General features: G+C 47.9%; 2 protein-coding genes, 1 non-coding gene and 1 pseudogene across 7 annotated transcripts; 2 read left to right on the top strand and 2 right to left on the bottom strand.

Moving 5' to 3' along the window:
* Window positions 1-48,724: 48,724 nt before the first annotated feature.
* HNF1B (HNF1 homeobox B) lies at window positions 48,725-101,295 on the top strand. Of its 5 annotated transcripts, none has more exons than XM_059379156.1 (9): window positions 48,725-49,222; window positions 53,888-54,087; window positions 58,894-59,158; window positions 60,821-61,056; window positions 79,733-79,893; window positions 85,234-85,366; window positions 88,996-89,190; window positions 91,708-91,826; window positions 100,312-101,295. In XM_059379156.1, exons 1-9 carry the CDS (start codon window positions 48,879-48,881, stop codon window positions 100,330-100,332), a joined length of 1,674 nt encoding a protein of 557 aa, XP_059235139.1. In that variant the 5' UTR covers window positions 48,725-48,878; the 3' UTR covers window positions 100,333-101,295. The 5 variants fall into 5 exon arrangements, with proteins under 5 accessions (XP_059235139.1, XP_059235138.1, XP_059235142.1 ...); XM_059379155.1 differs by having other exon boundaries at window positions 85,231-85,366; XM_059379159.1 differs by having other exon boundaries at window positions 48,726-49,222; window positions 58,972-59,158.
* A 9,382-nt stretch (window positions 101,296-110,677) lies between these two features.
* Window positions 110,678-111,063, bottom strand: LOC132003959 (large ribosomal subunit protein eL32-like; annotated as a pseudogene).
* Window positions 111,064-115,922: 4,859 nt separating this feature from the next.
* LOC132003535 (DNA-(apurinic or apyrimidinic site) endonuclease-like) lies at window positions 115,923-116,768 on the bottom strand. The gene has a single exon (XM_059379063.1). It carries the CDS (start codon window positions 116,744-116,746, stop codon window positions 116,237-116,239), a length of 510 nt encoding a protein of 169 aa, XP_059235046.1. The 5' UTR covers window positions 116,747-116,768; the 3' UTR covers window positions 115,923-116,236.
* Window positions 116,769-122,556: 5,788 nt separating this feature from the next.
* On the top strand, window positions 122,557-122,663 carry LOC132004670 (U6 spliceosomal RNA). Its single transcript, XR_009400614.1, has one exon. It is a non-coding gene; the product is annotated as a U6 spliceosomal RNA (small nuclear RNA).
* The last annotated feature ends 8,491 nt before the right edge of the window (window positions 122,664-131,154 follow it).

The following is a 131,154-nucleotide window of genomic DNA, read 5'->3' as shown; positions in this document are numbered from 1 at the left end:
GAGCCGAAGGCAGAGGCTTTAACCCACTGAGCCACCCAGGTGCCCCCCCAAGATTTCATTTCTTTTGATGGCTGCATAGTATTCCATTGTATATATACACCACCTCTTCTTTATCCATTCATCTGTTGATGGACATCTAGGTTCTTTCCATAGTTTGGCTATTGTGGACATTGCTGCTATAAACATTCAGGTGCACCTCTCCCTTCAGATCACTACACTTGTATCTTTAGGGTAAATAACTAGTAGTTCGATTGCTGGGTCATAGGGTAGCTCTATTTTCAACTTTTTGAGGAACCTCCATGCTGTTTTCCAGAGTGGCTGCACCAGCTTGCATTCCCACCAACAGTGTAGGAGGGTTCCCCTTTCTCTGCATCCTTGTGTCTTGGCTATTCTTGGCTCTTTTTATTTCCTTATATATTTTAGACTCACTCTGCTTATCAACTTCCAATTTTTTAAAGATTTTATTTATTTGAGAGAGAGAGAGAAAATGAGTAGGGGAGGGGCAGATGGAGAGGAAGAAACAGCTTCCCCACTGAGCAGAGAGCCCAATAGGCGGGGCTCCGTCTCAGGACCCTGGGATCACCACCACAGCCAAAGGCAGACACTTAACCACTGAGTCACCCAAGTGCCCCTCAACTCCATTTAAAAAAAAAAATGCTGGGAGTTTGATTGGGATTACATGAAATCTACTGATCGATTTGAGGAGAATAGCCACCCTTTGAATCAGGAGCTGTCATTATTCCCATTATCAAGATGAGAAAACTGAGGTTTGGAGAGAGTCTGTAACTGGTCTGAGGTCAGATGGCCAGGGTCCAAATCCAGTGTTGCTCTATCGTATGTCTGACTTCAGAGCCTTTGTGTTGGATCATCTTCCAAGTAGAATGAAATATTCCTACGACTTCTGTCACTACCTGGACATCAAGCCTCCAGAACAGAGATTATGCCACCCATGTTGGTACCTAAATAGTACCTCTAGCTCTTAAATGGTACCCAGGACCAAAGTGCTCAGTAAATATCCATTACATGATTCGTTAGATCAGCGAATGAGTAAGGGAACGAAGCACCAGCTCCTGAGAAGCTCCTGAGAGCACAATTACATGCTGATAGGGAAATGTATTTGTATTTGCCCCTTAGACACAAACACCTGAAATAAACAAGCAAAGCTAACATCAACTAAAACAAAATTTTGTGTTGTTACACTTTAACCCCTAAAGGCCCAAGTCTTACCACAATAAATCAGATCCAGTGTGGAATTCTGTCCCTGAAGGTGACATCAAGGGCAAGTGTGGGCTGGGAACGCTCATCATCATCCTTAACATCCACCTAACTGCTGCTGTAGGTTCCCTCCAGACCTCCATCCAGCATGTTCCCAGCTCTGAATTGCAGGGACAGCTACAGAGCCATGTGTGCAGTGTTGCTGGGGGCAAGGGAAGTGTGTTGGATTCTGACCACTCTGCATCCACTTCTCCCAAATAGCAACCTTGTTTCCTTGATTGGAGTGATCTCTTCTACACCAAGCATAGTCTGGTGGGGCCTCCCTACCCCCAGGTGGGCAAGTGACCCAAGCCTGACCGGTCTGATGCTCCTTGCCTGGGAACTGGATCTTGGGCAGAGAGCAAACTAGTAGAGCACTGAGTGCAGCACTGCCCGGGAAGCTCCTCCAAGGGGATCCTGGTTGAAGTCTTCAAGCATAATTCAGTTTGAGCCCCCAAGAGCCTTCCAACAAATTTCTTTTCTGCTGAAGTGTTTGAGTCACAACCAAACGATTCTTAACCAACACAGAATCTAATACCATTAGTGTGATGTTACAAAGCTAAGCTGAGAGATTTGGGTGAAGGAATGAACTAATCTAAGAATTTAGTAATTCTTTTTTTTATGTTAGAGTAACAGTGAGTTAACCTGCTGCCTGTGAAGCCTTGAGACTCATACTGTGTGTTTCTGGAGGCTCTAACATTAAAAGATATTGTAAGAAAATTTCAAATTTTGGAGGGTGTGCTGGTAACTTCTTCAGGGTCTTCCAAGAACAATTAGATTAAACTGAACCTGATCCATCCAAAAGTAAGAGAGGGGGAAAAATACAGATTTGCTAAGAGTTGTCTTTTTGCTGAAGGTCTGCTGTTAAATTGTCGGAGAGTCCAGGACAATCTCAATTCTGTGCCCTCAAATCGAAGTTGGCAGAAGAAAGTTACTTAGAAGAAGAAAGTTAGAAGTTCCATAGTGGGAACAGAGACACCAAGCAGGAAAGAAGATTCAGGCCTGGGAGAGATCCCTTCTCAGGACCCTCCCGCAGGTTCTTCCAACAAAGAAGTCAACACGCTCCTTGGCGGGGGGGGGGGGGGGGGGGGTGCAACAGAAGGTAGCCAGAAGTCACAAATAACAGCTGCTAGTGGTCCACTAGGACCATGGAACCAGCCTGCCTGGTGTACATCACTGCTCCGTCATTTGGGAGCAGATTCTTTATTGCTCCATGGCCAATGTTTGCAAAGGGGAGAAAGTTCCTGTCACATAGGACTGCTGGGACTGCTGTGAGGTTTAAGTGAGTTACTGTCCACATAAAGCCTTTAGAACAGTGCCCACCCCATAGTAAGCAATCGGTACATGTTGCTCCTATTATTTTTGTTGTCACTGTGAGGAAGGGGGTAGTTCTGTGAGTCATCCCCACCTAGCCTGCTATTTTAAATTATTCTCAAGTAGAGGCCAAGATAGAAACTAAAGGATGGCCAGCGCACCTGGACTTGTTACAAGGCCATAGCTGTCCTGAGGCAGTTTCTAGTTCAAAGACTAGGACATGGTAAGATCCCAGACTCTTGTTAAGATCCATGGCATTCCCCAGAAGAAAATAAACCTTCCATTGGAAAGGATTACATTCACTTTGTAAGGGCATCATTTTGCCAGAGAACCCTCAAGCCTGGTCCCAACGGTCTATGATAATGATTTCTACTCCAGAGCTCACAGCAGCAGGATGAGAGCTGAGAAAACAGTGCAGCCCACCAAAGGGGGGCTTCCATGCGCTTGTCAGATGGTCTGTGGAGGACAACATAGAAGGGATTTTCCCAAAGAGACAAGCAGGGGCCACAGAGGGCAAAGGGGAAAGGGAAGCCTTCTGGAGGACAGCATTGGGAAGGACAGGTACTTGCTGCCAAGGAAGGATGTCCATGTGATTCCGCAAGCATCCTCTTCTCCCTCCATTACTGTTAACCGAGTGCATCAGTTGGGATTAAATTTACCATTTAGCCTCACTGGACCTTATAGGACCACAGCGGGTCCCCACATGAGGACCGCAGACCTCCCAGAGAATCAGACTATATCCTCTTGGGGAGAAGAGGTTGACTGTGTTCCTATAGTGAGTGGAGATTTTTGAAGGTATATTATGGGGATACAAGCGAGTGTGGATATTTAAAGGGGGATAGGCTATACTGGTTGGATGTTTGTGTGACTTGGCATTGGCTCACTCTTCTTCTGATAAAGTGACTCCTCCAGATGCGGTTTGGTCGGTGTCTTGATCCTGCCCCCAGGTCTAGGGCTAGCCCTTGATTCTCTTCCGCCCGTCAGCAGAGCTGATCCCCTGGCTGTGTAAAGAGAGCTAATGAAATCGAACACATATACTGAATTTAGAAAAAGAAGAGATCCTCCTGCCTCTCCCTCCATCTCTCTTTAACAGGAGCTGGGGGGGAGGACCTGCCTTCCTCTGGATGGCATCTTGTCCAGATGTGACACCGACAGTCACTTATAGGGGCTGGGGAGGAGCTGGCCTTGGTGACATTGAATCTGGTCCTCACTTGAATCCATCCTTTTTAATTACATAAATCAACTGTGGTTTAAGACAGTTTGAGGTAGGTTTTTTGTCACTTCCAGCATGAGAAGCTATAACAAGAACACAAGCAGGACTGGTGCTTTTACGGTGCTTTTATTTTTTAGTAATAAGAGCTGTTACCTGTCAGGAGCGGTAGGGCTTACAAAGCATTCGCACAGCCGGTTCTCTTGACGGGTCACCTCCCCCGCGGGGCAGGCAGACAGAACCTTAGCCCCTTCCTGTACTAGATGAGGAGACTGGGGTGGAGGGAGCCTACCTTGCCCAAAGAGGCCCAGCCAGGGGTTACACAGAAGCCATCACAAAAACAGAGCAAAACAAAAGACATATAGTCACATGGCCCCCGCGGATTTCTGAAACCCATGGCAGCACCTGGGTTTCAGATTCGGGGCTCCACAGTCGCTTCTGCGGGAGGGGAAGGGACTCCATTTGAGATATCTCTGGTGCAGTCAAGCGGGAGGTCATTTTCCCGTGTGGTTTCATTGATTTTTATGAGGAGGGAGTCTGTGATCTTAGTTGGAAATATTTATGCTTTAAGGGGAGAAACTTTGGGGACTCAGTCATGTCTGTAGGCCAGTCACTCCCAAGGACCTTCTTAATTTAGCGGTTCCTCCCCTCCACCCGCCCCCCTCCTGCTGTCCATCTTCCAGGATGGCACTGAGCAGCCAAAGGTACTTATGAGACTGGAGCCCCAGAGCCCACGTGGAGGAATAAATTACAAGCCAATGCACCTCCAGGATGGGCAGCCTCCCTCATCCTGGCAGCACTTCAAAGCTTCCTGAAAAATCCCCAAGAACAGCCAGTCTCAGCAGGGCTCCGTGCAACCCTCTGATGACTCTGTCCGGGTCGTCTCCAAGATGTGCCGGCTCTCACTCATTTTGTGTCCACACCCTTCTCTGGCAGTTAGCTACTCCTGTGGGCAGAGGGGACACTGAGGCACAGCGAGGCCAAGCTTGTAAATTTAACAGGAGCTTGAACCCATCCTCCAGATGTCGGTCTGGGGTTTCATCTCCCTGTGCTACATGCCCGAAGGGCCAAGACTGTGTCTTGTCCATCTTGGTATTCCCCATCTCTAGCACAAATATAGCAATAGCTAGAACCCAGTATCTTTTTGTGGAGAGAGTGGATAATTTTGCTGTCCCGGTCTTTGATGCCAAATTTGATTAAAGTCCAGTTTGCATTTCCAATTCATTTAGACCACAGAGAACAAAGACTATAAGATGCTCATAAACACTGGAGAGTGTCCAAACCGATTCCTCAGTAATTTCTAGGCACCCAGATAGAAACATAAGAAATTGCTTTGTAATTCACAAAGCCCTTGTACGGATATTCTTCCGCTAATAGATAACACCGCATGATACTAGCCTCACTGTGCCCATCTCAGAGATGGAGAAACTGACACACAGAGAAGTGGGGTCATTTGCCTAAGTCCCACAGTTCAGTGACAAAAGAGGACCCAAACCCAGGTCTTTTCATTCTTTTTTTTTTTTTTTTAAGATTTTATTTATTTGAGAGAGAGAGAGATATCACGAGTGGGGGGAGGGGCAGAGGGAGACACAAACTCCCCGGTGAGCCAGAAACTGGATGCGGGACTCAATCCCAGGACCCCGGGATCATGACCTGAGCCAAAGGCAGATGCTCAACTGACTGAGCCACCCAGGCATCCAGGTCTTTTCATTCTGAGCCCAGTATTCTTCTCACCCCAGGGGTGTATTTTTGTCCCTGCCTTCTGGGGCAGGGGCGCTGGAGAGGCTTCTGGAAAAGATGGCAGGGAGGACAAGAAATCCCTGACTTTGCCTGCGGCATTGGAGTAGGAAGATGAGAGTTGTTCACGCTTCTCCTATTTCCTTAGCACCTGCTCCGCACATACGTGCTCCCAGGGGAGTTGAAGCTTCCAGGCTTCCCTTACACAGACCTCCCCAACAGCCCTGGGTAGTGGGTGCCTTCAGTTCACCCCACAGAAACACTTGAAGCCCTGAGCTCCTATATTAAATCTGATGGAGGTTTTCCGCATTTGACAACAATCCTAAAAAATGCCTAGCATGTTGAACACTGAGTTGTGAAGCTGAGTAATAAACTCTTGGGAATGAGAGCCGGATTTTACTCAGCCATGCTGAGGAAAGACCAAATTCTCTATCTCTTCTGACTAGGGAAACCACCCCCCCTTTTTTTAAAGATTTTCTTAAAAAAAAAATTTTTTATTCAAGAATTATTTGTTTATTTTAGAGAGAGAGAGAGACCACACCCAAGGGGAAGGAAAGAGAGAGAGGGAGAAGCAGACTTCCTGCTGAGAAGGGAACCCCATGTAGGGCTCAACCCCAGAATCCTGGGATCATGACCTGAGCCAAAGTCAGACGCTTAACCAACTAAGCCACCCAGGTACCCCTAAAGATTTTATTCACTTTCCTTTTTTTAAAAAATTTTATTTATTTATTTATTTATTTGACAGAGAGAGATCTCAAGTAGGCAGAGAGGCAGGCAGAGAGAGAGGGAGGAAGCAGGCTCCCTGCTGAGCAGAAAGCCTGATACGGGGCTTATTCTCAGGACCCTGAGATCATGACCTGAGCTGAAGGCAGAGGCTTTAACCCACTGAGCCACCCAGGCACCCCTAAAGATTTTATTCTTAAGTAATCGCTATATCCAATGTGGGGCTTGAACTCATGACCCTGAGATTGAGAGTCACACGCTCCACCGACTGAGCCAGCCAGGTGCCCCTGACTACGGGAAAACTTCGCAAAATCTTTGTCATGTTGACAAGTGATCAAAAAGAATGCAATCAAAATGTAAGAAAGTGGGGCACCTGGATGGCTCAGTGGGTTAAGGCCTCTGCCTTCAGCTCAGGTCTGATCCCAGGGTCCTGGGATTGAGCCCCGCGTTGGGCTCTCTGCTCCGTGGAGAGCCTGCTTCCTTCTCTCTCTCTCTGCCTGCCCCTCTGTCTACTTGTGATCTCTGTCTGTCAAATAAATAAATAAAATCTTTGAAAAAAAATGTAAGAAAGAAGGTATTTTAAAGAAGTATGTTTAGGGCACCTGGGTGGCTCAGTTGGTTGAGCAACTGCCTTCAGCTCACTCAGGTCACAGTCCTGGAGTCCCGGGATCGAGACCCACATCGGGCTCCCAGCTCCATGGGGAGTCTGCTTCTCCCTCTGACCTTCTTGCCTCTCATGTTCTCTCTCACTGTCTCTCTCTCAAATAAATAAATAAAATCTTTAAAAAAAAAAGAAAAAGAAGTATGTTTAGGTGATTTTATTTTGAATTGTCATTTCTCTGAATATTGTGATATTTGTGATATTTATCAACTTTTAAAATGTGTGGCATTTTTTTTTGGCATTTCTAATTCTAAATAAATGTTCATTTTGTACCTAACTTATACTTGTAATTTTGCATTCACCCTTCTTAAAGAGGGCCCTGTCAAGTTGTGAAGGTGTCAAGGCCCATACAATTTGAGTCTATCCCTGCATGGGTCATCTTGTTTAAATGATAACTCTTTGAAAGAATTACTATTGTCATTTTCATTTTACAGATGAAGAAACTAAGGCTCAGAGATGATCATTTTTGCCCCTGATCCCAGAAAATGGAAGGGAGGTAAGCTTGGTTTCAAACTCAGATTTGACTCAAAGCCCGTACTCTTCATGGTGCCTTCATGGGTCTTAAGCTGCACTGTGGCTTCCTTCTTGCTCCTTTGGATGGCTTTCCACAGGGGAAGCTATCACGTCAGGGAGACACTCAAGAGGCCCTACAGAGAGAGACTCATGGTGAAAAACAGGCCTCCAACCAACAGACATTTGATGAACTATCTTGGAAGCAGAAGCTCTAAGCCCCAGTTGAGCCTTCAGATGCAGTCCAGCCAGCGTCTTCACAGCAATCTCATGAGAGACCCACAGAAGGACTGTGGCCTCAAGAATCCAACCTGAAAGCCACATGCCCACAGCCCCAGTGGGCCCTCACAGGCACCTATGGGGTGTGGAAACGTGCTGTACTGCATCCTCTATGACCAGAAAGTCAACCTGTATGCAGTGGACCAATCCCATAAGGTCTGCGGACACCACAAAAACAGCGAAAGACCTTTGGTCTGAGGAAAAGGGACATCTTTTTTTTTTTTTTTTTTTTTAAGATTATTTATTTATTTATTTGACAGACAAAGATCACAGGTAGGCAGAGAGGCAGACAGAGAGAGGAGGAAGCAGGCTCCATGCTGAACAGAGAGCCCGACATGAGGCTCGATCACAGGACCCTGGGATTATGACCTGAGCTGAAGGCAGAGGCTTTAACCCACTGAGCCACCCAGGCGCCCCGGAAAAGGGACATCTATGGAGGCTTAGGCCAGCCCCTCCACGTGTCCTGAGGGACCCCCATACTGGGCTGCTCCCTTGCATGGATATACCGGCTTTCTAGATGCAGACTTGATGGTGACTCGGGGATGCAGGCGCTGTCCCAAGAGGTCTGTTGGAGGATCTAGAGCCCCACCCAAAGTGAGGGACATTATAGGAAAGATGCCAAGACATGCATTTGCAGACTCGTTGGGTGGCCCTGTCTGCAAGTCTTCTCAGCGCCCTCCTGTTTCCTCCTGGTCAAATCATGCATTCCCAGCAGGGAACGCCTCCCTTCGCAGGGTGAGCAGAGTGGGAATCTGTTTCCTGGGAGACGGCCTCTTCTGATTTCAAACAAGTACATTTCCTCGTCCATCCCAAAGAAAAAAAACCTTAAAGCACTTTTTCGAGCTGGAAGTCTGCTTGATTGGTCATCGGCATTCCCAGAGTAGGGGGTATTCAGTGCTACAATGGGGACAACCCTGTGCAAATGGGAGAGTTGGTCACATTTAAACAAGCAGGAAGCCAGATAAATCCAGATAATTTTTTTAATGATAGGGCACCTGGTGGCTCAGTTGGTTAAGCGTCTATCTTTGGCTCAGGTCATGATCCCAGCGTCCTGAGATCGAGTTCTGCATCAGTCTCCCTGCTCAGCGGGAAGCCTGCCTCTCCCTCTCCTGTGTCTGCTGCTCCCCCTGCTCAAGCTCCCACTGCCTTTCTCTCTCTCACTGTGTCAAATAAGTAAAATCTTAAAAATAAACAAATAAAGAAAATTTAAAAATAAAAATTATCAAATTAATGACATTATTTATCACTCACCTTCAAGAGAATTTTTTTTTTTTAGATTCCATTTATTTATGTGACAGACAGAAATCACAAGTAGGCAGAGAGGCAGGCAGAGAGAGAGGAAGGGAAGCAGGCTCCCCGCGGAGCAGAGAGCCCGATGCAGGGCTCGATCCCAGGACCCTGAGATCATGACCTGAGCAGGAACAAGTGGAAGGGAAAGGGAAAAACAGAGCTCTGTTCCCTAAACTTATCCTCTTCACCTTAAAGTTCAGTTCTGTTAGCAGCACTTGCAAATGGTAACTCACCTGAAGAACTGTGCTTTTCTAGAAAGACAAGGAGAGAGGTTAAGTTGTCCTGTGAATAAGTTAAGTTGTCCTCTCTCCTGCCAGAGACCGATTCAATTTCAAATGCTGGGAAGGGTCTTCCAGGACATCTAATTTGTATAGGCTTGCACTCTTCTTGACTATATGACTATCAGCCTACAAAATCCATTGTGCAAGAAAAGTAACTTTTTTTTCTTTTAAGTGCTTACCTTAATTTTTCTCAGGACTCTCCATTGTATCTCCATTGTATCCATTGGTCATGGGAATCCCATCTTAGCTAATTCTGGAGTCCTCGAATCGAGGTTGGGTCTGAATTCAGGACTGGGGGCACCTAATGTAGCAAAGAGGTGCAGGGCAAGGGCGGGCCATCGGCTAGTCCTAAGAGCCGATACTCACCGTGCTAGGCCAGACACTAAGTGCCTTATGTGTCCCTCTCTCGATCTCAGATCAGTACTGACCTGCACCATTTTTAACCCCATTTTATACATGAGTCACAAAGAAGAGAAGAGACTCACCCAAGTACTAAGAGGCAGAGCTGAGGTTTAGAAACTCAAGAGCCTGGTTCTAGAGGCGGCCCACCTAAGGTCATTCACTTGACAACTATTGATCGATCCCCTCTTACATGACCTGGGCCCACAGGTTGGAGCAGTGAACTAAGCAGACAGAGACACCACCACCCCCCCTCGCCCTCAAGGAGTTCCCATCCTGGTCTCTAGGCCCCTTTGCCTGTTTGTGGCCATCATGGGACCTCCACCTGCCATGCTGGTCCCCCAGGCAGCCTTTCTCCTGGTTCCCATTCTAGAGGACTCTTCAGTACAGGCCTCGGTGCTACACTGGTCAGGGTTCAAATCCCAAGGGCACCATTTGGTCATGTGCTCTTAGCTAAATGAAGCCCCAGTTTCCCTGGTTTCTAATGGCGACAGTAATAGAAAGACCGCAGGAGTTCAGTGAGGGCGAGGGTGTTCCTGTCTCTAGCCCATCGGAGACATGCTAGTTTCCTCCCTGCCTTCCCCACCTCCTGTTCTGATAGCAAACCAGAGAAAGAGAAGACAGGACCCTTTTCCCAGGAGGCAAAGCTTTCACTGTATATCTTTCCAAAAATGAAGGAGCTGGAGGAGAGATGAGTTGAAGGGAACATCAGTGCGGGTGGAACGTTCATAGGGGACGTTTGACGGAAGAGATGATCCTAGTCTGACAGGAGAGAAATAAGGGAGATTGCTAGAGGGCAGCACGAAGCTTTCCTGAGAGACCACCGGTATAAAGTAGCCCTCTCTCCCTCTCTCCCACTTCCCCAGATTTGCTTATTCACGGTCCTTACACCGCTGTCTCGCTCATTCGTCTTTCTGTAACTGTCTGCGTTCCCTGCCAGGAATGCACGCTCCAGAACGGAGCCTTCGTCTGCTTTATGCTGGGCGCTCCTGTTCCTAGAACAATGTCTAGCACACAATAGTTGTTCAGAAAATATTTGCTGAATGAATAAGGAGTGACAAGTCACAAAGGTGGGACCCGGACTATCTTGGGAAGAAAGGAATGATCTGACCGGAAAGCGTCTATGTTTAAACTGTTGAGAAATACCAGGGACGGTAACAAGGTCCTCAGGGCTGAGCTGCGATCCCTTCCCAAGGCAGAAGGTGGCCTGGGCTGTGGGGCTGGCGGCCGAGCTTTCTCTCCGGAAGGCCCACATTCCTGACCTTTGGCCGGCTCCTCTCACTCTCGTACCAGCTGGCAAGCCTAGAGAGATACCTCCCCCCACCCAAGACTTCAGGGGCCTTTAGGTCAGCCCTTTACACAGGGGTCATCTGTAGTCACTGCATTTGACTTTGTGGCATGTTGGCCTAGTGAGGGCAAAGTGTTGGAAAGACCGGCTGCCCAGAACCCGCAAGGAACATAACTGAATCACCAAGCATCTTGTTTGTGTTGGGGGGAGGGTGGGGGTGAGGTAAACTCTAGGAGCCTTCACCCATAAAACTGTCTCCCGTATTGAAAACATGCTTCATAAAAACTCCCCGGTGACCAGGAATGTACCCTTCTAATGTGGGATGTGACTGAAAACATCTCGAAAACCTGATAGACCGCAGGTGGCCTAGGTTCGCTGGTGTGCAGCAGGGGGCGCACTTGCTCCAAATGACAGTAGTTAAACATTGACTCCTTTAGAACCTGACGACCAGCAACCTGTGTTTACAGCTCGGCATCGACACCACTGACACGGGGCCCTCCTGACGCTGAATAGTTAACAGGTGGCTTACTCAAACAGTTTGAAGGAAACATTTTCCTGGTTGGCATCCTATTGAACGAAACTCTTTTTACAAAAGCGTTTTCACCTCTATCAGTTCTCACCGCGTTAAGACTAGCTGGCCTCCTACAGAGCATGTCTATCAAAGGGTCAACATTTGGTGCGCCCCGAGAATCCCTGTGCTAGAAGAATGCCCAGCTGTCCGAAATGAGGGAGCCCAAGTCCCAGCCACTGGCTTGAAGAAAATCTAGACAGTACTTCTGGATCAAGCCCAGTCCTCCCAAGAACTGACCTCATGAGGGCTGCAAAGAAAATTGTTTGGGAAACTGCTCCTGGCTGCCCCTGGAAGTCATCCACAGGCACTGGAAGAAGGAAGCCGCACCCTGGGGAAATCCCCAAAAAGAGGGTGCATGAAAGCTTCCGAATGTCAGCTGCGGTAGGGACAGTCACCCTGTTTAGGCGCTGGGCAGCAGATTTGCACTTCTAAGAGCACAGATCTTACACAGGAAGGAATGAACAAAGGGTGCCCTCCTTACCTCCAACCCTTCACCCTCTCCTAAGCAACAAGCCCCCAAGGCTGGCTCAGCTTCACCAGATCCTGCTTGGATGGCCTTGGGATGCCCAAGTTGCCACCCGAGTCAGGAAGGTACCAAGACTGTTGGGGACATGCAGATACTTTGCTCTTTTCTGGAGTCTTGGACCTTCGTGGTTCCCGACAAGCTTGCGCCTAGTTCTTCTAGCAAAGGAGGACAGTGAACTCCCAAGAAGTTCTGGGTTCCTCATGGCTCAAGGACTTTGAGACCCCACGTCCAGGCCTCCTCGGTGTCCTAGGACCAAGCAAAGGGAGCAGCCAGGAGGTCCCTTCTGGCCTCTCACCCCCCTCTTCCTCCCTCCACACGATTCCAGAGGACGGAGGTGCCAGAGAGAGGCTGGGAAACAAAGGTGGCTTTCACCCAGAGCCTGCTGAAAAGGGACAACCGTGGCGGGGTCTGCAGCCCTGAAGCAGGGTCCCGTCCTGTGACTCTGAGCTCAAAAATGTGTGAAATTTCTTTTTGCTGGGTATTCTACATCAAGCGGAACCTGTTCTCAGAGAAACATTCCATTTCACAGACCCTAATGGCTTTCCTCTGTGCTGTTGCATTAATGAGGCTCCGGCTCGTTCTAATCAGAAGGAAGCCATGCAGATAATTGCCTGAATTTTTAATTCAGGGTTATGATAGGGGAATCAAAGTCACACTGCAGTTGCTGAGGCTGCCTCTAGTTCCAGGCCATTGACTTTTGCAATTTTCTTTGATTTCCCCCCCTCCATCTCTTTCTCCCCACCCCCACTTCTCTCTCTCTTTCTCTCTCTCTCCTCTCTGAGGCTTGGTGGAGACTGACAGTTTCGGGTAGGGTTGGGTGGAGGCATAGGGATGGCCCTTGGGGTCTCCTGTACAGTCTCTCCTCCTCTGACTTCACTTTTTAAATCCCCACCCCACACCCCATGGAAAAGCCGAGGACACAGCCTGCACCTATCACCCCAGGGCAGGTTCTGGAAGAGTCAACAGCCAGCCTCCCCGCTCAGGGTCTCCATGCGCATAAGCAAAGACAGGAAATTTGCCCCAGAAGAGGATCTCCCTTGGTAATTTACTTCTCATTTCATTTCAGTTCTTTGCGGCAGGGGAGAGAAAGGGAAAGGCAAAAGGGGAAGAAACCAGATGACCAGAGCACCTCAGGGTCTTCCAATCCCTGCCAAGGTGATTTGCTCTAGACTGATGCTGGGACCAAGGGCAGGAGAGAAGCTGGAGGAATCCAAGCCTGGGTTTTTACTAAATTAACTTACCACCACCCCCCCCCCCAACCTAACCAACACTGAGTGCTAGAATCAACAGAACTCTGAGAAGAGACAGGTGGCGGAAAGAAGTGAATTCAAACTCGTTGTATTATGGGCCACCAACCAGGAGATGAACAGGAACCCAGAGGCTGGTACAGGGGAGGACCCCTGACGCTGGCCAGTTTTTCCAGTCTCCTGGACCTTGGCGTGCCAGAGAATTGGCCAGGGCGAGAGTCAGCCTTTCTGGCTCCGCTCCAACCACGCAAGCTGGCTTTTCCAGGCGAGCGACTGTTCCTACAAGGGGAGGCTCTTCTCCCAGGACTTCCCGTGCTGTCAACGACAGCAGCACTAGAGGCACGGGTTTACACTTTAAGCTGGTAGTCATCACAGAGGGAGTCTTCCCCTTCCAGACTGGATGGCTGAATCGCTGGACCCCAGTCCCATGGCCTCTAAGAGCAGAACCTACTTGCTCCCCTCTGATGCTACAGAGGGTCAGGACTCCTACTTTCAGGAGAAAGAGAATGTCCTTCCGCTGCAAATGAGCATCTTCTAGCTGCAAAAGGCTTGATGGCACCGTTCCGCTTCCTCCTGCCCAGTGCCTTGTGAAGAAGAGGTGGGACTGCCTTGACTTTACAGATCCGGAAAATCAAGTTCACGGGAGGCTAACAGAAATCGTGCCCCCAGCGGCACCTCACCTTCCAGCAGGAGCTTTCTTCTGTAGGACCCCGAAGTGTCTTGAGAGATGCCTTCTGGGCTTGGTGATGTTCCAGCTAATGCAGGCTTTCCAACCACTGGCTGCAGCTTTCCGAAATTATAAGGAGTGGTTGTCTTTATCATGCTGGTGGAATTTGACCTCCATGGGGCTCTTGTTTCCTCAATAAAATTTCACTGCATGCTTGAATAGCACCTCTCTCCCAAGAATGCCATCCAAACATGGAGGGATAAAGGGGAGAGACTGAGCACCTTAAGAACATTCCATCTCTTTCCAACCAGTGGACCTCATCTTGGCTCTGTGATAGTTTAAGATACCACAGAGTATCTCAAAGGATGTCTGTGAACTTCTCTTGAACTAATGCAAAATCACTCTCCATTTCTTCTAATTATGTGAACATGAAAACAAAAAAGACATATGCTTCGGAACCCCTGTAGGCTGAGTTAGGATCTTGTTTATTCAACCAGTCAGCAAATGTTTAATGAGCACCTACTATGTGTCAGGCACTGAGGTCACTGAGATGAAAGATTGAGCGAGGACTGCCCTCCTGGAGGCCACAGTGTATGGAGTAGATGGATGATTAAAGGATTCCCATGCTATATAAGGGCTGCAGCAGAGGGATTTACAGTATCTTCTAAACACTAAAAGGGAATCCTGAAATTGAACTAATAAGATGATGGTGAAACTCCAACAAAATAGAAAAATCATGAGTCCTATTTCCTGAGCCTCAAATGTAGATCCATTCAGAGACAAAGGACCCCCTTCTAAACTTTGGTCCCTTCGCATCTCAAGAACCATCTTCCCCTTAGCGCCCTGGAGACCCAGGCCACCCCCCAGGTTCTGTGCATTCCAGCTCCAACCCTGTGAACTTGGGAGTTAATGATTAAACTGGGCATGGGTGCCATGGCTTCCTTGGGGTAAACGGGCTGCTCAGCCCAGGAAGCTACCAAGCTCCTGGCTCTGCCCCAGCCCAGGATAGGCCAGAGAGACAGATCCAGTCCCCACACTTGGATGTAGCTCATTTTCAAAGTTGGGTGTGGTCTCAATGCATGGTCACCAAGCCTCCTGTTACAAACTTTAAGCACTGTGGTATAGTAGAAAGGGGAGTGGAAAAGGAGATGGGGGTCTTGGGTATGAATCCTGGCTCTGTTGACTAATCAGCTGAGTGACCTTGAGACAGTCTCCTTACCTTTCCGGGGTTTCAAGTTCCTCGTCCATAACAGAAGATTGGACCATGAGGTGCCACCTTCTTTTCCACTTGTATGCTTTGGTATGTGGTTCCTTTGCCTGGTACACCCTTCCTGTCTGCCTTGCCTTCCTGTTCATCCTTCAGCTGAAGCCTCACCAAACTCAGAAAGCCTTCCTCCACCCTCTTCCTACAGGCTGAGCTGGAGGCTGAGCCCCTCTCTTTAGTTCTCTTTGTCTAGACACTTAGCCTATTATCATGGCTTTGTCTTCCCCCTACCCCTACCCCAAGGAGACCCTGAACTTCCTGAAGACAGAAACCATAGTTTATCTATTTTTGTATCCCCCACACATCGCATAGTGCCTGACATCAAGTGTGTGTTCAGAAATTTCAGCTTTCACCCAATTAGAGTCATTGTGATTTGTGAACTTCTTTCTGCCATTTTGCTTAATGTTTTCTTTTTATCTTTTTGTTTTTTCTCTCTCTCCCCTTCCCCCTCCCTTTCTTTTTTCATTCTACTAAGTTGACTGTATTTTCTTTGTTTGAAGGCTTTACATTTTATTTTCCTTCTTTTAGTGGGAACCCTTAAAATCATAACATAATAAAAAAAATCGTAACACAAATTCTTGTCTTAATAACTATAAAGTTAATAATACCTCTGATCTCTTTCCCCATAGTATAAAAACTTTAGAACACTTTAACTTATCCCTATTGTGTCTTAGTACTTTAGTTTCATTTTATTTTTAGACCCACCAAATTACTTTATTTATTTATTTTTTAATTTGTTTGAATTCTGACTCCTCCACATACTAGTCATGTGACCATGAGCTAACAAAGGAGTCTTTTTTTTTTTTTTTCAATTTTATTTATTTGACAGAGATCATAAGTAGGCAGAGAGGCAGGCACAGAGAGAGAGAGGAGGAAGCAGGCTCCCTACTGAGCAGAGAGCCCAATGCAGGGCTTGATCCCAGGACCCTGGGATCATGACCTGAGCCAAAGGCAGAGGCTTTAACCCACTGAGCCACCCAGGCGCCCCCAGACCCACCAAATTACTTTTAAAAAACCTTATGGCCATGGGTGCCTGGGTGGCTCAGTGGGTTAAGCCTCTGCCTTCGGCTCAGGTCATGATCTTGGGGTCCTGGGATCAAGCGCCATATCAGGCTCTCTGCTCAGCAGGGATTCTGCTTTTCCTTCTCTCTCTGCCTGCTGCTCTGCCTACTTGTGATCTCTCTCTCTCTCTCTGCATGTCAAATAAATAAACTAAATCTTAAAAAAAAAAAAACCTTATGGCAAGGGATTATTTAAATATAGTAGTATGCATACACACACACACACATATTTAATTTAATTTATCTCATCTTGATTCTTGCAACACCATTCCTTCCATCTGGGCTCAGGTCTCTTCTTCTTGAAGCATGTCCTTTAGTAACCCTCTCAGTGAGGGTTTGTTACAGATAAACTCTGTGCTTGCCTGAAAATACCATTATTTTGCCATCACCCCCCTAAATAGTACTTCAGCTGGGTCAGATTAATTTCTGTATTGATGGTTATTCTTCCTGTGTCCTTTGCAGACTATTTCCACTGTGTTCTGGCCCCTTTGGTAGCTGATGAAAGGTCTTGTTTCAATCTGTGTTTCCTGTAAAGGAAATGTGTTTGTATTTAACTCTGGTAGCTTCTGGCCTTTTGGTTTTTTTGTGTTTTGTTTTGCTTTGGTCTGTATTATTTCTGCAGCTTCATTAATCTGATGTGTCTGAGCATATAGTTGTTTGGTCTGTCTTGCACAGGACTCAGAAAACTCCTTTAACCTGAGCAGTCATACCTCTTCAAAGTTGGAAATCAGGATCTCTTTAAATATTGCCATTTCTACATTTGTTCCAGACACTGTTCAAAATCTCTATTAAAAGTATGTTGGGGGTGCCTGGGTGGCTTGGGGGGTTAAAGCCTCTGCTTTCAGCTCAGGTCATGATCTCAGGGTCCTGGGATCAAGCCCCCCATTAGGCTTTCTGCTCAGCGGGGAGCCTGCTTCCCTCTCTCTCTCTGCCTGCCTCTCTGTCTACTTGTGATCTCTGTCTGTCAAGTAAATAAATAAAAATCTTTTTAAAAAATAAAATAAATTTTAAAATAAAATTTTTAAAAAAGTATGTTGGGGCTCCCCCCACCCAGTTTAAAATACTGTTTATTCATGACCATGTCCCCTCTCCGGTGCAAGGTACAGCCTTCCCCCTCTATTTGGCCATGTCGATCAGGCTCTGCAGGGAGGTGGGCACCCAGATCATCTCACCCTGGACAAATACCACTCCCTGGTCAATGTAGATGACGATGTGGCCAAAGTGTTCGGGGTTCCTGGGTGGCTCAGTTGTTAAGCTTCTGCCTTTGGCTCAGATCATGATCTCAGGGTCCTGGGATCCAGCCCTGCATTGGGCTCTCTGCTCGGTGGGGAGCCTGTTTCTCCCTTTCCCACTCCCCCAGTTTGTGTTTCCTCTCTCGCCATGTCTCTCTCTGTCAAATAAATAAAAATAAAATCTTATAAAAATTAAAAAAAAAAAAAAGAAGCATGTTGGAACTTTCTGTCTCTGTTTCATGTCTCCTAGCCTCCTTCCATGATGCGTTATCTCTTTATTTATGCACTTTTCATTTCAGGTGACTTCCTGAGATCCATACTGTGTATCACTAGTTCTCTCTCTGTTTGTAACTATTCTATCATCCAGCCAACAGTATTTTTTATTTTTGAAAATTCCACTTTTTTAGATTAATTGATTCATTTTTAGCATCCCATTCTTGACCTTTTACCACAATAAATATTTTCAACCCACATATCTTACATTTGCTTTTAGAATGTCCTATTATCTGCAATTTTTGTGGGTACTAATGTTCCTACTTCTTGTAGGAACCTACTCTCCTTCATGACAGTTTCTTAGCACAGTTGGTAACTTTCACCACAGGGTCATCTTTGGAAGGGATTATGTTTTGGGCCATTTCATATATACCTCCTCTAGGATTCTGGTGATTTGACTGGTTTAAACTGGTTTTTACACTTCCTCACGTGGATATTACAAACTGAGACTCCACACCGACATACGACACAGTCTATTTTTTGTGGTGTCTCTTCCCCCACCTACTGTCCCAGGAGGGTATTAAGGCTCCTTGTATATTCCCTAGATCGGGAGCAGTTTTCCAGTTCCCATTTGTGAACAGGGGAACTCTTAGAATCTACCCCACCTCCTCACCTCTCCCTGTCCTCAGAGTTTCTCTTCTGTGCCCTTTAAGTATCAAAACATAGCTTCCGACACCTCGGCACCTGTCTCAGATTCTGAGACCCCTGTCAGCCCTCAGGGTCTCAGTAGCTTACTGGGCCCTCACACTTTGAATCTTCCTCTTTATTACTTTCTTACAAACTCAACAATGTATTTGGAGAAATTTTTTTTTTTGTTCTACTTAATCCAGATTGTCTGTGACTTTTTAGAGAAATGAACCCATGTTAGCCTATCTCATTAGCCAGAAGTCTCCAGAAAATTCTTTATGATGAATAAACAAATGAATGAATGAATGATATCCAAGGTTGCTTCAAGTCAAAAGTCTGTCCTTTGAAGTGTAATCAGAGGAGAAGTTTAACACCAGAGAGAGGAATCCAAGTACCCTATGCATCTTTCCAGATCTCTCTGTGGAAATAGAGAAAAGGTACTCTGACTCCAGCGAACACATGTTTTGGCACATAAACTAAGGTTTGTTCCCAGTTACATTGGGTGACAATGGACAGAAAATTTGCCTAGGTTTTTTTGTTCTTCAAAATGGAAGCGATTCGGGCCACCTGGATGGCTCAGTCTGTTAAGCATCTGCCTTGGGTTCAGGTCATGATCCCAGGGTCCCAGGATCAAGTCCTGCATTTGGGTCCTTGCTTCCCCCTCTGCCTGCAGCTCCCCCTGCTTGTGCCCCCTCTCTCTCTTTCTGACAACCAAATCAAATCTTAGAAAGAAAAAGCAAGAAAGAAAGAAAGAAAGAGGGAGGAAGGGAAGGAAAAGAGAGGAGAGGAGAAGGGAAGGGAAGGGAAGAGAAGAGAAAAGAGAAGGGAAGAAAAGGAAAGAAAAAGGGAAGACCCAGACTTTCAAAGCTCAGATAAGAAACTACAGTCAAGAAACTATAGACAAGGGGCGCCTGGGTGGCTCATTGGGTTAAGCCGCTGCCTTCGGCTCAGGTCTTGATCTCAGGGTCCTGGGATCGAGCCCCGCATCAGGCTCTCTGCTCAGTGGGGAGCCTGCTTCCCCCTCTCTCTCTCTCTGCCTGCCTCTCTGCCTACTTGTGATCTCTCTCTCTGTCAAATAAATAAATAAAATCTTAAAAAAAGAAAAGAAAAGAAACTACAGACAAGAAACACCATGTGGGTGTGGTGAGGCTCTGTCCAAGTACATGATATCCTAGGTGCACGAGAAAAGGAGGGGCCAGTCATTTCCCTGGGTGAACCGCAGAGAAAGAGCTCGATTCTATTTCCTTGCAAGGTAGTCACTTCCCTCTCTGGTGACTAATGCCAAGGATATTTTTTCTAGAGTCTTCAAGCGAAACTCAAAAGGCAGCCTCCCTCCGTCATGCTCACTCATGAGCCCAGACCCCGTCCTCCCACACACCCCAGAGGCCACCAAGGCTTTAGTACCAGAGCCAGAGTGAATCATTCAGTCCAGTTCCATTGGTGTAGACATCGGCCCCTCTGGCTCCTCTGAGCCCACCTGCTTTTTAGAAACAGTCCCAGACTGCCTGTGGATACCTGAATTCTTCGGCTGGTGGTGGGAAGAGGGAGGAATTGTGGTAAAGGCTGACCATCTGCCTGTTTGTATTCATCCCTTTATCTGATGGTGTTCTAGAACGAGAGCCCCTTCATTCTGCTACTCTGACTCCATGAACCTGTTTTGTTTTGTTTTGTTTTTCTTAAAAGGGGGGTGGGGAGGAAAAAACTTGTTCCAGTAATAATCTCATCTACATTTAATTACATCGCCCCGGGGGATTTTTCTTTCACTGGCAATGAAGGTGGCCTATGAACAGTGTCGAGGGCCCCCAGGCTCTGGTCACTTCCTGCATGAGAAACAGGGGCTCCCCTGAGCCAGCCCAGCGCTGCATGGGGACCCAGGGTCTGCACTCTTCCCCACGGCGATGGGCATGCCAACTCTAGCAGTGAGTTCTCCAAGTGGCTCTTCAAATAGGCCAGGAAAGATGGCAAAGATGAGACAAGAAATTCCTTGAAGGAGCCCCTCAGTTTTATTGCCAAGAAAGATGCAAATGGCCCAGCTCTGCAATTCTGTATGTTTAATGCTTTTCTCTCTTAGAGATTAACAGGAGGAAAGCAGCTAAACTGAGCGGAGTGCCACAAATTCCCACAGGCCTCAAGTGCATGGTCAGAGGCAGAATGCAGGAGTGCTGCAATGCTCAGCATGGGCGTGGGGTGTGGCCAGAAGGGGGTGGGGACTTCAGAGCGAAGGACCTGAGCACTTGCCGAAATCAGCCCCTTCATTTACAAAGGGGGAAACTAAGGCCCCGCTAGAGGAAAGGATGCCCCAAAGTCACTGTACAAATACCCCTAGGGTATTTTAAGTGCATTTATTAAAATATTATTATTAAAATATAATATATATTATATATAGCTATATAATATATAAATATTATTAAAGTAATTATTTTATTAAAATCCCTTGGCACATTCTCATGGCTCCTGGGTGGTTCAGTTGGCTGAACATCCAACTCTTGATTTCAGCTCAAGTTGTGATCTCAGGGTTGTGGGATCGAGTCCCTCACTGGGCCCACCGTTCAGCAGGAGTCTGCTTCTCTCTCTCTCCTTCTCCCTTTGCCTCTCCCACCTTGTGCTCTTGCTCTCTCTCAAATAAATAAATATTTTTAACAAATAAAATTAATTTATTTGAGAGGGAGAGAAAACAGGCAGGGTGAAGGACAGAGGGAGAGAGAGACTCTTAAGCAGCCTCCCTGCTGAGAGTAGTGCCCCATGTGGGGCTCAGTCTCAGGACCCTGAGGTCATGACCTGAGCCAAAATCAAGAGTTGGACACTTAACCAGCCAAGCCACCTGGGCGCCTTAAGTAGATATATCTTTTTAAAACAAAAAAATGGGGGCACCTGGGTGGCTCAGTGGGTTAAAGCCTCTGCGTTCAGCTCGGGTCATGAGCTCAGGGTCCTGGGATTGAGCCCCACATCAGGCTCTCCGTTCAGCGGGGAGCCTGCTTCCTCCTCTCTCTGCCTGCCTCTCTGCCTACTTGTGGTCTCTGTCTGTCAAATAAATAAATAAACTCGTTAAAAAATAAAAATTAAAAAATAAGATAAAAAAATGCCTTCTGAACAATTTATGAAAACTCAAGAGCTATCGAAAGAAGACTCAACTGTCCTTAAGTTTCTCTGGTACTATTAGGATTCCCTGAATTCATCTGGGGAGAAAAAAGTACCAAATTCATGAAAAATGCATGAAAAACCAAGTCAGGGGTGGACAAACTACACCCTGCTCTTTTGTATATCCTATACGTAGAGAGTGATTTGTACATTCTTTGAATGACTGGGGGAAAAAAAAAAAAAGAAGGAAAAATGACATCTCATGACATGTGAAAACCCCTTGAAATTCACATTTCAGTGTCCATAAATCAAATGTTTTTGGTATACTGCCACATTCATGTGTTTACATATTAACCACGGCTGCGTTTGCAGCAGAGTCCGTAGTCGGACAGACTGTCAAGTGCTCAAAACCAAAAATACTGACCATCTGGCTCTTTACAGAGAGAGCTTGCAGACCCTTTAGGTAGAGAAGAAAGATTTGGAGCAGGAATTTGGAAGTGGTCCCAAGCTTTGCCATCTAAAGCTAAAAACCTCCCAGGGGGAACCTAGTACTCATGAAGAAAAACCCCTCGTGGCTTACAGAGGACGGTGTGTCGAGAGGGCAAGAATTAACCCCCTGCGCATAGAGAATCAGGGTCGTGTCTCTGTGAGCTCTGTCTCCATCCTGCACCTTCCCCATGGTCCACAAGCTCCATTAGCCCTGAGGGTCCCCATGAGGGCCTCCGGTGGTTCCCCTGATATGTCCCTTTAAGACCATTGCACTTTCTGTGTAGACATCACAGGTATCCTCCCATGGAAGGCCCTTTGCTATGGGGTATTAGGAGTTGGCAATCAGAAATGAAGGTATCCCAATCAGGGACTTGTGCTTTGATCTGCTATTAAGGGTATCAGAAGATAGGAGAAATGAAATTTATCCTTAAAGCCTTTAGAATTTCCTCCTCCGGGACGCTGGCCCTGACTCTTCCTCTGACCTACCTCTGCGTGCCTTTGGACCTTGAGCTAATTAACATATTGCACTGTAAAGCGGTTATTTGGCTGTTGGTCTCCAGGATCACACGGACCTGATCTTTGCATCTCTGGATCCCCCAAGACCCGAGACCACACCTGGCATACAGTGGGTGTGTTAGTTTGCTAGGGCTGCTGTAACAACATATCACAGGCTGAGTGACTTAAGGAACAGAAGTGAATTTTCTCACAGTTCTGCAGACTGGAAACCCAAGGTCAATGCGTCCACAGGCTTGGTTTTTCCTGAGGCCTCTCTCTGGCTTTAGAAAGCCGCGTTCTTCACGCAGCATGTTCTCTGTGAACGCATATTCTGGGTGCCTCTTCCTCTTCTTTTAAGGACACTCTTCCTATGGGATTAAGGCCCCATTCTTAGACCTCATTTAACCTTAATTACCTCTTTACCGGCCCTCTTTCCAAATATAGTCATATGGGGGTTAGGGCCTCAACAGGTGAATTTGGGGGACGCACAATTCAGTCCATAACATTGGGTGCCTAATAAATAATTTTTGCAAAGAGGGAAGGAGGGATGTATCCTGAGCCCTAAAGCATTTACAAACAGCAGGACATGATACATACGGAATTATATCATATAGTAGAATAGACCATCCTCTCTTTAACTTCCCCTTTCTTCCTGAAATGGACTCAAGCCACCAGACACCAATTATGTTGAGTTTCGTGCACTGAACTAGAGAAAGGAGCCTTTGCTATTCTGGTCTTCCCATGACTATTGACCTTGAAGCAACAGACCTACTTTCTAGGCCTTCCCAATCATCTTAGGCACTTAGGGCACTGAGAAATATGTTTTACATCAGAACTTGGTATGTACATTTCCCAAAACAATGACATTACTTTGCAACATGGTCTGGCACTTTTATTTATATTCTTTAAAAAAAAACAAAAAAAAAACAAAAAACGAGTTTTCTTCATGAACCAATAAATTGATTTTATGACCCACTAATGGCTCAGGACCCATGGTTTGAAACACACACAATTTTCCTTAGAGAAGGGCTCCTTCTCCTTTTTTCCCCTAGTTACTCTCCTTCCGTATATCACTTAGCATTTTACAGGAGACTTCTACAGACCTTGTCTCATTAGGCCTCACAACAATCCTGAGGGGTACATTTTTTTTTTAAGATTTTATTTATTTATTTGACAGACAAAGATCACAAGAAGGCTGAGAGGCAGGCAGAGAGAGAGAGGAGGAAGCAGGCTACCTGTGGAACAGAGAGCCCGATATGGGGCTCGATCCCAGGACTCTGAGATCATGACCTGAACAGAAGGCAGAGGCTTTAACCCACTGAGCCACCCAGGTGCCCCCTGAGAGGTACATTTTATAACATAAAAAAACTGAAGGTTAGGGACTCCTGGGTGGCTCAGTTGGTTGTACGACTGCCTTCGGCTCCGGCCATGATCCCGGAGTCCCGGGATCGAGTCCTACATCGCGCTCCCAGCTCTGTGGGGAGTCTGCTTCTCCCTCTGACCTCCTCGCTCATGCTCTCTCTCACTGTCTCTCTCTCAAATAAATAAATAAAATCTTAAAAAAAAAAAAAAAACTGAAGGTTAGAAATAGTAATTATACCCAACATCATTCAGCCAGAATTCTACTGGGATTTGAACCCATGTTCTCTGGCTTCCATTCAAAAACTCTTCCATGTATTATCCTGTTTTATTTTGTCAAAAACGGGAATATTTACACATTTTTTCACACATTTATTTGACTATTATAATTGACAATTCTTACATTGCTTCCTAATACAAGAAAGTTTGAAATGTGGGGGTAATTTGATTCCTAGCATCTAGGATCCTAGTATCTTATTTTTTATAAAATTTCAAAATTTTCATAAAGCCTGAGTGAAAATATTTTTTCAGATTATAAAAAAAGTAGAAATAAATTATGTAAAATGTGGAAAAATAGAGAAAAGTTGAAAAAGAGAAAATCACCCGAATTCTGGATACCTAGAGAAAAGCACTGTAGGCCGTTTGAGTGTTTCCTTCCAGTTTTTTTTTTTTCTCTATACATAGGCACATCTACATTACACTCGATTTTATCACTGAACATTATCCCAGAAGTCTTTTTCCCACATTATTTCAAATCCTCATGTTCTTAATGTGACAAAAACACTTCATGGTGCGGACATGCCACCATTCACTTCACTACCCCCTACTGCTGGATACGTGGTTTGTTTCCAGTTATCATCTTTGTAGATTGAAGAAAAGAAATAGTCCCCTAAGCCTTTTCAGTGCCCAGCTGTGTCTCCTGGATCAATTCCAACATTCACTAAATCTGTCCTGGAATTCAGAGGTAGACAGAGACCTTCACTATTATCTAATTTAACGTCTTCAGCTTAAGGGTGTGGATTCCTGTAGGGGCTATACGACCCTACAGCTGGATGATGGACAGAGCAGAGTCAAGCCCTTGGACGGGGAAATCAGAGAATCTTCACATTTAGGAATGAAGAATCATGTAAGGAGACCCTAGACCGAGGGCTATATTCTCATCAGCCACTCAGCCACCACAGCAAAAAGTCTCCAAAGACCAAGCCCTCAGAGTTTGGGGGAAGGGAACGTGATTTGCCTCAGATGACACAGTGAGATGATGAGAGAACCAGGCTCCAGACCCAGATCAAGTAATTCCCCACCACGGCTGCTCTCCGCGCCGCTGCAGAGGGGGCGGTACAGATCACAAAGTGTGAATGAAAATATCCCAGCACCCAACCGCACGCCCTCCACGTGGAAAGGTAGTGCTCGAGCACTACGGTCTACTGTTTGGCTGAGTGAACTCTAAAACCCAGCAAAGCAACAGCTTTTATGCAAATCAAGAAGACAAGAGTAGAGCCACTAATTTTTAACAATTTAACAAACTTCCCAAGAACTAGCAACATTAGTCATCCATGCAATATTTCAGCAGAAATTTCATTTTCGTGATTCTTTAAACTAGAAATAAATTTGGGAAGAGTCACATTTTGCTATTGAGTACTTTGAGCTTTCCCCAAGCCCAAGCTTTAAGGAACACCCCAGATGGCAACTATCTGCCTTTGGTTAGTCTGGAACTAGGTCCCGCCTCAGTCCCATACCACCTAGAAAATTCCTGACTTCCATTATCCAAATTCCACCAACTGACTGCTGCATTTTGGTTCCTTAAAGAACCTGATTATTGCCGAACTACAGGACTAACATTACTTGTCCCAGACTTCCCTTGGCTGCTAGCTTTGTGTCAAAAACGGGTTACATGGCCAATAACCACATGAACTGATATCAGCATTCTTAGAAGGCCAGTGGGCATCGCACATCAAAAGCCACAGAAATGTTGATACCCTTGGGACAACTAATCTCACTCCTGGGACTCTTCCCCAAAAGAGAAGTCAAAAGGAGAAGGACCTTTGTAACTGATGTTCCTCATAGCATTAGAGCTACCCAACAATAGTTCTCTACTGACAGCTGCCTTTTGTTGAAGAAATTCTCTGACAGGTCTCAACATGCTTCTAAAACCTCACAGTGGCTGTGCACCAGGGGGAAACTGAGGCTCAGAGCACAAGGCGGGAACTGAATCCAGGTCACATGGCTAGCACACGGCAGATCCAAGGCTTGAACCAAAGACTTTGTGACTGTCCCACTCATCCCTAGGATTGCTAAGGACCAAGACCCCTGGAGCGGCGAGGCTCAGGAATGAGCCAAGATGCAAGAGTCCCCATGAGAAGCATGAAGACGATGCAGCCCTGCAGGAAAGGCCTTCCTGAAACAACATTAAGGGGAAAAGAGGAGCACTTCAAATTAAAATCCACAGTGTGATTATAATTTCCATTAGAATATTGTAAAAATTGAAAGCAGTCCCAGAGACAAATCTCTGGGCCTAGATTCAGGGGGAAATATGGGTGGGGGCTTTATTCTAGCTCTATTTCCTTGAATGTTACACCAATGTCTTAAAAACAGGCCTCAGAAATAAAAAATGTAAAAAACAAAAACAAAAACAAAAAAAACCTGCCTTGGCCACTGACTTGAGGTTAAACGAGCGCACAGGGCTGTTTTTCTCTCTCCTCTACCTCTGGGTGACTCCCCCTTCCCCGTTCCTCCTCCCCACCCGCCAGCTCTCTCGGTTTCATGATGCCTGCTCCGTGCTGGAAACCACAACTTCCCCCCTGGGGATTGCTGAGCACCTAGGAGGGAATCACCGGTAGGTCTTTTTCAGCAGAGGTGAGAGGCTATTGGAATATGACATCACTATTCAAATGGTGAAGGACAGAGAGAGAGCACCAAACAAATTCGCATGCCAAGGAGAAAACCGGTGGGCTTTTATGGCTCTGTTGATGGGAAGTGCCCTGCCGACTGAAAGGTCAGGAGCTGACGTGTCCCATGGCACTGGAGCGTTGCACGAAATTGCAAAAATAGAATCTTATAAAAATTCATAAGCTCATGAAACACCCACTTGACTTACAGGTTCGGGGTATGGTGGCCGGAATTCCAGCAGGTCTTGGGAACAGAGGAAGCCTAATAGCTGCATCTGTTTGGGGCACCAGTGTGTCCTCAGCACTGCCCTCGGCCCCTCTGCATGAAAGAATGCTGGGTAACTCACATGCACGGAGGGTTTCCCATATATATGCCTTGAGCAGAGCTCCTCTTGTTTTAACCGATTGACTCCCACGGTAGATACTGCTGGTTTACCTTCTAATGAAGAGTGCGGTGTAGCACAGTGCCTGGCATGTAGGGGAAGCAGCTTCCCTTTGGTTACTCATCTGTCCCTTCTTGGTCCTAAAGGAACTTTGAATGTCCCCTTCTCCAGTGAAAGTACTGTGAAAGACTTGGTGCCTCCAGGACAAGGCACTGATGACCTGTCATGCCCCTCCAGCAGCTACCTGCGGCTATTGCCTTTTCCTTCCTATCGGTGCTCCTACTACACTCTGCCTGATCAGGCCTGCCAGTGGGATTTCTCTTTCTCTGATAGGAGTTCTCTCTCTTTCGCTTATCCATTCTCCGATCTCTTAAGACGTTAATCTTTGTTGTGCCTAGTTGTTGATGTCCTTGTTTCGCTTTTCTTTGCAAGCTCACTAGATGCTAGGTGCCTTGCTTGTCCACACTGCTCCTTGCACGCCCAAGAGTCTGCACATGGAAAATGCCACCCGGGTACATTTTGCAAGGGCTCTCCTCACCCTCCAATCCCCCAGGGTCCGAGCGTGATACCTGGCATATAGCAAGGTGCTTCATGATCATGCGATAGACAAGTGAACAAACAAATAAGTGATTAGCAGGGAGTTTATATGGGGGCCTGAGTGGAGAGTGGGTCATGCTACAAATATATGCAAAGCACCTGTTGTTGGCTATGGGAGGAGAGTCACAAGACGGAAGGTCTGTTAGGCTCCCTGGGAGTCCGGTGAATTATGGCAGCTTCTCTGTTACATGTTTCCTATACTCATGTGATCCTAAAGGAATCCTACACATGCGACTGGACACTTCATTTTACAGATGAGACTAACTCGCCTGGTTACCCAGCTCTCCCTGACTCCAAAGCCAACATTACCTCCTTTCGCTGGACAACCATTTAGCAGAGTGGTCAAGGGCATGGGCTCTGGGGTCAGACGATCTGGATTCACGTCCTGACTTGCTTCTTACGAAGCAGTGGGAATTCTGACCGATCAGGGAAACCACCAAGGCTTAGTCTGTAAAATAGGGATTGCGATATTTCCCACTTCAAGGGTTGTTGGGAGAATTAAATGAGACAGTTGAAATAATATCCCCTGAGTGAAGCACACCGCAAGCCTTAGTAACAGTTGCAGCAGCGGCGGCGTGGGGTTGATGGTAATTGTGGTTGTAGACCTCCACATGAAACTGGAAGACTGTCTGAGCGAGTGTAAGAGCGGGAGTGGAGGGGTGGATTGGAAACCGAGCACCTACGGGAAGAAGGCTGGTTGTCCTCAACGCCTAGGGAACAGGAAGGAGGGATGCAGTTCCTAGGAATAACCACAAGGTGGAGCAGCGACTGCGCACCCACCAAGTCTGAACCCCCTACCCCCACCCCGCTTAAGACAAAATAAAGGCATTAGGTACTGGGAGTACCCTGAAGAACTCAGAACTCAGGAGACTCCTGATACATCGAGGCGGGTTAGCTCCTCAAGCTTTAGAGGTGATTTTTGTCCCTGTCATTTAAGACAGGTTTCAGGAAAGCAAGATCAAACACAGGAAAGCACGCAGAGCTTGGGCAAAGTGGGAACAGGGCAACGGGGTGACCACGAACAGGGGTTCTCAACTTATTCGACCTGACTGATAATGTTGTGACAGGGTTTGCTTGTGACACTCCCTCCCAGCTGGGGTGGAAGCAAATGGGTCACAGGTTACGAGCAGTTCCCCTTTCTTTCTCACTCATCTGGACCCCATTAGGTGAGTTAGAGAACAGCTGGACTGGGCCACACATGGTCGCCTGGGATGAGGGGAGTTTAAAAGGTCTTGGAGGCATAATATTTCAAGAAACCTCTTACACACGGAGGCCTAGCGTGGGGCAGAAGACCGAGCATGGGCAAGATGGACCTGGGTTCAAATTCTGCCTCTACACTATAGTTCCATGACCCTGGGCAAGGGAGTAATATTAGTACCAATCCGGTGGGTTGTTTTGCCCATTAAATGAGACACTACCTGTCAAATGCTTTGCATATGCTGAGGAGTAAGTACAATAACTGGTCAAAGAAAGGCAGCTATTATTTTTACCGGATAGTGATGGAGAAAAGATTGCTGTGACGTCCGCTCCCACAATCCTGCGGAGGTCCCACGGTCTCACGTGCCAAATGTCTTATATTTTGCTCAGTTTGAATCACATGCGATGGAACTGACTTCCCAATGAGAGCTCAAGGCCCTGAAAGTAAGACTCAAAACACCCATGTCTCTTGACCATTGCACAATTCTGACTATAATTCTGGACATAGGAGAGTGGAGCTGACTATCGAGAAGCCCTTCTGTTGGTCAGTTGTGGTTTCCAGCACGGCCCCTAATGAGGCAAGTCAATAGCCATTTGTTAAGCACCTGCTGTATGCCCAGAACACGGGGACTGTCCGCTCTGAGGAGAATGTCCTGGGTGTCCCTTTTTTCTCATTGCCAAAATGTGGCTCTGGGGGAGTCCGTGTACCTCAGCCCCCTGCTCCGACCTAACTGACCCCACTTCTGGACAGAGACACTGGCATGGAACAGAAGGGACAGTACAAGAAACTAACTTGGTTCAGTGCATTTAGGCAATTGTTTTTCAAGTTCACAAGGCCATTTCTTCCAGGACTAGACGAAACTGATGTATAAGTTACTGTGACATTGAAGGCGAGGAAGACAGAAAGAACTGGAAGTCCCACTTACATAAACTCAAGAGAATCTGAAGGGGCAAAGGTCCATTCTAAATATCTTCTTGGACTCCTAAGCCCTCCTCGGCCTCATTGCTCTTTCTGCCTTACTGGTCTCTGTTTCCTCAACTGGAAAATGAGAGTATGTGAGCAACAGGTCACAAGGTCATTTGAGAACCCTGGACGTAGCCCCTGGTGGAGGCTCACGGTGGGAGAGCCCTGGCTCCTTTCCAGTCACCAACTCTCCATGTGACCCGGAGTCCTTCTCCTCTCTGAACCTCAGCTTGTCCGTGTGCATTGTCCGTGTGCACAAGACCTCCGAGGTCTCTCCAGATGACCTCTGGGGCCCACTCTAGCTGGGCCGTTGATGCCACTTCTAAGGTTGTTCCCAGATTTGCCTGCTCTGTTCTCACCCCTGATTCAACAGTGTTGACTTGGGGCTTGACTAGTAGGTGAGTTTCACTTCTTCCTCTCAGTGGCGGGTAACTTTCGTGATGACATACGTCTCCAGAGACAGTCTGGGACTCTTCAGGTAGATGGAGGCAAACATGACTATCCCTTGACAGGAGGGCTGGGGTTGGTTGGTTTTGCTATTGTTCTTGGAGAACCATGACCCTCCTTGCACGGCAGTTTTTTTTGTTTTTTTTTTTTGTTTGTTTAATTTTTTATTTTTTTTTAATTTTTTATTTTTTATAAACATATATTTTTATCCCCAGGGGTACAGGTCTGTGAATCACCAGGTTTACACACTTCACAGCACTCACCAAATCACATACCCTCCCCAATGTCCATAATCCCCCCCCCTTCTCCCAAACCCCCTCCCCCCGGCAACCCTCAGTTTGTTTTGTGAGATTAAGAGTCACTTATGGTTTGTCTCCCTCCCAATCCCATCTTGTTTCATTTATTCTTCTACCCACTTAAGCCTCCATGTTGCATCACCACTTCCTCATATCAGGGAGATCATATGATAGTTGTCTTTCTCTGCTTGACTTATTTCGCTAAGCATGATACGCTCTAGTTCCATCCATGTTGTTGCAAATGGCAAGATTTCATTTCTTTTGATGGCTGCATAGTATTCCATTGTGTATATATACCACATCTTCTTGATCCATTCATCTGTTGATGGACATCTAGGTTCTTTCCATAGTTTGGCTATTGTGGACATTGCTGCTATAAACATTCGGGTGCATGTGTCCCTTTGGATCACTACATTTGTATCTTTAGGGTAAATACCCAATAGTGCAATTGCTGGGTCATAGGGCAGTTCTATTTTCAACATTTTGAGGAACCTCCATGCTGTTTTCCAGAGTGGCTGCACCAGCTTGCATTCCCACCAACAGTGTAGGAGGGTTCCCCTTTCTCCGCATCCTCGCCAGCATCTGTCATTTCCTGACTTGTTGATTTTAGCCATTCTGACTGGTGTGAGGTGATATCTCATTGTGGTTTTGATTTGTATTTCCCTGATTGCACGGCAGTTTTAAAGTAGGAGCACTGGCTTTGTTTTTAATCAGCAACTTTACCCATAAAGAAATTTTGAATGGCAATTATATGTTAAATATCTCAAACTTCTTTCCTTGCAAATTACAAAATGAACAGTCTTGCCTTTCTTCCTTTGCTCCTGCCCTCTCTTCAACCCAGAAATTCAGGGGCTCTTTAAAGGCATTTACTTACCTTCAGAGAGGGGGAGAAGAGGGACATTGTAATGGGATTTCTCCTTTGCCCTGATTCATCCTTTTGTTACTGGCTGAGCACTTCCCGCACATCTATATAATTAATACTCAATAAGCTGAAGGTTGACCTTCAGTGACTGGGCAGTTCCTAAAAATGAGAATGTGGTACACGAAGGCACTGTCTTCTGGAAGAGTCCAGGATGACACTGGAGTCAATGTCCTTTGATAAATTCACGGAATGTGGGGTTAGGTCAGCAGCCCCCATGACTGCAGCATGTCACCCAAGCCTCTTTGGAGAACTTTTTAGGTAGGAGCTGGGTTTTGGGTGAAGAGGCAGTGATAAATGAATCATAATTCAGAAGAATGGCAAGGTGATTGGGGGAACTATGATCTGTTCTGCAGATCACGAAAAGATGAGCCCTGGCGGGGCTGAAATTCAAATACTGTCAGGGACCAGAGAAGTTTCATTCATTCATTCAAAAAACATCATTGAGACCTACTAAGTGCCAGGCATTGCTCTAGATGCTAGAGCAGACAACAACTCAGTAGAGACCTGAGGGAGATGAAGAGTGAGCTGTGCTAACATCTGGGGAAGAGTGTCCCAAGGCAGCAAATAGCAAGTGCAAAGGTCCTGAGGCAGGAATGTGTCTGGTATGTTCCAGGAACAGCGAGGAGACCCTGTGGCTGGAGTCAAGTACTTCATGTAGGGCTTTTGCACAGAGGGAGAAGGGATGCCATTGAGACACTTCTCAGCAGAGAAGAACACGATCTTACTTTTGATTTGACAAAATGCCTCTGGCTGCTGAGCAAAGAATAGACTGGAGGGAGCAAGGACAGGAACAGAAGGACCAGAGACGACAACGATAGGTGAAAGTTGTCTCGTGTGACTGAGAGGATGTTGATGGAGGTGCCAAGAAGCGATCAGATTCTGGGTTTATTTTGAAGGAAGAGCCAGCAGGATTTGCTGAAGGATTAGATGAAGGTAGTAGAGAAAAGGATGAGTTCTTGTTTGGGGCATGAGCTGGTCGGAAGATGGGATCACCATTCATGGGCTTGGGAGAGATTGCAGGAAAAGCAAGGTTGAGGAAGGAAAGGGGAAGCTGTGTATTCACAGCAAGATGGGGAGAGACATGTGGCAGCCTTGTCCCACCTTGAGGGGAGGTGATATCCAAAATTCTGACAAAACAGGTCCACCACCACACGTACAAGTAATACCGTGAGGTGGGGAAAGCCCTGGTTTCTTTTGAGTCAGAACACCTAGTTTTGAGCCACACACTTGCCACCCTCTAGCCAAGGGATTTGGGGCCTCTCACAAAAGCGAGCTTGCTCTGACCTAGTCGTCTTCCCAATCAGGCTGTGTAGAGGTGCTGTGAAAAATGCAAAACGTTAGCCCCGGAGGCGGAGGGAAGGCGCAAGGAAACCAGTCTCTGGAACCAAGGGGAGATGGGTTTGGAGTCTCTTGCTCTAAATATGACATTGGGCATGTTTCAGAATCTTTTCAAGTCTTGGAACTAGGAGGTTTTTTTGTTTTGTTTTTTAAGATTTTTGTTTATTTATTTGACAGACAGAAATCACAAGTAGGCAGAGAGAGAGATTGGAGGAAGCAGGCTCCCTGCCGAGCAGAAAGGCCGATGCGGGGCTCGATCCCAGGACCCTGGGATCATGACCTGAGCCGAAGGCAGAGGCTTTAACCCACTGAGCCACCCAGGTGCCCTGGAACTAGGAGGTTCTTAACAGACAGATAGGACCGAAGAAAAGGACCTTTGAGATCATGTTGCTTTGAGAAAGAATGATACCAGAGCTCAGAGAAGGCACAGACTTCCCCAAGTGACCCAGCAAGTGAGGAGCGGAACTAGGCCTGGAAGCCAGTGCTCCTGTGGCTTTGCCCCATCCCTGTTAGGAAAAACGGAAGCAGCGGGGGTGAAATCGGGATCTTCTCCTCGACGACGTGGACCCTTTCCAGTCTTGTCCGCAGGCTCACACAGGCTGACCAAGATTCCATGACCAAGGCTTCCCGGTAGTGACGGCAGGACAGAGCGGGGCTTCTTGAATGGTCCCTTTGAGCCTCTTGGATTTCTCTGGGGCCTGCAGTGTTTGCACTGGTCTAGACATTTTCCACCAAAGCTCCCGGCAAATATTTGAGGGCCCCGATACAATGCCACACAAATAACCATATCTAAAGCTCTCCCTCGGGTAAACAGCCTCAAGTCCTTAGTCAGTGAACAGTGATCAGAGGGGAAAAACCAAAACCAAAACTGGGCGGCTCCTCAAAACAGTTTTTAGAAAGTAAACCTCAAAGACCACCTAGCAGGTGACACATTTTTTGTTGTGGTTAAAGTCCCAGTACACCATTCACTGAAAACTTGGCAGGGTGTGTGTGTGTGTGTGTGTGTGTGTGTGTGTGTTTAACAGCTTTTCCCTGATACAGAAAAAATGCCCTGTGGGAGCAAATGCTGTTTTAAAAAATAACTTTTAAACTTCAGAAACCCAGTACGTATCCCTCTTACTTGGTCTCAAGTGTCGCGTGTACAATATTTAATGATCCCTCTATCCGACAGTGGTAGGAAAGACTTTAGAAGTCGATTAAATGGGCCAACTTTTTTTGCTCTGAAATTTTGACATGGTTCACATGAGAAATTTTCTGTCATCAGCAGAAGGAGGTAAATGTACTCCATCCTCACACATGAGCCAATCTGGGGGTAACCCTCAAGCAGCTTTGGATGGGGAGATGGAGAGGAAGTCACATAAAATTTCAGGGATAGTGGTTCAAGTTTAGACCAGGGAAGCCACAGTGGGTCACCCCAAGTTAGAAGTCCCAGGACCACTCCTGACCTTCCAAGGTTAGAAATCTGCCACTCCAGACCTTCAAAGAGTCTTCATCATCCTTTCTTCTGCTCTACCTTTCTTCTGCTCTACCTTCACACCTGGTAAATTGGGAATCCTAGTTCCTAAAACCTTCTGTTATTCATCTCAGGTAATCACAGGTTAGTCAGATCAATTATCCACTGGTAGTCAGCTAGTGCTTTGACAGACGCAGACAAACAAAATTACTTTCGTGTATTATTATTGGCAAGAATAGCAACTAACATTTATTGAAGACTTGCTCTGTGACATCACTGTGTATTATCTAATTTAATCTTTTTAAACCATGAATTTACACTGTATTAACCCCATCTGACCCATGTAGAACCCAGGTCCTCGCTAGAACCCTATTCCAGTCTAAATACAGGAAGGCTCTTTAGAAATAACTGACAGAATTTCAGAATTATTAAAGCCCAAAAGATCATATGATCTTAATGTAGTGTCTCGTATGTTTATTCTCATCACTGATACTTAATTAGTACTTCCTAAGCCATAAATAGGATCGCGCTATAAAAATGTTTGAAACCTTTTTTTCACTTAATATATTGAGATATCTTTAAATCAGTAAGTAAGAATGAAAAAATATCTACAGCACTTGAGATTAAGGAAACTGGCACTTTTTTATTTTGCCTTAATTTTTTGGAATGGTTATATATCACAAAGAACAACAACAAAAAAAAAAGCAAGTTATTTCCATTCCTGGAAAACAAAACAAGATTCCATTACTGCATTGGCCTATGGCAGGACGTGGGCACAAATCCGCTGGTAACAAAAAATCACTAATCATCATCTGCACCTGCTTAGAGCTTTCTGGTTGGCAAAGCACATTTGTGTACTGCTTTACCTTAATCCTCATACTAATCTTATATGATACACAATATGATGCCAACTTTCAGGCCAAGGAAACTGAGGGTCGAAGAGTTTATAGTATGCATGACTCAAGGTTACACAAAGCCTTAAGACAAAAGCTGGGCTCGGTTTTCTTGATGCCAAGTGGTACACTTATTCCATTACCCCCATACCTTTTTTTTTCTTTTTTAAGACTGTATTTACTTACTTGGAAGAGGAGAGAGAACACGAGTAGGGGAAGGGGGAGAGGGAGAAGCAGACTCCCCACTGAGCAGGGACTGCGTAACTACGCAGGGTTCAATCCCAGGACCCAGGGATCATGACCTGAACCAAAGGCAGAGGCTTAACCCACTGAGCCACCCAGGTGCCCCCTATGGTTATCTATCCACATAACCTGAGTCCTTGGTATTTTCTGGATTCTGCTGTCACCTCCTCCTAAAAGTTTACATGATGAGTCTTCACTCTGAGGGTCTGCTGTTTTGAAAAGGACATCTGTATATAACAGCTTCTCCTGATTGCTGGAAAGATAAAGATAATGCCTTCTTAATCACGTGTTCTTAGCTAGCCCCTCTATGGAAAGATGATACACACAGGGCAAGTGTGACCATAGTACCTCCTGGAAGCTCCTCCCTCCCCTCCCTTGCTGTGGGCTTCCTTGAGCCCTGTCTGCTCAGAGAGCACAGGTGATGGGGGAACCTTCCAGAGAAGGACAACCACAGTCAGCCCTTGTTGTCTGTTTCCTAGGTGCCAAGCACCTGCCACTCTTCTTCTTAAGTCCTGACAATAATAGTGTACCCATTTACACATGAAGAAACCGAGATTCATGCAGGTAAAGTCTCAAGCCCGTGGTCACAGTCAGTAAAGAGTGGAATGGAAATTCAGTCCCAGCCATGGGCCCCTAGTGCCTATGCACTCAGATTATGCACCCCTCGGTGACCCCTCAAGGAGTGAGTACACAATGGAAAAGAAGGGATCAGAAATCCTGCTTGGGTTTTTAAAAGTATACATCTTAATCATTTGTAAGTGTACAGTTCAGCAGTATCAAATACATTCACACTCTTGTGCAACCATCATCAACAACCATCTCTAGAACTTCTTCGCTCTGCAAAACTGAAACTGCACCCATGAACCACTAACTCCCCATTCCCTCCCCCTCTACCCCGCCCCGCCCCGCCCCCAGGCAACCATCATTATACTTTCTGTCTCTATGAATTTGACGATAGTCAGCATCTCATAGAAGTAGAGTAATATAGCATTTGTCTTTGGGACTGGTTTATTTCACTCAGCATAATGTCCACAAGGTTCACCCGTGTTATAGCATGTGTCCACACTTTCTTCCTTTCTAAGGCTGAATAATATTCCATGGAACCCATTTTACTTCTCCGTTCATCCGTTGATGGACACTTGGTTTGCTTCCCCCTTTCAGCTGTTGGGAATCATGTCGCTGTGAGCACGCATGTGCCAGTATCTCTTGGAGACCCTGATTTCAATTCTTTTGGGTGGAATTATTGGATCCTATGGTGATGTTTATGAGTTTTATAATTTAAAGAAATAAAGGTGTTTTTTTTAAGTGAACACTCACATGGATTAAAACATGTTTAATAATGAGGCCTGCAAGATAATAGTGGATAAAGATGGTGGGCTTGGAGGCCGTTGAGGTCATCTTGGGCTCTAGAGCATCTGTTGGGCTGCGAGATTCCTGAGGGCAGGGGCCAGCTTTGCAGCTCTCCACCCCACCCCATGCCCATCTTCCGGTGGATGCACAACATACATGGACTAGAGGAATAACTTCATCACAGCATCTAGGCAAGTGACAGATTTTCCCAAAGGTAAACAAAGGACTGCATGGAAGCAGGGCCCCCATGACAATGGAGGACAGGACTTTGTCACTTGGGCACTTAACTTCCTCGGTCTTTTTCTCCTCGGTTACATGAAGACACTACCACCTTGTATAACTCACAGGACTTTTTAAAAAGATTTTATTTATTGGCACACCTGGGTGGCTCAGTGGGTTAAAGCCTCTGCCTTCAGCTCAGGTCATGATCCCAGGGTCCTAGGATCAAGCCCAGCATCGGGCTCTCTGCTCAGCAGGGAGCCTGCTTCCCTCTCTCTCTCTCTCTGTCTGCCTCTCCACCTACTTGTGATCTCTGTCTGTCAAATAAATAAATAAAATCTTTAAAAAAAAAAGATTTTATTTATTTATTTGGTAGAGAGAGAGAGCATCAGAGAGCAAAAGTGGAGAGAACAGCAGAGGGAGAGGGAGAAGCAGACTCCCCCCTGAGCAGGGAGCCTGATGTGGGACTCAATCCCAGGACCCTGGGATCATGACCTGAGCTGAAGGCAGATACTTAACCCACTGAGCCACCCAAATGCTCTTAATTCACAGGATTATTGTGAAAATGCACCATTCATTTTTTCAACAAATAACTGCATGCCTCCTGGCCCAGGGCTAGATCAAAAGCAAAATAAGCATTCAATGAGCATTGCTTGAGTTTTCATTCTGTATAATTTTATATAGTATTTTTTATTCTTTGGTAAGGTCCACATTGAAGTGCCTTGTCTTATTCCTTTGTCTTTGAAACAAGATTCTAAAAAGAAAGAAAGTGCTCAGGGCTTTCTTTTCATGACCTTCCAACATGACTTTGTTCTGCTAGCTCTATAAACCGGAAGATCGTCTCCCATGTCCTAGAGGAGGGAAGCCCTGGGTCAGGAGCTTTCTGGGAAACTGTGCATTCCTCTGCTCTCTGAAGAACCCATCAGCTTGCCTAACCAATGATGGGCATCTCCAGCTGCAAGCAGGAGTTAATGAAGTGTGTGGGACAATGATGGGAAAAGGTCAGCCTCTCCATCACTCCTGACACCACTGCTAAGTGAAGGCCACGGAAGGGAACTAGCCATAGGGTTAAGAGAGAAGGACCAGAAAACAATATCCACTTCATTAGCCGGTGATTCCAAATGTGTGGAAAGAGGCCAAGGTCCAGCCTACGGACTGTGACGAGACGTTCTTACAACGCTGAGAGGTCTGGGCAAAGGCCGACCCGAGAGTGTCCACGCCGTCTCTATCCAGTGGCATCTTGGGGACATTTTCCCTTTACCCTTTACCTGTCCACTTCCCCACTCCTTCCTTCCTTCCTTCCTTCCTTCTTATCTTTCCTCCTTTGCCTTTAAAATTGTATTAATCTTCTCTCCTTTTTCATTATCCTCTTTTTCTTCCTTTGAACTTTTCTCTCATTCTATGCCGCCAGTCAATTTCCTCTTTTTTCCAGATCTTGAAAAATTCCTGAGAGGCAGACATCTGGTGGCCTCTAGCCAGGTTTTCAGCTACAAAACATAGCACTCGCATGCATTAGAACAGGGGTCCCAGAGCGGAGCACCCGAGGTGGTCCGTTGCCACGACGGGATGAAAACATGAGGTCTTAACTTTCATGTTTGCATTAATTCCGTGGCCTTTTTAACTTTCCTGTTCGCATCAAGTGTTAATACAGAGGCACCTGTAGTAAGTGTATTAGTCACTCAGTACAGATTGTAGGATTGAGGTGCTCAAACCTTTCCAGCTAAACTGAGAGGAATAATGGGGACACCCATTTACGATGCCCGCTTTAAGAAAAAGCCCCTTAAAAACTAGCACTTCCTTCAGCTCATTCCTGTTGCCCATCAGCGCCTCTGACTGTGCTCAGACGGGGCTTCTGGACACTCGGGGCTGCTGCCCGGCTCCATTTTCAGCACTAGGTCCCTTACCTGAAAAGTCTTCCTTGGGAAGACCCTTCATTACCAAGTGTCTCCCACGCGCCCTTTCACTTTGCTGTCCTTTGACCTCTCTGCACAGGGGACAGTCCTCAGACCTGCGACACATCTGTGTGTCTGCTCACTCCCTGGTCTTTTGGTGGGTGGACGCAGAGCTTTGTGAGGCTGGGCCTTCCCCAGCTTTCCTCACTGCTGCACCCCTGAGAACCGTGCCCCACACAGGTGCTGGGTGAGCAAACAAATGGCGTCATGGATTGGCTCTCTTCTCTTTTTTTGTCATTGATCTAATGAAGGCTAATTTCACAGCCACTGTGAACACTCTCTGACCCCCTGGCCAGACCCAGTTCCTTAAGGGCAGGAGCTGTCTCTTTAATATCTTTAAACTCCCAAGGTTCCCCTCCCCCCGCCACTGAAAGTGCATGACATGTTTGTTGAATGAATAAGTGAGCATAGGCTGGGCCTCGGGTGGGCAGAAAGGCGGAATGGGCACAGAGCGAAGATGGTTGGTAAGCCAGAGCCTGGGAGGGTGCCAGCCGCGGGCTGTAAGATGGAGAGAGTTCCCGTTCCATGGCTTCAGATATTCGCCATCCACTCAGAGGAGCCCAAACGGAATCCTGCAGTACCTCAGAGGAGCTCAAGGTGGTTTCATGCTTCCAGCAGACACAACATGACAGGTTTACGTGAGAGAAGGTAGGTTCACAGGCCCTGCTGGTCAGTCCAGTCAACAGGTACCGAGAACCTGCTATGGGCCGACACTGCCTCAGGACCTGGCCACATGAAGATAAATGAAAATGCAGCCCTCCCTCTGGGGACCGCCCCCCCCTCCCCCACCGTGCCCACAGTCAGGTCTCTGAAAGGCACAGAAGGCAGAGATGGCTCTCAGGTGGGAGTAGGGACAGAGAGGCCTGGCGGGGCCAAGGACACTGGGTTGTGCAGAAGCTGAAGCTAAAATTCCATCCCAGAAAATTAGGGAGGCGACAGGACATGAATGTAGTGAGCTGAGGCTCCAAGCCCCTGAGGCAAGCTCCGTTGTCCCAGCAGCAGCCTTACAAAACAGAAACTCAAAGGTACGATTATTAAGATTACAGAGCGTTAAACCCCAAGCACATCCATGAAGCCAGACCAGCCAGACAAGGTCACATCTCCCCAAGAGGCCCAAACCAACCTCCCGTTCAGAACCACTGAACTCATTCCGGAGTTAGCTGGGGTTTCCTAAGGGAATGAGCCCTCAGCTGATCCCAGAAGGTTGGGGGTGGGGGGTGGGGCAGGAAATTGCTAGAAGGGACAGAACTCATCAGGAAAGCTCCTGCAGCTCCTGAATTCTAAAGCAAGTTTTCAGGGAGGTTGCAGAATCTGGTTTGGGCTTTAAGCCTTTTCTCTGCACTTATTTCTGCCTGAAATGCTCTGTGACTCCTTGTTGTTGAAATCCGACTTACCCTCGTAGGGCTCTAAGCCCCCACTGAACTTTGCTGGCTCCCCGAAAATTCCCCCAAATTATCAATGTTTTCTTCTACTGATTAATTGTGCCAGACGGTTTTTGTCTTCTTCCTTTCCTGACAAATTCTACACTGTTTTCTTTTTCTAGATGAAGAAACGGAGGTCAGCGTGGCAACTTGCCCAAGGTCACACCTAGGAAGTGGCAGAGACAGATTTCCAACCCAGCTCAACCCGACTCCAGGCCCCTGGCTGATCCCCCCGGGGCATCCGCCCCTCAGCTGGTAGCTGGAACCGAACTTAGAAGGCCAGCCGTGCTGCTTTTGACCTTCAACTTGCCATGAGCAACAGCAGGTCCTCTGCAACTCAAGCTCTACGAGCATCAGGGAGAAAACTAAAAGTAGGAATTGATAATACCGTCTCCTGCGGCTGTGATGAGGAGTAAAGAGCATACACTGCTTTTATGTAAAGCCATCAGCCGGGCCTATTATAAAGCCCCCTCCATCCTAACTGGAAATAGAGGCGTTTCCACGTCTCTCTCTTTCCCACTATGTAAATAACTCCCACTGACTCTCGCTCCTCTTGGTGGCCAGACACCTACCGCAGAGCCTGGCACATAGCGGGGGCCTCAGTAAATGTTTGCTACATTGACTCAGCAACCCTGCAGTGCTCTTTACCCCCAGGCCTGGGAGCAGGGACTGTGCCTAGTCACCAGAGCATTAAAGAGTACCATCCTTAGTGTGCGGCCCAGTGGTCACCCTCGTGCCCCAGGTGCCTCTCTAGACAGCACTCCCTCCACAGAGCAAGCACAGGGCCTCCCATGGGAGGAGGGGAGATAAAGGTGGTGGGGAGGCACAGGGTAGCACCAAGTGGGTAGCCATTCCTGACTCAGAGCCTGGCCTTTCCTGGCACCCAGGCCTTTCCCAGCCCCCTTTCAGCTTTTCCATCGCTCAAGCATGACATTGGGAATGGAAATAGGAGGATCCTGCCTTTCTCTTCTGGCTCACACCCTCCGTGCTCATCGTGTCATTATACAAACACAGCCCCATAGCACCTAGATGCAGAAGACCTGGGCCACGAGATGGTGCTTCTGGCACCTCCCAGGGTCATTTTTCCTCTCTGAGCCGCAGCTTCCTCATCTGTGAATCTCGGAGAGTACTGGCTGTCTTGCCTTCTTTATGGGACTGTCTTGAGCATCGTTTGATCTCAAGGATCAAATGAAAGGAGAGAGCTCTTTGCACACCATAAAACCCTGTTCAAATGTCGCAGTTCTTCACATGCCAGAGATCTCCTTGGACAGGAAAGACTGCTGTCTCTCTCTCTTGCACGTGCAATCACAAGATTTCTCTCTGTGCACTAGACCATCCCAGGTGCTTCTGTGCGCTCCTTCCTCTGTCTGGGTGGGTAGGGGACTTGCTGCCAGAAAGAGCCAGGAAGGAGGCACCTAACGTGGAATTAGGAGGTCCACCCTTCAAGTCCCATCTGCCCCTTAATCATTTGTGGGTCCCTGGGCCACCAAAAACTCTCCCTCTCAGAGTTTACATTCACTCGTCATTAAAGCGGGGATGATATTGCCTACCTCATAGTTTCTGAGAAGTAAAGGTGAGAACAGAGCAAGGGCACCTCACTAACACTTATTTGAATATTAATCTGAAAACAAATTCCAAGAAATTTTCGTAAATATTATTGCTCTTCCCCCCCCCCTCCAATACCATGCCCTAGCCCACACCGTTTCTTCTACAAATGTTTATGGAGTACCTGCCGGGTGCCGGGCCCACTGCCAATCCCTTTTCATGGCTGTGGGAGGAGGAGGAGGAGGAATAGATTATCGCTTTGTAGTAAAGGCTCTCCATGCTTAGGTGTAGTATTTATTAGTTTAATATCATACTAGATTGCTAATTTTTAATTTAATCTTTTACGGGCTACTAGGAACACCCTATTTCTAAAAATGACCCTGTAGAAGGATGTGAGTTGTTGAATCGAAATGAGAGAAATCTCCTCAACCCTTAGGAGTTACCCTGGCAAAGATCATCTGATAGCGGCCTGTTTGGGAAATAAAAGCACGAGCTGGAAGAGATTTCTAGAAAGAACGCCGAGGGCTGGGGTTGATGGGATTTCAGATCTCCCCGTAATCATTTGTTATTAGCTCACAGCTCTCCTCAGAGGACTTCACAGGTGGCAGGCAGGTGCTTGGTAGGATTTGTCCGTGAACTCACACTGGAAGCTGTGCATCTGGAGGAGAGGCAGGGAGGCAGGTCCGGAGGGAGGCCATGAGCCATGCCCTCTGAGGAAGCCCTTGACTGAAGGTAAGCCCTGCTTGTGCCAGCCCCCACACAAGGTGTGTTCTGTGTTATCTAATTTAAATCTTCCATTAACCCTGTAAGGTATTGATTCCATTATTATTACCATCCATATATGGTGATAATATGAAGACTCAAAGAAATTAAGTGACTTACCCCAAAGCTACACCCGCCTTGGTCTGCGGCTCCAACGCTAGGATTTCTCCAGTGCAATGCGCTGTGTATCTCTTGGGAAAGTCATTTCTCCTTCCTGAATCTGCTTTGCCAACCCACAGACAAAGGCTGTGATTCTGGATGACCGCAAGTTCCCTTCAGATCTTTGGATTTCTAGCCGCAGAAGTGCTTTATCCAAGGATTGACAAACCGTGGCCCATGGACCAAATGCAGTGGCCAGTTGTTTTTTTTAAATAGTTTCATCAGAACACAGCCACACCTAGTCATTGATGTCTCAGCTAGTAACAGATGGGAGTAGTTGTGACAGAGACCACATGGCCTCGAAGCCTGACATGCTTCCTGTCTGGCCCTCTAGAGAAAAGGGGCCAGGCCCCTGGAATATGCCAACATACAGGTTTTAATAGTGAGAAACGATACACAGTGAATGGAAGAGAGTCTCCAGGGCCACACAGCATCTGGGAGACATCCAGTTCCAACTGGGAGATGGCCACTGTTCACATCTTACACTTTGTAATTATTTAATTGACTTTTCACTAAGTTACAATTTACAACATGCAGAAGTCTGAGGTGTGTAGCCTGGTGACATAGCCACCATTCCCATGTGAAGACAGAGCACTTTTCCTGGCACCCCGGAAAGCCCCCTTGTAGCCCATCCCTGTGAACACACCGTCCCCCTTTCTCTGGAGCAACCTCCATATTAGCCTCTATCACCAGAATTACTTCTTGCTTTTTTTTTTTTTTTAAAGATTTTATTTATTTATTTGACAGAGAGAGATCACAAGTAGGCAGAGAGGCAGGCAGAGAGAGAGAGGAGAAAGCAGGCTCCCCGCTGAGCAGAGAGCCCGATGCGGGACTCGATCCCGGGACCCCGAGATCATGACCTGAGCCGAAGGCAGCAGCTTAACCCACTGAGCCACCCAGGTGCCCCTACTTCTTGCTTTTTAACTTCACGAGATGGACTCACACGGTGTATACCCTTTCGCATCCAGGAATGATGTTTCGTTTTAAACTACAAGTTCATGGCTGATAGTTTGGAAAATCAAGCTGCGCACATAAGGGAACAAAGATCCTCCTTAATGGCGTCACCCAGAGATGATCACCTGTTCATTCACTCAACACGTATTTTACTAAGCATGCGAGATTGCCAGGCCCCTCTCTGGGCACTGGAAAGGGAGAAGTGAGACAGTCCCTGCTCTCATGGAGCCTCCAGTCTGTGGTGCAGGTTTTCAAGGACTGCTCTGGAGTCCCATAGAGATCCTGCCAGAGGTCATAAGCCACCTGCCCAAAGGCCTGGAAGTGGACACCCTGGGATTATGAAACCATTTAGATGTCAAATCATAGAAGAGTTAGGGAAATCAAACGGTCGTGTGGACTAACTTGCTTTTTTTTTTTTTCTCAATAAGTGCTTTTATGAGTAAGAGAATTCATTAAAGAGTATTGAAGAGAAATTTTCTCATTTTGGGGAGGTCTTTATTTTCTTTGAATTAACTAAGTAGCATCTTGATGTCCATCTTTTAGCATAAAATTTATTGGGGTCCTGTGGGAAATGTGCTGTTTCCTCCTGGTTGGGTGCCATGAAGCCCACACAGAGGAGTCTGCTAGCAATCTTCTTCTTCATTCCATCATGACCGGGCATCATGAGAACGCTATGTTTCCAAGCTCAGACTGTCAATGAACTTTTTGAGACTTAGGAAAAAAATATGGGAAGTTTGAAACATACAAATAGAAAAATATAAGACCCCATAGATGTCATCATTCATCTTCAGAAATTTCAAGTTTGCCAGTCGTGTTTCTGCTATCCCTTCACATCTTATGGGGTAAGGGTGCTAACTGGCCATTTCTCAAAAGCAGAATCAGAAGCCCTGAGAGGAGTGCTCTCCAAAAGCCCTTGGGAAGGTGAGGAGTCCTCCAGAAAGGAGTACTGTATCCAGAACTAGGACCTGAGACTCTAACCCTGCAATCTAGAATGTTCTCTGGGCTGTGGTAACAGCAAAGCCCCCACGCCCCTTCAGACCAGGATAGAACAGCACTTATGTTTTACTCTAGAGATGATTTCATTTACTCTAGAGATGATTCTACGAGGCCTTCTAGATGCTGCCAGATCAACGGGAGCGCCTTGGAGAATGGAGCAGCAGCTGGTGGAGAGGACCAGGCCCTCCCCGCGGCAAGCTAAGCAGACATTCGGAAGTGGGGGGAAGACGGTGCACCCAAGAGTGGGAAAGGAACATCACTTACACTATGAAGTTACAGGAGAGGTGAGTCTCCTGGAACCACATTTACTATTCTGTGGAAATTCCAAGATGGTGCTCAGGCCTTCAGAGAGTCTTGAGCCAACTGGATTTTAAAAATGATCTTACAATAAGGCCCGCATTTACCACAGCAAATCTTGAGATTTGACCTGCAGATGCATTGTTTGAGTAGAAGAACCTAATACAATCTCTTCAAATTCAGTAACTCTTAAAAAAAGCTTATCATGAAAGACCTCAAAGGAATCAGCTGCTTGACTTCTTTGCCTGTTTTCATATGTGCTGCTGCTTCTTCCTGAACATGGGAGAGCACATCAGGTCACCCTCAGGGAACACACAGTTATAACTCATTTAATCCTCACACAAAACCCAGCAGGGTGTGTTGTTATCATTTTCCACAGAAGGAAACTGAGGGTCAGGGTGATTATGTAACCTGCCCAAGTCCCAGCGCTGGTTAAGCAGATCTGAGACCTATATTTAGGTGCGTTTGATTTCTGCATCTACTCTGTATTTCTCTGCTGTGGATCCTCCATTTCTGCCTCGTAGAACCCCCGATTGCAACTTCCCATCTGCCAATGCAGTAAAAGCTGGAGACTTTCCTCTTCCATCTTAATGCCCTGCTCACAAGTTCTGAGCCCCAGTCCCGGCCCTTCGCCTACTCCAGGAGCTGCCAGATACCTCTAAGTGTCTTATGTTTTATTTTCCCACCTTTAAAATGAGGCTACTGTATCAGTTCATCACCATTTTGTCCTGGGTGGAGCATAAACACAGAGTATTTCAACGATACTCTTGTTTCCTCTATTTGGGGGATATTTAACCAAAGGATTTTAGGAGGTAACTCAATTAGCATTTATGACCTACATCCTAAAATCCTGAAGGACTGTCTGCTGAGATACTTACACTTCTTTTTTTAAAAGATTTTATTTATTTATTTGACAGAGATCACAAGTAGGCAGAGAGGCAGGCAGAGGGGGAAGCAGGCTCCCTGCAGAGCAGAGAGCCTGATGCGGGGTGGGGGTGGAGAGGCTCCATCTCAGGACTCTGAGATCATGACCTGAGCCGAAGGCAGAGGCTTAGCCCACTGAGCCACCCAGGTGCCCCTACATTTTTCTTCTTAAATGTCCATATGAAGAGGTAGGTATTGCATCGGGGCAGATCTAGAATTGCCCCTACTTAGTAAGCCCCCCTATTATACCAGGTAGCATATTCAAGGTAGGTCTGAGCCAGAGGATTACAGGAAGTTGCTGGATACAGACGGCCAGACTAACTATAGATATACCCAGACACTGGTAGGAAATTTCCCTATCAAGGTGAAACTTCCTGTACGTTCACTGGCTTGGGCTAGAGGGAGAAAGAATGGGTTTGCAAACACCTGAATTTTGAGAGACAAGGAAGCTTGAGTCAGAGTTGGTGCTCAGTAGTTTGGAACTACGAATCAAAGCTTTGCTGTTGAAAGGGAAGTGACTGCTGGTGTTTTAATGGGTTTTCCCAGCTGAACACAGAAACTGATCTTCATTACACTTGACTGCTTCTATCATGATAGCAAGTGAGAGACAGAGAAAAAGAGATTGTTCTTCAGGGACATTTACTCTCAACACTTCATTATCCTGGCTGAGGGGAGCTCAGTAGGCAGAGAATGTTCTCCCATTGGGCCGAATTGTGAGGGGCAAGGACCTGCCGTATGTCACAACAAACTAAAAGACAACAGGGTGGAATGAAGGGCCCTTGTTTCCATCAACTTATTTCTCCTTTCTCAAGGAAAGAATGTGAGATAGTGTCAGCCTTCTTCAAGGCTACAGGAGCACAGTGGTCCCCTTCTTTCTGGCTCCCAGCACACGTCCCAGGAGGGAGCAGACCCTTTAAGAGAGGCAGACTCTCCGCAGTCAGTACCACCTGGGACTTCAGCTCCCACACACCTAGATTCATCCAGAACCAAGCAGATGAGAGCCACCAACCTTTCCTTCCCCCTCACTGAACTTCCTCCTAATTGTCTTTTAAAGGTGGGAATGGTAGGAGAATTTGATTAGAAGCTCCTTTGCAAATTCCCTGCTGATTCTGAATGCTTGTCCCTAATCTCCGCTCCCGGCCCAGCTCTGGATCTGCCTGATTCTGAGAAGCTAAGGCCCCAGGGGTTAGCTTTTTCTACTGGGAACTGGCTTCCTCCCTTTACCAGACTGAAAAGTGTGAACACCAATTATTAAGCCAAGGGTTTCACAGGTGGTCTCATTCGATGTATACAACGCCCCTCCCCCGGCACTATTGGCCATCAGTATTTCACGGATGAGAAAACTGAGGCTTAAAGAGGGTCGGGGTTCCTCTGCCCTCCTGAGCTATGGGTGTACTGTGGATCCTAAAAAGCTCCTTGCCCTGTTCTACTGCAGGTCAGGGCCAGCCTGTGTGTAGGTCCAGGGGCGCCGCAGGCCTCCTTCCTTCCCACACCGACTGGGAGAAGCAGGTGAAACTCCCATAGAACTGAAAGGTTCGGGCTTCCTTCCAGACCCAGGCCGAGGGCGGTAAAAATCTTCACTCCCTCAGCGGCTTCGTGGGCGCCGGCTCCCTCCCGCCACTGCCTTGGTTGACTTCACCTCCGAGGAGCTCCGTCCTTGGCCTGGGGAACCGCTGGGTCCTGGAGTTGCGAATAAACCAGAAGGCAGTGGGCCGGGGGACACGCGGCTCCCAATGTCCCTCCAGGCAGCCGCAGGCCAAGGTTTGCTTTCACTGTTCGAAAGGAGGCCCTGCAATCCTAGTTTCGCCGGAAAAGCAGAGGCGCTTTGATATTCTGGTTTAAACAGGAGAGCTTGGCCTAGGCGGCCAGCTCCCCCGCGGCTTGGACGACCTAAGTGCTGGAGCAGCCTGGCGGCTGTAGGACCTCAACTTTGGCTGCTCCCCGGGCCATAAATTAGTGGGGGCCTCCTCCCAAGGGTTCTCCGGGCCTCCTTCCCTGTCGCCTACGCTCTCGGGGCCGGCAGTTCTGCGAATCCAAACCTCCAAACTCCTCTGGGGAAGGCCTAGGGTCTGCAAAATAGTACGGGTATACTAAATGGGGTCGCCGCGATCCGCACTCACCCCGCCTGCCACCCCCGTTTCCTCCGAGTCTCCGCGTCCATTCCCTAGGGGGCAGTTTCTCCTCGCCCCGCTGGCTGTCCCTGCCCACCACCTGCGTCGTTTGGGATGCGTTGGAAGGCCTCTCTACTCTTCGCACCCTCCTCCGTCTCCTTCTTCAAGGGCACCCCAACTTCCTCCAGCTCTCACCTGCACCCCTGAAGTGCAGTTTCTTCTCTCCAGACTAAACCTGGACCCGCGGCGTCTGGAAAAGCCCCGGAGTCTCCCATACCGAGGCTGCAAGCTGCTTGCTTACCAAGTCCAAAGGTCAGCTAAAGTTTGGCTGATAAACAGAACCAGTACAAGAAGGTCTTCAGCCCCCCAGCGTGAGTACAATGGACCCTGGCAAGCCCTGCTCCCGGCCCGGGTCTCCAGCTCTCCACGTCTGCCCCCACATGCTCTCCCTCTCTCTCTTTCCCCCCTCCCCACGACTATTTGCATCTTGCCGAAAGCCGGGCCCTCCCCGCTAATTTGCATATCTTATATGGCCTAATGGTGGCGATCATGGCAAGTTAGAAGTTTTCTGGCTCCTCTCGGAGGAGACTCCGGGACCCCGGGGAGTTAACAGGTGTCTGGAGGCTGAAGGGTGGGGGGGCTCCTGGACTTGGGGTTCGCTTGTGAAACTCCCCTCCACCCTCCTCTCTTGCACCCACCCACCCCCTCACCCCCTTCTTTTTCTGTCCTTGGAAAATGGTGTCCAAGCTTACGTCGCTCCAGCAAGAACTCCTGAGCGCCCTGCTGAGCTCCGGGGTCACCAAGGAGGTGCTGGTCCAGGCCTTAGAGGAGTTGCTGCCATCCCCGAGTTTCGGGGTGAAGCTGGAGACGCTGCCCCTGTCCCCCGGGAACGGGGCCGACCCCGACACCAAGCCAGTCTTTCATACGCTCACGAACGGCCACGCCAAGGGCCGCTTGTCTGGGGACGAGGGTTCCGAAGACGGGGACGACTATGACACCCCTCCCATCCTCAAGGAGCTGCAAGCGCTCAACACCGAGGAGGCTGCCGAGCAGCGGGCGGAGGTGGACCGGATGCTCAGGTAGGCGCGGACCGAGGTGGGGAGTACGCGCCCCAACCCCTGAAGCCCGGGCCTTGTGCTTGAGTGACGCTGCCCGGGACCCTGTTTTCCACCAGAGAAGTCCCCCGGGGGGTGCTCCGCTTCTCTCCCAACACCTGGACCCTTCCCAGTGCCGCATTCGGAGGGTCCTGAATCCCGAGGCTCCATCTCCCCTTTCCCAGGCCAGCGCCCGGAACCCGAGGGGCCCTCCGGGCCTGGGAGAGCCCGAGCGGCGGAGCTCTGGGCGGGAGGTGTGCTCGCGCGACTGGAGGTGCGAGTGGGTGCAGTGAATCAGTGGCCACTTCCCGCGAGCAGAGGCTCCCGCCCGCACAGGTCCCAGGCCGTGCTTTTCTCCCGCGTGCCGCCTCTCCCGTCCCGCGAAACGCGGGCCGGCGTCCGGTACCGCGTCCTGCTGTTCTTTGAGGAGGGACTGGCGGCGCCCGGGGCCGGGATCCGGGGGGGCGAGCTCTCTGGCGGGCACTCCCATCTGCAGCGCCCCTGCAAGGCCCTAGGGTTATCCGGAATCCCCAGGGCCAGGTTAGATTTGCAGAAGGAAACGTTTGCCTGTTGTAGGGCCGGGGCGGACCCGCACGGGGCAAAAGGATCACGTATCTAAGGAAGCCAGGGCAAGTGCGGCTAAGACCGCCTTCGCAGCGGATTTGGTGGCCTTTTGAGAAAGAAAGGCGTTTCCAGATCTGGCCGCCGACATCCCGGCGTCCTCGCGGAATTCGGGCCGCCTGGCGGGCCTGGGATCTTTTGCTGGGCCTCCCCGACCGGCCTAGGGCTTTGACAGCTAGTTACTAATTATCCAAGGAGCCGAGCGGTTCCCTTAGACCGCACGTCGCTCCCGGCCCTTCGACTTTAGGACCGAGCCCCTTGCGTGGCCTCGGACCCTTCAGCGCCAAGATTTCAGGACAGGGGCCGGAACCAAAGCCGCGCCCCGAGTAAGGCAGCCTCGGCGTCCCGCCCGCAGCAGCAGTTTGGGGGTGGAATGTGACCTTGTATTTGAATTTGCCATCTGGGGACCCAGCGGCTTACTCTCTAGCAAAGATAATTGGGGATTTCTAGATTTTTCCCCTCCGAAGTATTTTTGCTGTTCGTAGGTTTGAGATTCTTCCCTCGCGGTTCCCCCGAGCGGCGGCGGTTTCGTTACCGCCTGAGTTCGGGCGCAGGAAGGTGAGGGGTCGGAAGAGGAGCCGCTGGGGCTCCAGGGCGGCCTGGAGGGCGAGCAGAGCCGGGCAGTCTAACCGAACTCCCGGCCGCCGGCCACCGGGAACCCGCGGGACCTAGTCCCATCCACCTGGCCGCAAGCGTGCGTCTTCCAGCGGGGTTCTGGGAGGTTCTGCGAAGCCCGAGGCGACCCAGGGCCCCCTCCGCACCCAGCCCCTAGCTGGGCTGGACGCAGCAGAGATGTAACATAAACGGCAGCACGTGGAGTTAGGGTGTTATTAATTTATTTCTATAAATCATCAACAGAAAGATACACAAAGAGTCGTGATTAGGTTGAGAAGAGAGGCGGGTTATTCATTGGTGAAGTTGTAAACGCGGCTTAGAGAGGGAAGGAAGTCCAAACGCAGACGCGGGGCTCCTGCCCGTGCACGCGCTCAGCGCTGCGGGGCGCTCCCTGCCAGGCCCCACGGCGCCTAACCTGGGCTGTCCAGGCCGCCCCGGGGCGGTGCGCACCTGCAGACCGGGCCTCGGCCCTGTGCCCTCCGCGCAGCCTGGCTCCGGCGGGATGGGGAGGAAGGCGAGAGGCAGAGACCCTCACCCGGCTGGAGACGTAGAGACGCAGGACAGACCCACGGTTTTTCCTCCTTTCCCAGGCGGGTGCCACCTTCCCTCCCCCACCTTCGGGAGTGCTCAGACTTTATTAAAGTAATTTTTCAAGAAATTGCTAGCGGTTCCCAGGTCACTGCACGGTCGGCTCCCGAGCACTCCCTTTTTTGCCCACCCTGTTCCGGTAAAGTGGAGAGAACAGAACAGAAGTGTCTTGGCTGGACTCAGGACTCCTGGAAGGGAAAGGCAAGAAGGAAAGGTCCAGGACGGCGCACTGCTTGGCCCCGCGCGCCGCGCTGGAGCCGCCTCGGGAGCCCGGGCGTTTGGAAAGGAAGGAAGCCAGAGTTGAGGCTTCTGAAGGAGCTTGGGGCGAACTGTACGGGGGTCCAGGGCTTTCCTGCTCCTGGGCAGCAGAGTCCCTGTTTGAAAAGGAGCGTGCTGGACCCACTCCCGGCACCGGGGTCGCACGTTTGACACCTGCGCTCCGAGCACAGTGGCCGCTCGTGTTTCTCGGGATCCGTGTATTTGTCGGGGTTTGGAACCTCTCGATCTAAGCTGTATTTTCAGGTGGACAGACGTAACTAGCTCTCTGGGGTCCTCCCGGTGAATACAGGTGAATTCTGGGGTCAGAGAGCTGTAAAGGTATAACTACGCCATCTTCCCCGAGGCTCTTGTCATGAAATACTGGGCTGAAGGGTTTGCTCAAGTTTGTAGGGTTTCCCTGTTTTGTTTTGTTTTGTTTTTTTCTTAACCTTCCCAGTTGTTAAACTAATTATTCTTTCCACAGAACCTTTCCATCTTAGAACAGTACACTATTTTCCTAGGTTTCCTAGGCACACGAAATGAACATAGGTAAAGAAATTTAAACAAAACGAAGAGAGTCAAAGAATCTGTTAAAGCAATTAACTTTGAAAATCCAAAGGCGTTTTCTAAGTTCCAAAGCAATTGTATCTGTTGAAAGTGTTTTTCTACCCTAAAAATATCTATGGAAATATTCCCCAGAAACAAGCGTTAAAATGATCGCTGATGTTTACACGGGTATTTGCGTCGTGTGGATATTTTCCGTGTGTGAAATGGATTGCGTTTTTGCATTTTTTTGCCCTTGTTTTGTCATTATGCTTCATCACTTGGATGTACCTTTATAAATACTTGAGAAATGTATTGACATATATGTAATTAATCTTAAAAGTGTGTCTTTCAAAACATCTCTGCTAAAGCCTGTGATCTCATGAATTTAATATCAGAGACTTGTTAAAATAACCAGTTATTCAGACGCTTACAAAATATGTTTACTTACACACTTTTAAATTCGTTAAACAAAAATAAATTTTGCCATGTGATAGGCACCATTTAGAAATGACCATTTCATCTGCAACAGTATCTCTGTTTTATCCTCTGCTTTACACGTTCTTTATTGTTTCATTTCAAACTCAGGTTTTTTCTTCATTTTTTTCCATGTTCTATCAGACTATTATACACCTCAGCATTTAGTAAAGGGGTACTCGTTTTTTTTTTAAGTTAAATATATAATTATCAAATAGTATATGTGGATATGTGTTGTGAATACTTTTGTTCTATATTGTGCCTCATTTTAAAAAATTTCTTTTTTTTTTTTTTTTTTTAAAGATTTTATTTATTTATTTGACAGACAGAGATCACAAGTAGGCAGAGCAGCAGGCAGAGAGAGAGGAGGAAGCAGGCTCCCTGCTGAGCAGAGAGCCCGATGTGGGGCTTGATCCCAGGACCCTGGGACCATGACCTGAGCCGAAGGCAGAGGCTTAACCAGCTGAGCCACCCAGGTGCCCCTTTAAAAAATTTCTTGTTTTAAGTGACACCTCTCACTTTGAAGTCACCTATTTAATAAGCAAGAAAATATATTGGCAAAGTTGAAAGCAGTTTAAATAAATAAATTTCAAAAACCCTAGTACATTGCTGTAGAAAAGCTTTTTGCGTACCTGTGTTTCTGAGAAATGAAAAGTATAATCAAGTTCTTATCCCATGATTGAAATTGATGAGAAACATTGCCTTCCAGATATATTTCTTCCCTGATAGGGTCAGGGTAAGAATAGGAGAAACCATGGCATTTGGGATGGTTAATATCTTATTCAAAAATTGATTTGAAATTATCCATCCCTATTAGGTTTCATCTGGGAGGTGGGGCTGTGGAGGGTTGTTTTTTCTTTGTTTGTTTGGTTGGTGGGTTGGTTGGTTTTTAAACTTGCCCTTACCTCCCTGGAGGGATTCTTCATTCTGGGAGGAACATCATTGTATTTCTTAAAAACTTTTCTGAAACTCTGAAAACTTTAACAGTTGACTGAGAAGTCCTCCTTGCTTCTCAGGAGGTGGACACAAATGTTTCACTCCAATTTTACAGGACAAAAAACTGAGACACCTACTCAGAAAGGAAATAATGTGGCAAAGGTCTGGAATTCCAGACCGGTGCTGCCCCCTGTCATTGCAGGAGGATCAGCCAACCCAGCCCCAAGTTAATGGCATCTCCACTTTCCGGAAGGCCTTTTGCCTTCCCGTCCCTCACTTTCCAGGAAAATGAAGGAAAGCAAAATAAAATAGGAACTTTTCTTTCTGCTAAAGAAAGGGAGTGCTGGTAGTGCCTTCCCATCCCTGAAGATGTCACCTTTATCCTCCTGATCTCTGATGACAGGGACTGAGTATACTGTATAGGAGCTCTCGTCTCCCTTTCCTTTAGGTTCTGTCTTGGCCTCACCTCTCTCCCCTGGATGTCACTTGGGCAGATGGAGAAGAGGGTGAAGATCAGGGTTTTGCACAGAGTGTAGGTAAAAGCCCTAAAAAGGGAATATTTCTACCCAGACATCTTCCACCAAAATCCTAACCATCTGCTTATCTGTCTAGTGAGGACCCCTGGAGGGCTGCCAAAATGATTAAGGGCTACATGCAGCAACACAACATCCCCCAGAGGGAAGTGGTCGATGTCACGGGTCTCAACCAGTCCCACCTCTCTCAGCATCTCAACAAGGGCACCCCCATGAAGACCCAGAAGCGCGCAGCCCTCTACACCTGGTACGTCCGAAAGCAACGAGAGATCCTCCGACGTAAGTGCTCTAATCCCCCCTGGACCTCAACCTGGAGTGACCTTTTCCCTAACTCTGACCCCTATGGGATGCCTCAGTTTCCTCTACATCCAGAAGGCCTGCGGAGCATTTGGCAGATATAAGGAAGCTGGCAGGTGGATTTGGTTTTCGTAGTTACCATACAGCGGATTGATTTCCATCATTTTCTTCTTCCATGGTCCCTTACTACTCAGCCAGCTGGCTTGATGAGTCCATTAGTATGTGCAATGTACATTGAATTTTCTGGTCCCTGCTTCCAGCATCCTTCTCTTTGAAACCAAGTAGGTAACAGTGGACTGTTGTCCCCAAACTAAACCAAACAGCTCCCCTTGCCACAGATCAGAGTTCCCAAGGAAGATGTCCTGTAGCCATCCATACCTGTTGATCACCAGTACTGTTCTTTTCCTCCCCTCTGGAGAGCATGTACAAAACAGAAGATAGCTGTAGATACAGATACAGTCAGAACTCAACCCTGTTTCCAGGAGCGGGAGCACTCTCATCCCAAAGCAATTTAGGATGATCCCAGACATATGTCAATATCGACACAGTTTTGAGACTTCAGCTGATGACCCTGTCTGATGAGGAAGCCGCTCTGGCTAAATCAGGACATAGCAGCAGTGTCTCCATTTGGGACACTGACCAATCAGTTACTGTCATTCCCACTTCTATCCCCAAATTTCCTTTCTGTCCCAAGATTTCTTCCACTCAGTAATACCAAGAGATTTTTGTTTTGAAGCATAGGGAAGTTTGAACTGCATTTGAATGATGGTCTGTTTTTATTTTTAGGAGAATATGCTTTTACATTATCTTTAATTATTTTGATCTGGCCCTTTTCCCAGGAAAATTTTGTATGAGTTTTCCACTCTTCCCATCCACTGTCCTCTGGGCCATGGGCTCCTCTCTCTTCATCAAGATACTAATTTCCACCACTTTCTGGGTTGGGTTTTTTCCCCCTCTCACTGAATGTCCACTTTCTAAAAAATCTTTCTTGTTTTCTGCCATACAGTGCTCTGAAGTGATTGTTTCAGTATTTATTGTCTCTGTGCCCGTGGGCGGAAAGGCTTCCTGGAGGAGGGAAAGGTTTTAGACCTCCATCTCCTAGGGTGTCTGTCTTTTGAAAGCATTAAATGGGTAGATGAGAAGCAGCAAAGCCAGAGGTCTTTGCTGCATAGGAGAAGGGGCCCCTTTTAAACTCTGGGTTGATTCACCACACAGGTCTTTAAGAATCTGTGTTTCTGACATGGAGCAACTCTCTCTGATTCCTGGAGAGTCTGAGAACATTCTCAGGATCCACAGTCTCCGAAGGCCAGAGAACTCTTGGGCCTGCCCTCACTCCAGTCCAAGCCTCATGTGGCATCTCCAGTTTGAGCTGCCTCCCTGTGTTCAGTGGATCTCTCAGAAAGCAGAGAGATCCAGGAAAGGCCAGTTAGAAACTATGAAAAAGACACATGTCCCAGAAAGTTTCTCAAGATGCTTGAGATGAGACTATCCCTGCAAGGGATTTTTTTTTCCCCCTGCAAGGGATTTTTAAAATCATTATTGTTTTAAAGCCACATGAGATCTAAATCTTAAGAAACATTCCTTCATTCTGTAAATATTATTTGAACATCTATTCGGTGCCAAACACTGTCCTGGGCTGTAAGATGCACAGGCTCTTTTTTCCGAGGTTTACCACCTGATGGGGGAGATGGCATGTTTAAGTAAATAATGACTGTCGCTTTCTAAGAGCTGTTATAAAGGTATACACAAGGGGCAGCAGAGGAATTGCTAAATTGCCTGGAGATATCACAGAGGGCTTCCTAGAGGAGGTGGCATTGGGCCCAATTCTTATAGGATGAATACAAGATACACAAGCATGGGATAAAAATTAGCAAGTGAGATGGAACGTGTGAAAGGAGAAAGGGGTTAGCATTTATTTTTTTAAATTGTTTTTATTAACATTTAATGTATTATTTGACCCAAGGGTTCAGGTCTGTGAATCGTCAGGCTTAGACATTACACAGCACTCACCATAGCACATACCTTCCCCAGTGTCCATAACCCCACCACCCTATCCCCACCCTCCCACCCCCCAGCAACCCTCAGTTTGTTTTGTGAGATTAAGAGTCTCTTATGGTTTGTCTCACTCCCGATCCCATCTTGTCTCATTTTTCCCCCCTACCCCCCAAACCAAGGGGGAGCATTTAAAAAGACGTACTTTTTTGAAAACTGAAAAATGATATCAGTGATAATATTCATGGGCCCATGCACATGTAGAGAATCTGCTTGTCCAAGCTAGCTCCTGAGCCTATAAAGAGGCTGCTGAAACCAGAACATTTTCTGTCTCCCTGCTTCCCCCCCATTGATCTAGAAGGAAGCGGAGGAGAGATGGTGGTGGCTGGAGGATGGGTCAAAGTCTAGTTCTTCAAAACTCCAGAGGCTAGGGCCCTGAGGTGGGCAGAGCCCAGATGTTTCCAGGCACCTGCAGTCAAGGCAACCTGGCCGATTTGGGCATGCGTGCAGGGAGGCTGCCTCCCCAGAAGGCAGCCCTCAGACAGAGGCCACCCCAAACTCTGGGCAGCTGTGAGGGAGCCTCACCCCTACCACAGACAAAACTAGTCAGTTCTGTTACCTCCACCCAAGTCAGATGTGATGGTTTTGTGGATGTATTGTTTGGGTTTGGTTTGTACCAAGAGGCGATGCAAAGGTTGCTGATTAAGGAGGCGTCGTGTCTGTAGGGCTGTGGCCCGTGCCTCACATCCATACAACTTTGGGCAAGTCCTATAAGCAGTCTGAATCTCAGTTTCTTCAGCTATAAAACAGAAAAGACCAGACTTCTTGCATGGAGATGTTGTGAGAATTAGATGGACCTTTTGGATACCCCACCATACCGGGGGCTCAATACACATTCATTGTCATGATCTGTATTTGGGAAACACAGGAAGAGCCTCCTGTGGCTCCTGGGTCCTCAGGATTATCCTTACTGGCCTTGCCTCTTACTCTTGGTGACGCCAGAAGGAGGAGAGGAGACCTTGAGACAGGAACTTCTTCCTCCCCCACTTGCTCTCCCTCAGGTGGCTGTACGAGCTGGTGGCCATGGAGACCCAGTAATGTAAGAGGTGTGGAGGCACTTGGAAAAACAAGGCCTCCCTAGGAATGTGGGTCCCCATAATCATCCTGACCCACAGGCAGGGAAACAGGCAGGGTGGGGGTGGGGAGAGTTAGGTGACTTGGGTAGGGCCCTCCATTAGCCAGAACTGAGGCAGTGGCTTCCTGCCCAGAGCTTGGGCAGGGCTTCTCTCGAAGTGTCTGAAGCACGTGTTGGGAATCACTGAACACGGAGCCGAAAGTGGCCTGAGAATCCTCCAGAGTGGGTAGGACCCAAATCCTAGGCCCCAGGGATAGGTCAGACACTACTTAGAACTTGGCCAGTTGGCAACCATTCAGACGAAGCCCAGCACGGCCTGTAGCAGAGTCCCAAGTTCAGGCTGGTTAGAGGCCCACTGTTCCCGAGGATGGGCCAAAATGGAAAATGATCCCTAGACCGGTAGTAAGTTCCCCATCGCTGGAGGGATGTAGACTGGAAGACCACGTGGCAGGGTGTCGTGGAGGGAATTTGAGCATTAAATAGTGGCCTGACTCTGAAACTTGGAGAATTTTGGATCAAGTTGCCTCTGACTCCTGCAGAAGTGACTCCAGGAATCAAGAAAGAAAAACATCAAGGTCCAAAACCTGGGGACTGGCAGTTAGGAATTGAATCTGTCATGTGTCCTTGCTCAGCAGGGTGGCTGGCCTCTGTGTTTGTTCATCTGTAAAATGGAACTAATGACTTTGAACCCTGGTTCGTGTAGTTCTAAGACGAAAACAAAAGTTCTCTTCTCTCACAAGTGAATAGTAAATCTCATTTAAACCACATGGGCTAGAGTGTCCCCAGTGGGTGAGCTGCCACCTTTCATTCTTTCATTCAACAAAAAAATGTATTGAGGGTCACTATGTACCCAGATCCTGGGAATTGACGGGGAGCATCGCTTTGTCTACATTTATCTTTCTTCAACTCATTAAATGCCATTGCTAGAAAGGTCCTGTGTTTGCAGTCTTCTGCATTTGCCGTCTGTCAAAAGTGAGGCAGATCCGTAAGACCTTTCCTTCTTGGGCTGTTTCCCTCATACATGGACCCCTGGACACACACACACACACACACACACACACGCACGCGCGTGCGCGGACACACACATTGTGTGAAATTATCCGAAATCTGAGAGCTTCTTCTCTTTCTATTCTAAAACTCCAGTTATATTTATTCCTAAGTAATAGTGAACAGGTTTTGGGTTTTTCCGAGGGGATAACATCATAAGGTAGACGCCTAGGATGCATGAGGAGAGAGGAGTGCTGGGGAGAGCTGTTTTTGGTTTCTGAATATTTGGTCGAAGAGCATATTGTATCTTTGAGCCCTTTACCTCTAGACCTGAGACTTGGTTGAGCTCATCCTCCTGGACACCAAAATACAAGAGTTCAGGGTTCAGAGGCTTGCTTCATGTCTGAGGGCCAGTGAGCCGACGAAAATACACTGCCGCTCAGACAAGGGCTGGGCCACATGGGAGCTCCTTCAGAGAAAGGAAAGCAGTGGCTTTGGTGGAGGGGCCTGTTGTGGGCTTCCCCTCTGAACCCCATGGCCCCACACGTCGTAATGGCAGATGGCAAAGCTTAGGGGAGAGGAATAAAGGTGTTTTTGTCTGTCTGTCTATCTGTCTGTCTGTCTGCCAAGTGAAGGCTACAGACCCTATCAAATCTACTCCTTTCTCTTTTCAGAATTCAACCAGACAGTCCAGAGTTCTGGAAATATGACAGACAAAAGCAGTCAGGATCAGCTGCTGTTTCTCTTTCCAGAGTTCAGTCAACAGAGCCAGGGGCCTGGGCAGTCCGATGATGCCTGCTCTGAGCCCGCCAACAAGAAGATGCGTCGCAACCGGTTCAAATGGGGGCCCGCATCCCAGCAAATCTTGTACCAGGCCTACGACCGGCAAAAGAACCCCAGCAAGGAAGAGAGGGAAGCCTTAGTGGAGGAATGCAACAGGTAACACCACCAGAAGCTCACTCGAGCAGGCGGGCAAGCACATGGACCTGAGATCCATCCCTACAGTGCTGGGATATTGAAGTACTGGTTATCCAGCTAAGTGTGGCTACGGCAGGGTTTCCCAAAGTGTGGTCCATGGAACCCTGGTTTCACACTATTAAAAAATAAGTTTGAGAAACTTCAAGTGCATTCTTCCTCCCGGGGAGTCGTGACCCATGTTAACCTTAAAAAGACCCTGAGAAGGCCTAGAGTTGAGAAATAAGAAGCGTACATCGCTTTGTTGAGTTGATTGTGAGGAAAGGGGTACTTAAACGATGAGCTGTTATTGTAGGGAAGATAATTTGGAGGTTGCTGGTTCAAAAATAAGATGTCAGTAGGACAAGAACCAGTGTTTGACCTCTATGCAGACCAGGGAAAAATGGTCCCTTAGCCAGAGACTGGCTCTGGCTTTGACCAACTTACTGGTCCAGGAGGAAACTTGGTGGAAAAGAATTGGTTAGATCTGTCCAATGCACTCTGCCCACACTGCTTAGAATTCTTCTGTATCTTAACAACCACATATAATTTTAAAGAAAATGATTAGAAATCCTTGGGATATCTTTTTTTTTTTCTTTCATTCCTGCCATCTTCCCTGACTCCAACATTAACTTTGACTTCCTAAAAAGTCTGGTCTGCAAAAGGTGGGGGACACCGGGGTGGCTCAGTCAGTTAACCTTTCGACTCTTGATTTCAGCTCCAGGCATCATGATCTTAGGGTCGTGAGATCTAGGCCCATGTCAGGCTCTTCACGGGGTATGGAGTGTGCATGAGGTTGTCCCTGTCCCTGTCCCTCTGCCCCTCCCCCCTTTCTTGTACGAGAGCTTGTACTGACTCTCAATAAATGAAATGAAATGAAATAATAATGAGTCTGGTCTTTGCTCTGGCCAAGACCTGCGGGCTCTCTGTCCATCTCTGGGCTGGGCTGGCTCTGACAACAGGATATGACTAGGGAGCTGAAGCCAAGAAAGGACATGTCACAGAATCCCCATGCTGTGCTCTGTCCCCTTGCTAATGAGAAGCCCACCCCCAGCCCCCAGCGGAGTCTGATAGTCCCTCTCCCACCTGGCCAGCAGTGATAAAGCTAGAGACCATGCACCTCTCTGTTCCCCCTTTCACCACTCCCAGCCTGCCCTTTGAAGAGGATCCCTGTGGCACATAAGGAATATGGCATCCCTGACACCCTGTGGGGGCTATCTGAACCCTAAACGAACAGAAGTCCCTCGAAGGGGTTCAGATGGAGCTAGCGAAAGATTTCACCTTTTGTAGGTTGGGAAGAGTCACAACATAAGATATCAAGAGGCCCTGTCTGGACCCTCTCCCTGCATTACCTGCCCGTTGGCTGCTCTCTCTGTGTGGGGAGCCACACCAGAGGCCTGAGCCTCTCATTCCGGGGACACAGAGCTTGTGCGGCCCATTTTCGGCCCTACTCCAGCCAGATAACTCCATGGGCTGGACTTCTCTCAGAACAGGCTTTTCCCCAGGCCCCACCTCTGTCCTTGGCCTCTTCACGCTCCTGAGCAGAAGCACTGAGATGTTGTGTCTGGGGCCAAGGACCAGCAGGCCTCCCCCTGGCTGCTCTCACTCACCCTCTTCCCCTGCTTCCTCCTCCCCGTCCATCCTCAGGGCAGAATGTTTGCAGCGAGGTGTCTCCCCCTCCAAAGCCCACGGCCTGGGCTCCAACCTGGTCACTGAGGTCCGTGTCTACAACTGGTTTGCAAACCGCAGGAAGGAGGAGGCGTTCCGGCAGAAGCTGGCCATGGACGCCTATAGCTCGAGCCAGACGCACAGCCTGGACCCCCTGCTCTCCCACGGCTCTCCCCACCACCAGCCCGGTGCCTCTCCTCCAAACAAGCTGCCAGGTAAGCCCGGCCCAGGCCCCAGTGCCTCGGAGGCCCAGCCAACCTGCTTCTCCCCACCGGTCTGGGCTGGCGCAAGGTTTTTCCCGAGGAGGAAATGGCAGGACGGTGCAAGAGCTGGCCCGCTCCCGTGGCCAGAATGTTCTTGGGAGAACAGTGTGTGGCTGCACTCAGGTTTCCTCTGAGTCCTTGCTCAGACTCTGGGGAGTCCCTCTTCCCCAACTTTCTCTGGGTCTCCTTTCTTCTCCCTGGGTGGCTGCTGACTCAGCAAAGCAGGGCAACAGTCCGATGAGATGGGAGAGGCTGCTTTATTGGCACTCCACATCTGAACTACAGGGTCCCCTCTACCCCGTCCAGATCCCATGCCGGGGCTCCATCCAGCCCTAGCAGGGGGAGCCCAGAGGCCTGTGGGGAAGGGCCACTCTGCTGGCAGTCTCTTGCTGGCTTCGGTGCTCTGCCAGAGTTAGTGCAGAATCTCACCTGACAGCTTTGCAGGGCTGAGATGGCCCAAACTGGTTGAGTCCCTACTGTGCGCTGCCTTGTGCTGGGCCCCCAGCCTGAGTTAGGCGTCTCTGCTACGGGGTTTGGGCTTGTCGCGCCCAAAGCCTACATCGTCACTGTGGGAAAGCGCCCCTATATGCTGAGTGGTGCATCAGGCCTGGTCTGAGGCAGAGCACTTCTCCCCGCCCCACCCCTCCCCGCCCCCCAGGGGCTTAGTCCTTCCCGGAAAGCTGGCTGCCCAGTGTGAGGGTGCTTACTGAGGCTGGCTTGGTGTCCATGTAGAAAGAGGATGGCATGATCTGCCCCCTGCTCTGGGGAAGGGTTTGCTAAGGGAGAACCAGGCCTCATTTGCAACTCTGCCAGCTGCTTGCTCTGCTGCCAGGAGCAGTCTGAGGTCTGGGGCTGGCCTCAGTGGTGGGGGGCCCAGCTGGGCTGTTGCCAAGCATTTCTTGCACACACTGCTCCCACATGACTGCTTCCAGGGTGTCTGGGTACCTTGGCCAGGCCTGAGGCCTTCTTGGAACCCCACTCCTGCAGAAGGGAAAGGTTCGGCCACGCAGGGAAAAGGTTCAGGTTATTCTTGAAAGGCCAAGAAGCCCCCTCTCCCCCCTGCTGCCCCACCTCTGAAGAGCACTAGCCTGATGGCAGAGTAAGTCCATCCCGTAACGGAAATCCAAAGCAAGGGTTCAGAGGGCAGACCAAACGGCATGTGGCCAGCACAGAGCATGACTGGGGCACTTGCTGCCCGCCCGCGGTGATCCACGGAGCAGGGGCTGGAGCGGTGGGGGGCGTGGTTGGGGCAAGGGGCATTATTGAGAAGACAATGGCTATTGTGCTGGGACCTGTGATCTCCACACCAAAGTCAGGGAGCCTGCAAGCCGAACAAAGGCTGGGCAGCTTTCTGACAAGCTGGGGTTGTGGTGAGGTCACCACAGGGTCGTTGGCGGAGGCCTTCTGTATACTGACAGGAGACACAGAGCGGGGCCAGAGGAGCCAGGCAGGTACTGGAAACTGAGCAGGGTGCATGCCAAATACAGCCCAAGAGCCCTCTGATCGGGGTCCTGAGACGCATGGTCCCCCTGGAGTGGGTTCTCTGGGGTCCGCCGACCAGACCTCAGTCTTTGAAAAAAATCATGGAATCCTAGAACTGGGAGGAGTTTCAAAGAAGGAAACAGAGACCCAAACAAAGCAGTAACTTGGCCAAGTTAAGAGAGCGAGGGTGGCAGACGTGCCTAGAACTCGGGCCTGCCGATTCCCACTCAGCACCACGTAGGTGCGTGTGCGTCCTGCCCACAGAAGCTTCTCGTCTCCTTGGGAAGGCATCGTGCTGGCATGGAATGCACAGAACCATCTAGGGCCCAAGGCTGTCGTCTGGGGCTTCGTGTGTGTGTTTCTAGGGAGGGACTCCTGTTTATAGAGCAATAATGAGGGGACACTGTGTGTGTTCATGTGGCCGCCTTCCCCTCTGCCTGAATTTTCACTCAGGGCTCATCGTGGCAGTCCTTGTGCATCCCCAGAGAGGGGGTTCTCTGGACTTGGTTCTGAATCCTGCCCCTAGCTAGCCAGGTTGATCCCCACAACAGCAGGGTTACCCAGTCATGTCACTTCTCCAGGTCCGACTTGACTGTCTGTAGAACAAAGAAAGAGGACCTGCCTCATCGGGCCCACGTGAGGATTAAATGAGAGAACGTGTAAACACCCACTTTCCCAATAAATGGTGACGACTCTCATTATTACTGCGGTTTTGACAAGCAGCCGCAGAAAGAAAGGCAGGCAGCAGTCATCCGTTTCCTTCGGACTTTCACACCCGGGGGCATCGTGTCCTAAGAGGCGGTGACATGCGCCTGGGGCCGAGCTGGGGCCTGGGGTGCAGGACCCTGGGAGGTGTGATAGGCTGCAGGGGTAGCAGTGAACTGTGCTGGGGCTTCCAGGGGACACACCCCAGGCTCGGCAGACAGCAGGCTGGAGCTCCGGGCTCAGGGTGGGCTGCGTACGGTTTGCAGAGCCTGGCAATGTGCTTCCTATTGGTATGGCCTGTAGCCAAGCCCAGAATGTACCTGGACACAGAAAAAAAAAGAAGAGCTCTGTGGGGGGCCAGGGAGAAACCAAGACCCAGAGTCAGCGTCAGCCCTAGTACCCTCTAAGGCTGAGCCTGGGGTGGGGGGCAGGGAGACAAGGCCCCAGTGCCCCTACTCTGCTCTCCTGCCACCCCCCCAACACGTGAGCCAGGAGCCCCCCGGGGTACAGGAGAAACCCATCCTCCCCTTGACCCTTCTTCCTGGAGAAGAGAGCATCCCGTTTCTAACGAGCCCCTGGTCTCGCGGCCAGTGTCGGTGGGTTGCGTCCCACTGGCCCACAGTGACCACAGTGTGACCCGGGGGCTGGAATGTCCCGCACAATAGGAGTGGCAGGGGGAGCACTCTGCCTCTGTCAGCAGCTGATTGGTTACAAGGTGCCCCACAAACACCCTGTCAGCAAAATCAGCTGTTTTCGGGGGCTGCCCCTCCCGCCTTTACAATCACGCACCAGCATGCAGCCCAGGGTTGTCATGGCTTTGTCCCCCTTATGCATGCTTAATTGACAATTAAGTTGGGGCTTTGAACCAGCCTGGCTGCCGCTGATGGGCCTTCATCTTTCCAGGGAGAGTCACAGGGGCACCCTTTGTTTGCTCTTCTTGGGGGCCTGAAGTTACTGTAGCGGGCTGCCGGCAGCCATTTATCTTCAGCCTGGAAGGCCTTTATCTGCAATCCGCCCCCCCTCATTCCAGCTCTGGCCAGCAGGAGCTGTCCCTGGTTAGAGGCCCCATGACAGCCCATTCTGAGGCCATTGAGGAGGCCCGGAGTGATGGCCCCATCTCCATTCTGGAGCGGAATCAAGAGAAAGGCCCCCAAAAGGTCAGAGAGCAGGGCTGTGGCAAGGAAAGGGACTGGTTGGAGACAGGTGCTTGTATTGATTGGCTCAAGAAGGAGGAGGAGGAAGTTGGCCTGCAAGGGAAGCCGATGCTTGGGCCAAGGCTAGGGATCCAGCTGCATGAGCTGTGGGGCTCCGTGTAGCCTCCACTCCAGTCTGCAGCAGACTCACCTGGACAGCTTGCCAGCGAGGGGCAGAAAGACCTCATCAGCCTTCATTCACCCCACATGTTGTGTCCTCGCTCTTACACCATCTTTTGGGGAGGTTGAGGTTCATCCTCCTAGAAAGAAAGTGAGACACAGAGGTGAGAGGGAGCCCTTTCAGAATAATCTTTGGATACCCTGACTGGCAGCCTTTTTACACGGGGGACTTCATTTCTGTGGCCATGTTCTCTTGCCTCCCTTCGAACTCTGTTGCCCCCTCTCCAAGCCCAGGGTGGACTTGATTGGCCCAGTGGTCAGATCAGAGCTTGAAACCCATTGAATCCTGCTACCCACGTCCCCTGCTTGGTCTCCTTCACACGTCTTCCCCAAGTCACCCACCAGAATCAAAGCCTGGGTCTTAGACAAATCGAACCCTGGGCCAGGATATCTGTGTGGTTGCTGCTGTTTCTCCCTGATGCAGAAATTGGTAGGACCGGAGGAAATCTCCAAAGTGCCCAATGGAAGGGTTATGGCTGCATGTGAATAATCATAACATCTAGTGTTGATTAAATATTTCCGGGGTCCCAGGCCCTGGGCTGAGCGCCTATATGCATCATCTCAGTTAAACCTCACAGCCACCTTATAAGGGTAGAAACCTTCTGTCCCCACACCCCCATTCTACAGTCAAGGAAGGGGAGAGGTTTAGAAGGTAGATAATTTGCCCAAGTTCATATAGTTAGTAAGTGGCAGACAGGTTTAGAACTGTCACACGCTTACCATCTCTCTGCATTATGCAGATGCTAAGAACTTAGCAGGCATGGAAACATACACACTACACATACACACACTACTCCCATAGTCCCTTCTTCTCCCACATTCTTACTGTTCCCCTCTGAATGACAAAAAGGCTTTAGGAGAGCTGGGCCAAGGATGGAGGGGTCACCCAGTCTGGCTGGTTTATTGCTTCCCGCCTGCCCCCCCCCCCCAGCAGTTGCCCCTGACCAAGTAAGATTCTGCACCCTGCCCCAGCAAGAAATTCAAGCCTCCTCTTTCATGAACCCAGCCCCATCTGGGTAGGGATTTGAACTGCCCTTGTAGTCAGCCCTGTCTGGGGCACTAAATGCCTTAACAGCTTAATGGGGCCCAGAGACAGCCTGGGCACCTCAGCTCCCCTCTGGAGCTCCGCCCCCTCCCGGGGCCCCCCCGCAGACAAGGGGCGGGGTTTATGAGGGCGGCTGTAAAAATATTCATCTCCACAGCAAAGGTCCCCCTGGCAAATAAGCCCCATTGTCCCTGAGTAATAGATCATTGCAGTTCAGAAAAGAAACAAATCCTGCCTTGAAACATCTGGTACTTCAGGAAACACTTTGGTACCAACACTTAGGAACTGAGCGCTTCTCCTCCGTCGGGACTTTATCTGCCGGTCGTTTTATCTGCTAAATTTGAAGGTCATTTATCTTGCAGTACCACTCCATGGGCTGTCACTAGATTGAGGAAGACAATCAGGATATTAATGAGATTAAGAGGCCCAGCCTTCAGAGGCTTCTGCTGGTAACCTCCTTCTGATAGTTGTGGCCCGACCCTGGTCTGCATACAAAGACACCTGGCTGCGGGCTGGCTGGGCTCAGAGGCACTGCACAGAGAGGCTGGGAGATACGGGAGCGCTATCGCAGTAGGCAGCCCGGTGGGCCATGCCTAATCATCCCCCTGAAGGACCCTTAAATGATTCAAGGACTCCTTGTTGTCTCCAATCAGCTCGAAGGAGGAAGGAAGCTGCCCACAAGGGCAGAGCCCTGGCCAGCAGGTTCCTGGAGAAGTGCCCTTGGAATCTGTTGGTTTTTTTTTTTTTTTTTATTTTTTTTTTTTTTTCTTAAAGATTTTATTTGAGAGAGAGCACACCCACACAGGGGCAGGAGCAGCAGGGAGGGTTAGGGGGAGAGGAAGAGACAGACTGCCCTGGGGTTCGATCCCAGGACCCTGAGATCAGAACCTGAGCCCAAGGCAGATGCTTAACAGACGGAACCACCCTGGAGCCCTGGTTGTTGAAGGTTGAAGCGAACTTCTTGATATGAAGGCCCAAGATCTGGCATTTTGCCTCTACCCACTTTTCAAGGAGAAGTACAAGCACAAATGGGGAAGATATATAGGTGTAGATATGAATGAAACATAACCCCACAATAAGGTCAAGTCAAGCATTCAGTTGTGGTTATTCTAGTGGTCTGGTATAGGGGTTGGCACACTTACCCTGGAAAGAACTAGACAGTAAATATTTTAGACTTTTCAGGCACTATAGTCTCTTTTCACAACTGCTGGACTCTGCAGAATAAAAGCAGCTCTGGACCATATATAGGTGAGCGAATGTGAGGGTCTTCCAGCAACGCCTGATTTATGGGACTGAAGTTTGAATTTCCTATAATTTCCAAACATCACAAAATACTGGCCTTTTAACTTTTTCCCCAAGCATTTAAAAATGTAAAAACCACACTGAGCTGATGGATCCTACAGAAACAGGCTGCTTTGGAGTGTGGGCCATAGTTAGCTGACCCCCACTCTAGGATGATGGTTCCCAAACTTTGTCACACCTTAGAAATCAACTAAGGAGCTTCTAAAAATCCCATTGCCCAGCCTGTGCCATAGACGCCTGACCATCAGTAACCCAGACGCTTCATACACACTGAAGATGATCTGTGGACTTGCTTTCATGATCTAGCAACAGAATCACAGGCTGTCGGGGAAGACCTGAATTCCACCTTCAACTTGACCACTTATGAGCTATGTGACCCTGGGCAAATCTCTGTGATCACTAAGCCCTAGTTTCTCAATTTGTCCAATGGGGACACCAAGTCATACAGATGCCACAGGGGTTAAATGAGATAATGTATGGAAACATCCTGGAGATTGCAGGTGCTCATAAATGGTAGCTAATGCCATATCTTGCACAGCCTTGTTTTGGGGTTCCCCCCTCCTTTCCCTCCCTTCCTCTTGGAGGTCTTCCAGTCCTAACCCTTAGAGAATTTTTTTTTTAATTTTATTTATTTGACACACAGAGTGCGCACATGCACCCACAAGCAGGGGGAGTGGCAGGGAGAGGAAGAAGCAGGCTCCCATTGAGTGGGGATCCTGATGTGGGGCTTAATCCCAGGACCTCAGGGATTGTGAGCTGAGCCAAAGGCAGATGCTTAGCTGACTGAGCCACTCAGGCGCCCCCAGGCTTTTAGACAAATTGAGTTTTCCACTAGATACTCATCTTGGTGTTTGCGGCCGGCGAAGTCTGGCCTCCCTCGTAGAATACTGTTTTTTATTCTTCCAAGGACGACTGCCCTTTGACATCCATAGCAGACTTCCAGGGCCATGTCCGGTACAATAGGCATGTAGTGCAAATGCACTAAACCGGAAGAGAAAAGTGGGGAAGCGCCAAGGATCATGGGGAGGGGCAGAGGCTCATGACCATGTAGCCAGGAGGTCAGGTTCATAAGATGACCCTGAATTTCCTGGAGGGCATTTTTCTCCTTTAATTCAGGGAGGCGTGAGCACCCTGCTTGTGAGTAATTAGCCCCGGGAATCTGCCAATTAGAGGGGGTGTGGTCCTTCCTCGGTGGAAGCCGGGTCTGAGAAACTTAATGGTCTTTGTTCTTAGGAGGGAAGCCCCCCCAAACTTAAGGTGAAAAGAGCAGCAGGAAGGGGAGGGGGAGCACACCCCCTGCAGTGAATGCAGGAAACCTCAGAAGCTCCAGAGGGCTGATTTTTCTGGAAGCTCCTTCCATACACCTGTGAGCCAGCTTCTGCTCTAGACCGCTGCCCATTGCCCTCCGCTCTGGCTGCAGCAGCCAGACAAACAGGTCATCGATGAAGTTCGGTCTCTGATGCTTTCAGAAAGCCAAGAACCAACTTTCTTAGGACCCATACCCACGTCCTTCTCAGGTTGGAGGAACACGGAGCAGATCTCTTTTGGTGTTTAATGATGCTCCGGAGGGAAGTCTACACCCCCTGAGGCAAGCAGGCTACAAGCAGTCCCTTCCCGGACCACACTCAGAAGGGTGTATCTGGGTCATGGGTGGTAGCACCCCAGAGAGGCTCAGGCTTGATCTGTGGTTCTTTCACTGTCTGGTGGTTACTTGGTCTCTCTGAACCTCAGTTTCTTCCTCTGTGAACTAGGGATCATGGTACCTACCTCCTGAGGGCTGTTGAGCGTCTTAAGGATGATCCACAACCAGGTGTTATTGGCTCTGGAGCCCTCCAGGCCTTGAGAGGAAGGAAGAGCTCTGGGTTTCCCTGGGTTCTTGACAGGGGTGTAGCTTGGCAGTTTCACCCTGGAAGTCTCTCTTGTGCAGGAGCCCTGCTTCTCATTTGAGGCATCAGAAACCATGACATCGCAGTACTGGCAAGACCTGGGCTTCTCACATCTCCTTCCCAGGCCACATAAAAGGCATCTGGGAAGCTCATTAAAAACATGCATGTCTCCTTTTTAAAATCAAAACCTGGCATGGGGGGCGTCAGGCATGGGGAGTTTCAACAAACTCCTGAAGAGATGTGGAGGTCTGTAGTCAGGGCTGGGTATTGCAAGGCCTGATGGAACAGGAGGGTCGTGAAGGGGTTGATGGTTGTCTGGATGACCCTTTGCTGAGCTGGGAGAGGTGAGGCAGCGGAGAGAAGGGCCAGAGACTCCAGAGCCATGATTGAGCCATGATTGGAGTGACCTTGGGCCGATTGCTTCACTTCCTAGGGATTCTGACAAATGAGAGTGTTGGACCTCTTGGGTCTGACAGATTATTATTTGGAGATGGGGGATCCTGTGGAGTCTTGGGACCCAGCAGCAGAGGAAGGTTGGCCATTGTGATCTCTTATTGTTAAGTTCATCATCTGTCCCTCTCCCTTGCTCCTTCCCCATTTCAGGAACTGTGTGCTCTTACAATCCTTCCACCTTTATTAGGGACCATTAGAGCTTTACAGCACCAGCAAATTGGGTGGGGCCAGTCACAATAAACAGATTTATAATGGGTGGAAACGAGACACCTATCCCTGTTGGAGGTTAACACTTTCAGGGCCTTTGAGTGGCAGCCCGCCTGCCCAGGCCTTCTGGCCCTGGGGGCCGCAGGGAGCCTCCTCCTGGCCAGCACCTGTTGGACTGCGCTGGCAATAAAGCCCAGTGAGTTCTTGCTTGGCGAGGATGGGAAACCTCTAAATAACATCTCTCATCTGCGTAACATCGATTTGCATGGTGGGTGGGCACAAAATAACTGCTTAATATATCTCAAGATATTTCATGAATGGAAACATTCGAGTTTACAGATGGAAACAGATGGATCTGCTCCTCCTCCTGGAGAATCCTCCTGGTAGGTGAAGTAGAGGGTTTGTATCTCTACGTGTCCAAGAAAAGAAACAAACCAAGTAAGGCTGTTCTGTCTGCCAACAGAGCTGCTCTGGAAGGCTCTAGAACTGTGTATGTATTCTGAATGGTAGAATTCTGGGCCGTACCAGCGTCTGAGCCTCAGTGGGCTTTCTTCACCACTGGTCCACAACTGGTGCCTGGCATAGGGCCAAGGTTCTGTGTATCTTGCAGTGATGAGGTCTGTCAGGGAGGGCTTCACATCCAAAAAGGTGAATGCATAAATCCCATTTTATTATCTGTTTCTCAGTTTTAAACTGAGCGAGTGGTATTTGTTTCATTTTACATAACATAGTATGTTGTTATTTAAAGCATGTGTTCCCTTTCCTAGAAACAGGATCATCCAGCACTGTCTGCATTGATGCTGCTTAACCAGCATATACAGCCTAACACACACACACATACACACACATGCACGTACATCATCCAACATTAAATGCTACCAGAAAGTTTTCAAAGAGCAGGAGTATTCATTCTCCTAATGTTCTCATTTAGTTTCTACTAGTTTAGTTTACAAGCTTAGTTAAGTCTGCTCTTTTGATTTAGTTCTACTAGCTTAATGTTCTGCTAGATTAGTTCTTATGATCTCTTACCAACATGATTAGTTCTTATGATCTCTTACCAACATCCCTTGGGCAAGAAGAGAGCTAGTGTGGCTCTTCCTGAGGTTTTGTTGAGCAAGCTGAGGTCTAGGAAAGGGACTGGACGTTGTGCAGATCAGAGTCATTTGGCAAGATGGCTCTAAGCTGCCGCTATCCTTAGGGGGCGCTCCCTGAGTGCTTTGCCAGTGCTCCTTGACAGTGGAAGCCAGTAACCATCCAACCTCTGAAGCCTCGGTGAGTGACACCTGGTGCTGCCTGGGACTGGGGTCCAGGAGATGGTGACCAGTGGCTATCTGTCATGATGATGACGATGGTGATGATGCCTGGCAGCGGTGATGAAGAGGCTGGGGTCTGGCCAGGCAAGTGCCCATAACGAGGCGGCTCCGACACTTGACAGGCCTCAAAGGATCTTCTCCCTGGGTGTCACTTCCCAGCAGGGCTCTGCTTATGAATAGGTCGCAGTGGAAAACCTCTCCTTTCTGAGGCAATTTTATGAGCCCTTCAGTCACAATACAGATGTCTGTTTTTAGGACCTTACTTTTGTGTGGACACCTAGTGGCTCAGTCTGCTGATGGCTTTATAGCCTTCCCCCATTGCCCAGACCCTCTAGAAGCATCATCATTCTCCTCGCCAGCCAAGCCCAGGGGCCTTTGTTGCAGCCGCATTACCCCTCCCCCGCAAAGGCTGCCTCTGAGAAGAGAGACCCCAGGAGCCAGACTACAGCCGGGCTCTGTCTGTCCTCCCTGCCTTTACCCTAATGATGTCCACCATTAACCCTTCTCAGTTTTACTCCAACTTCCTTTGGAGAAAAAGGCATTTAAGTGACTCATGTTGCCACAGCAAATTCCCATTAATTAATCCTTCCTCAAAGTCACCCGATGAGGCTCCATACTGGGTTCTCACAGGGTGAGTCTAAATTTGGGTTCCCACCCACAGCCCCAAACATTTAGAAATGGTCATCCTGTGCTTATGGAAGCACCCATTCCCGTCCCCCTTAAAGCAGCTAATGGGGGTTATGTTTAGGTCTCAAGAAATCAGGAATGGGTAGGCTCCCCACAGGTGCCCCATTGGCCCTTTTTCACACCAGGCAGAGCTCTGCCCAAGATCTCTGCTGCTTCATACGTGATACTTACACCACTGTGCACCCTCTGGCCTTCCAACACCAAGTCACCCAAACATGTCTCTGCTATATCTACCTTGATGATCTTTTACTCTCTTTCTCCTCCTCTCTTGCTCCCCCTTCTCCCTTCTTCAAGAGGCATGGCTCCCACTAACCTCAGCAAAACCAGGAGATCTAGAGGAGAGATGTTTCCCACTCCCACTTCTCCCACTTCTCAGCAGACCGGCAGTGTGGGTCCTGCACAGGGCCAGAGCGTAGTGATTCATTCATCAGCTGCTTGTTCCAACAGTATTTACTGTGTGCCTACATGGCTGGGCTCCCAGCGCCCGGGTGGCTCAGTCAGTTAAGCGTCTGCCTTTGGCTCAGGTCATGACCCTAGAGTCCTGCAGGATCGAGTCCCGCATGGGGCTCCCTGCTCTGCGGGGAGTCTGCTCCCTCTCCCCCTGCCACTCCCCTTGCTTGTGTACGCACGTTCTCTCTCTCTCTCAAATAAATAAAAATGGAATCATTAAATAAATGAAAATAAAAATAAATGGGTGAGGCCCTGTGCAAGGCGCTGAGGACACAGTGGAGAAGGCAAGCAAGGTCTTGCCCTCATTGGATGTACATTCCAGCAAGGGATACAGCCAAGCAACAAGTAAACAAAACCATTTCAAACCATTGGTGGCTCATGATGGAGCCCAGCGTACCTGGAATCGATTCGGGGTCTACGGGAAAGAGGAAGAAGGGTCAGCTTTGGAGGGGAGACAAGGAGCCAGAGGTAGTGAAAATAACCTCTTCTTCGTTGAACCTCAGTTTTCCATTCTGTCAGATGGGCATCTGGGACACACGGAGAGCAGCATGTGTAGGGCACTCACAGAGGTGAGGACTTCTTGAGCTCTCAAGGGCCAGCCTGACCTCTCTCACTTGTAGCCACGGACTCTAGGCTGTAGTGCTCATTGCCAGTTGTCTGATGTTTACCTGTAGCCACTGACTCTGGGGTAAGGACCTGGCGGGGTGGCCCAGCGGGCCTCATGGGGAGGACAGGCAGAGTTTCTGTTGCCCTTCTACCTCCCCACATGTGTGATTTTCTCAGGCGCTCTGTACACGTTAGGGTCTGTTCTCAGCCAAGATGCTTTAATGGAAAACGACTTTTTTTCCCCCCTTTCTTTTCTTGGCTCCCTCTGCTTTGATTTTTATAAGAAAACCAGTTTGTGGGCTTCCCTTAAGTATCACTCCACTTTACTCCTTGAGTTCAAGAGTGTTTACCGTCCCCGCGGGCCTGTCTGTGTTTCTGCCCTTACGAGCCGGCCTCCTCACCGAGCCACCTCAGGTAGAAGGCGATGTGGAATTGAAACCAGCCTAGTGTTTGAACTGCTTTCATCTTACATCAGCTTTTTCCTCTCAGGCTTTCAGATTTTTAATCTCCTGAACTCTCTGCAAACATTAATCTTGATGCCCAGAGAGGAGGAAATAGGACTAGGAACTGGCAGGAGTCCCGTGTCGCCGATGAGGACACTGAGGCAGCAGGGCTGTCTCCTGTATGGAAAGCTCTCGTTGCTGGAGTTCTAGTCACACAGCGGGGAACGGTGTGCCCACTTTTATCCCAGATGAGCGTCTCAGAAGTTCTCAAGACGGAATCATGTGGAAAAAGGGGGAGTGGATTGCTGTGGACACCATTACCGGGCCCCCATCGGGACTGACCTGATTCCTCCTGACCCCCTCCCCGGCCCTGAGTTCTGGCGTCATAGCAAAGACAGCTCTGTCTGCCCATAATTGATGGACAGGGTTGTTTCCTTTTCTCCTTCACACGCTCCCTCTTGCCTGGGCTTAAGTTCCCAGTTTCTCGACCCAACAGGGTTGGGCTGTGCTCTGCATGAGGTTAGAAACACACGGGAAGAATGTGTGTGACAGAGCCCTGGCCCATTGAGTAATGTTTACTCTGTTGGTGGCTGGGACGCTCGTTCGCGCTGGCGAAGGTCCACCGGTTGGAGGAACATTCCTGCATTATCAGGGATGGGAGATTGGCTTGGAAACGTCAAGGGTGAAAGGCATCCCACCAGATTCTGGGTACAACTCACAGACCCCAGGAAAATGGGGGCCCTGGCTTCAGTGCCAGAGGCCACGTGGGGACAAGCCAAGCTTCACAATTGCCCAGGAGGCCTCACCCCCCTCTTCCCCCCACTTCCTATAAAAGAGCAATTCTGGTCATGTTTCCCTGGCTGACATGGCTCTTCTGTTTGCCCGGCTTTTTCTCTCCCCGGAAAACCCGGTGCTTCTCTCACTTTATTTTACTCACTCAGTATTCTGGCTTCTGAGGAAGGAAAATCCATACGGCCATCTTGTAGATAAGAATGCCGAGATGCCCAAGTTGACCGGCCCAGGATCATCAAGGCAGAGAGACAGAGAGAATTCATTTCAAGTGTCTCGATGCTGATGGCCTGTTGATTTCTGGAATTGTGGCATTCCGGCTGTTTTTTTAGAAGCTCTCAGGGAGCTATAGTTCCCGCCCCCTGAAGCACAGGTTTCTGAAAAGTCCTTGTGGTTAATTACACCCTGAGTGGGTCCTCTCCCAGGTCCTCCTGCAAGGCAGTTGTGTCTGGCCTCAAACACAGGTCCATAGCCAGTTCTGTAGAAGCTGACATTGACATCAGAAAAACCACAGTGCTCTGTAAAGTCACGCATAAACCATGAGGTTTATGGGTTGGGGGGGAACGGGGTTAAGGACACACTACTCAAAACTTCTCCAGTGACACCCTTTGAAGAGACAAAAATCTAATAAAAAGATGAGCAGAGTTTTACTCCTGTGAACTGGTTAGGAAGTGTTTCAGTGCAACAATATATGGCATTTTACCTTGAAAGAGCCCTAAAGTTTGCAAAGGGGAGCAGGTGTCACAAGGGCTTCAGCCTGTGAGTTCCCATGAGGTGGTGGGCGGAGGACTGTCAGAAATTGAAGGGAAAGTTCTAACTCCAGATATGGGTGGAGGTGGCCGATAGCCCATGCAGGGAACTGCTGGTAGCTGGTAGAGGCTTGAAGGGGGTGTGTGTGTTTGTCTGCGTGTGCACGTGCACACTAATGTGTTCAGTGTTTTCCCCTGTGGCTCCGCTTGGCTGGGTGCAGGTTTCTGGATTCCTCAAATGGGAAATTCACGTTGCATTCAGATTATTCCATAATGTATCAATAGAATTGGAACAGATGCATGCTTTTAACACCAGCATTGCCGTAGGACTGACTGCATTTTCTCCTTCCGCCGGAAGGGATGCTCTCTTGTCCTGGGGCATGCCTGCTCAAAGCAGCTGAGGGCTCATTCCTTCTTTCAGTAAATAGTCACAGTCCCAGGCTCTCTGTGAGGCTCTGAGGATGCCACAATGAGTAAATAGCCATGCCTTCCTTTAAGAGGGAAAGAGAAGTACCCTGTCAAAGGAACATTATGGTGCCAGGGGACGGACTCCTGCTGTAAGGTTCTCAACTGTGTGTAAAATGCAAAGGGCAAAGCAGGTAACTACCAGGATGAATCAAGGAGAGCTTCACAGAAGTGGTGACATTAAGCCCTCTTAACAAAAAAGATGTGACATGGAGAAGAAGGGAAGAGCTTTCCCAGCAGAGGGAACAGCAGAAGCAAAGGCATGGAAGCAGGGGGTGAACAGGCCAACATGACGGACAGCAGGTGCTCTGATACAGCTGTATGGGGGCGTTGTGTGAGAGGCTACAGCCAAGGTGCTTGGAGTCCCAAAGGCCTGATTCTGCCAGTCCTTGCTGTTGTGGCTTTTACAGGAGGCAGTGAGGGGCCATGCTGGATTTTCAAACAGGGCAATGACATGGTACGAGTTTGTTTCGGAAAGAAATCCCTGGCTGCAGCAAAGTGAAGAGTGCCCTGTAGGAGGGTGCTGGCACAGGAAGCCGAGTGTGAAGATGCTGGCTTCTGGAACCATGAGTTCCGTCATGCCTTGATACTTCTGACCAGTCGTATTGCATGGAAACTGGATGTGTTGTCTCTGTCCCACATGCCATCAGGAATTTAGAAAGAGCCCCATACCCATGATCCTGAGGCCTAGGAACAGGTGAAGTAGGTCACCTCCTCCCCAGGACCTCAGGGATGGTTCTGGATTCTAGCTGGGAGGACTTTGGCTGCTGGACACAACGTGCTGTGGTTCCTAGGACCAGCAATGGGGACGTGGCCAGTGAGTGCCTTGAGCCAGGAAGTGAGTGCAAGGTAGAAGACCACCTTCTGGCATTGTCTGTCTCCTCTGGACCTCCGGGGACCTCTGGGGCTATTGACTCAGCATCTTCAGTCAGTCGTATTAAACCAGAGCCCTGGTGGTATATTCCCGTTCAGAGTTCATGGAGGTAAAGGAAGAAGGGGAGAGGCCATTCTACTGCCCTAGTGTAGTACCTGGCCTGTGACAGGGGCTCAGTCAAGTTTTGTGATCTCAGCCTTCCTGAAAACATCTTTTAGACAAAGATGGTCCCAAGGTAGAAGGAGCTGAGGTATCTTGAGCAATTGTTATGTGCTAGGCAGTTTCTGGGGACTTTCACATCTCTTAAGGTCATTCGTCTTGACCTAAGGGGCAGAGACTGTTAAACAGCAAAGAAACTGAAGCTCAGGGAGGTTTAGTCACTTCCCCAAGGTCACACAGCACATGTGTGGTAAAACCAGGATTTCAGCCCAGGTTGCTGGGTTCCAGAGCCTCCCCCTCGCTCCTTCTCCTTTGAAGCGCTCTTCTGGGTTTGTGAAATACCCAAGGACCTGGCCTCTCCTTCCTCCAACGAGAACACTATTTCTGGTGCATCGCCAGCAGATACCTTGTGATACACTTTCCCCCTCCACGCGCCCTTTCAGGCGGCTGCCTGATCCCAGAGCCACCTTCTCTGGGCCCAGAGTGATTCCCAGACTCCTGGGGAGAGGAGCACGGGTCAGAAAGGTCACAGGTGAATCAGGAACGGGCGAGCAGCCCCCTGCCTCACTCCCACCACACTCAGGGGGTGATAGCAGCCCCCTCTCCCAGCGGGCTCAGAGGTGAGGAAGCTGGGGTTCCCCCAATACACTGAAGGCAGGGCTGGGATCAAAGAGGGATCCCCTAACTCCCTCCCGATGCTCCCTCTTATCCAGAGGTCTAGGCCCACCGGTCTTTTAACACAACAGCCCCACCTTGACATTTCTCCTAGAATGAAGTTCTGCTGGGCAAGAAAACGAGGTTTAAAAACCACGGCAGCCTCGGGCTATATTGCTGGGGTTCTAACAAATGGCTCTCGACACCCCTTCTGCCAGGCTCCTTCCTAAAAGGAGGCTTTTGTTTCCTGTGGATATCCTTGGTTAATTATTTTTAAATAAATAATTCTGTAGCCTGCAGTAGGGGAGAAGCCTCTCCATGACCCATATTTGATCATCAGAGGACTGGCCCTCTTCCTTCGGCCAAATTAAATAGGCTACAACTGGAGTCTGTTTGACTTGAGGCTGAATCGATGGCGGGGACGGGCTGGGAGAGGAACGCACACCTGACTCCCGCGTTATCACCGCGCGCTCCGGAGCAGAGCATCTTGGGGAGGTAAATAGCTGGCCCGGGAGTCGGAGAAAACAGGGTGAAGTCCAGTCCCTCCAGAAGGAAAGAATGAGAGCAGCAGAGGCCAGGCCTGCCTCCCAGGTTGCTTCCAGAGCAAAACCTCAGGGCTTCTTCAGGGAAGGATCCTTGGGGAGCCCTTCTCCAAGGACAGGTCATTCCACTGGGTGCTTAGCACCTGCCCCGGGTTGTCTAGAATTCCAGAGTCTTAGGACAGGTACCTTGGGGTCCCTCTCCATACTAGTCCCCTCCCCACCTATAGTTACCCCTTTTTAGCATTAGGCTAGGAGACTTACAGATATTTCTCCTATCTCGAGATCACTGTGTTAAGGATATGTTTCCTCCATCGTATGAGACAAGGCTATGGCACAGACAGAAAAGTCATTTTCCCAAGATCATCTCCAAAGAGCAAATTCAGGAATCAAGCCCGAGTTTCTCTAGCTCCTGAGCCCACGGTCTTCCTCACTGTCCCTCCTTGTCAGAAATCTCTTTCTCTTGCTGATGTAAAACCAGCCTCCCTCTTTTCCATGGGATCTGCTCTGGCTCCTGAGCTCACAAGGCACACATCTTTCTTTTTCTGCATAACAGCACTGGGAGCTGTTGGGACACACCCTGCCAGGAGTCCAGTGGGAAATGTGAGTGGAGAAAAAGAACCTAATGTGACCCAGTGGGGCAGAGTAGAGAGACTTTGGGGACTGCAGGTGGCTGTGGAGGAACATGGGCAGGACCAGGCAAGGGGTGCTGGTTTGGAGGCAGGGAAGCCTTTCCTCCTTTTAACATTATGGCTCCTGTTCCCCCAAAAGTGGAGTGCCCTAGACCAATAACCACCAAATTCCAATGCTGTCCCACTGCCACCCCTACCAGCAGCCCCAAGCATCAAAGGATGAGGACAACCACCAATAGAAGAAGGTCCGTAGAACACATAGCCGCTCAGAGTCAGGCAGATTGCTTTTGAAGGTTGGAAGTCTGCCTTAGCATTTGTTTGTTTTCTTCCTAGTCCCTTATGGCTCTGGGTCATATCAGCCTTGGGTAACGTCCTTTGGATGGTGCCAGGAAAACTGGCTTGGGTCTCCTTTTGGCAAGCTTTGTGTTAGTGATTTGGAGGCTCCTGGTGGGAGGGGGGGCTTTGTAGCCTCCTCGGGAGGGTGGGGCCCTGGGGGAGCAGGAAGCAGGGCAGCGGGAGACAGACCAACAGAACCAGTGTCCTTGATACAGTCAGAGTTAATATGGGGAAAGCTGGCAGATGGAGAATTGTAGCCAGACAGTTGGCCCACCTCTCCAAGCAATGGCATGCCGAGAGCATTCCATCTCCCTACCTTGCAGGTAGACCCAGGGTCCCTCAAACCTTTTTGTTGAATCCAAAGTGAAAAACAAGAACATGGTCTCCATCAGCTTTGAGCTTAGGTGAGGTGTCCCGGAGACCCCCCAGCTTTGTCTTTAGCTGTCTCCTGGGCACATCCTGCGAGACTTTGACCCTGCAAACTGGGCCCGGGTTCTTTGCCCCCCACCCCCTTTCTCCTTCCTTCTGTAGGCCACCTCTGCACAGCACTTTTGCCTTTCTGAGCGCAGACCTCTGTTTTGGTTCCTGAGCAAGAGGCAGAGTCAGAGCAGTGAAGCTATAAGCATGCTTGGTTCTCCCCTCCCTTGCAGACTAATCATCCACATCCCTCCAGGATGTGCTCCCTGCCCCACCTCCTGGTGGCTGCACCTTCCCCTGGGCCCTGGGAAGTCAGCCAGATGGGACCCCATCAGAGGAATGTGAATTACAGAGCCCAAGACTCCCAGCCACAGCCCCACATCCCTGTCCTGCTCTGCCTGTGTCCCCCCAGGGGCCTCTCTGTCTCAGCCAAAACCATGGTGTGCAGCGATGGATGCCTTCTGCTATGGCTCATGCAGGGGTCCTCCCTGGGCAAGTGCCTCTCTGTAGAATGGGTCTGCTCGTACTTGGCAGGCTCCACATTGCCATGAGTGCTGGGAAAACATTTCTAGAAGGCATTTGGAAGAGTAAAAGAAATACTCTTACCAGGAAGAGAAGGCCAATCTCCACACCTAAATCCTGAAACAATTACGCTAAAGCAACAACGAGGGGAATCCTCTCGTGCATTGGAGTTCCTTCCTTCCTTCCTCCCTCCTGCCCTCCCTTCCTCTTTCCCTGCTCCCTTCCTTTCTTCCTTCTTTCCTCTGACAGGTATGTATGAAGTGGTTACCAAGTGACAAGACACTAGGGATACCACCATGAACAAAACAAAACCGACAAAAATGCCCTGCCCTTGGGGAGCTTACATTCTAGAATTTGAAGTCAAGCCCACGCCACCTCTAACCTAGAGAAAGATGGCCAGTGTTTCTTGTGAGCAGACGGGGGGAGGAGAAGGCTACTTGGCCTTCCTGGCGTCCACCCTTGCCAACAAGGGGAGCCGAGTCTGTGTTCCAAGGCCCTGGGGGCACTCACGGCTGCTGTGGGGTCCGTCTTGTTTTGCAGGCGTCCGCTACAGCCAGCCGGGGAACAGTGAGGTCACTTCCGCCTCAACAATCAGCCACCATGGCAACAGCGCCATGGTGACCAGCCAGTCCGTTTTACAGCAAGTCTCTCCCGCCAGTCTGGACCCTGGCCACAATCTCCTCTCACCTGATGGTAAAATGGTGAGTACACCTGGGCCATTGTCGCTCTGGAGCTGATAAGATAAGAGGCAAAACAAACACAACTTCTCACAAGGCCTGCCTCAAACAATGAGCCATTGTAGCCCCTTCGGGGAAAATGGGGGCTGTCCAGAGTTGGAACGGAAAGGTAGGACCGGTGACCCAGCCTTTGGCGGGTAGAAGAGGTGTTCGGTTTGAACCTAGCCAATAAATCTGACAGAGTTCTGCTCTCATTTTATTGATTGAATGCCTCATAAAGGAGCAAGCCGGGTGGGACCCTGTTTGTTTTGGGGCCCGCCAAAGACATTTGCGTTGATAAAATGTTCATTCTTACCCACCCCCCACCAAGGCCTCCAAAGCCAGTCTTTTCACCTCAGAGAGGACTTCACTTGGAAACAAGCCCCCTCTTTCTCTTCACCGTCCCCAGGTGCTGGCATAGAGAGAAACTGAGTCAGGATTTAAAGGGTGGTAGGGATGGAGGGAAGCTTCTTGAGCTTCTTGATGTACCTCACGGAAGAGCACAGCACAGAATGGTGGGGTGGGGCAGTGCTTGCCCAGTGAGAAACACCGACTTTGAAGTTCCAGGGACCAGGGTTCAAATCCCAGCTCCCGCACTTAATAGCTGAGTAGCCTTGGGCGGGTTACTGAACTCTTAGTCTGTGTCTTTCTTTCTCAGCTATAAAATGGGGGTGAGAACAATACAGTAGCTTGGGGGGGGCAAGTGTGCTAACAAGTTAAGACTCTGCACCATGTCATAGAGTTGAGAAACGCCGTGGTGGCGTGATGTGGATGTCCGTGTGCCCCATACCCACAGCCCACACCCAGATGTAAGTTTAGCACACTTGGTGAGGAATAGACTCTTTGAATTGACAAGGCTCTCACTCTCTAGCCACACAAGGGCAGGGGAGCACGACTGGTGAGAGAGACAGGCATTACGACACCGGTAAGGGCAGGAAATGGAAAACTTTATTCTTTGGGTCACGCTCTGTGTTTCTGTGGGGGAGGAGCTGCTGGTTCCCAGCTTCCACGCTCAAGGCGGAGCTGCACACACTCCCTCAAGGTGTCTGACCCAGAGGCAGGTGGGGGCTGGAGCGGTGGGGGGGGGGGGGGGGGGGGGGGGGACGGGGAGCAGATGTCATTTCAGACCTTGACGTGTGTGCACTGTGTAGGCAACACAGGAATGGTGAGTCACAGGTGACTGAGTCCCCAGCTCCCTGGAGGGAAAAACAGTGTGTAGTTTCCAAGGGGAGGGGTAGCCTGTGTTGTGGTCTGTGCAGACGCCCTGCTCTCCCCTGTAGCAGTCTGTGCAAATGAGAGAGGCACAGGCAAGTTTCTGTGAGTCTCTTGGAGACCCAAACAGGTTAGGGGTAAGGATCGCCCAAGCTGCTCTGGAGAAGGGGGGCTTATGGGAGACATAGCCCACGAAACCCTCCAGGTCTCCGCTCCTCTTGCTTGAAGGCCCTTGGGGTTTCCCTTCAGACCCTCCGGCTCTTTCTCCTCAGAGACAAGTGGCCTCATCCCAAGCCGGGGCTGCTGCAGACAGGCGTTTTGCTTCCTGTTCTGCTCCCCTAATGGGCAGCATATTACTGGATTGATGATTGACCAAGAGAGCACACCTCAACGTTAGCAAACACCTGGAAGCTTGTTTGTGGGGACCAGCTTTCTGCTAGTCTCCAACACCCTGGCTTACATGTTATGTCACTATTACTGGATGCCCAAATGCAAGAATCTGTTTTCTGTTAATATATAACAGGTCCATCCCAGAATGTAGTCCACCAAGGCAGGAGTGGAATATGGTTAAAAATAACGCAGGCAAGGGAACCTATGTGTCCACATCCTGGGCTCAGTTGTTTATCAGTGATAGGATGGAAGTTGCTTAACTTCCGCTTCCTCGTCTGTAACATGGGGGTTAATCATGCCTGGCTCGTGGGATTGGTGTGAGGATGGCTTGTAGTGCGGCGGTTCTTTGGGTAAGCCCCAGGCGAGGAGTGGCAGTCTCTTGTGTACTGACGTTCACTAGGATGTGAATTCAAAATCTTCCCCCGGGGATCAGTTTTGGAAATATTGCTGGTCCACGTGAGCTTTCCTTTGCACTGTCTGTTCCCTCTCCTGAACCCAAGGGCATAGGCAAAAAGCTGGCCAGATTTAGGGTTGCAGTTTGTGTGTGTTGAACATTGTGGTTTGTTTGTTTTTTTAAGCACCTACTGGGGGGCACCTGGGGGGCTCAGTTGGTTGAGTGTCCGATTCTTGGTTTCAGCTCAAGTCATGATCTTGGGGTCGTGGGATCGAGCCCTGTGTCGGGCTCTGTGCTCACACAGAGTCTGCTTGCCCTCCACTTTTCCTCTGACTCATGCTTTCTCTTTCTCAAATAAATAAATAAAAATCTTAAACAAACAAGCACATATTGGGGCTTCTGGCTGGCTCAGTCGGTAGAACATGTGCTCTTGATCTTGGGGTCATGAGTTTGAGCCCCACATTGGGCATGGAGTTTACTTAATAATAATAATAATAATAATAATTAAAACACACATACTGGATACTTTCCCAGTATCAAAGCTCAGGCCTTAGAGGCAGATGGCCTGCTTTCAACACCAACATGACTTGAGCACATTTCTGAACTTCTCTCAACCTCTGTTTCCATGTCTGCAATGTAGGGGTAATAACACCAACCTTGTAGGTTGTACACAGTAAAGCACTTAGTGTAGGCGAACTGCAAATGGCAGCATTCATGTAATTCAGACACAGCGAATTATCATGTAAGAATCATGAAGGCAGCTCCTGGCTTCCTTCAGTTCCAGAGGCAAGTAGAAAATACTGGTTGCGTTTTAGATTGGGAAGGAACTTGACCAAGGTTACCCAAAAATAGTAAGTGGAAGGAATTTGAACTCGAGCAAAACTGAGTGTGAATTCTGGCTTCCTCACTGACTAGTCAAGTGACGCAGAGCTGGTATGTCCACTGTTGGTAGGATCAGTCTTAATTGGTAACGTAGGGGCAGTGGTGAGAATGCCCTCCTTACTTGTGTCATTATCTGTTGAGGACAATCAGTGTAAGCACCTGACAGACTCTAAAGCCATGGTTGGCATCTGTGTTTCTCTTTCACCATTAAAATCAAACATTGAAATGGCAGAGATTACTGTCACTTCATTGACTTTCTCCAAAGGACTACGTTACCCAAAGGAAGTCTGAAGGCAGGTTACTGATTTCTTTTCTTTTCTTTTAATGACTCTGACATTTTGAAAAACAAGCCCAGTGAACAGGCTGGTTCTCTCTTGTTTGATGTGGTCAGAATTCCTTCTTGGTCACGTGACCCCCCCCCCCCCAAACTGGCTCCAACCCCAACTGACTTCTTGATGCCCATTTTTAAAAAAACACAAACAAACCCATTTGGTTTTTTTCTTTCTTTCTTTTTCAAATTAACCTTGGAAGCTATGGGGTTGACCAGAAGGTCAGGGCAGGAGATAGTGTCTTACCCAGGTGCTGGTATGAGACCTATCGTTTGACAAACTCCAGAAGAAGGGCAACAGGACTACTCAGACATGATTGTATATACTCTAACCCTAAAGTATCTCCAAGTAGTCCTGATACCATCAAGAACATCTAGAGTAGTTCAGAATGTCAGGAGACATCTCTCTCCCTTCTTCTTCCCTCCCCCCTCTCTTTTCTTTCTTTCTTTCTAAGACTTTATTTTTAAGCAATCTCTGTACCCAGTGTGGGGTTTGAACTTAAAACCCCAAGATCAAGAGTCACATGCTCTACCGACTGAGCCAGCCAGGTGCCCCGAGACATCCTTTCTTAAAAATAATTTTAGAAATTATTAAAACTATAAATAGTAAACTAGTTTATCACCAAAAAAAAGCAAATTATGTGCTTGTGTGCATCTGAAGGGGTGTGTGTGTGTGTGTGTGTGTGTGTGTGTAAAATTGATAAATTCTTATAATTAGTGGGGAACCTTTGGAAGCATTTTGGAAAACATCAGAATCAAAACAAGCACATTTATGACAGTTGTTTAATACTGTTTAGAAAGTTCTAACCAATGCAATAAGACCTGTACACATATTAGTACTAGCAAGGAAGAGATCCTATCAGCACATGGGCTCGTGATGCCTTCATACCTTGGAAAAGTGAGGAAAATCAATAAGGAAAAGACACTATAAGGAATAAATAAAAGTATTTGATCCCCAGTGAAAGGTTGCAAAGTGGCCATGTGCGTAGTAAACATATTAAAATTAGTAGCTGTCTCTTGCTCATCTGTCATTAAAATATAATGCTGCCACAGAATGGGGGCCCCTGGGGCCCAGGGCTTATCATTTAGTAGCTTTGTCATTAAGATAGCAGCTCCTTGACCAAAAAAATGAAAATTGTTCATAGATAGTGGAGATTCAGAAAAGGTAGAGAAGCACAATGATGGCTGATCTCCCCCAACCCTTAGTAGTAATGGCAGGAGCGGGGTAAGGAGAGATCCTCTGTAAAAGGTAAGGACTTGACTTCCAGAGTCAGGCAGACCTGGGTTTGAATACCACTTACTTGCTGGGTTATTAGATCTTAGGCAACCTACGTATCTCCTCTGTGAAACAGTGATATATCTACCTGATACCATATCTACCTGATACAGATCTACCATGAAGTTTCTGCCTCACGGAACCACAGTGAAGTTTGTCTGTTAACATATGAGTGGTACTTAGTGGAGTCTGTAATGGTGAGAGCTTTCCTTCTGCCTAGTCCTTAATCCACTCTCACTCGGGCAGATTTCAGTCATCACTTTCAGCAATCACATGTCTTTAGCACCAGTAAGAGAGACGGCATGGAGCAAAACAGAGGATACTTCCAAATTGAGCAAGCCACAGTCCCACAATACCCGGGAGCAGAAGAATCCCTAAGGCAGGCAGGTAACTCAAAGTAGTCAACAGACAGAAGCACCATAAGGGTCAGGTTGTGTGTTTTGCTTTTTGGTCTTTAGCACCTAAAATTGTGCCTGCGCCTCAGTGGATGCTACGTAATTGTTGAATGAATGAATTAATGAATGAGTGTGTATGAGTGAGTGAATGAATGAAAGAGTGTGTGAGTAAGTGAATGAGTGAGTGAATGAATGTGTGTGAGTGAATGAATGAAAGAGTGAGTAAGTGAGTGAGTGAATGTGTGTGAGTGAATGAATGAAAGTGTGTGAGTAAGTGAATGAGTGAATGAATGAGTGATGAATGAGAGTGTGGGTGAACGAATGAATGAATGAATGAATGAGTGGGTGAATTAGCTGTCCCGAGGACTTACTGAGCCATGTCATTTTGGATACTGGTCTTTGCAGTCCCGGTCCCACTCACCTTGCTTTTGTTTCTTCTCTCTAGCAGATCTCCGTCTCCGGAGGTGGTTTGCCCCCTGTCAGCACCTTGACGAATATCCACAGCCTGTCCCACCATAATCCCCAGCAATCTCAGAACCTCATCATGACCCCCCTCTCTGGAGTCATGGCCATTGCACAAAGTAAGCTCCGTTCTTGGTCACAAAACCTAGGGGGAAGGGAGAAGAAGGGTGGGAAGTAAATCAATCTTATTTTTAAAAAAGGTTTATAAAAAGCTCCCTTCAAACTCACCCACTGCTTGTCGATTTTGATTCTGCTTATGTTTAGTTCCTTATCTCTCTCCTCAACAATATTTGGACTGTTTAACCTAAAGAAAGAGGAACAATGGAGTCACACTGAATCTGGGTCACGGCTAACCAGCCGTGCATCCTGGGGCAAATCATTAACCTTAATGAGGCTCAGTTTCCTCATCTGTAAAATGGGTTGCTGAGGTGATCCAATAACAGTGCATAGAGACATGCTTGTAAATCTGCAAAGTGTGAGTATGTAATATTAGAGCTAGTACTTTTGTCTCGTGTTCATTTCTACTTGTAAGGATGTGGTAGATGTTCCAGGAAGTGATGTTGATGTTTCTTTTTGCCGGCAAAGATGGAGCAATGATGGGCTTCCTTCTAAACAGGGAATTTGGTGTGGTCATGGGACAGCTCTTTGGCCAGTGGTGAAAATACAGTGAAAACTCCCAAGGGAAACTGTAGGAGCATCTCTGATCCTTCAAGGAGAAACATACCGGAAGATGGGGCATGGATCGGGTCCTTCCAGCTCTAGGAGGCTCTTGTTCTACAAGGAACCTCTAGCCCCTCAGGGATGGGCCAGATCAGGAAATGCTGAGGAGGGTCGCATGCTGCTCTCAGAATTCTAATGCTGATGAGTAGTCAGTTTGTTTCCGTCTTCCATCATGGCAGCATGGGCCAAGTCATCACCCTGACCCTGGGAAGTCTTCCCGAGAAGTCTCGGGAGAGATCGAATGGTGCATTGCTCTCCTTCTCTCTGCTGATATCACCCCCTTGTCCTTGTGGCTTCCCTGTATCGAGTGCCTGCACTTCTTTACTTTGTTCCTGCCTTTTCCTCCTCTCTCTCTCTCCTCTCTAAGTCAGCTCTAGCCAAGGTGGCTACTCAGATCACTTCTGCAGAGAGTGGCTCATGTGCTGTTGGAAGGTAGAACTGGGCTAGACCTACAGCAGGTATGCAGCTTTACTGAGCATGTCCTCAGCTGCTCAGGAATTGAAATAGCAAATGCAGTTGTTTTGTTTTTGTTTTTTGTTTTTGCAGAGAGAAATGGGACTAGAGAAGCTATTAGAGGACTGACAAAATAAAAAATTTTTAAACTCACTGCCTTTTCATAGAAATGTGGTAACCATACTAACAGCAGGAGTTGAGAGTGAGCTAGGATACCTAAAACCAGCTTGCTTGCCTTCTAGAAGATTTGGTTAAAAGACCCATGTCTAAGCTCTTTTTATCACCTCTTTATTTCCACAACCGAAAAGATACACAAACCATTCCACTTTACCTTGTTTCCTCGCACATCAAGCTTCGGCTGACACACAATCCTTAATATTTTCTCAGGCACTTTCTGAACTAAAATTTTCCCGGAAGCTATTCCATATTTTTTCAGCTTTGTTCCTCCTGATTTCTTCCACCCAGACTTCTCTGCCACCTTGCTGTATCCTTAATCTGCAGAGAATACATTGGCCTTGGAAGTGTGTTCATGGTGCATGTGCAGGTGTGTGCTTGGACTTGGTGGGGGGTATGAAGAATGGCGAGGACCCCAGAAAACGTGGCTGAAACTCGTGGTCTCCTAGCCAGTGGAGTGACAGGCCAAAGACTTGCTTGCAGGTGTCCTTCTGTGGCTAGCTCTTGTCCCATTGAGTCTGAGGGTCCTGCCCCAGGCAGAAGTGGTAACAAAGTACTTGGTTGGCATTGCCAACCCCTCATTCTCTATTCATCCACTGAATGGACAACATGCTTCTCAGGCAGGAACCAGTGCCCAGAAAACAGGTGAAAAGGCCAAGAGTCACACTCCGTGGGAGCTAGAATGACATCAGTGGCTCTCGATCCTGGAATTGAGGCACACAGCAGGATCACAGACTGTGTTGAAAATAAGATTCCTGGGCCTCACCTCTGAAGGCTCTGACTCATGAAGTCCTGGGTGAGGCAGAGGAATGTATATTTCTTAAAGAGCTCCCCCAGATGATTCTAAAGCACAGGCAGGTTTTAGAACCGTGCCCTCAAATGTCATCCACTCCCATCAGGGAAATTGGCTCTTCTGGGCAGAGATTTCCCAAAAGAGCAGCAGTAATAAGCCTGGGAGGGTAGAAGTCCGTGGGGCCTCCCAGGAGACCCCAGGGGAAGGTAGGAGAGGGAAACAGGATCTATTAGGATATCAGGTGAGACTGAGGCTTGGGTACCTGAGCCTCTAGGGAATGGGAGATAGTGCTAGTCTGTATGGGATCAGAGGACCCGGCCCCAGCTTCCCTCCCCAGAAGACCCAGGAGGGGGCTTATTCTCCCTTCACTTCTGCTCAGGGGTCCTCGCCTTTTAGGTTTCTGATAACAGTATCAGCTAAAGCCCTGAGTAAGCACCAGCTGAGGTCTTCTTGCTATCTCCACAGAGGACTTCCCACACACCCGCTTCTAGAACCTTCTCCATTTCAGGAAAGGCCCTCTAGGTGTCGCTTCCACGCTTGCCTGAAAGAGACCTTTGTTCTGGATTTTCTTCTTCATCCCATCCTGCCCTCCGTTTCACAGAAAGTGAGCTCAAAGGAACATTGGCAGCCCCGGGAAAGAGGTTGGGGTATCTTGCCCCGATCCTCTCATCCCCACTCCCACCCTGGCTTGGCTGTCTGCTCCAGATTCCCGCCCAGGGAGTACATGGAGTGGGGGTGGGGCTTGGGAGTGGACCAGGGACCCAGTCTCTGCAGCGCTGGCCCCGGTTCTGAAGAGGATATAGACACAGAACAGGACCACAGAGGCCTGACCCCTCCAGAGCAGAAAGATGGCAAGAGACCCTATAAACGGCCAGCCTTTAACTTACAACTTCCTCTTCCCACTACCTGGACCTTTTGAAGCCATAAGCTCTGTGCCGCCAGATAAAATCCGTCCACTTCATAGATGGGCTGAGGTCTGGTATTTCCCCCCTCTCTGCTACAGTCAAGAGAAGGAGCATCTGACCTCTGCCGGGGTCTTTGCACCGGTTCGCTAAATGATGGTCTTCTGGCTTCGTATTCCTAGGACAGTGCAGGTTGTTGTTGGTGGTGGTGGTTTTTCGGTTTTGGTTGGTTTTTTTAATCAAAATGTGAGTTCCTGAACACTCCTGCCCTCTGCTGGGCAGACAAGTCTGGGTAGTAACATGTGCCTTTGAGTGGCTGCACTAAGCTGCCTGAGCTCAGGGCACCCAGGTAGGCCTCTCTCAAGAGTCAGGTCTGGAGGGAGCAGGCCAGTTAGAGGCCGCCTTCCCAGGGTCCTGGCAACCTCAAGAGAGCCAAGTTAGGGAGGATGACTCTCAGGCCTCAAATCTGTGTAAGCCCAATTCCATCCACACACAGCTCACTGGAATGTGAGGGAGCAAGTCAGTCTCTCCAAGCCTTAGTTTCTTTGTCTGCAGAATGGATCTATAAAACCATTTCCCAGGCAATCTCTCACTCAAGGCCCAGCCGTGCCGGGCGCATGGCAGGACTCTGTCGGTGACCATGCCGGAGCATTCGCCTCTCCACGTCCCTGAAGCCACCTCTGATCTTTCCCTCTTGCTCCCACAGGCCTCAACACCTCCCAAGCACAGAGCGTCCCTGTCATCAACAGTGTGGCCGGCAGTCTGGCGGCCCTGCAGCCTGTCCAGTTCTCCCAGCAACTGCACAGCCCTCACCAGCAGCCCCTCATGCAGCAGAGCCCCGGCAGCCACATGACCCAACAGCCCTTCATGGCGGCCGTCACGCAGCTGCAGAATTCCCACAGTAAGGACATGGGGCGGAGTGGCAGGGGAGCTGAGGGAGTGGGGCGGGCACCACCAAGGGCCCTACGCAGCCCACCTCTGTCCTCTCTGGATCTGTACTTGCTTGGAAGTGAATTGATTTGGTCACTTTTCCCTACCTGTTATCAACCCAGACAATTCCTCAACATAACCCTTGTGTGGTCTGTGCCTTTTCTAGACCTACTCTCTACCTCCATGACTCCTGGGGGAGGTTTGAAGAGGACAGTTGAGCCTATGTGTAAAGGGGAGCTAGAGATAGAGAGCAGGGTTGGCACCCATGGACGATCTTGCTAGGCAACCACAGACCCTTTTCCCCATGAGCCTCAGCTTAGCCCTTTCAATCTAAAATTCCAGGTAGTCATTACCAAATGACAAGAGTAGGCATGCAGTTTGTGTTCTCTGAAACTGAAGAATCTTCTAGAATCCCCATGCTCTCCCGTTGACACACCTCAGACATCTCTAATCGAGAACCACGGACATAGATGGACAATACCACCTCCTTGCAATCTTGGATAAAGAATAGTAGTGCTGGGGCGCCTGGGTGGCTCAGTGGGTTAAGGCCTCTGCCTTCAGCTTAGGTCTTGGTCCCAGGGTCCTAGGATCGAGCCCCGCATGGGGCTCTCTGCTCAGCGGGGAGACTGCTTCCTCCCTTCTCTCTGCCGGGCTCTCTGCCTGCTTGTGATCTCTGTCTGTCAAATAAATAAAATCTTAAAAAAAAAAGAATAGTGGTGCTTCTGCCATTACCCGCCCCCCCACTCCCAGACTATTTCTCATGTCCTGTCTTTCAACCAGTTAGTTCCCACCCACTCCAGCCACTGTATCCCTGCCCTCTGTCCTGAGCCCCAGGCCCACAGCCAGCCCTCTGGCCAGATCAGGATACAGCCCCTGGCCTATAAGTTTGGCAGGGTCCCAGAGGAACACCCGAGAAGTCTCTGGAATAGAGTGATCATCTTGGAGTCAGACAAACATAAGATTTAAATCCTGCCTCTGAGGCTTACCAGCTGTGTAGCCATTGGTAGAGTTTCTTAGCCATTCTGAGCCTCAATTTCCTCATCCATAAAATGGAATGTAGAGAGGTTATGGAGACAAGATAAATAATGGAGAGTGATTATGGAGATGAAATAAGACTAGGTATGAACTGTATCTGGTAAACACAAGAGTTACAGAAATGCAGGTGATGATTTATTAAGGGACTTTTTAATAGGAGGCAGGAATGGGGAAGAGGGTTTTTGTTTCTCCCCTGGCTGCACAGCTCACCCTTCTTCTATCCTCAGGGCACTCTCCCCTCCTCAGGCCTGCAGAGCTGGTTTCCAAGCACCATCTCACATTCCAATCACATTTTTTTTATGTGGCTTCTGGAAAAATCTGCCATAACCTGTAGCAGAGTCTGGGACCGCACATACCCACTTTCCTTTCTGTTCGGGACCTGATAATATGCCCAGGCTTGTCGCTGCCCCCTGCCAGGCCCAGGTGGGACTGTCAGAGAGTGGTCCCTAGTACCTATGAACTGCAGAGGCCTAGTTGGGGGCCCCAGGACCAGGCAGCAGTCAGCCTCCCTCCACAGGAAGGACCGGCTGGAGTGGCAGGCAGTGACCTTTACCCCGTCACCCTCTAGAAGATGCTGTGGTGGATAGAATAGTCTGCTCCCTCCCTCACGGCCAAACAGCCCCATGCTTCTGTTAGCTGGTCATGTGACTTGGAATTTATATGAATCTAATGGATAAATCGCATGAGTCAAAAAGTTCTAGACTTGGTGAAACAAGTACTGGAAAAACTGAAAAATGAGTCACCTGCTCCTAAAGCTTTTATTTGATCTAGCCTCCCCTTGTCTGTCGTCCTTCATCTTCCTGTGACATCATAATATGACCTATGATGTCATTTTAGCGCAAATTGGAACGACCCAGAATTATACAATGAATTATACCCATGACTAATTATAATTATTAATCAATTTGTAATTGCTTTGCATAAGACCTGGCTCTTGAGTCATGGCAGATAGGATAAGCTTGTGCTGGCCAACTCGTTTATGTTTGCTGGCTACTTAGAACTTTTTCTGACTTACAATCTCTGATGCACCACATATGCCTAAGGCCCATTTGTTGATGTTAAGCATCTAACTTTTAACTGAAAAGTCAGGAGAATAGAAGTGCCATCCACTACCGTCAACAAGACGCTGGGCAAAACTGTTTGTGTCTTGGATACAAAGTACTTTCCATGTGATGTTTTCCAGTCTACAACAGCTATCATTCCCATTTTACAGATGAGGAAATTGAGGTGACGTGACTTAAGTGAGGAGCCAGAATTGAAACACATGGCCATTCTTTTGACCACATCAGGCTGCCTTCTGAAACATCACCAGCACCTGCCCCCTCTTCTCTGCCTCAGGACATAAGAGCTTATGGTGTGGGATGGGGGCGGGGTCTGTAGGTCTGTAGCTGTGTACATACCTGTGTGGTCATACCAAAGTGGTCTTGACTTTGTCTTCCCTCTGTTTCTCCAGTGTACACTCACAAGCAGGAACCCCCCCAGTATTCCCACACCTCCCGGTTTCCGTCTGCGATGGTGGTCACGGATACGAGCAGCATCAGTACGCTTACCAACATGTCCTCCAGTAAACAGGTAAGTGCTCAAAGGAAGTGTGGTGGGGGCCGCGACCCAGGCTAGTGATGTGCAGAGAGGGTGGCACGTGGGGCCTGAGCCTGGTCCTTCCCAGGCTCCTGGTTACTTGCTAAAGGAGTCCCTGAGGTCAGAGGCAAAGAAGATGGGCCACCTGCTAACAGGACTTTTTGCTCCATCAGCTTCCCCAGCAAGAACACTAAATGACCAGGGCTTGATAATCCGCTGAAGACTGGATTACACAGAGCCTTTAAGTATTGAGACTGAGTATTTCCCATGGATTGATCGGTGATCCATGGAAAAGGTGTTTCCAAGGGCAACTCAAGACAGTCACGCCCTCTAGAGCATTTCTTGCTTTGCAAAAGGGATGCCTGAGGCTTTTCCACAAATTAATCAATGGAAAAAAAGAGTATTAAGACCAATTACCCCATCCAGGACCCAGGCTGGACCCGAAACACTGCAAATTCCAGAGAGTAACCCAACTCTCCCAACCCATGGAGATTCCCAAGTGCACAGTCGGGCCTTCCAGGGGCCTGTGTTTACTTGGTGTTTTATCAAGAAATTTAGAATTTACTTCGCAGTGCACTAAAAGTGGGGAATCCAGAGGCTTCGTCCCTCTTTCAGTGGGTGGCTGGTTCCCACCTCCAGGGAGAGCCAATGGAGCAGTAAACCCAACCAAAGACAGGGCTCATCCCTACGGCTTGTCCCTGCCATGGGACACGGAGAGTAAGGAAACAGGACAGGGTGTCTGAACACACACGACAGTTCCAGATTAATACAATAGGACCTTTTAGGAGCTGGGGTCTCTGCAGCGTGGGAACTGTTTGGCCTCTATTGATTACTAGATAAGTAGGTGACAGCCTTGAACTTCATGTCAGAGGCGCTCAGCAGGGTTTGGTCTTGTTGATGGTCTATTTTCTGAGTCCTGGGACTCAAACCTCCTCCAATGCCGTGTGCTGCCAAGTATGTGCTTTCATGGGCTCAGGTTCTCTGCTCTTCCCTTTGCCCACATCTCCTCTTGGTCCCACAGTATGGTAGAGCAGGTGGGTTCTGTTCCTGGGTTTGCCCACCTTGACCTCTCTGAGCCCTCATTTCTTCACCTTTAAAAGGAGAGTCATAACATGGACTTGTCCTAGGGATTCGATGAGATCGTGTGGATTTAGGGTCCACACATGGCCTAGGCAGCTGGGCTCTGGAGTTGGGAGAGGGAGGAGGTGTGTGGGACTGGCTCTGCCACTCTTCTCTCACCCAATGGAAGATGAAAGGACACCCCCCGTGGCCCTGCCCTTCGACTCCCGTGCGATTTCCCACTCTTTGTAGTGAGCAGGGAAAACATTTATCTGTGCTCACAAATCTCAATCAGGGAACCAGCCATGCGCAGCAGCCCTGCTTGGGAATACCTTCCCCCTTTGAAAGGTTTATCAATCCATCTGCCACTTGGTCAGCCCTAGACAGGGCTCTGATTAATTATTCCTGTCTTTCCCAAGTTGACTTTGATGCTTGCTTGTTGAAACAAGCCCTCTGAATTCAGGAAATGGTCTCTTAATCAAAATTCTCCGAGACGCTCTCTGAGACGCGGCACTGGCCGGCAAATGGCTTCTCCCCTCCGCTGGACAGAGTGGCCAGCCGACCTTGAAGCTGCACGAACAGCCCTCCAGAACCACCAGGAAGCTGTCCCAGTCCCTGGGTGGTTCAGGAGTCTGGCGGTAGCCTCATCTCTGGGGTGATGAGAAGGTTGTTCACATGTAGGATCAAACTATGCACGGAGCCCTGTAGGTTTATACTTCTCGTGAACATATCATCATCTTTCTGTTGCAACTTCCCTGGTACAAAGGAATGAACTGAGGCTCAGAGAGGCAGAGTGACCTGCCCAAGGTCTCACAGCTGGTCAGTTCTAGAGCTGGACCTTCAGACTCTGGGCTTTGACTCTAAATCTTGGACTCCTTCCATTTAAGCAAGACTGGCCTTGCGATCTCCGTCTCAAAAACACCCAAGCCTTTGCTGCTATTGCAGTCTTTTTTTTTTTTTTTAAAGATTTTATTTATTTGACAGAGATCATAAGTAGGCCGAGAGGCAGGCAGAGAGAGAAGAGGAAGCGGGCTCCCCGCTGAGCAGAGAGCCCGATGTGGGGCTCGATCCCAGGACCCTGGGATCATGACCCGAGCCGAAGGCAGAGGCTTTAACCCACTGAGCCACCCAGGCGCCCCTGCTATCGCAGTCTTAACAGTCAGAAACAAGCATGAAATTCAGCCCCCGTAGGTATCCCAGTCAGTCAACTTTCTTCTTCCAAACTGAAGGAGAAGGGGGATGGGGAAGTGAGGGTAAAGGTACAGTCAGACAGAAAGAACCAAGGTAAAGAAAATTTTGTACCAAATCTGTTCCCCAGGCAAAGGATCAGAATGAATGCTGAAAGAGATGTGGTACAATCTTGCTTTTTCCTTGTCCTAAAGTATTATTTAACAAAACAAGTTTCAAGAACGTTGCTGGGAACTGGGCGGGGTGTAAGGACAGGAGGATTCCTTGGTCCCATATTTTAGGGGAACGGCTGGGTTCAATAGCTAAAAATCACAAGGCCAGACTTCAAATCTTTCGTAGACTGCTGTGTGCATGAAATGGGGCCATTAGGGTGCACAGATGCTCCAGGCCAAGGGACGCATCCTGGGTAGCCCTTCTTGAGAGGCATCACAGAATGCTGGGAAAAGCCAGCAGACTTGCATTCACCCCAGTCCCTTCCCCGCCCCGCCACAGGACCTTGGGCAGTTAATTCATCCTGCAGGACCATTTCTGCATCTCTCATGGGGAAAATCCTAACCCTGTCTCACAGGATATTCACATGCCTAGAAGAATGGCTGGTACATGGTCAAGTACTCCACGTGCTAAGTCCTTCCCTCTTGCTGCTTTCCATCTGTGATCCTTTAGGAGATACCTTCTATCGACTCCTTCAAAATTTGACTCATTGCTTGGTCTACATGCTTCCCATTTTTATGCTGACTCACAGATGTGCTCTCATCCCTGGACTCCCAGACTCCCAGGAAAAAAGCAGATCGTGAAAGGACCTCTCAAAGCACCAGAGCCCTTTGTGCTTAGCCAAATGCCTGGACTATAGTAGATGTTCAGAAAATATAAATGGAGGAGTGAATGAATGAATGAATTCAGAGCTAGCATTTTTTGAGTGCCTCTCATTTGCATAGCAACAAGTGCTTCATCATTCTTATCTCTTCCCAGCTAAACCTCCGACCCATTCTGCAAGGTAGATATTTTTTACACCCAACCTGCAGAGCAAAACACTGCGGCTCAGAGGTGGGGAGGGATCTGGCCAAACTCACACAGATGATAAATCTGGAGCTGGACTCCCAGACTTTGGTCTTCTCTCTCCAAATCCATTCCACCACACTCATCTTCTCCTATCCCTTTTTCTTTTTTTTTTTAAGGTTTTTTTTTTTTTTTTTAATTTGACAGAGATCACAAGTAGGCAGAGGGGCAGGCAGAGAGAGAGGGGGAGGCAGGCTCCCCACTGAGCAGAGTCCCCCCCCCACCCTTACCCTCCCACCCTTGGCCCCGATGATGCGGGGCTAGATCCCAGAACCCTGAGATCATGACCTGAGCCGAAGGCAGAGGCTTTAACCCACTGAGCCACCCAGGCGCCTTTATCAACACTCAGAAAAGTGACCCAGGTTTATGCAGGCATCAGGCTCCAGTGAGGATTTGAACTTGTATCTGATCTGGTCACAGTGTTTTCATTGTCAGGACAGACATGCCCTGGGGCCATGTGGATCACATTTCAGGAACCTCTGGGCTGGGTTGCTCTCACCTGCAGCTCCTGTAGCTCTGTGTGCCTCCCCCTCCTTCTCAACCCTGCCTACTGGCGAGCTACCATCTGAGTGGAGCTGTGCCTAAGCTCCTGTAAGACAGGGCCCTGCCAGTCTGGAACAGGACCGCAGCAAGCACTGACACGGGTTAGAACAAGTGTGGGCTGGCTGCCTGCCAAGTCCTGTTTCCGCAGCCTCTATACCCACTGCTCCACTTCCCAGTTTACAGAGAGGTCAGAAGACCCCTTCCCCTCCCCCCTCCAGCTGGCACGGGTAGGTCAGGGGGCTGCTAAGGAGGAGGCAGACAGCCTCTTGTAAATCCTGGGCAGCTTCCCACGTTCCAGCCTCCTCCAGTGGTGGTCAGGCAGGAACTGTGTGATGATTCAGAGCACCAGCTTGGCATTCCTGAGATCCTACCACTTTCTACCTGTGTGACCTCGGGGAAAAGTCCTAGCCTCTCTGAGCGTCAGGTTCCTCGCCTGTAGTACGAAAATGATGGTTCCTCTTCCATGGGCTCATTAAAAAGACTAAACACGGTGTGTCTTGTAAGATACCTAGCTCAGTGCTTGGCTCAAAACCCCACACCCGTGGCGGCTGGGGCAAACTTGACCTTCCCTCGCTGGTAACCCTGAGTGTCTCTCAAGCTTTGGAAGGAAGACTATAAATGGCAAAGGGTATTTATTTTTCAGTGGCCATACTCAGAAGGTCGAAGGAAGTCATCTTCCTTGTGTTGAGGAGCACAGACTTTTCTCGTGTGAGATTCTGGGCAAGTTACCTACAGTCTCTCTAGGCCTCAGTTCCTCTCATCAGTAAAACTGGAAGCATAATCATTACATACATTTATTTATTTATTTATTTATTTATTTATTTATTTATTTGAAAGGGAGAGAAAGGCAGGGGAAGGCCAGTGGGAGAGGGAGAGTGAAGTTTAAGCAGGCTCCATACCTAGCGCAGAGCCTCACATGGGGCTTGATCTCATGAGCCTGAGTTCATGACCTGAGCCAGAATCAGGAGTCCGACGCTTAACTGACTGAGCCACCCATGTGCCCCATCATTGTTTTTAATTAATAGAACCATAATGAATCTAATCTCATAAGAAGAGCAGTGAGTTATCTGTGTCCACTGTTTCTACCTGCTCAGCCCCAGTTCTGTCTTGAGGCTATTCCTGACAGTCATCGGTCCTCACATGACATTGGAGCATCTCCTGTCCAGCTCACTAGTACGGCCATGTTGTCAAACCAATGGGTAACTTTCCATCTCTGCCTCTGACATAGCTGATCACGCCTGCCTTTTGTCACTTGGATTTTAGGACAATGACCGTTCCTGGTCCTCCCCACCATGGCACTCGTCATTTCCATAGCTGGCAGCTTGTCTCCCCAACATTGAGTTGTTGGAGGATGCTCGCGCTCATTCCCTACTGTGTTCACTCCTGGGTGATTTCCAGTCCCTTGGCTTTGGATCGGGTGTCCACACTGATGGATCCAGTAGTTCTGTCTCCAGTACAGACCTCTGCCTTGAGTGCCCATTTGCAAATCTGCCGCATCTTTGACATGACAAGCCTCGCTAAAAGAGGAGCTCTTCATTTTGCCTCTACTTCTCCCTACTCAAACTGCTTCCTTGGGCTTCCCCATTTCCAAAAATGGTTCCAGTTGTGCAGGAATCCTGCAGAATGCATCCCACATCTGAGCGCTTCTCATTTCCCCACCAGTCCAGCCCCCTCCCTCACTGATTCCCTCCAGTGCCCCCAACTTCCCACTCCCACTCCTGCCCCACGATAGTAGTTATGGTCTGCTCACTACGCAGCAGCCAGAATTATCTCTTAAAGGGGGAAACCAGTCATGTCACCCCTGCCCTGACAAAGCTTTCCAGTAGCTTCCCATTGCAACCAAGCTGAAATGGAGGCTTCCTAGGCCCAGTATGATCAGCCCCTTGCAGACCCAACCCCCCTTCTTCTTCCAGCCAGCTGCAGCTGAGCCAGGATTGACGTGATTCTACTTCAGGGCTTCTGGTTTATGGTCTCTTCTGCCCTGAACACTCCATAATACACATCTTGGCATGCTTGTTCCCTCATCTCATTCAGCTCAAATGTCACCACTTCAAGGAGGCCCCTCCTGATTGCCCTGTGTAAATTATTCCCTTTTCCTTCAAATCAGCCTAACCTGTTATGTGTATTTTTTTTTTAAGATTTTATTTATTTATTTGACAGAGAGAGACTCAGTGAGAGAGGGAACACAAGCAGGGGGAGTGGGAGAAGGAGAAGCAGGCTTCCTGCCGAGCAGGGAGCCGGATTTGGGGCTTGATCCCAGGACCACAGGATCATGACCTGAGCTGAAGGCAGGTGTTTAACAACTGAGCTACCCAGGCTCCCCTCGTGTATTTTTTCTACAGAGTGTTCATCTCCACCTGGAATTTTGTTTTATATATGCATGTACAATATAGATCCAGTACAAGGCTGAGTGTAAAGCCCCCACTTAGCGCAGAGCCCGGCACACAGTAGGACCTCAGGAAACGTTAGCTCTTGTCATAGGCAATCAGCCCCTGTAGAGTGAGGACGTCCTTAACTGTCACCCCAGCTACCACCACCCCTTTCAGAGAGAGGGTCCCCTCAGAGATCCTCTGGCCAGGGCCTCCGCGGGGCTGGCTGTGCCAGGCCTTGGTTCTGAGGGACCCCAGTGCACCCCTTATCAGCTGTTTGTGTTTAGACTCTGAAGGGGACAAATAACTCTAGTGCCTTTGACAACATTTAGGGCTCTGCCACCATTTTATTATGTGAGCAAACATTTGATAGCTGGGAAGCCCATCCCTAATGACAGGTCATAGAATCTCGCTGGCGTCTCCTTATCTGCCCTTCTTGTTTGCTCTTCTATTGAAACCTGCAAGGTCACAAGCCATTTTCTCTCTCCTCACCTGAAATCTGAAAATTGGAAAAAGGCTGATAGTGGGAAGTAAAGAGACTCAAAAGTGGGGGTGGGTGGTGGGAGGAAGAGGAGGCAAAGGGTATCAGAGGACCCTGACCAGGGCCTCAAGAATTTAAAAGGGCCAGAACATGTCCTCTCCAATGAATGCACAGCTCAGTGACAGAGGGCTCACGGGCTGGGGCGCCCTGCGCAGCCCAGTGTTAATTCTGAGCATGTCCCATGTGTTGGCTCACCTGACTCCCCAGCAGCCTCCATTTCACCAGGTAGAAAACTGAGGCACAGAGAGAGTGCCACGACTAAGAACACGAAGCTAGGAGAAGACTTTTCATCTCTGAGCATACTAGAAAGAACACGTGCCCATGGGTACCCAGAACCAGTTTTGAATCTGTCTCTACACTGTCCTGGTTCTAAAACTGTGGATGATTCGCTCTTGGAGCTTGTCTTCTTAATCTGTAAAATGGGCGTAATGGCAACCTTGTACAGGAGTATGGCTGGGAGCACTGGTTAATGAGATAATAATGTGAAAATAGGCCTTTAGTAGTAATAATAGGGGTGTGTGCATGTGTGTGTGTGTGTGTGTGTGTGTGTGCGCACACGCGCATTTACGCACATGTAAGCTCCTGAGTGTTGAAGGAACGGTCTTTTTTTTTTTTTTTCCCTTAAAGATTATTCATTTATTTGACAGAGAGAGAGAGATCACGAGTAGGCAGAGAGGCAGGCAGAGAGAGAGAGGGGGAAGCAGGCTCCCCGCTGAGCAAAGAGCCTGATGCAGGGCTCAATCCCAGGACCCTGAGATCATGACCTGAGCTGAAGGCAGAGGCTCAACCCACTGAGCCACCCAGGTGCCTTGAAGGAATAGTCTTTAGAGAAGGAGCCATTAAGCCAAAAGACAGAGAAGACTTTCCCTTTAGATACCAAAACAAGTAAAAGGGAAGGAAGAGACAGAGGGAAGCAGGAAGGGTCTTCCTGGAGAGAAAAGGACGGGAATGATGTACCATGACAGCCGAAATGAATGAGGTCCAAGGTTCTGGAAGAAGAGGCTGCCCCAGGAAGGGGCTGCATGACTCCTCTTGGTGGGTTTCTCCATCCGTTCTGGGGTCTCCTGCCCCGCCTCCCCGCCCACCTGGAAGTCTCGCATCAGAGTTCTTGTCTTAATAGGAACAAGCCTGTAGAAAGCACTTCACAGCTTCCCAAATGCCTTCCCTGATGGGTTGTTTGAGCAAGTGGCGATTTTCTCATGTGCTTAAGTAGATCGGCAGCTCTGGCCCAATCTGGGAGCTGATTAGAAATGGCGGGTGCTTCGGCCCACCTCAAGCCCACTCAATCGGAATCCACCTTTTCACAGGCTCCCCAGCATTCATAGGGCCGTTAAAGTGTGGGGATCAGTGGTCTAGGGGACCCCTGCCCATAGAGGTGTTAGGAAGAGGACCCTTACTTCCATGAGAGGCAAGAGCTCCCATCCAGCTGCTGTTGCAACCACACACTCCCAGAAATAGAAGCTTGACTTGAGGACAAAGGTCAGCGAGTTATGACTATTTCAAGGTCTGCAGCAGTTTGCTGCTGCCTTCGAAGTGGCCGGGAAACCTGGCTCGGGAGTTTCCCTAAAGGGAGCGTGCTTCAGGACCAACGCTGGGGCACCGAGCGGGCACTGGGTCCTCAGCTCGCAGCGGGCTGAGCAGGGTCTCGGCTCCCCTGGACTAGCCAAAAGAGTGGCGTCCCTGCTGAATACACACCGCTGAGCTCTCTTTCCTTTCTCTGCAGTGCCCCCTCCAAGCCTGGTGATGCCCACCCATCACTTAAACTTTGTGCACAGCAACAAGGACCCTGTTTTCTACACCGTCCCCCTCCGGGCAGCTGTCACAGAAAAGGCCAGTGGCCTGACAAGCACCTTTGAGAGAGGTCCCTGCCTACCTGCCATCCTGCTGGCACCTCGGACAAGGACAGCCCGCTGGGAGGCGCAGCCCAGAGTGCAACTTCCCTCCCCTTCTATGCAGTATTGTCGCCATGCCTCTCCCAAGACGGCAGGTACTCCCATCCGGCCCACGGCTGGGAGGCGAGAAACCACGGAGGAGGAAGAGAGAACGCTGTCGTGACGTCGCGCTCTTTCATCGAACAAACCGATGCGAAAAAAAAAACTTAAATCTGTTACTGAAATGAGGAGGACACGTGCTATTGAACTGAGCCAAACACACTGTAAATATCAGCAGCCTCCCGCACCGCCCCCAACCCCATCCCAGCTGATCTTGAGATTTCTTTTGAAGAAGTAAATTTCTCCAATGGGTGTAAACTATAACCTACTGTAATTAAGTGCAATTTCCCCTCCGCTCCCTCCGCCCGCCCCCAGCCCTGTATATAATACTGAAGTGTCTATTAGTTCTCTTTGTAAAGGTCGGAGTTGAATTTTCCAAGTGATTGGCCCCCTCTCCCCCCACCCCCCCTTGGAGGAATAGCCCCAGTCGGAAGTGAAAGCTCCTGCCCCTTTCCCTCAGGCCTGGACAGACACCAGGATGTTTGTGTGGGACTGACCGCCAGCTGACTCCCAATCTCCTGTTGTGGAGACACAGCTCTGGATCCTGGAGGGGCTGAACATGGCCTCAGACTAATATCCTAGCTTCCGGTGGGGCCCGGGGGTTCTGCCAGCCCACCACCGAGATACTGCAAGGCAGGAAAACTGGCTGCTTGATAGCACAGGAAAGCGTCACCCTCTCCGAAAGCCTCCCATTAAAACCATTTATTTTATCACTGCCCAGAGTCTCCTATCTCTGTCTCTGATGCTTCCTCTGCCAAGGTTCCACCAAGAACCCCTGGCCTCGACTCCCCTTGGAATTTTCCATGTGTTCCACTGGGCTCGTGGCTGCGTGTCCCAGTGTCTCCGTGCCGGCTGTACCACTAAGGTTAGCATTGATTCCCCCAACCAGCCTCCACAAGCCCCTCCACGGGGCTCTGGCCAGACTGGGAGGCAACACTTTGGTCATAGGTGAAGGTGAAGTCCTAGGTGAAGGTCATGGTGAAGGAACAGAGCCAGCTCTTGGTGACTCTTGGTCATAGGAACTGATAAAAAGCAGGAAGAATGGAAACCCTGTGGGTAACTTTTACCGCCACCTCCTGACCATTCACCTTAGGCTTTCCTTCCTTCTGTAGAACCATTAGTCACTAGGAGAACGGGATCCTCTGAGTGTTGCCTCCTGCCTGGGTTTCCCCCTCTGGCAAGGACGCTAGTGAGCACAAACAGTCCAGAAAGTGAAAAGCCAACCCAGTGAAATCATAATCCAGTGTTGACTCCAAGAAGAAAGAGGATGTATCCATCCACTTCGCTGTGTCCTCTTGTACAGCGTAGACCCTACCCGCGTGTGGTTTCTTGCTTCTCGTCTGAGTATTTCCCAGGCAAGGTGTGGGCCAGGGAATTCTGCTGAGCAGGCCCTAAGCAACAGGTTTTTAAAAATCCCAGAGCAGGGGAAGATGCTTTTCACAGAGAGCTGTGCAGATTTAAGGAGAACCTACTCTGCTGGGTGCCCAGGACAGGGATGGCTAGATAGGGAAATGCCAACCTCCTCTGGTTCCTGGCTCCTCTAGACAATGTAATTGGAGCCAGAGGGGTCAAGAGAAAACTCAAGGCTGGGTAGAGAGGAGTGGGGGCCAAGGCCAAGCATCACAGGCCAAGAGAGACCAAGATCCCCTGTCACTAGCTGGGATGTCCTATTAGATGGCTCCTGGGAGTTTGAAGAACAGATTACAGGCCTCGAGCCCCAGCCTCAGCTGGAACCCTATATCAGGACTCATGTTGTTTCTGGGACAGCAAGTATCTGCATTTGACAGATTTAGATCTTGCATTGTTGCAATCACCCTGAGGACCCCCCCCCCCCTCCAGAAAGGCCTTATTCATCTAAGAGAATGGAGGCAGAGCTGGCGGCTGAGAGGAGCAAGGATGGATGGTTGGGGCAAGTCTCTGGGGATTTTTCTAACCAAACCCTATAGAAACCAAGACACACAGGAAACAATGCTGGCAAGGTTAGCACCTCCCTTCTGAATAAAGCAGGGACCTCCTCCACTGGCTCTAAGCGTGTCACGGGGGTCACCACATAGTCTTGATGTGGAATTCTCCAAGCCGCACATTCACTTGCAACTGAAAACCCCCATTCTTCCTCCATTCCATCCATCCCATTCCACTGACATTTCCACATTCTCTCCATATACCTGGAGCCTAGACTAACAGACCGATGGACCTCTTTTTTCCATGACCTGCTGTCATTTTCTAGGGTGAGCCCTGGGGAAGTAGATACCATTTTAACACCCATGGACAAGGGACAAAATCGGTAATGAAGACCTGCCTTAACCTATTCCATGCGGAACAGAGGAGTATCCCCCACCCGAAGCAGAGATAACTGGGGTGTTAGCTGCTAGATTCAGGTGGATAAGAACACAATGCAGACACCCAGGGAATCCCAGCTCTTGGCCCCCAGCTGGTGGGGGGGCAAGTCTTTGATATTCCTTTTGGAGCCAGAATGCCTTGATTAGAATCTCTAACGCCAGCTCTTAGCCTCATCCTCATTGTCCTCCTGCATAAAATTGAGTGATGATAATAGTTCCTCCTGTATAAGGTTGTTTGAGGAGTAAATGAGTGGATACCTGCCCAGCCCTTGGAGGCGTCTGTGCCTGCTACATTGCCTTAGTATCCTGTCACCCCGCGGTGCCTTCTCCTGCAGGCTTCTGGGCTTTGTTGCTATTTCCAGATATTTCTTATCACAAATTTGATGCTTGGTCAAGAAAACCACCAAATTCCTGGGAAACTGATGTTGTTCCTTTCTGTGGTACATGGCAAATCCAGCAGGGAACCAAGGATGAGTCCGGGTGGGAGGTCTGAGGAGAGGGCGAAGGCTTGACTGGGGGGAGTCTTTGTCTCCTGAGGGAAAGAAGAAGGTAAAATGTGGTGACTTTGCAGGAAGTGTGAGAGCCAGGAGGCCCAGACCAAAGGTGGGTGGGGGCCTTGGAGGAGGACTGCCCAGAGCAACGAATGGCGTGGGTCAGGAAAAAACAGGAGCAGACACCTTCCCAAGGAAACTCAGGGCTGATGTGGCCCCTTTGAATTAGGAATTCATTCAAACACATTACACCATCGAAATCTCCCAAACATAAGATGGCCAATGCAGTGCCATAGGACATGACCATGTTTTAAAACTTTAGGGGCGCCTGGGTGGCTCAGTTGGTTGGACGACTGCCTTCTGCTCAGGTCATGATCCTGGAGTTCCGGGATCGAGTCCCACATCGGGCTCCCAGCTCCCTGGGGAGTCTGCTTCTCCCTCTGACATTCTCCTCGCTCATGCTCTCTCTCACTGTCTCTCTCAAATAAATAAATAAAATCTTTTAAAAATAAATAAATAAATAAATAAATAAAACTTCAAACACACCCCAATTGCCTCAAACAATTGGGTGTTGAATATTCATTCACTATTCATATTGGCTGAATATTCATGAGAAGCTGTAATCTGCTGAAGCAAATTGTATAAAGCCTGCCCCTCCCACTTCAGCTCACCCTCCTTCCTCTCCCCCTCTCCACTGCCTCCCCTCCCCCTCCCTCCTCTACCTCTCCCTCCTTCTCCCTCTCTTGCCCCCTCTCCCTATCCCCAGTTATGGTGCAGAGGTCATTCCGACTAGGCAAATATTAGATTGTCAGCCAAGATTTATAACATGACCGTATTTTTTAAATGAATCTTTGGGGTATGCAGGACTTCACACACACCTGAATGACCATTTTTTCTTGGGTGCGTGTACAGTGCTGTGCTCATAGAGAGGAAACACATTCTAAGGGAAAGCAGTGCAGAACAAAAGGTGGGGGGTGTTTACCATCAGGAATCATCAAAGTGGTTTTCCCACAGTCTGCATGTGTATGTTTATGCCAACAGATCCCACAACACAAACGAGATATTTCTTTACAGTCTTCACCTATTTAATGTTCTTAATACTGTTGCATTCCCAAAAGGCAGGTTTCTCTTCTATGCCCTATTATGCAGACAACCTTAATAAGCCAATTATATTCAATTAGTCTCAATTAGAAAAGGTATAAAAAGAGAAAGCTAATTTTTTTTAAGACAAATTCCAGTATAAGGAAAACCTGCCTGATTTCCTGAGCTACCATAAGACCTTTCGCGTATCCCTTTGCTTTTGGAAACATCCTCTAGTCCACAATAACGTCTCTCGTTTATTTATCCAAGAAATATTTACTGATACCCTTGTGTGCCGAGCACCATTGTTCTGAACCCTGAAGATACATCAATGAATCAAATACATAAAAATCCTTCCCCCCTTGGGGCTGGCTGGCTCAGTCGGTGGAGCGTGTGACTCTTGATCTCGGCGTCATGAGTTCAAGCCTTGCTTGGGGCGTAGAGATTACTTAAAAAAAGTCTTTCTCCTCCTGCAGTTCATTGTGGTGGGGGAGACAAGCAGTAACTGTGAATGGTGCGTGATGACAAAACCAGGAAAGATCCAACAGGGAGGCTAGAGGAGCTGGAGCTGAGTGACAGAACTATGGGTCAGGGAAGAGAGCAGGTGTGAGGCATGACAACAAGTGACAGAGGGCCTTGTCGCCACCTGAAGGGACTGCTATAAGTTGCCGTGAGGACCTGGCTTTTACCCTGAGGGAGCTGAAAGCTGTCTGTTATGAACGGAGCAGAGACAAGATGGAATGTCTGTTTTCAGAGGATCCCTCTGGCCGCTGAGTTGTAGGGAGAGGCCAAGAGTGACAGCAGAATACCAGAAGCTGCTGCTGTCGTCCGCCTGAGAGCCCGGGTGGTGGTGGAGGTGAGCCGGGGTGGTGGTGGAGATGAACAGAGGTGGTCTGATTGTGGATGTCCTCTTGAAGGGAGAGGATTTGGAGGCACTAAGATTTCCTGGTGGTTTACACGCAGAGTGTGAGAAAGGGAGGCGCGGAAGGCGGTTGCTAGGTTTGGGGGCTGAACAAAGGAGGAAATAGCAACTGATGTTGTAGAAAATGAGACAGGGTTGCCAGTCCATAGACTCTACCTCAGATATTTTTTATTTTTTTTAAAGATTTTATTTATTTATTTGACAGACAGAGATCACAAGTAGGCAGAGAGGCAGGCAGAGAGAGGGAAGAAGGCTCCTCGCTAAGCAGAGAGCCTGATTCAGGGCTCCATCCCAGACCCTGGGATCATGAACCGAGCCGAAGGCAGAGGCTTTAACCCACTGAGCCACCCAGGCGCCCCATACCTCAGATATTCTTTAAAGTGGCACTTTAGGAAGCAACTTGGTAGCAGGTCATGGGGTTGTGCCTGCTATCATCTGACCCTGATGCGATGTTGGAGCTCTCCAGGGGCAAGAAAATGACATTCAGGCATTCATCCTACAGATGTTTATTGAGTACTTACTATGTGCTACATGCTCTTCTAGGCATGGGGGAGGAAAACCATGGAGAAAAGGGTCACTTTCAGGGCATCTTGGTGGCTCAGTCAGTTGGGTGTCCAACTCTTGAGACATTACCTAGGACCTCCATCTTTTATCTATTTCCTCCCTTATCCCCATTTATAGAAGTAATAACTGTGAGGAATGTCTGGGTGGCTCAGTTGGTTGGGTGTCTGACTCTTAGTTTTGGCTCAGGTCGTGATCTCAGGGTCCTGGGATCGAGCCCTATGTTGGGCTCCTCACCCAGCAAGGAGTCTGCTGGAGATTCTCTCTCTCTCCCTCTCTCTCAAATAAATACATAAAATCTTTAAAAATAATTAAAAAATGACTTGATCCTTCCTCTGAAGTTTGAGGAGTTTGGGATTGTGGTAGTGGTAGGTGAACACTGGGTCATTTTCCAGACATTTGACTAGTAAACTCCATGACATACATGCACACATTCATTCATTCCAACATTTACTGAGCACCTAATAGGTGTCAAGTGCTGAAGGATGGGGTCCAATTGGTGAACAAAACACCAAGTCTCGGGCACCTGGGTGTCTCAATGGGTTAAAGCCTCTGCCTTTGGCTCAGGTCATGATCCCAGGGTCCTGGGATTGAGCCACATCAGGCTTTCTGCTCAGTGGGGAGCCTGCTTCCTCCTCTCTCTCTGCCTGCCTCTCTGTCTACTTGTGATCTCTATCAAATAAATAAATAAAATCTAAAAAAAAAAAAAAAAAGCAAAAAGCACCAACTCTCTGTTCTCATAGAACTTAGATCCTAGTCGGGGAAAGACAGTCAGGGACAGTGGGGTTGGGGCCCAGACTGGAGGTTAATAATGAACAATTATTTCATTTTCTCTATACCAGACAAAGGGCTTGAGGCACCCTGCATCTCCTTTCATCCTTATGACAACCTTATTTGCAGATATGGAAACAGAGAGCCTAAGTGGACGTCCCAAGAACACACATCTAGTAAGTGGCAGAGCCAGGATTTGAACTTAGATTTTTACTGTCCTCCAGCCTGAGCTCTCCACCACAACTTTATATGGCAGTAGCAAATGTTTATTAGACGAACAAAGAAGTGGGTGAATGGTTAACCCTAACTACAGTGGTAGCCTGTTGCTTTGCTTCCGTGATACAAACGTGAGCATAAGTTTTTCATTTACTTATTAAGTCAAGCTTCTCCCAAGTATGGCTCCTGCTGAAAACAGATTTCCTGAAGATTGAGAAACAAGCACCTTTCTCCTGACCATTCATGTTTCCTGGGCAAGGCAATCTGTTTTAGGGATAAGACTTTTTTTCTTTCAGTTTTATTGAAAAATAATTGACATATAAAACTATATAAGCTTAAGGCATGTAGCAATGTAATTTGATTTATACATATTGAGAAGTAATTACGAATTAAAAAAATATTTATTTATTCGCAAGACAGAAAAAGAGAGGGCAACCAAGAGCGGGGGTAAGGGGAGGGGCAGAGGGAAAGGGAGAAGCAGACTCCCTGCTGTTCAAGGAGCCTGGCGGGACTCGATCCCAGGACCCAGGGCATGCTGGGATCATGACCTGAGCCAAAGGCAGACGCTTAACTGACTGAGCCACCCATTCAATTAAAATCATGAAATTTAATTGAAAAAGTTGTACAAAAGAAGCTATCACCTTAAGTTCTCTTCTGGGTTTGTGGCAAAGTCTCTGTATTTGGCTATAGGATGATGCCCAAATATATCAGATCTTAATTCCTGGAAGCTATAAATGTTACCTTAAAAGGAAAAAAAAAGTCTGTGCTGATGTAATTTAGGGAGACTTAGATAATCCAGTGGGCCCTAAATGTGGTCACATGAATCCTCATGAGAAGGGGAAGGGGGAGATCGGATGCTGTAGAGAAGGAAACAGGACCTCGGGGGCGAGGGCTGGGGACGCTTCCACCAGAAGCTGGAAGAGGCAGGCAAAAGAGCCTTCCCTACAAGCTCCAGAGGGTGTACAACCTGCTGACATCTTGGTTTTGGCCCAGTGATACTGCTTTTGGACTTCTGGCCTCCAGAACCGTGAGAGAACATATTTCTGGAATTTCAGACAGACACAGGAGACAAATACAGTATCTCACAGGGATCCCTTGACCAATGAATCCTCCTCCTTCCCCACCCCCTTTCTTAGATACTTGTTTTGTCCTAGTACCCATCCACACCGGGCATAGTGTATGTCTGTGTATCATCATTGGCTCCTCCCTGAGGACCCTGAGATCACGACCTGAGCCAAAACTAAGAGTCAGACACCCAACCAACTGAGCCACCCAGACATTCCTCACAGTTATTACTTCTATAAATGGGGATAAGGGAGGAAATAGATAAAAATGGAGGTCCTAGGTAATGTCTCATGGCTAATGTAGTAGTTAACTAGGGCTAGTTAGGCCAGCTTGGAACCCCTTCTGACTCCTGACTGTGGCACTCAAGAAGGAAAACCAACAACAAACCCATTTCCATGGGCCCAATCTCTATACCCCATCTGCAAATATTCCTGTCGGCCACGGGAAGATGACCAGACTTCAACCTTCTCAAGCATGGAACTCCTAGGCTATGCCTTTCTTCACAAGCCCAGCCTAGGTCTTCATTCCTCTAACTATATTCTTTGCACGTTTTCATTACCCAAAGCATCTAAGTATGGTGGAGAGACATGTCATAGATTCCCATTCACTCATTCATTCAACAAACCTCTTGCACACTGACTTTGAGCCAGTTTAGTGTGGTGGGTACCAGGGGTTCCAATGTGCCCTGAGGGTGTTCTCAACATGGCAGGGGAGACAGACAAATTAGTGTGATTAAACTGCAGTGTGTAGGTGTGAGAAGGCAGAGTGGTAGGACAATGGAAGCAATTCTATTTAGATAGAAATCAGAGAAGGTTCTTTGAAAGACACTTGAACTACGTCATAAAGAATGAGTGCCAGTTCACCAGATGGAGGGGGCGTGGGGGAGACTTTCCACATCGAGGGACGACAACATGCAAAATGAGTGTCCAAATCAATGAGTTCCCAGTGTTGTCTGAGCCCAGACCTTCTGTCTTCTGCATGCCTGGGACACCTGCCTGAACTTCTCTTGCCCTGGTTCTGTAAATGATGATCTGACACTGTGAAATATGTTCTCCAGGCTGCAAGGTCCTCGGGTCAAGGTAATGGGTCACTAGCCAGCCAGTGCCTCCAAGGAGTGGACCAGAGTCTGAAAATCAAATATGCAGACCCCACATCTCAGATGAGCAGAGGGAAGGCATGGGGTAAGACATGTGATGTTTACGTTCAGAAACTGCAAAGCCACTAGCTTGCAAATTGTCATTACGTCTGCAGGTGGAGGGTAATTTTCTCGTTACTCAAGGACTCTTGATCAGGCTCAGATTGGTCTCTGGGGAATTGCTTTATGACCCAGAGCCGGGCAGCGGTAGATAGGAGATGTGGTTTGCTGGGCAGAAGTTTACAAGGCAGGAAATTGCTTCACTGGGCACAACCATTCATAAGAAACACCTCTGGGAAAAGGAGACTGGGCTCCTGGCAGGTCTGGCCCTGGCCATGTGTTTACATCAGCAACAGCCCATGTTCCTGGTTACACAATGTGGCAGCGTCACTTCGAGTTGGGGGATCTTTGCCCCATGGAGGAATAAACACATTCCTCACTCACGGTGTAATTAGCAGACCTCACAGACTTTGTAGGGACTCTCCTAGAGGCCCTAATGTCATTGGTAGGTGACCCTAAACATGATTAGCTAGACACCCAAACTTGAGTCCAAATTTGGTTGAATTCCCCTGTAAGTGGTAGCACAGGTTCAGATGAAGATACTGCAGAACTGAAGGGTAGAAAAGTGTGACACTCTTTTGTCAGGCAGTCGCCAAAGCCACACTGGGTGTCTTAGGAACAATCCAGGTGCTGGCAGAGGGGTCATTGGTCAGTCTTTGGGGAGGAGGGAGACAGGGCTATGGCTTGTTTGCATACATTCCAAAGCCCATGTGTCCATTGTCCCACGAGCTCGGAGCTGAGGTTTGGAGCCCAGAGCTTTTCTGCACAGGAGCCATCAGATCTGCACCTGTCATGGGGAGGGAAGATAAGGAGCAGTGACCAGTGTCTCCAGAACCGTGGGGGTCTGTCTGGCAAGTTGCTGGAAGCCTCCAACCCAGCACTGCTCATCAGAATCAAGGGTCACACCCTCCTCGGCTCTACTCCTACCCACCCCCTTGGTGACCCCATCTCAGTCTGGTTAGGGGAGCACCAAGGAACTGCTTCCCTTCTCTGAGGCCTCAGTTTGTATATCTGTGAAATGGGGGACTTCTGGTGCTACTAAGTGTTGCAGCTTCAAAGTGAAGATCCAGTGAGACTCTGAATTTCCTTGCTCTCAAGTGTGTTTGCACACCCAGGTTTTGGTGCATTTTTCTGGCACAGCTGGGCAGGCAGGCAGACTTGGAGGAGAATCTTGTATTATGTTTTCTTACCTTCATAGGAGAAGGTGAGGATGGTAAATCCGCCGTTACCTCTGACGTAGTCCAGAACCCGCTATTCGTGTACTTATCCTTCCAGACAGAACATTCCGGGGCAGGAGCAGCTAGCAGGCTGCAGAAGACCCTGGGCCGGCCCTCTCTGAGGTTCTTTCGCTTCCTTGGAGATTATTTGTTTAATTCTGTCTGCCATTTGTAAGTTCCTCTTTTTTGTAGCTTTATGGTTTTATTAACATAAATATGACATGTACATAAGATAAGCTGTCTATTCATTTTCTTGGCTGCATAGCCTGGCATTGGGATTAGTGACTCTGATGGCCAGCTGGGCTTCTCTTTCCATAGTGGCTTTGTGGTTCTTGGAGGAGACGTTGTGAGCAATCTCTGCACAGTAAAATTTGTTCTGCATGATATTGTGGAGTAGGAACTTCAGGAGCCACTGGGCAGTATGTGCTTTGTTTTCCTGTTGCTCCCATTACCATCGTTGGGCATCAAGATCTGGTCCTTGAATCTTCTGTGCACCCTATTGTCAGTGCCTCTGGATTTCCACCAGTTGAACTTAATTTTGACATATTGGTCTGACTGGTGCCAGACAAACGGCTTGGTCCTCTTTCTAACAAGCTTGGGCTTCTCCAGAGGTCTGAGGGTAGCCATGTCACCCTAAAGAGGCCCGGACCATGTCCCTCTTGGTCACTGTTCTAGCTCCACTATTTCACGTGTGTAAATGCAGGTATGAATAAATCAATGGGCTGTATTTTTTTTAAATCTGAAAACTACTGATATCCGGAATCCATAACAACGTACAGCGGACTTCGGATCACCTAGCTTCTACCTTGTCAGATGAACAGCAGCCTTGATTCCTGGTTCCCTTTTACAGACGGAACAGATGTGTCAGGGAAAGCAAGGTGGGGTACAGAGCTAAAGCCCACCAAGGGCACAAGGGCAATTCTTAGCCCGTTAGGTAATTAGGTACTGAAGTATCCACTTTAGGAATTGTTTTCAAGCCCCTCAGGATCCCACGCAGATGTTGCCTGCCCTGCCCATTCCTGGTGAAGAACACTGCAAAAAGGTTTAGAGCCACTGTCCCTAGATATTTGGGGAAGAGTGTTACAGGGCACCTGACCTCCAGATCCTGCAAGAAGAACCAGGATAAGTCCAGAAGGGAAGGGATGATCCTATGGGTCAGTCCAGAAGAGTATGTGGCCAGGGCAGCATAGGACAAACTCAGAGGAGTGTTTTGGTATCAAGGGCATGGCCATGCAAGTATGTCAGGGACCCACTTCAGGATGGTACCCCTGAATCTGGTGTGTGTGTTTATGGGTCTGAAAAAAAAGGCATGCTTCACAAACTGGGACACAGGGAAGTGAGCCATAGGGAGTACAAAAGGCCTTAGGAAAAACAGCTCATCTTCTCCAAGCATCAATTTTATTCAGAAATAAGTAATTGTAACTGCATTTTTTATATAAAAGCAAATGCATGATCATGGTGCAAAATTTGCACACAATTTTGAGATAAAATATGGGGCTTCAAAGAAATCTCCTGTTTGCAGTTATCTGAAACCCCACACTGCTTGTGAAGCGCAAATTTGCTCTTTTCTGCCATTAACAGGGCTTCAGTAGAAACAGTTTCAGAAGCACCCCCCCCAAAAGAGCTGTGCAGAAAATGTCACCCATTGATGATACCCCCACCATCCATGCATGATACTAGACCCCCCTCCAAGCAGAGAGGGTGACCATGATGAGACAATGGCATTGCTACAGCAACAGCCTCTCCCATCATCTGGGCTGACCCTCGGATTCCGAGAGATCAGCTTGCTGTCCTTCTTCTCCCAGGTTCTCAGAGACATACATCGCCTGTTCTAGAAGAGGAGTTACACTCCCATTATCGTTGCCTCTCTTTCCCGAGGCCAGCACGGATGAGCGACCCCATTAAGGTGGGTTAGGATGAGCTGAACTCCAGACTGACACCTGCACCTCCTCCTTCCTTCCTCCTGAGGGCAGTGGCAGCTCTGGCTGCAGATCCATGGGGAGCCCAAACCAAACCGCAAGGCCCACCTAACATGTGGTGGGGGCAAGTTTTACTTCCTCTGTGCCCAGGCTACCAGATTAAGGAATTCATTACAAATAGAGACACTACTTTTTTTTTACTTTTATTCACCTTTTTGAGACGAGGACACTGACATGACACAGGAAAAAGCTAGACAGGCAGATAGCCAGTGAGTTAATATCTCTACTCCGAATATGCAGAGATCCCCAGTGAACCGGGTCTGGGTCTGGGGTTATCTGCTTAAGTTTACTTTTTGTCAAACTTTGGTTACCAAAGCAGATTCCCTTGGGCTCCCAGCTCCAGCTCCCTCCTGTGACCTCCTGGCAAGTGAACTCTTCTAGGTCTCCCTGACTCCGGGGCACGCCCCTGAAAGTGGGAATGATGTCTAATTAATCCTTGTGCTGCCTCCTGCTTAGCAGGGCCTTTGCACATGAGACTCCCCCAGTAAATATTTCCTGGTGATGAGTATGACAGCAATTTACCAGATAGTTCTGAGTCTTTTACCAAGTAATTGTGTTCTGCGCAGTCTGCTGGGCATAGAGATTCAATGACAAATAAGAAACACTCTCTTCCCTCAAGGGGCTTGTGGCTTAGCAGGGAAAGCTACCCTCCCAGACAGTACAAGCACTTCCTGCGCTGTAGCCAGAGCACCCAGCAGCTAACCTGGAAACTTCTAAAGCCATTGAGGTGGGCTTGGCCTGGCACCGCTGTAATCAAGGGGGAACCAAAAGGAGAATGGCTTCGGCCGCCCTTCCACAATCACAGGTATGCCCAGAGCGGGTGGGCTAGAGGGTGACCTCCCCATCACCCTGTAGAAAAGTGAGACCAGGCTCACACCTGTTGAGACAGGTACCTCCCATTGGCTCATTGGCCCATGTTTGCAGAGGACAATTGGAGAATGCCGGGGAGGAAGGGGATGGGTCACAAGCAGGTGAGCCTCCTTTCTGTGGCACCACAAGCATCAGCATGGAGATAGGGCGGCTGTGCTAGAAGGATTTATAACTCCAGATTTCCAGGTCTTATCAAAAAGCTCTTTCTCAATCGTGATATTGGGGGGAGGGGCAAGAAGGCAGCGACAGACTGGAGAGGGGCATTATGGGGAGGGGAGAATCTGGCAGAAGTGTGCACATCTGGATGTAGCAAATAGAGGAGTTCAGAAGGGAGGTAGAGCAGGAAGAATGAGGAGAGAGGCAGGGGCAGGGGAAGCTGTTCATGGCCAATATTCATATGGGATATTGAACCGGTTAATAATAATGCTTGATCCCTTGTCTTGTTTCCTGTGGCCCAGGCCTGAAAGGCCATAAACCTGCTTTGGAACGCAGTGAAATCCTGAGGCAAGCCCAGAGAGCCAGCCCGGGGGAGCACTGTCTTACCCAGGTTTCTACTCTCCAGAAGTTTCTCCCCACCCCCCAGAGGTCCTCACTCAGTGCATTTTATTGCTTGGGGGAGGGGCCAGGTGGGCAGGGTCTCTGGTCATACCTGTAGCTTCTGAGGCAGAGGCACAGCAGAATGGGGAAAGGCAAAATGGCCACCTTGTTCTCCTTTGGTGGTCAAAGGGGGAAGGGAAGAAGGAGACTCTGTAAGTGGCAATGGCGGGCCCGAGGCCACTGAAGGGACCAATGCTCCCTTTAGGTGCCTCTTTCTCCCTCCAGTCTTTCCCCTGCTGTTCATTCTTACCTGATGCCACCTGAATAAAAACATGGCCCAAGGAAAGTAGCACATTCTGCGGTTTGCCCGTGGCCACACCCCAGCTGACTGCCTCGAAGGGCAGGGACTTCCCTGGCAGGCCTCCTCTGGACTCAGCCCCTAGTCTGCATTCAGCTCCCAAGTAGGCCCGCAGGCTCAGCAACACTTGAAAACAGCCCTCTGAGGACCTCGGGGAGTAGGCCTCCCTCCTCCGGCTTCCCCACTGAAACAGCAAATGCAGCAGACCTGGGTGGGAGGGTGGAGTTAACAAACACAGCCAGGCTTGGGGGAGGCAGCGCCTTCAGACTCCCCATTCCAGCCTGAGCACATCCCCCCTGGGACTTCAAAGCCAGCGGCTTGTTTGCCTGGCCACAGAGCAGCAATAATGCTTTCCCTTTTGACCTAAGAAGGCATCCCTCCATTGTTGCAAGAGGACGGCTGGCCAGAGGGGGCAGCAGAGAGCACCGGGACCCTTCCTTGGGGGCTGAGAAGTGGGCATTATAATGCCTGACCTGCAAGTCCCAGACCAGGGAATGTGTTGAGAAGGCCTGAAAGGACCCTGGATACACCTCTGGAAGGACTGTCCCAGCCAGGAATGCGTCTGAGAGAGCAGGCTCCACCCCACCACAGGCTGGTGGGACTGGCCATACAAATGTCCCCCGGAATGGAGACTGCAGCCCCATGCACTAGCCGCTCACTTGAAGGCAACCCTTGGTTCCAGGAACTGCTCGCCACGAACGTGGTGGTATAGTGTGTGTGTGCTTGTTCATGCCGTGTATACGTGTGTCCATACACATATGTGTGCTCAGGAATGTGCATAGCCCAGTGATCCCAGACACCAGCCTGTGGTTCTCTGGGAATCAAGCCCTTGACTCACATTCTGAAAGCAAACATTTATGCTTGATCTGAATGCAAGACCAGAGAATGGTATATGAGAAACAGTAAATTAATCCAGCCAATCAGCTCAAGAAATGGAGAAACCCATCTTAGGACTTGCTGAAGCCTTACTTACCCTTTAACTTCCTTCTGCCAGGTCAATGATGAAAGGTCAGGGATCCTCAAAGAGGCGTGAAAAGTCTTCCCAGACTGTAGCATCTAGCATACTGGTCGACCTTTAACAAGATGGTAATAATAATGACAAAGATGATTTTTGATTATAATGATCACAGTGATTATTTTTTTCCTGAAGAATGCCCCCCACCCCCACATTCTCCATCCCCTATGGAAGAGGATACTGAGAGTGTCTAGGCTCTTTCTGAAGAGATGGTCCCACAGTAGACACACTATAGTGTAAGGGAAGTTGAGGGGATACTAGAGTCACCCAGAGCTGGGTTCACATCCTAATTCTGTCACTTATAGCCTGCATGACCCTGAGGACATGATTTAACACTTAGAGCTCACATTTCTTCATCTATAAAGGGGCTGAAGCCTACTGGAAGATCCTACCCTTGGAAAGGAATTTCGCTGGAGATTATGACTACAGGAAATTATTTGGTGAAGGAACCAAGGGTGGGAACTCAGGTCTGAAGCTGCAGGTCCCATGCATGGGGCATCCACAGCAGGTCCCTTCCCCATCTAAAGACGCAGCACCTATGGTGGTTCAGAGCCCAGACACCACAAAGGGGCTGCCAGAGTCCAATCCCACACACGGCTTTCAGCTGAATGACCTTGGGCAGACACCTAAACTCCATGCCTCAGTTTCCTTACCTGTAAAACAATGATAATAGTGTCTACCACAAAGGATTGTTGCCAAGACAAAAAGAGTAAAGATGTATCAAGTACTTAGAAAATGGATGACAGGTACCTTTTTTTCTTTGAAACTATGGCTCTCTGTTTTCATGTGGACAGTTCAAAGGAAGTCAGCAATAGTTTTTGTTTAAGGCAAAAAAAAAAAAAAAGAAAGAAAGAAAGAAAAGAAAAGAAAAACTGGGGGTTTAAAGAAAAGCTTTAGTAAGAGCCTGGTTGAAGGATTTATATTTTTAGAAGGAAATACAGTGCAGATATCTATATCTTTTTTTAAAGAAGTTTGGGAAGGTTAACTTTTAAAGCTAGCTTAGGGCTCATTTCCCAGGTTTAAAGTAATTTGGGGGTGGTGTCACAGTGCTAAGTGTAGGGTGATAAGACAGTGGTCACTGCTCAGGGCCTTGGAATGGATCTTGCTGTCACACAATGCAGGTAACAGAGAGTGAGACAACAAAAAGTAATGAAGGTGCCAACTGACATTTTTGAATTGAGCATTCATCATGTAGGTCCAAAAGGTATAGGCATAGGCTGTGTTGGGGTAGAGGTGCCAGAAACTGTCAACCAGTGGCACAGCCTGTAGTAATGCCCCAAAGCCTTGACGCTCTTGTGGAGTGAAGCCAGCATTCTTTTTGTTTCCCTTGGGGTTGCGAAGGTCGATTTCTTCATGAGCCACATTGAGGTCCCCATATGGCACAAGGGGCTTCTGGGAAGCCAAACCCTTCAGGAACTTGCGAAAGCCTTCATCCCAGTGCTGCCAGTACCCCAAGCGTAACAGACCTTGGCCTGCATTAGGTACATAGGCTGTTACCAGCACAAATGCGTCAAATTCAGCCACAATCCCTGAGACCTCCTGCCATCTCATGTTTGCAGTTTTCACTATTGTATTGTCAACACTGGAGTCACATGATGCTGTCCTTGTAAATACTGTCCAGGCAAAATTACAACTATTTGGTGGAGACAAGGAACATATATTGGGGTAGGAGGAGGCTTATTGATTTGTAAGTACAGGTTTGTAAACAGGACAGGAGCAAGGGAGATTTGGGCAGCTAGAATTTCCATTTCAAAGGCATGTTGCTGAAATTCATTTGTGTTAGATAGAAGGATAGATGGATGATAACCCCACTAAACCAATGTTGGGTATTGCATCCATGAACATGGTATGTTGCTCTATTCATTTAAACCTTCTGGCCTGTCAATAAAGCTGAGCAGAGAACTCTGATTCCTGCTGTCCCTTCCCTTCCTGGGGTTCTTCTATCATCTCTTAAGAAGGTTTTATTTTTTTTTAAGATTTTATTTATTTATTTGACAGAGAGAGAGATCACAAGTAGGCAGAGAGGCAGGCAGAGAGAGAGGGGGTGGAAGCAGGCTCCCTGCTAAGCAGAGAGCCCAATGTTAGGCTCGATCCCAGGACCCTGAGATCATGACCCGAGCCGAAGACAGAGGCTTAACCCACTGAACCACCCAGGTGCCCCTCTTAAGAAGGTTTTTAAAAAATCATGAGATTTCTGGTTTCTTGTAAGAAATTTAAACTCTATAGCAAAAATCTCAAAGTACTGATGCTCTGAAATTTGACTTTTATTCTGTACCAGGACAGCAGCTCCAAATGAATTCACCTATTCCTGACTAATCAGGTGTTTCTGGGTTACCTGTTGGCAACCTCCAAATTGCAGATCCTTCCCCTTTTGTCCCTGTCACAGAGTAGATTTCTGTCCTAGCTGCCTCCCCACAGACCTTGCCCTGACCTAGAGAGCTCCGAAGTGCTACAGGAAAGGATACAGGGGATGAAATGGGAAAAAAGCCAAAAGGGGAACCCTAAACTTAAATCAGCAATGTGCCATAATTACTAAGAAGACAAAAATCTAGAGTGCATCAATAGAAGTGACTGTGTCCAGATCATGTGACAAAAGAGCCCCACTTGTTTGCAATCAGACCCCACCTTAAAGTCTGGGTGTCAGTTTCAAGAGGGACAGTGAGCAACTGGAAAGCATGGAGACGAGAATAATCAGAATAGTGAAAAGTCTGGAAATAATCTCATGTAGACAATAGCAAACATTCTAGAGATGGGTAGTCTCACAGGGAAGATCTAAGGAGAACAAATACTTGAAGAGGTATAATGTAGAGGAGAAAATGGATTGCTCTCTGGACCAGACTGTGGGGAGAGTGTGGATCCACAAGACCATTATTCGACTGTTTGTCAAGGAAGCAAACCTACCCTAGCAGTAGGTAAAGGCTGGAGGGTGATTTCAGCTATGGGGTATAGGGATAACTACATTAAATAGGAGGTTGGAAAAGAAGCCATTCAACTCTAAGAGTCTGTGAGGTTTTATTTTTTTATTTCTTTGTTAAGTTATAAGTAGGACAAGTCTTCTGTTTAGGCAAAACAGTATCTGCCCAACACTCCCACTATTAGAGGCATCTAACTGGGTAAAAGCATTGTTTGTTCAGAAACAATCTCTTTTAAGATGCAGTGTGTTGTCTGAGAAAGGTGACACATTAGCACAGATAGGGAGACAGAAGGAAGTTTGGAATCACGGAAATAGCGTTTCACTGTGAATCAGAAGATTTTGGTTTGAATCTTCCACTTATTAGCTATGTGGTCTTAAGCAAGTTATTTACCTCTTTGAGTTTCTGTTTCTTTGTCTATTAAGTGAGAATAAAAATGCCTATTCTCAGATACCAAAGACATATACCTTTTGCTGGTACAGACCCACCAGGCACAGCATAGTTTCAGAGCCAGCAGCTCTAGTGACATATCATAGTAAAGGTGACATGTTCCTTTAACTAACATCTATCAACTTTCACCACTTTCATCCATATTCTACTGGCTATTCCAGGCAATGCCACACGGCAAGAAAAGAAATAAAAGGTATAATGATTGTAAAGGAAAAAATAAAGTTGCTATTTGTTAACAATATGATTGTCTTCATAGAAAATCCAAGGAGATTTATACACCGATTATCATAACTATCACAAGAATTATGATTGCTGATTTCAATCTCAGCATATCAAAAAATCAAAAGCATTCTTATATACCTGCAAGAACTGATTAGAAAGTGTAATCTTTAAGGGTTCCTGTCACCATATGTACAAAAACTAAAAGGTATATAGGTACTAGCAATGGATCTAATAAAAGAAGTGTTGATTCAAATGGAGAAATTATAAAACCTCATTGACAGTCAGAAGGTCTAAATGAATAGAGCAATATACTATGTTCATGGATGGAATACCCAATATTATTTTTTAAATCCCAAATTGCCCTATAAATTCAATTGAGTTCCAATAACAATCTCAACCTGGCCATATCTGTGTATAGGAAACTTTCAAGCAAATCCTAAAATATGACAGAAAAGAGCCAAGAATAATAAAGACAATTTTGAAGAAGGATGAGGCAGTTGCTTTACCACAAGTGAAAAATTTAATAAGGCTATGGTAATTAAAATAGTGTGATTCTGACACAGAAAGCAAAAAGTAACTGCGATGAAATGGAATAGAGAGCTCAGAAATAGACCCATGCATTTAAGAATTACAGCAATGGCATCACAGATGACTGGAAAAATGATGGATAGTCAATAAGTGATGCTAGAACAATTGATTATCAATATGTAAAAATAACAATAAAATTACCTTCTTATCTTACACCATAGATAAGGAGTAACTTAAAGGCTTTGGGTTCTTTGGCCTTGGAGTAGGGCAGGATTTCTTAGGTAAGACCCTAAAAGCCAAGAATACACTTGACTATATTAAAATGGAGATTTAATATACTAAATGTGCTTAATATATTAATTATTTATTTTTTAAAGATTTTATTTATTTGAGAAAGACAGCATGAGCACAAATGAGTGGGGGGAGGGGCAGAGGAAGAGGGAAAAGCAGACTCCCCACTGAGCAGGGAGCCCAACAGTGGGCTCAATCTCAGGACCCTGAAATCATGACCTGACATGAAGGCAGATGCTTCACCAACTGAGCCACCCAGGCGCCCTATATTATATTGAAATAGGGAAAAAAAAAAACAAACACACAACAAAGTGAAAAGCCAAGCTCCAAAGTAGGAGAAAATGTCTTCAAAGAATATTACTAACAAAGGGCGAGTACCAGGTTATATAGACATTCTAACAAATCTATTTTTTAAAAAGGACCCACAATCTAAGAGAAAAAATACACAAAGAATATGAACAAGCAGATCACAGAAAAAGAAACACAAATAGACAAGAAACAAATGCAAAGCTACTTGACCTCACCAGTATTTTGAGAAATGCGACTTAAAATCACAATAAAAATGACTTTCCGGTAAAGACGTGGCATATTGAGCATTCTGCCATTTCTCCAAAAACCTCACAAAGATGACAGCAGGTTCTTTTTATAAAAGGCATAAACTCACAAGGATAATGGGAGAGAAGGCTATAGTACTAAAACTTTGGAAGCCAGAAAGCAAACAAATGGGAGATAACTGACTCAGAAAACCAAAGAAAGCTGAATCTCAATCTATAAGTGGAGAGAACGGGGAAGTAACCCAATTTGGTCTACCAGATACCTCGGGCAATGAGGATGAAGATGGAGTGGTAAATAAGACTGAATAGAAATCTTTAAAAAGCCAATAGGTTCCTAGATTTCCTTTCTTGCTTCATGCAGCCAGAACTTTTAAGAGATTAAAAAAAAGAGTCTGTGGAAAAGAAAAAAGCAGACAAATGTGAGAGCAAGTGGGTTAAAGCCTCTGCCTTTGGCTCGGGTCGTGATCCCTGGGTCCTGGGATCGAGCCCCACACTGGGCTCTCTGCTCAACGGGGAGGCTGCTTCCCCCTCCCCCTTTCTCTGCCTACTGTGATCTCACAGAACAAGAGAATTAAGTGAATGTTTATATAGTAAATCCTGATAAAGTGAAGGGAGCCTGTACCCTCCTTCCCGGGAAGGCAAAGCATTGAGAAATGCTTCTAAAGGATTCTGACTAGTCCAAGGGGAAAATCTTGGTACTTCTGACATCAGGTTCCCCCAAGGACATGGCCCAGCCCAGCCAAATGAGCACCATAATCTCAAACTCAGAACTTTCAGTTTTTTAGTGCCCCATGTTTAAATATCAGTGAGCATTTAGCATCACCAGACTCCTAAGGAAAGACCTCTAACAAAGACAATAAAGACGAAAAGAAACAGGAAAAAGGCAACCTGGAGAAAACAGATTCTAAGCAGGAAAAGAAAACTAAGAACAAACAAAAAAATCAAAACAAATAATAAAAGGACTGTAATTACTATTCTTAGAGGGGTAAGAGTAGATATTACTACATCCATAGAACAAGATGGGGGAAACATTAAAATGAACAGTTGAGGAATAAAAAAAAGTTAGAAATTTAAAATTAAAAAAAGAAATTAAAAACATATGACAATTTCAATGGAAAACTTAATAAATTGATTGGAAAATAAAGCTGAGAAAATTCCCAGAAAGTTGAATTAAAGACAAAGAGAAAAAAAATAGGAGAGAAAATAAGACCAATGCAGGAGGCCCAATATCTAAATTATAGGAGTTCCAGAAAGAACCAAGAAAGCAGAAGAGAGGAAATGCTCAGATAAATAATCCAAGAAAAATTTCCCAGAAGTAAGACCTGGCCCTCTGGATGGAAAAGGCCCACCAAATGGCCACCACATTAGATGAAAACAGATCGAGCCATACATGCATATTATTAAATACATAAAACCACAGAATGAATTCAAACCAACCTCAGAACAGTGGATACTGGTGAAGTATGAGAGGGGTGAAGAAGAGTGGGGAGAAATACAGAGTGGGTTTCAACTAAATCTATAAACTTTCTTCAAAAAAGAACGGGCTATGGCAAAATGTTAACTTTTATTAAATACGGGACATAAACATGAGTATCTGTAATATTCTCTAAACTGCTCTGTATCTGTTTCATAATTAAAATATAAATGCAATGAGGCTCAGGAAAATATATAAGAATATTCATAGCAAAAAAAAAAAAAAAAAAAGAGGGACACCTCAGTGGCTCAGTGGGTTAAAGCCTCTGCCTTTGGCTCGGGTCGTGATCCCTGGGTCCTGGGATCGAGCCCCACACTGGGCTCTCTGCTCAACAGGGAGGCTGCTTCCCCCTCTCTCTCTTTCTCTGCCTACTTGTGATCTCTGTCTGTCAAATAAATAAATAAAATATTTAAAAAAAAAAGAATAATCATAGCAGCCAAAAACTGGAAATAAACTAAATGTCTATTCCAAAAAAATAGATAAGTTGTGGTATATTCATACGATGGAGTATTATTCAATAAAAAGGAGTAAACAGCTAAGTCATGAACAATGTGAATGAATATCAAAAATATGTTTAAAGGAGCCAGATACAAAAGCGTGTGGAATCCAATAACAAGCAAAATGAATGAAGGGTGATAGAAGAAGGAGTTGCCTAAAGAAAAGAGAAGGATTAAGGGATTGATTGGAAAGGACAAAGAGAGTGATAGACGGTCCTATACCTTGCTGTAAGTGAAAGTTACATGAGTATATGTAATTATTAAAGCACACTGAGCTGAATACTTGAGATCTGTCATATTATTGTCTGTAAGTTGTACTTCAATGATGAATGAATGAATGAAGTGGGAAAACAGGTGACCAAAGGGAGCTTCAAAGTTAAATTTTGGGTTGAACCAATGGAATACTAGTCAGCAAACAAAAAATGAAAGTTTGGTGCTCACTTCGGCAGCACGTATAGTAAAATTGGAATGATACAGAGAAGATTAGTATGGCCCCTGCACAAGGATAACACGCAAATTTGCAAAGCGTTCCATATTTCAAAAAAACAAGAAAGAAAGAAAAAAATGGAAGTTTTCCATTTGCAATGACATGGATGGAACTAGAGGGTATTACACTCGGCGAAATAAGTTAATCAGAGAAAGACAGTTATCATATGATATCACTCATATGTGGAATTTTAGAAACAAAGCAGAGGATCATCGGGGAAGAGAGGGAGACAAACCGTAAGAGACTGAATCATAAGAAAAAAACTCAAGTTTTGTTGCAGGGGAAGGGATTGGGGGGATGGGGTAGCTGGGTGATGGACATTAAGGAGGCCACGTGATTTAATGAGCACTGGGTATTACATAGGATTGATGAATCACTGACCTCTATCTCTGAAATCAGTAATACATTGTATGTTAATTAATTCAATTTAAATTTTTAAAAAGGAAAAAAATTAAAAAATAAAAAAATTTTAAATTTAAATTTAAATTTTTTAAAAAAGGAAAAAGTAAATAAATTTGGGGTTGAAGCTCATGGTCTGCATTCTGTGACTCCAGATGTTCCTAATGTAAAGTCCCAGGTGGGGTTGGAGAGCCCATTGTTTATAGAAGGTCCACATCTCTCCTGTATTTTCATCTCTAAACCTGCTCCAGAATCCACATGTAATGGTATCAGAGTGATGGTCTGCTTCAGAGCTCTGGGAAAGAGGTAGGCAAAAAGGCTACGAAAAAAATTCACAAAGCTCAGACCTCATCTTGGCCAAACTTCCTTCCCATCTGTGAAGCTCCCTGACAACGTTCCTGACCACGGGTCAGCCAGTCTTCACGCTTGAACCTCTAGTGACAAAGAGCTACCCACCTCCCCAGTAACAACATCCATAGTAACCACAAGCCAGCTTGAGTGAGTCCTCTCCATGTGCCTGGCGCTCTTCTCAGCCCTCAGCCTCAGCATGTATTGACTCACCGCAAGTCCGCTCGATCCAAATTTGGACAGATCTGCCTGCAGAAAGTTCAGACGGGTCTCCCCAGTTTCCCTCTGATCCTCATGAAGTCTCTTAACTGAGGGGGAATGAGGAGTTCCATGGTGGAACAGGTTGCCGTGGAGACCGCAGGGGAGGACAGATGGGTGTGCAATGGGCTTCATGCTTATCATTGCCAGCCTGGTCTATCCTGGGCTCTCAAGTCATGGCAGTAGTCATAGTAATAGTTAACTTTTATTGAAGCACGTGCTTGCTTTACATGCATTTGCCTCATTTAATCCATAGAACAACCCTCTTTTTCTACAGATGGGCCACCTAATGCTTTGCAATGCTAAGTCACCCTCTGAAGGCCCCAGAGCTGGTTGCTAGTGTTCTAGCCCCGGCTGTTAGCAATACCCGTCCGTACAAGTTTTCAAAGTTAATGTGTTTCTGCGAAGAATGTGATAGAAAATCGCTGAACAGCGTGAGAAGGCTGGGGCTCTGCTCCCCCTTCTGCTACCTCTCTGTGAGCCTGAGCAAACTGCTGTCCCCTGTTCCTTCGGTATGAAACATGAGAGCGGTGTCAGATGATCCTGAAAGCCAGGCCTCACTCTGATAATCTGTGTTCTAAACTGTAGGTGTCTACAGTTCTTTCCCATCGGGAGTGTGTCCTGAGACACACTCTAGTTTACTAATGTCTAGTTAACATGTGGAGGTGAGGAGGAAGGGATGAGTGGTCAGATGGAGTAGAATCTAGCATTTTTCTTTGCAGAAGGCTGTTCCTGGTCAGCTGATCCTGGAGGAAAAAAAAAAAAAAAAAAAAGAGGGTCCTTATCTCACTTTTCAGTTTCATTGCTTTTCTCCAGTCAGCTTCAAATCTTGGCTGATGAATAAAGCCCGCTTCAACCCCAGGGCTTTCTCTCAAGACCCAGCTGTAGGCTAGAAGCAGAAAGTGAATATGCACAGAGTCGCCAATTAGTTCGCTCACTGCCCTCATGACCTCTGACCCCTGCTGGGCCACCCCATCCATTAGCTGTCCTCTTCCCCTCTGCCCTCCTCTCTCCCAGTTTGAGCGGTTGTCGGGCCATTCTCTTTCAGCAAAGAAACATGCTCAGGCATTCAGCCAGCCGTTTCCACTTGTTGTTCTTTTGTCTCCTCCCTCTGTTGCCCTTGTTGCTACCCTGGTCACCACTCCTTGACCCTTGGCTGGGCTCTCGCCCCTCCTGGGGACAGGGAGGGGCAGTATTGCAAGGCAGGGCTCTCTGGGAAGAAGAAGGCAAGTCCTTGCTTTTCCTTTTTGTTTGGATTTCATTCCACATGCTTGAGGTTTTTTGTTTTGTTGTTTTAAAGAATCTATTTATTTATTTGACAGACAGAGATCACAAGCAGGCAGAGAGGCAGTGGGAGAAAGACAGAGAAGCAGGCTCCCTGCCGAGCAGAGAGCCCGACTCGGGACTCGATTCCAGGACCCTGGGATCATGACCCGAGCAGAAGGCGGAGGCTTTAACCTACTGAGCCACCCAGACACCCTCACATGCTTGAGTTTTAATCCTAGTCCTCCTCACAAGAGAATCCCTGTAATGCTTTCCCTGGGATGATGGTTTCTTTTAAAGGTAAGTGTTTTGAAGGTTTCTGTGAGTTGGGAAGTCAGCAGTATGTTCCTTTGAGATGCTGGCTATTCTATGAGTTTGGGGGGAAAAAAACTATATTAAATACACACACACACACACACACATATATATATATAATTTATGTGTATATGCATATATATATAGATAAGACATATATATAGTTGATCAGGACAGGAAAGCCTAGTTCAAGATTATGGGTGTGTGAATACCTATTTGTGAAATAAGGTAAAGCAGTCATCAAAAGAGGAATATAAGCCCATTTTATTGCACTTGAGAAAAGCCTTCTAAATGTTCATTGCATCTGTTAATTCTTTAGAATTCTAGCTCAGACAGCGAGGGAGCTGGTAGTGAGTTTTTCTAATGAAAAGCCCAAGGTTGGTGGAGTCCAACTCATTGCATTTAAATCCAGGTCCCGCCACTTGTCATCTGGGTGACTTTTGGTGAAAAATAGTGGCTTTCAATTTTCTGAGAGCATCCCATGTGCCAAGCTCTTCACATCCATCATCTCCTTTAATCCTCATAATATAAGCAGTGGGACAGATGTTTGAAGTCACCATTGTCGTCACTGCACACACAAAGAAAGGAAGGCTAAGAAAAATGAAATGATTTGTCTCAGGGTTGTCTACATCGTAAATGGCAAGAAAGGAATGTGAGAGAGCAGGGCCATACTTCCTCCCCATTATAATGCAGCTATGTTATGGAAGCTTCATGAGCTTTGGTGTCCTCATCTGTGAAGCACCTAACAGTAATGACAAACTGCTCCCAAATGCTTCTTATTATATTCCAGGCACTTTTCTAAATAGCGACACACCATATCTTGTTTCATCGTCACAAAGTTCTAAACATAGGAACTAGTTTTATTCCCATTTTACAGAGGAGTAAGTGAGTCTTAGAGAGGTTGAGAAACTAACCCAGATTGCATGCGGCTGATAAGTCGTGGAGCCAGGATTCTATTTTGAGCCTGTTTGGCTCCAAGCCCAGGCTCTTTCTACTTTCTGCCCTAGGACGGTGACCTCCAAAAGGCCTGCTGACGGAGATACGGTATGTACGCAAAGAGAGGATGACAGGAATGTGAGAGGGAGGAGGAAACGAATTCCAACCAAGAGGAATACGGACAGCTTTATGGAGAATGTAGAGGAGAATCGCTGGATGGAAATTGACTTTAATGAGGCTCAGAAATCCATCTGTTTTACAAAGGGAGGCACACCCTCATTACGGACCAGTGTTTATGCTAAGGGCTGGACAGAGTCCTTGCCATAGACATGTCTAATAAATCTAAGACAGGTCCTGTATCTTATCCATCTCGGTCCTACGTCCCCCCTCCCTTCCGCCTCCCACTCCAATAGCATCTAGCATGGGTGCTTGGACTACAGTACATACTACACAGTGGAGATGTCCTTGTCCCTATCATACATTCCCTAAATGAATAAATGAATAACCTCAGGAAGGATTTGGTTGGGAGCAAGTGGCTCTCCCGGTTTGGGGGACACTGCCGCCCCACAGTGGGAAGACCCTATCCCTCTTCTCTTTCTCCCTGTAGCTCCTCTGACAAGAAGCCCACAGGCTGAATGATAGGGGCTCACTGCACCAGAGATGATTTATGGTTCTTTGTTCTACTAACCCTTTCACATTCCTCTCCATCCTCTTTCTGCAACCAATTCATCATGATTTAAATGAAACTTTGGAAGGGGAACTATGGCTCAGTCCTGAGACAATTGTTCAAGACACTTGAACAACAATAGGTCTAGCATTTGAATCTATAAAAGATCACTTCTCCATGGGATTATCTTAGATTTCCCTGCTTTCCCCAAGGACCCAGGGAAATGCCTTTCTTTCTATCCTAAAGAATCCCTGGTACTCAAACTGAAAAGTGAAAAGAAAGGGACGACATGGAGCTAAGTGGCTGTCGAAGGCAAGGTTCTATAATTTCTCCAGAATTAGAATAAAGGAGGCCCCAAGGAAGATCTCAGTCTGGACTGCAGAATAGCTTTGTGAAGATGCTTCGGAGTTCTTTTACTCAGTGCTCTGGGAATCCCAGGCTTGTTGGGTCAATCTGCCATCAAAATGATGATAGTCCAGTGAAGCGAAACTTCCTTGGTTCTTCATGCTATTAATACACTCTAATGTCACACTAATCAAAGTAAACTCATTATCATGGCTCTAGGAGTGATCTAACAGTGAACATTTTGCTCCTCTGTCATTAAGCATACGTCAGTCACATCATTCATGAGATACCCAAGGCTGGTGTTACTTTGACTATGTCAGCATAGTCAGAATCAAGAGTTAAATTATTGAGCAAAAAAACCCACATATACTGAGTTTAATAGAAAAATCATTATAAAAATGGGCACTTAAAATTTTATTGATTGTTTCATATCATCACCTTATTGTGAAAAGAACTATGATGGTTAGAGACTAAGATCCTAACATCATTTTTTATAATACAGATAAGTAGGTGATGCCTTCTAATTTTTTACTGCGTGATGCTTAACTCTTCTTCTGTGTCTCATTTTTTCTTTTTTGTACACAATTAGGAGATAAATGTTTGCATCCTATCCTCCTCAAGACAAAACTCAAATGCAATACAAACAAGATATTTTCTATAATAATGTGTTCAAAAAAGTTAAAAAACATCTTAATTTCAGGGAACCACATCAGACTTTAAAAGCACAAAGGAATGTCAGGGCACCTGGGTGGCTCAGTTGGTTAAGTGTCTGCCTTCAGCTCATGTCATGATCCCCGGTTCCAGAATCAAGCCGCGCCCCGCCCACCACTCCCCCCACCCCCGTGAACCCCCGCAACCCCAACCGTCAGGCTCAGCAGGGAGTCTGCTTCTCCCTCTCCCTCTGCTCCTCCCTCTGCTCATGCACAGGTGCACTTGTAAATAAATAAATATATATAAATAAATGAATAAAATCTTTTTAAAAATATAAGTAAATAAACGAATAAAAATACTAACTTCATATACAATTTGTTAACATTCACACTAAGTAATATAAAATATGAGAACTGGGTTTTATTTTTCCTCAAGAGTTTTGTCCCTCAAAATAATTGTCCCTGAAAATAATTCTGTGTTAGATCCATAGTTCTCAAACTGTGTCCCAAGGCACCACAGGGTACCATAGCAGCAAGCCTATGGAGGAAGATAGAATATTTTATTTATTTATTTTTTAAAAATAATATAGTTAACATACAGTGTTATATTTGTTTCAGAGGTACAATATATAACATTATTATAGTTCAATAATTCCATAGATAAGCCAGTGCTCATCACGACAAGTACACTCCTTGATTTCTATCGCCTATTTCACCCATCCCACTACCCACTTCCTCTCTGGTAATCAACAGTTTGTTCTCTATAGTTAAGAGTCTGTTTCTATTTGCTCATTTGTTTTGTTTCTTGAATTCCACATATGAGTGAAATCATATGGTATTTGACTTTCTCTTATGGACTTATTTCACTTAGCATTATATTCTCTAGTTCCATCCATGTTGTTGCCAATGTCAATATTTCATTCTTTTTCATGGGTGCATAATATTCCATTGTATTTGTTACCATCCCAGCATCTTTATCCATTCATCTATCAATGGACAGCTGAGCTGCTGCCATACTTTGGCTGTTGTAAATAATGCTCCTATAATCATAGAGGTGTATATATCTCTTTGAATTAATGTTTTTGTATTTGGGGGGTAAATACTCAGTACTGTGATTACAGGATTTTAGGGTAGGTAATTCTATTTTAATTTTTTGAGGAACCCCCATACTATTTTCCAGAGTGGCTGCACCAGTTTGCTGGTGCAACAACAGTTGCAAGAACTTCCCAACAACAGTGCAAGAAGGTTTTTTTTTCTCCACATCCTCACCAACACTTGTTTTGGTTTTGATTTTAGCCATTCTGACAGGTGTGAGGTGATATCTCAAGGTGGTTTTGATTTGCATTTCCCCGATGATGAGTGACATTGAACATCTTTTCATGTGTCTGTTGGCCATCTGGATGTCTTCTTTGGAGAAATGTCTGTTCATGTTTTCTGCCCATTTCTTATTTGGATTCCTTGTTTTTCAGGTGTTGAGTTGTATAAGTTCTTTATATATTTTAGATACTAATCTTTTATTGTATATGTCATTTGCCTCAGGAGACATATCTAGAAAAATGTTGCTACAATCAATCTCAGAGACATTACTGCCTGTGCACTCTTCTAGGGTTTTTATGGTTTCAGGTCTCACATGTAGATCTTTAATCCATTTTGAGTTTATTTTTGTGCATGGTGTAAGAAAGTAGTCTAGTTCCATTCTTTTGCATGCTGCTGATCAGTTTTCCCAACACCATTTGTTGAAGAGACTATCTTTTCCCATTGGATATTCTTTCCTGCTTTGTCAAAGATTAATTGGTCATATAATTGTAGGTTTATTTCTGGGCTTTCTATTCCACTGATCTATGTGTCCGTTTTTGTGTCACTACCATACTATACTGATTACTACCACTTTGTAATATAAATTGGATGTCTAGAATTGTGATACCTCTGGCTTTGCTTTTTTTTTTTTTAACTGCTCTAGCTATTCAGGGTCTTTTGTTGTTCCCCACAAATTTTAGGTTTGTTAGTTCTAGTTCTGTGAAAAATGTGTTGGTGTTTTCATAGGGATTACATTAAATCTATAGATTGCCTTGGGTAGTATAGACATTTTAACAATATGTGTTCATTCAGTCCATAAGCATGGAATAGCTTTCCATTTCTTTGTGTCATCTTCAGGTTTTTTTCACCAATGTTTTATAGGTTTCAGAATACAGGTCTTTCACCTCTTTGGTTAGGTATATTCCTAGGTATCTTATTATTTTTGGTGCAAGTGTAAATGGGATTGTTTTCTTAATTTCTCTTTCTGCTGCTTCATTATTAGTGTATAGAATATGCAGCAGATTTCTGTACATTGACTTTATTATTTTATAATTTTAAAAAAATTTTTATAAACATATAATGTATTATTAGCCCCAGGGGTACAGGTCTGTGAATCGCCAGGTTTACACACTTCACAGCACTCACCATAGCACATACCCTCCCCAATGTCCATAACCCCACCACCCTCTTCCTACCCCCCCTCCCCCTAGCAACCCTCAGTTTGTTTTGTGAGATTAAGAGTCTCTTATAATTTGTCTCCCTCCCTATCCCATTTTGTTTCATTTATTCTTTTCCTACCCCCCAAGCCCCCCGTGTTGCATCTCAACTTCCTCATATCAGGGAGATCATATGATAGTTGTCTTTCTCTGGTTGACTTATTTCGCTAAGCATAATACCCTCTAGTACCATCCACGTTGTCAAAAATGTCAAGATTTCATTTCTTTTGATAGCTGCATAGTATTCCATTGTATATATATACACCATATCTTCTTTATCCATTCATCTGTTGGTGGCCATCTAGGTTCTTTCCATAGTTTGACTATTGTGGGCATTGTTGCTATAAACATCTGGCACAGGTGCCCCTTCAGATCACTACGTTTGTATCTTTAGGGTAGATACCCAGTAGTGCAATTGCTAGGTCTTAGGGTAGCTCTATTTTCAACTTTTTGAGGAACCTCCGTGCTGTTTTCCAGAGTGGCTGCTCCAGCTTCCATTCCCACCAACAGTGTAGGATGGTTCCCCTTTCTCCGCATCCTCGCTAGCATCTGTCATTTCCTGACTTGTTTATTTTAGCCATTCTGATTGGTGTGTGGTGGTATCTCATTGTGGTTTTGATTTTTATTTCCCTGATGCCAAGTGATGTGGAGCTCTTTTTCATGTGTCTGTTGGCCATCTGGATGTCTTCTTTGCAGAAATATCTGTTCATGTCCTCTGCCCGTTTCTTGATTGGATTATTTGTTCTTTGGGTGTTGAGTTTGCTAAGCTCTTTATAGATTTTGGATACTAGCCCTTTATCTGATATGTCATTTGCAAATATCTTCTCCCATTCTGTCAGTTGTCTTTTGG

This window comes from Mustela nigripes, chromosome 16 (genome assembly GCF_022355385.1).
Source record: "Mustela nigripes isolate SB6536 chromosome 16, MUSNIG.SB6536, whole genome shotgun sequence".
Taxonomy (NCBI): Eukaryota; Metazoa; Chordata; class Mammalia; order Carnivora; family Mustelidae; genus Mustela; species Mustela nigripes.
The sequence above is the reverse complement of the archived record's forward strand: the minus strand, read 5'-3'. Positions and strand labels throughout refer to the sequence as shown.

What these genes read in the sequence shown, in the direction of transcription:
- HNF1B (XM_059379155.1), top strand. Translation starts at nt 48,879, where the DNA reads ATGGTGTCCAAGCTTACGTCGCTCCAGCAAGAACTCCTGAGCGCCCTG. An exon ending in GCAACGAGAGATCCTCCGAC is followed by an intron (nt 54,088 to 58,893) that starts GTAAGTGCTCTA and finishes TTCTCTTTTCAG; the next exon opens with AATTCAACCAGACAGTCCAG. An exon ending in ACATGTCCTCCAGTAAACAG is followed by an intron (nt 91,827 to 100,311) that starts GTAAGTGCTCAA and finishes CTTTCTCTGCAG; the next exon opens with TGCCCCCTCCAAGCCTGGTG.
- LOC132003535 (XM_059379063.1), bottom strand. Translation starts at nt 116,746, where the DNA reads ATGAGATGGCAGGAGGTCTCAGGGATTGTGGCTGAATTTGACGCATTT.